Raw genomic sequence first — 144,179 nt, 5'->3', positions numbered from 1 at the left:
TCTTCCGCCTAATTTTTTTCTTGCGTAGTATTGATGTTTCAAAAGATGTCGCTTAGATATTTGGAATATGATATCGTAAAGTGTATGCGCTTTTAAAACTGACAACTGCGTAACCAAATACTTTGCGTTGTAAGAGTTATCTCCCCAAACACTGTTTTTCTTGTGGCCACTACTCCTTCGCAACCGTAAAAGATTACGACAAATTTATTTTACCAAATTGCTCGTTACATCTTCAGGATTAGGCAATTCATTTGAACCGAAGCCGTATAGAGATTCCATATATTTAGGTTTACCCGTAAAGTGATATTACTCTTTAACCAAACATATTAAAGACCTAGGGTCTTTTGATTTAAGATCCTTGGTTTGTGACCTTGAAATTCAGGTCAAGGTCATAGGTTAATAGGACGTTCTAGATTTTGACCTTTGCTTTAAATTGATATTAATACATCATAAAGCCATAGGAACTAACATTTTAAACTGATTTTTCATATTTCCATATCAAAATAGATCTTTACTAGTGGAAAGACCTTCAATTGTTCTCTGAACAATTGGTTTTTAATTATTATTATTTTTTTTTTTTTTTTTTTCTTCCGCCTAAATTTTTTTCTTGCGTAATATTGATGTTTCAAAAAATGTCGCTTAGAAATTTGGAATATGATGATGTATAGTTTATACGCTTTAAAATTTTACAACTGCGTAACAAAATACTTTACGTTGTAAGAGTTATCTCCCCAAACACTGTTTTTCTTGTGGCCACTACTCCTTCGTAACCGTAAAAAAGTACGACAAATTTATTTTACCAAATTGCTCGTTACTTCTTCAGGATTAGGATATTCATTTGGACCGAAGCCGTATAGAGATTCCATATGAGAGTTATTCCCCCTTTTGTATTTGAAATTTTGAAATGTATTTTAAACTGGAAAACCATAAGTGATAGGGACCAAGGGTCTTTTGATTTGAGATCCTTGGTCCAAAAAAATGAAATTTAGGTCAAGGTCAAAGGTCAAAGTCGTATTTTAGATTTTTATTTGTCTTTGATTTCCCTATAACTTTAGAATTGTTATAGATACAGAAAATTTAGATAGTGAAAAATGCTTGGTACTCCAAGGGGCAACTTTGTTACATTATGACTGTATTGATTTTACCATTGTGTAAGGGACATAATCCCCATTAATGGTTTATATAAAGCCATTTTTAGGCAAAACTTTTAACCAAATGTCCTTGACCCATAGGGTCTTTTGCAATGACATTGTGAAGCAATGATCTTGCCAAAGGTCACAATGTCAAAGGTCAAGGTCATGTACATATGTGATTTGGGGCACTACTTGAAGAGTTTTATGTGTTTGCCAACCAACCAACCAACCAACCAACCAACCAACCAATCAATCAATCAATCAATCAATCATGATCAATCAACCAATCATGATCATGATCAATCAACCAATAATGATCATGATCAATCAATCAATCATGTTTCCGTCTCATGTGTTTATTATAGGGTTCAAGATCTTCTTTGTTTCTTTTTCGCTGTTTCAATTGACCCTATCCAACGTGTTTAACTAACCAACCAACCAACCAACCAACTAATCAATCAATCAATCAATCAATCAATCAATCAATCAATCAATCAATCAATCAATCATGATCATGATCAAGCAATCATGTTTCATGAAAAATTGAAATTTAATATTGTTCTTGCGTCACTTCTGAAAAAAAAATCCACATGTACTCTGAAACCACGAGTACAATCGACCTCAAAATTTGCAGTCAGCAGGGCATACATGTACTAAAAGTTTATAAAAAAAACTTGATGCAGATATCTTTTAAAGCTTTTCCTAGAGAAAAGAAATGGCAATGCCATAAAAATCGCTTGCTAGGTCCGTAAATCTGAGTAAAAACCTACAATAAAATGTCAGCTCCGAGATTGAAATACTAATCTGAGTTACAAACAGGTGCTGAAAAATGTACAATATCAGAAATAATCAATAAATGTGTTTTAAAGTTACACCGGATCAATTAAATCCAAAACATGCACTGCCCGTGAACTGTCATCAAGATGTCAATTTCCTACAATGACAATAGAAATTACATTGTGTACATTCCATCTCTATACATGTTGTCTGTTCAACGTCCCGACCTAAAAAGAAATAAAAAGACTAAGTTTTCGTTATTATAAACCCGTGTCACGTGATGTCTCGTCAATCTGGCGCGCGCGCTGTACCTAAAATAAAATAAAAACTTTCCAAACTAAACATGAAACTTCTCCGGTAACACAATAATATAGACCCCATACCGAAACAAACAAACGAACAAACAAATGAACAAACCCCCCCCCCCCCATAAAATCAATTTCAAAGGGGGAAAGACCATGTACAATTGCTTTTTGAAAGCAATTGATTTATATTTATTATTATTTTTTTTTTTTTTTCTTCCGCCTAAATGTTTTCTTGCGTAGTATTGATGTTTCAAAAGATGTCGCTTAAATATTTGGAATATGTTGTCGTATAGTTTATACGCTTTAAAAATTTACAACGACATAACAAAATACTTTACGTTGTAAGAGTTATCTCCTCAAACACTGTTTTTCTTGTGGCCACTACTCCTTCGCAACCGTAAAAGATTACGACAAATTTATTTTACCAAATTGCTCGTTACATCTTCAGGATTAGGATATTCATTTGGACAGAAGCTTTCCAGAGACTCCATATGAGAGTTATTTCCCCTTATGTAAATGATATAAGTATTATGCATTTCTAACTGGTAAACCATAAGTGATAGAGACCTAGGGTCTTCAGATTTGAGGTCCTTGGTCCAAAAAAATGAAAATGAGGTCAAGGTCAAAGGTCAAGGTCATGTTCTAAATTTTGATTTTTGCTTATTTTCACTGATTTTCAAATACCATATGACATATCGACAAATAATTTTTCATACATTGTTAGTTGCGACATATCCTTACTTGTATATTTTGAGTGAAAGGGTGCGCAGACAATAAATGGGAGTTTTTGCCCATCTTATATTTAGGTTTACCCGTAAAGTGATATTACTCTTTAACCAAACATATTAAAGACCTAGGGTCTTTTGATTTAAGATCCTTGGTTTGTGACCTTGAAATTGAGGTCAAGGTCATAGGTTAATAGGACGTTCTAGATTTTGACCTTTGCTTTAAATTGATATTAATACATCATAAAGCCATAGGAACTAACATTTTAAACTGATTTTTCATATTTCAATATCAAAATAGATCTTTACTAGTGGAAAGACCTTCAATTGTTCTCTGAACAATTGGTTTTTAATTTTTTTTTTTTTTATTCTTCCGCCTAATTTTCTTCTTGCGTATTGTTGATGTTTCAAAAGATGTCGCTTAGATATTTGGAATATGATATCGTATAGTTTATACGCTTTAAAAATTTTCAACCGCGTAACAAAATACTTTACGTTGTAAGAGTTATCTCCCCAAACACTGTTTTTCTTGTGGCCACTACTCCTTCGCAACCGTAAAAGATTACGACAAATTTATTTTACCAAATTGCTCATTACATCTTCAAGATTAGGCAATTTATTTGGACCGAAGCTTTCCAGAGACTCCATATGAGAGTTATTTCCCCTTATGTAAATGATATAAGTATTATGCATTTCTAACTGGTAAACCATAAGTGATAGAGACCTAGAGTCTTCAGATTTGAGGTCCTTGGTCCAAAAAAATGAAAATGAGGTCAAGGTCAAAGGTCAAGGTCATGTTCTAAATTTTTATTTTTGCTTATTTTCACTGATTTTCAAATACCGTATGACATATCGACAAATAATTTTTCATAAATTGTTTGTTGCGACATGTCCTTACTTGTATATTTTGGGTGAAAGGGTGCGCAGACAATAAATGGGAGTTTTTGCCCATCTTATATTTAGATTTACCCGTAAAGTGATATTACTCTTTATCCAAACATATTAAAGACCTAGGGTCTTTTGATTTAAGATCCTTGGTTTGTGACCTTGAAATTGAGGTCAAGGTCATAGGTTAATAGGACGTTCTAGATTTTGACCTTTGCTTTAAATTGATATTAATACATCATAAAACCATAGGAACTAACATTTTAAACTGGTTTTTCATATTTCAATATCAAAATAGATCTTTACTAGTGGAAAGACCTTCAATTGTTCTCTGAACAATTGGTTTTTAATTATTATTATTATTTTTTTTTTTTTTTTTCTTCCGCCTAATTTTTTTACTTGCGTATTATTGATGTTTCAAAAGATGTCGCTTAGATATTTGGAATATGGTATCGTATAGTTTATACGCTTTAAAAATTTACAACTGCATAACAAAATACTTTACGTTATAAGAGTTATCTCCCCAAACACTGTTTTTCTTGTGGCCACTACTCCTTCGCAACCGTTAAAGATTACGACAAATTTATTTTACCAAATTGCTAGTTACATCTTCAGGATTAGGATATTCATTTGGACCGAAGCTTTATGGAGACTCCATATGAGAGTTATTCCCCCTTTTCCATTTAATTAAGTGATATGCATTTCTAAATGGTAAACCATAAGTGATAAAGACATAGGGTCTTTAGATTTGAGGTCCTTGGTCCAAAATAATAAAAATGAGGTCAAGGTCAAAGGTCAAGGTCATATTCTAAATTTAGATTTTGGCTAATTTTCATTTATTTTCAAATACCTTATGACATATCGACAAATAATTTTTCATAAATTGTTAGTTGGGACATGTCCTTACTTGTATATTTTGGTTGAAAGGGTGTGCAGACAATAAATGGGAGTTTTTGCCAATCTTACATTTAGAATTACGCGTAAAGTGATATTACTAATAAACCAAACATATTAAAGACCTAGGGTCTTTTGATTTAAGGTCCTTGGTTTGTGAACTTGAAATTGAGGTCAAGGTCATAGGTTAATATGACGTTCTAGATTTTGACCTTTGCTTTAAATTCATATAAATACATCATAAAGCCATAGGAACTAACATTTTAAACTGATTTTTCATATTTCAATATCAAAATAGATCTTTACTAGTGGAAAGACCTACAATTGTTCTCTGAACAATTGGTTTTTAATTATTTTTTTTTTTCTTCCGCCAAATTTTTTTCTTGCATAGTATGGTTGTTTCATAAGTTGTCGCTTAGATTTTTGGAAGATGATATCGCATAGTTTATACGCTTCAAAAACTGACAACCGCGTAACCAAATACTTTACGTTGTAAGAGTTGTCTCCCCAAACACTGTTTTTCTTGTGGCCACTACTCCTTCGCAACCATAAAACATTATGACAAATTTATTTTACCAAATTGCTCGTTACATCTTCAGGATTAGGTTGGCTATTTATACCGAAGCTATATGGAGACTCCATATGAGAGTTATTCCCCCTTATGTATTTGGTATAAGTGATTTGCATTTCTAACTGGTAAACCATAAGTGATAGAGGCCTAAGGTTTTCGGATTTGAGGTCCTTGGTCCAAAAAAATGAAAATAAGGTCAAGGTCAAAGGTCAAGGTCATATTTTAAATTTTGAATTTGGCTTATTTTCACTTATTTTCAATTACCGTATGACATATCGACAATTTTTCATAAATTGTTAGTTGCGACATGTCCTTACTTGTATATTTTGGTTGAAAGGGTGCGCATACAATAAATGGGAGTTTTTGTCCATCTTACATTTACAATTACGCTTAAAGTGGTATTACTCATTAATCAAACATATTAAAGGCCTAGGGTCTTTTGATTTAAGGTCTTTGGTTTGTGACCTTGAAATTGAGGTCAATGTCATAGGTTAATAGGACGTTCTATATTTTGACCTTTGCTTTAAATTTATATTAATACATCATAAAGCCATAGGAACTAACATTTTAAACTGATTTTTCATATTTCAATATCAAAATAGATCTTTACTAGTGGAAAGACCTTCAATTGTTCTCTGAACAATTGGTTTTTAATTATTAGGTCTTTCCACCTTTCCGTGGAAAGACCTATTGTATTTGTTCTGATTATTAGGTCTTTCCACCTTTCCGTGGAAAGACCTATTGTATTTGTTCTGATTATTATTTTTTTTTTTTTTCTTCCGCCTAATATTTTTTCTTGCGTAGTATTGATGTTTCAAAAGATGTCGCTTAGATATTTGGAATATGATGTCGTATAGTTTATACGCTTTAAAAATTTACAACTGCGTAACAAAATACTTTACGTTGTAAGAGTTATCTCCCCAAACACTGTTTTTCTTGTGGCCACTACTCCTTCGCAACCGTAAAAGATTACGACAAATTTATTTTACCAAATTGCTCGTTACTTCTTCAGGATTAGGATATTCATTTGGACTGAAGTTATCCGGAGACTCCATATGAGAGTTATTTCCCCTTATGCATTTGATATAATGATATGCGTTTCTAACTGGTAAACCATCAGTGATATAGGCCTAGGGTCTTTGGATATAAGTTCCTTGGTCAAAAAAAAGGAAAATAAGGTCAAGGTCAAAGGTCAAGGTCATATTCTAAATTTTGATTTTGGCTTATTTTCACTTGTTTTCAACAACCATGAAAGATATTGACAAATTATTTTTACTAAATTGTGAGTTGCGACATGTTGTAACTTATGAATTTTGGTTGGAAGGGTGTGTAAACAATAAATGAGAGTTTTCGCCCATCTTATATTTAAAATCATGCCTAAAGTGATATAACTCATTTACCATACATATTACAGACCTAGGGTCTTTTTATTTGAGGTTCTTGGTTGGTGACCTTGAAATTGAGGTCAAGGTCAAAGGTTAATAGGACGTTCTAGATTTTGACCTTTGCTTTAAATTCATATTTATACATTATAAAATCATAGGAACTGACATTTTAGATTGATTTTTAATATTTTGATAATAAAATAGATCTTTACTTGTGGAAAGACCTTCAATTGTTCTTTGAACAATTGGTTTTTAATTTTTTTTTTTTTTTTTTTTCTTCCGCCTAATTTTTTTTATTGCGTAGTATTGTTGTTTCATAAGATGTCGCTTAGATATTTAGAATATGATATCGTATAGTTTATACGCTTTAAAAATTTACTACGACGTAACAAAATACTTTACGTTGTAAGAGTTATCTCCCCAAACACTGTTTTTCTTGTGGCCACTACTCCTTTGCAACCGTTAAATATAACGACAAATTTATTTTACCAAATCGCTCGTAATATCTTAAGGATTAGGCAATTCATTTGGACCGAATCTTTCCAGAGACTCCATATGAGAGTTATTTCCCCTTATGCATATGATATAAGTGATTTGCATTTCTAACTTGTAAACCATAAGTGATAGAGACCTAAGGTCTTTTGATTTAAGGTCCTTGGTCCAAAAAAATGAAAATGAGGTCAAGGTCAAAGGTCAAGGTCATATTTTAAATTTTGATTTTGGCTTATTTTCACTTATTTTCATATACCGTATGACATTTCGACGAATAATTTTTCATAAATTGCTAGTTGCGACATGTCCTTACTTGTATATTTTGATTGAAAGGGTGCGCAGACAATAAATGGGAGTTTTTGCCCATCTTACATTTAGAATTACGCGTAAAGTGATATTACTCATTAACCAAACATATTAAAGACCTAGGGTCTTTTGATTTAAGGTCCTTGGTTTGTGACCTTGAAATTGAGGTCAAGGTCATAGGTTAATAGGACGTTCTAGATTTTGACCTTTGCTTTAAATTCATATTAATACATCACAAAGCCATAGGAACTAACATTTTAAACTAATTTTTCATATTTCAATATCAAAATAGATCTTTACTAGTGGAAAGACCTTCAATTGTTCTCTGAACAATTGGTTTTTAATTATTATTATTATTATTTTTTTATTTTTTTTTCTTCCGCCTAAATTTTTTTCTTGCGTAGTATTGATGTTTCAAAAGATGTCGCTTAGATATTTAGAATATGATGTTGTATAGTTTATACGCTTTAAAAATTTACAACTGCGTAACAAAATACTTTACGTTGTTAGAGTTATCTCCCCAAACACTGTTTTTCTTGTGGCCACTACTCCTTCGCAACCGTAAAAGATTACGACAAATTTATTTTACCAAATTGCTCGTTACATCTTAAGGATTAGGATATTCATTTGGACCGAAGCTTTACTGAGACTCCATATGAGAGTTATTCCCCTTTTTCATTTGAATTAAGTGATATGCATGTCTAACTGGTAAACCATAAGTGATAGAGACCAAGGGTCTTTAGATTTGAGGTCCTTAGTAAAAAAAATGAAAATTAGGTCAAGGTCAAAGGTCAAGGTCATATTCGAAATTTTGATTTTGGCTTATTTTCACTCATTTTCATTCATCTTATAAAATATTGACAAATTATTTTTACAAAATTGATAGTTGGGAAATGTAGTAACTTATAAATTTTGATTGAAAGGGTGCGTAGACAATAAATGGGAGTTTTCACACCTCTTATATTTAGAATTATGTGTAAAGTGATATTACTCATGAACAATACATATTAAGGAACTAGTGTCTTTTGATTTGAGATGTTTAGTCTATGACCTTGAAATTGAGGTCAAGGTCATAGGTTAATTGGACGTTCTAGATTTTGACCTTTGCTTTAAATTCATATTTATACATCATAAAGCTATAGGAACTGACATTTTCAACTGAATTTTATCATTTTCATGTCAAAATAGATCCTTATTGGTTGAAAGACCTTCAATTGTTCTCTGAACAATTGGTTTTTAATTATTTTTTTTTTTTTTTTCTTCCGCCTAATTCTTTTCTTGCGTAATATTGATGTTTCAAAAGATGTGGCTTAGATATTTGGAATATGATATCATATAGTTTATACGCTTTAAATACTGACAATGGCGTAACAAAATACTTAACGTTGTAAGAGTTATCTCCCCAAACACTGTTTTTCTTGTGGCCACTACTCCTTCGCAACCGTAAAAGATTACGACAAAATTATTTTACCAAATTGCTCCTTACATCTTCAGGATTAGGATTTTAATTTTGACCGAAGCTATCCAGAGACTCCATATGAGAGTTATTCCCCCTTATGTATTTGATATAGGTGATATGCGTTTCTAACTGGTAAACCATAAGTGATAGAGACCTAGGGTCTCTTGATTTGAGATCCTTAGTCCAAAAAAAATGAAAATAAGGTCAAGGTCAAAGGTCAAGGTCATATTCTAAAATTTTATTTTGGCTTATTTTCACTTATTTTCAAATACCGTATGACATATCGACAAATATGTTTTCCAAAATTGTTAGTTGCGACATGTCCTTACTTGTATATTTTGGTTGAAAGGGTGCGCATACAAGAAATGGGAGTTTTTGTCCATCTTACATTTAGAATTACGCGTACAGTGGTATTACTCATTAACCAAACAAATTAAAGACCTAGGGTCTTATGATTTAAGGTCCTTGGTTTGTGACCTTGAAATTGAGGTCAAGGTCATAGGTTAATATGACGTTTTAGATTTTGACCTTTGCTTTAAATTCATATAAATACATCATAAAGCCATAGGAACTAACATTTTAAACAGATTTTTCATATTTCAATATCAAAATAGATCTTTACTAGTGGAAAGACCTTCAATTGTTCTCTGAACAATTGGTTTTTAATTATTATTAGGTCTTTCCACCTTTCCGTGGAAAGACCTATTGAATTTGTTCTGATTATTATTAGGTCTTTCCACCTTTCCGTGGAAAGACCTATTGAATTTGTTCTGATAATTATTATTATTTTTTTTATTTTTTTTTTTCTTCCGCCTAATTTTTTTCCTTGCGTATTATTGATGTTTCAAAAGATGTCGCTCAGATATTTGGAATATGGTATCGTATAGTTTATACGCTTTAAAAATTTACAACTGTGTAACAAAATACTTTACGTTGTAAGAGTTATCTCCCCAAACACTGTTTTTCTTGTGGCCACTACTCCTTCGCAACCGTTAAAGATTACGACAAATTTATTTTACCAAATTGCTCGTTACATCTTCAGGATTAGGATATTCATTTGGACCGAAGCTTTACGGAGACTCCATATGAGAGTTATTCCCCCTTTTCCCTTAAATTAAGTGATATGCATTTCTAAATGGTAAACCATAAGTGATAAAGACATAGGGTCTTTAGATTTGAGGTCATTGGTCCAAAAAAATAAAAATGAGGTCAAGGTCAAAGGTCAAGGTCATATTCTAAATTTTTGATTTTGGCTTATTTTCATTTATTTTCAAATACCTTATGACACATCGACAAATAATTTTTCATAAATTGTTAGTTGCAACATGTCCTTACTTGTTTATTTTGGTTGAAAGGGTGCGCAGACAATAAATGGGAGTTTTTGTCCATCTTACATTAACAATTACGCGTAAAGTGGTATTACTCATTAACCAAACATATAAAAGACCTAGGCTGTTTTGATTTAAGGTCCTTGGTTTGTGGCCTTGAAATTGGGGTCAAGGGCATAGGTTAATATGACGTTCTAGATTTTGACCTTTGCTTTAAATTCATATAAATACATCATAAAGCCATAGGAACTAACATTTTAAACTGATTTTTCATGTTTCGATATCAAAATAGATCTTTACTAGTGGAAAGACCTACAATTGTTCTCTGAACAATTGGTTTTTAATTATTATTATTATTTTTTTTTTTTTTTTTTTTTTCTTCCGCCTAATTTTTTTTCTTGCGTAGTATTGTTGTTTAATAACTTGTCGCTTAGATGTTTGGAATATGATATCGTATAGTTTATACGTTTTAAAAATTTACAACCGCTTAACAAAATACTTTACGTTGTAAGAGTTATCTCCCCAAACACTGTTTTTCTTGTGGCCAATACTCCTTCACAACCGTAAAAGATTACGACAAATTTATTTTACCAAATTGCTCGTTACATCTTCAGGATTAGGATATTCATTTGGACCGAAGCTTTACGGAGACTCCATATGAGAGTTATACCCCCTTTTCCATTTAATTAAATGATATCCATTTCCAACTGGTAAACCATAAGTGATAGAGACCTAGGGTCTCTTGATTTGAGATCCTTGGTCCAAAAAAAAAAAAATAAGGTCAAGGTCAAAGGTCAAGGTCACATTCTAAATTTTTATTTTGGCTTATTTTTACTAGTTTTCAAAACCTTATAACATATCAACATCTTATTTTCACTAAATTGTTAGTTGCGACATGCCGTTCCTTATAAATTTTGATTAAAAGGGTGCGTAAACAATAAATAAGAGTTTTGGCCAATCTTATATTTAGAATTATGAGTAAAGTGATATAACTCCTTTTACCATACATAATAAAGACCTAGGGTCTTTTGATTTGAGATCCTTGGTTTATGACCTTTAAATTGAGGTCAAGGTCATAGGTAATTTGCACGTTCTAGATTTTTACCTTTGCTTTTAATTCATATTTATACATCATAAAGGCATAGGAAATAACATTTAATACTGATTTTTAATATTTTGATAACAAAATAGATATTGACTGGTGGAAAGACCTTCAATTGTTCTCTGAACAATTGGTTTTTAATTATTATTTTTCTTCTTCCGCCTAAATTTTTTTCTTGCGTAGTTTAGTTGTTTCAAAAGATGTCACTTAGATATTTGGAATATGATATCGTATAGTTTATACTGGTGGAAAGACCTTCAATTGTTCTCTGAACAATTGGTTTTTAATTATTTTTTTTGTTTTTTTTTTTCTTCCGCCTAATTTTTTTCCTTCGCTGTTTTTTTGTTTCGCAAGATGTCGCTTTGATATTTGGAATATGATATCGAACAGGTAATACGCTTTTGAAACCAACTCTGCTTAACTGAATACTTTCCCATATAAGAGTTATCTCCCCGAACACTGTTTTTCTTGTGGCCACTTCTCCTTCGCAACCGTAAAAGATTACGAAAAATTTATTTTACCAAATTGCTCGTTATATCCTCAGGATGTTCTGTTTCATTTTGACCGAAGCCATATAGAGATTCCATATGAGAGTTAGTTCCCCTTTTGTATTTGAAATTTTGAAAAGTATTTTAAACTGGAAAACCATAAGTGATAGAGACCTAGGGTCTTTTGATTTGAGATCCTTGGTCCAAAAAAATGAAAATTAGGTCAAGGTCAAAGGTCAAGGTCATATTCTAAATTTTGATTTTGGCTTATTTTCACTCATTTTCATTAACCTTATAAGATATCGACAAATTATTTTTACTAAATTGTTAGTTGCGACATGTCGTAACATAATAATTTTGGTTGAAAGGGTGCGTAGACAATAAATGGGAGTTTTAGCCCCTATCACATCTAAAATTATGCGAAAAGTGATATAACTTATTAACCATACATATTAGAGACCTAGGGTCTTTTGATTTGAGATCCTTGGTCCAAAAAAATGAAAATTAGGTCAAGGTCAAAGGTCAAGGTCATATTCTAAATTTTTGATTTTGACTTATTTTCACTAATTTTCATGATCATTAACCTTATAAGATATCAACAAATTATTTTTACTAAATTGTTAGTTGCGACATGTCGTTACTTAATAATTTTGGTTGAAAGGGTAGGTAGTCAATAAACAGGAGTTTTAGCCCCTATCTTATCTAAAATTATGCGTAAGGTGATATAACTTATTTACTATACATATTAGAGACCTAGGGTCTTTTGATTTGAGATCCTCAGTTTGTGACCTTGAAATTGAGGTCAAGGTCAGAGGTAAATTCGACGTTCTAGATTATGACCTTTGCTTAAAATTCATATCTATACATCATAAAGCCATAGGAACTGACATTTTAGACTGATTTTTAATATTTTAATATCAAAATAGATATTTACTGGTGGAAAGACCTTCAATTGTTCTCTGAACAATTGGTTTTTAATTATATTTATTTATGTTGGTCTAATTTGTGTTGTGTGACCTGATAGTTGTTTACAAAATAATCTTATAACTGTGCAGTTTAGAAATCACTAGTCTGGAACATTCACAAATACTGGTGGAATGATTAGAACTTTCCATTTGACTTACATAACGATTCCAGAATGATCCTAATAAAAATAATAAAAGATGTGTTACTGATTTAAACTTCTACATTTTTCCAGAAACTTCCGTTGTAGTTTACTAGGACATTCCTTTTTCACAGTGTTCTAGAAATTTCCGTGACAACTATATATATACAGACACTAAATTTAAACTTTAAGACTTAGACATCGATAGACATTAGTATTCACAGCATTTGGATTGACACTGTCATTCTTTCATTAAATGCACTTTTGTATGCCGATGATATTGTATTATTATCGGATAGCAAAGAGGGTTTGCAAAATTGTCTCAATACATTAAGTAATTATTGTTCTTCTTGGAAATTACAAGTCAATACAGAGAAATCAAAAGTAATGGTTTTTAATTCAAACGGAAAGTCTTTTCTAAACGAATTTTATTATAATGGCAAATCCTTAGAGACAGTTAGTACTTATTGTTACTTGGGTATTAATATTAGATATAATGGCAGTTTTAATGTCGCCATCACTTCGCTTATGGAAAAAGCTAGGAAAGCATATTTTAAAATAGAGAAAACAATAGGATTAGATAACCCTTGTAAACTTCTGGAAAAACTTTTTGATTCCTTAGTAGCCCCTATTCTCCTTTATTGTAGCGAAATCTGGGGGATTATTTCGACATTTTAAGACAGTGATGCCGATGAAAATTTGCATATATAATTTATTAAAGAAATCTTGGGAGTACACTGTAAGGCCTCGAATGATGCATGTCGTTCCGAACTTGCAAGACTACCATTGAAAAATATGATAATGTTATCTTGCATTAAATTCTGGGACCATTTAAGGGAGCTACCATTTGATTTTTATGGGGGGCTAGGATGAAATTTGAAAAAAATAGGCAGGACAGGAGTTTTAAGTAAAAAAAAAGGCAGGATGTGACACTTGTAAAAAAAAAAGGTCAGGACGACAATTCAGGTAAAAAAAAATGCAGGATAAACTAAATAAAAAAGGCAGGACCGATAAGAGTGAAAAATAAAAAGGCAGGACAGAGATTACAGCTAAAAAAAATGCAGGACAAAATTTTTCATCCTTCATCATTGTTTAAATGCTAGAAGTAATCTATTGTAATAGATTTTCATTATACCTCTAACAGGGGCGTAGCTAGGTATTCATTCAACTGTAGGCACAAATCGGCAAGGGGTCTGGAGGCCGCTCAAGGCCCCCATCAAGTCCAGGGCTCTGCCCTGGTAGGGGGTTCAGGGGGGGCGAAGCCCCCGACGGAAAACGGATTTCAGAGTTTTGGCTGCAAAATTTTATACACAAAATATTAAATTTTCTGGTTATTTAACCATGATAATTATAATATACATGATGAAAATTAAAGTTTGAGGAATTAAGAATAATTTACCATAGCATCTGAATGGTGAATTAAATAATTTAATACAATTGGGAAAAAAAATATTAAAAAAAATTATTTACAATATGTACTGCCCAGCATAGATCCGCGTATCCCTTTAATTAAGCAGTACAGTAGCGGATCCAGGGGGAACCCCCTTTTTTTTGGCCGATCAATGCATTTGAATAGGAGCATATAGTTGGAACCCCCCCCCCCCCCCCCGCCCCTTTTACTCTGTTGGGACCCCCCTTTTTAAAATGGCCTGATCCGCCACTGCAGTACACCCTGTTTGGTATTTTCAAATCTATATCGTTATAAACGATATATACTACGTTTAACTTAATTGATAGTACATATTGACGATCCTTCATTCAAAAGATAGGCACGTGCACGTAAACACTAGTGGTTGTACTTCATTTGCCACAGCGGCTTAACCCGGGTTAGCCCGGTCGACGCTTCCGGTATAGGCACAGTAGCTTCATTGGCTGTAAAATCAGCCGCCGGCGCAAATAGGCATACACCGCCCTCGCCGGTCTTCACTCACCGGCAAGCAATCAGCCGGTCATAAAAGTATGGCGGGAAACGCAATTTTAGATAAATTGTCGGAATTTGAAAGGTGAAGATTGATTTTTTTTCAAATCAGACTATATTTTATGATACTGCATTGGTCTACTATGGCGATAATAAATTGCGATACTATATTTTATTTTCAAATTTATAAAATTAACTCGGAGAAACGTTTTTATGATGAATAAGGCCTCAGAAAAAAAGATTGCATGTTAAAACTATATATTTATTGTTAACAGGTTCATTTTTTATATTCCCTAGCTTAGAAAAAAAAAAGTATAAATTTGAACTTCTGTCGCCATCTTTAAATCAGCCGGTTCCACTCGTTTTATTTTCAGCCATATTTAATCCGGTCACGTGATAGGGCGAACCGGGCATCGCCCGACCTAGAACAAATGAAAGCAGCCCCACCGACAAGCAATCAGCCGGTCATAAAAGTATGGCGGGAAGCGCAATTTTAGATAAATTGTCGGAATTTGAAAGATGCAGATTGATTTTTTTTTCTCAATCAGACTAGTATATATGATACTGCATTGGTCCACTATGACGATGATATTTGCCATGCTATAATATTTTATGTTCAAATTTATAAAATTATCTCGGAGAAACCTTTTTATGGTGAATAAGATCTCAGAAGAAAAGATTGCATTTTAAAAATATATATATTTATTGTTAAGGTAGTTCAGGGGTATAGAAAAAAAATGACAGAATTTTCTTATACTTTGTGAAATTTAACTTTGAAGTATTGTAAATGAAAAAATGCAAAAAAAAATTGGGGGTCACCGGCCATATAAGAGATATATTGACCTCTGAAAATGAGTGCAAATAGGCTAAATATAGGGAAAACAGACATAACATATCTTTGATTGAATTTTCAAAGCAAAATAAATGACAAAAGTTGCTCATTTTTTCATACTGTAAAGCTTGATGTCTCTATTTTATAAAATTGAAATAAAATTTGGGGGTCACCGGCCATCCAAGAGATTTTTTTACCTCTGAAAATGAGTGCAAATAAGCTAAATATAGGGAAAACAGACATAAAATATCTTTGATTGAATTTTCAGAGCAAAATAAATGACAGAAGTTGCTCATTATTTCATACTGTAAAGCTTGATGTCTTTATTTTATTAAATTGAAATAAAATTTGGGGGTCACCGGCCATCCAAGAGATTTTTTGACCTCTGAAAATGAGTGCAAATAGGCTAAATATAGGGAAAACAGACATAAAATATCTTTGATTGAATTTTCAGAGCAAAATAAATAACAGAAGTTGCTCATTATTTCATACTGTAAAGCTTGATGTCTTCATTTTATTAAATTGAAATAAAATTTGGGGGTCTCCGGCCATCCAAGAGATTTTTTGACCACTGAAAATGAGTGCAAATAGGCTAAATATAGGGAAAATAGACATAAAATATCTTTCATTGAATTTTCAGAGCAAAATAAATGACAGAAGTTGCTCATTATTTCATACTGTAAAGCTTGATGTCTTTATTTTATTAAATTGAAATAAAATGTGGGGGTCACCGGCCATCCAAGAGATTTTTTGACCTCTGAAAATGAGTGCAAATAGGCTAAATATAGGGAAAACAGACATAAAATATCTTTGATTGAATTTTCAGAGCAAAATAAATGACAGAAGTTGCTCATTATTTCATACTGTAAAGCTTGACGTCTTTATTTTATTGAATTGAAATAAAATTTGGGGGTCAACGGCCATCCAAGAGATTTTTTGACCTCTGAAAATGAGTGCAAATAGGCTAAATATAGGGAAAACAGACATAAAATATCTTTGATTGAATTTTCAGAGCAAAATAAATGACAGAAGTTGCTCATTATTTCATACTGTAAAGCTTGATGTCTTTATTTTATTAAATTGAAATAAAATTTGGGGGTCACCGGCCATCCAAGAGATTTTTTGACCTCTGAAAATGAGTGCAAATAGGCTAAATAGAGGGAAAACAGACATAAAATATCTTTGATTGAATTTTCAGAGCAAAATAAATGACAGAAGATGCTCATTATTTCATACTGTAAAGCTTCATGTCTTCATTTTATTAAATTGAAATAAAATTTGGGGGTCACAGGCCATCCAAGAGATTTTTTTACCTCTGAAAGTGAGTGCAAATAGGCTAAATATTGGGAAAACAGACATAAAATCTCTTTGATTGAATTTTCAGAGCAAAATAAATGACAGAACTTGCTCATTATTTCATACTGTAAAGCTTCATGTCTCTTGTTTATAAAATTAAAATAAAATTTGGGGGTCACAGGCCATCCAAGAGATTTTTTTACCCCTGAAAATGAGTGCAAATAGTCTAATTATAGGGAAAACAGGCAGAAAAACTCTTTGATCGAATTTTCACAGCAAATAAAATGACAAAAGTCATGTTATGCAAATTCAATACAATCATGACGAACATTTTTATACAACTGCAAAAAATTTTGCAGTCCTATATTCAGGTATCACGTCGTAGTCAGCATCGTCTGAAGACAGATGGTTTCCATATATAGTAATCACTTTAGTATTAGTCAATAGAAATCAATAAAATTTTAACAATGTTTATAACAACAAAAGGAAGCTCTGGATTTATTTTGTGGGTTATGGTCCCTCAGGTTTAGGAATTAGTGGCCCAAAGGGGCCCAAAACAAGCATTTATCTAGTGTCAGTACAAAAAGTTGTGTATAAGTATTTCAATTATTCTGAAATTGTACCATAAGTAGAAGGTTGGGATATATTTTGTGGGTTATGGGGCAAACAGTCTAGGAATAAAGGGCCAAAAAGGGTCCAAAAACAAGCATTTTTGTAGTTTCTAGACAATAAATTGGAGTTGTCCAGAATGGTTGTTGAATTACCTAAAACAGATGCTTTATGAAATCCTTGAAAATTGGAGTTATCTTTCTTTGTTCAGGAAAGTAGTTGAATCAGCTTAAATCAATGCTGTATATACAATATACAATGCAATATTCACTTTTCTACCAACAGATAAAGAAGGTTTGACTTGTATAAAGCTGCGCCCTGGGGAGCATCTGGTAATTATTGTGCTGAAACCATGATTGTGACAACATATGAAAAGTGTGAGCTGACAGTCTGCTAAGTTTTTAACCATAAGTCTCATTCTGACTTTCTATCTGACAGGTTTTTATGTGTCAATATTTGTGATTCAATATAAAAGGAAGATGTGGTATGATAATTGATTGTTAATGAGGCAACTCTCTGCAATAGACCAAATGACACAGAAGTTAACAGCTACAGGTCAAAAGCCGTTATCGCATAGTTAGCTGTAAAAAGTAAAATCACAAAAATACTGAACTTAGAGGTAAAACAATTCGGAAAGTCCATAATCACATGGCAAAATCAAATAACAAAACACATCAAAAACGAATGGACAAGAACTGTCATGTTCCTGACTTGGTACAGGCAAAAGACCCTTCAATGACTAATGAAAAACAATTCAAATGAGAAAACTGAAGGCATATTAATGTACAAAATGATGAAAAAAAAAAAAATATGTGACACAACAACAAAAAACAACATGTAGGAAGGCGTCCCAGAAAAAAAATAAAATGGCCTTGCCAGACGTCATAATTATTTGGACTATATAACAACCCATAAAAAAATCATGCATCTAAAACTATGCATGTTTTATGATCTTTTATATAATGAAGTTTGTCTTTTGATCGTATTATTTTTTGACATTGTATTGTCACTTTGATTTAAACTATAAATGAGTTTGACTATCCCTTTAATGTCTTTCTCCTTACCCTAACAATTTGACATCTTTGTACATAAATCACATTGAAGCATTGCTGATTTCAGCTGTTTGTGGTTTGCTTGTATGATGTGGATTGTGGAAGATCTTACAATTTTAAGAAGACATTATTTGTCTTAATGCTCATCTAGTGCAGTCAACTTGATACTTCTATTGTTGTTACTACCATCATGGGTCATAATACTTCTGCTGAAGGACAGGTCCAAAAAGGGGGGGGGGGGTAATCACAGGCCTGATAGCCTATTACTCTGTACTAATATAAAGATAAGGATATTTAATCTGTAAAATTGAAATTTGCTGTGTAAAGTTTTGAAATCATATCAAATAAATGAAAACATCTCACTCATTCAGAGATCTGATATTTATGTATATATTTGGCTATACTTTACATGTATATATTTGGCTATACTTTACATGTATACATGTCGTTTTGGTTTCATCACCTCTGCAATATCTTCAATCAATTATGGATTAATAAATATTTGGCTACCACCATCACTAAAAAAATCCTCTTAAATGGGCATCGAGTGGTGCAGCTAAGTTGGCATCATTGACGTTTTTAACTTTTATGAAGAATCAACACATTTTGTATACCAAAATTTTAATCCATCATTCTCATGTATACATATAAACATACTTAAACCCATTCATACATATCACAGTCAATTATTTACCTAAATTAGCACTCATCCTTTTATATTTCTTTACATAATAGACTACAAATGTTAGCCTTAACTTCTCATTTAAAGGCCTCTGAAAAACATTTCAATTCATTTCATAAACTTATACAATAAGAATAAATTGTAGGTATCGCAGCTGAAATGGTTTATTTTGAATAGGTATTTTCATCAAGGATATTTGAAACCTACAGTTTGTTGGATATGGTTTCAAATGAAAAATTTCTGAAGTTAAATTTTGGTAAATAAATCCAAAATTGTTACCAAAGGGAAGTAATTCAAAATTTTTGAGGTATGAAAAAAAAATATATATACTTTTCACAATCAAAAATTTGAATAATCAACAAAGGTTCAATCAATGTTTCACCAACTCTGCTGATATAGTTTTAATGTTTTTAAACATTTTATCACAGGAATTCAAGTCCTGATGTTAGTTTAAGTTATTTCCCATGATCCATACAATAATAAAAAAACCTCTTTGATTATCATATGAATTTTGGACCTGAGGTTACATTGACTTTCAGTATACATCTTAATGATTTATTTAATGTTAAATGAACTTTTTATGAATCATTTCGGGTATGCAGAAACTCAGTTTTAATGAGATCTTTTTGAGGTTTAACTGCTCCAAGTTTTCCTTTCTACACATAAAAATGTATCCTGAATTTAGAATAAATAGGAGAGAGCTTATTTCAAGAAAAGAGAAAAGGCAAATGGTTCTAGAAAAGATTTTTTAAAAAATCTGAACACCTTTATAAACTTGAAATAACAAGTAAAACTCACAAATATATGTTGCTTCTTAAAATAATGTGAAATATATAATCTTCAGAATTCACCTCGTCAAAATCTAAAGAACTATGGGTAATCTTATTGTTTGTACACCAAAACGAAAAAAACGTTATGTCATTGGTCCATTGTTTAGAACATTTTAAACCAATCACAACGTCTTGGTGTACGCTTTTGAAAATATTACCCAGAATGCATAAGTTTCTGAAACAGCGAATTCATTGACATTTAATTTTATCTCAAATTTAAAGATTAAAAAAATATATGGAGTTACATCTAAATTTACAAGCATTTCTGACTTGATCATAATCTCTGGTTCTGTCATGCAGCATATTTCTGATCATTTGGCAGTAACAAAATACAATATAATATTTAGGTCCTAATCATGATCTTGTAAAAATTGTTCTTCAGCTTCTTGTAATACTGACTCTGCATTTAATAATTTAACCTGAAAAAAAACAATAATATTTATATAACTCTATATGACAATGCTATTTAGATTGAATATATTTTTGAATATAGATTCTCTTATTGGTAGAGGTTTTGTTATAATCATTATTTTAAAGTGCCTCATTTTTTTTCATCTAATTAGAATCAAAGTAGTAGAGCTAAAGCCGATCAATGCATTTGAATGGGGACATATAGATGGAACCCCCCCCCCCCCCCTTTTTTGTCCTGGGTTGGAAACCCCCCTTTTTAAAATAGCTTGATCCGCCGCTGAATCTTGTAATATATTGTTTTGTTGTCATTTGATTTATTTACTGTATGTGCCTGTTCTAAGTCAGGAATCTGTAATTCAATGGTTGTTGTTGGTTGCTGCCCGTCATATTTATATTTCTTTTATTGTTTTAGTGTAAATTATGACGTTGGTTTTTTTCTTTGCAATTTATTGCTATATATATTACTACTTTGGGTTTTGCTCATTGTTGAAGGCTTTGTAATGACCTAATTTTTCACATCCTTGACATTGAGTTTCTGATGGATAGTTGTTTCATTGGCAATCATAAAACATCTCATATTTTTCATACCTTTGTATTAGTATTGATGGCAGTTTGTTTATTGTCTCTGTACCCATTATCTGCTACTTGTCTAGACTTTGACATTTTGAACATTGTTCAATCGGTGTTTTTAAGCTCTGGATTTCTGGATTGATCCATTTGGGATCCAGGAATTCTTTTTTTGAATTTCTGGATGTCAGTATTTTTAAATTTCTTTAAATTCAGCACCTTTTTGAGCCCAGGATTTCAGGAACAGGATTCCTCTAACCTACTCTAATCTACTCAACTAGAACTAGAACTAGAATTTATTATGATAAACACAACAATAATGAAAATACTCAAGAGTTTCTCAATTCCAATCTCTGGTTTTCCTTTCTTGTTTGTTCTATTTATGACAGTGCCAACCCCTAAAAGATCCCAAAAAGTATAAGGCCAAGGCTATTCAAAAATTTGTATAACTTACATCAGGTATCGGGTATTTAGTATGTATGGGGCCAAGGCTATTTAAAGAATTGTATAACTTACATCAGGTATAGGGTATTTAGTAGGTTCGGGTGCTCCTTCTCGGTCAAAATCTCTCATGTTGCCACACTTAGCAATATCATCTTTCCATACACCTTCATATACCTGTCCTTTTGTCAGGTAGAAAAATTTACCTGGACCATTCTTCTTATCATCTTTCCATGATCCTTCATAACGATTTTCATTTGCTAAAAAATATAGATTTCAAATATGTTTTAATGATTTATTTACAAGTAATAGGAATATATATAACAAACACATAATAGAAGATTTAAAGAAGAGGTTAAACTGACTTGTTGTAAACTGATTTAAAGTAAAAATTTCGATGTTTGAGCAAGAAATTGGGGAGAAGGTGTGTATAGGTGTGTTCAATATTACTTCCATGGTTGAATACACAGTTGAAATATCTTATATAAGGAGTGAGTACTTGTTGAAATCTATAAATGTGAAAAATGCAATACTTTTACAATAGAAAATAATCCTACCTCAAAACTCTAAAATTTGGAGCATACATGTATAAGATAAAGTACAACCATCAGCTTCAGAATTTTCATTTGTCGTACATGTACATCATGTTTTTACATATAAACATTAATGTGCAATGATCATTCATTAAATTTTTCAGAATTTTATTTTATTTTCCTTAGAAAATCAAAAAAGTGTTTGTACATAGGTTACAATTAGTGACTACATGTGGATTTATGTGGGAGGTAAGGCTAAAGAAAATAATATGTGTGTTTCCTATTACATCTTTGAAAAATACGGTAGGTAGGGATTGTCTTTTTATTTTACAAATTTTTATTACATTCAGTATATGGGAGAGAAATTCTTACTTTAACATTGCTTATTGAAAAATGAAAAAAATAAATAAAGTAGGCTATTTCTTATTTTAACCTTACAATATAGGGTAACTAAGGAAACACATATAGTTTTTTATTTGGCCTACACTGTAATATCCATCTGCATTAAAATGTCCATCTGTGATCTGCTATTTCAATAGTTACAAAGCAAAAGCAGATGTAAGAACTCTGGTGGAGAGTTGCCACCATTGGTGGTGGAGAGTTGCCACCATTGGCACCACATCTACAACATCTTCTTATATTTTTTTTTTACATGATATTAGAATTCAATATATATATATTATGGACTGAAAAGTGTCTGATGTCAAGATAACCTTAAAAATATGGAAAATGTGACCCAGTTGATGTCCCTGCTTGCATATAACGTTACAAAGGGGCATAACTCAAGGAAAGTAAAAGTGACACCACCAAAATCCAAACTTGATCTGTGTTTTGTTACAGCAATAAGCATTGTGAATAAGTTTTTTATATCAATTTTGGTTAAAAAGGCAAACTAAAGTTAGAGAACGGAAACCAATTTAGGGACATATATTCCTACAAGGGTAACACTTAATCCCCCTCCTCTGAGGCGGGACATAAAAAAAACTCACTTAATCTAACCATTCCTTGTCCATTTCTTTGATCATCAAACCATTCTCCTTCATAAATTGTTCCATCACTAAAGTACATGCGACCCCATCCACTTCTTTTATCAGCATACCATTCCCCTTCATAGTATTCATTGTCACCATAAAACTGTGTACCATAACCCTGAAAGTCAAATGATCATCACAGTTTTAATTCAGGGCTACAATTATTAAGGAGTATTGTTTATTTCTTTACTTTGAAAACAAGCATGAAAGAAATTGATTGGCAAAATTGAAAAATATGAAATGTAAACATTGTTTCAAGCATTCAAGTGTGGGATAAACATTTCTTGTACTCTTCAAAATTTAATGAATCTGCCGTATCAAAAAAAAGGTTGGTTCACAGGAGTGGCTGTGCAGGGGGGTGAGATGGCAAACAAATGCCCCCCTTTTCTCCCTCTATTGGAAATTAGGATAATGTTCATACATGTATGAAATAGTACTCCACATAATATATACTGGTTTTTTTCTGGAATTAAGACCTAAATAAAATAAACAGCTGCGCCATGAGCGCATGATACGCCCGACGTCTTATGTGGAAGTCTTATGCAATAATCATAAATAGTTTATGAGAAAGTTTTAAGCAATAACCATATATTGTTTTAGAGACACGGCGGGACATGTGAAACCCCCCACCCTGTTTTTTTTTACAAAAACTAAATATTACCAAAATAAAATTTTGAATCAAAACCAAAAAGTATACAGATCTTTAGATTAATATATCAAAGAAGTGTGTAAAGTTTTAAGCAATAATCATAACTTATTTTTGAGATACGGCGCGACATGTAAAAAATCCTCCCCTGTTTTACAAAATACTCAATAACTCAAAAATCAAATTTTGAATAATCACCAAAAAGTATACAGATCTTGAGATTAATAGAACAAAGAAGTGTGTAAAGTTTTAAGCAATAATCATAAATCGTTTTTGAGATACGGCACAACGTGTAAAAAAAAACCTCCCCCTTTTTTACAAAATACTAATAACTCAAAAATAAAATTTTTAATCATCACCAAAAAGTATACAGATATTGAGATTAATATAAAAAAGACATGTGTAAAGTTTTAAGCAATAATCATAAATAGTTTTTGAGATATGGCGCGACATGTAAAAAAAACCTCCCCCTTTTTTTACAAAATACTCAATAACTCAAAAATGAAATTTTGAATAATCACCAAAAAGTATACAGATATTGAGATTAATATAACTAAGAAGTGTTTAAAGTTTTAAGTCATAATCAAGAATCGTTTTTGAGATACAGTGCGACATGTGAAAAAAAACACACCCCTGTTTTAGTTATAAAGTGCCGTAACTCAAAAAGTTTAAATCTGATTTTCACCAAAAAGTATACAGATCATTTGACCATCATAAGAAACAACCATATTAAGTTTCATGAAATTTGGATAAGTCGTTCTCAAGTTACGGTGCGACATGTTTACGCCGGACAGACGGACAGACAGACGGACATTTGTATACCATAATACGTCCCGTCAAAATTTTGACGGGCGTATAAAAATACTAGATGTGCTCCAAACTTGTGCCACAAGTTTAAATTCTGTGTGGAGGATACTTTCGAATTCTATAGTATATATCTTGGGGAAATATTTTATATTTCCAGCATTCTCTTGTAAAAATGCGATATTTCTACATTTAAATTTGTGGCTCATACAGGATGTTCTTAGAAAATCAAATTCTTTAATATTTCTTTGCAAGAAATGGACATTGTTCATGTTTTTCTTATGTCTAGAGGAGATTTCCATGTTAAGTTGCAGCATGACTTTTATGTCAGAGAACTTTTTAGCTCAGATTTGTTTTAACAAAAAAATTTGTACTCAATATACATTTTGTATGTCTCTAGAAGAAATGAAGATGACCATTCACAAACCTTTAAAATTAATTATTTCTTTTTCAGTACATCAGTGTTTGTGAAAATTTGAAAGGCAATATTTCATATGCTAAAATGTCTTTTGTAAAATAGTATATGCATACATGTCTCATATCATTTTTCCATCCTCCCGAGTATTCTTTTCTATATCCATTATTAGGTTTAGGAACACTGTATGTACCAAATCCGTTCCTCTTTCCTTTCTTCCAATCACCATCGTAGATTGCACCGTTTTCTTTCCACTTGTATGTACCTTTACCTGTAAAATAAATAGAATTTTTAGATATTGATATCTAGAACAAGAATGTGTCCATAGTACATGATGCCCCACTTGCACTATCATTTTCTATGTTCAGAGAACTGTGAAATAGGGATAAAAACTATAATTTGGCATTAAAATCAGAAAGATCATAACATAGGGAACATGTGTACTAAGTTTCAGGTTGATTAGACTTCAACTTTATCAAAAACTACCTTGACTAAAAACTTTGACCTGAAGCGGGACAGACAGACGTATGAACAATCAAAGGGATGCACAGACTAGAAAACAGAATGCCCCTCTACTATTGTACATGTAGGTGGGCCATAAATATGTTGTCAAATAAACATTTCACTTCATTTTGGTTTGTTTGATATAGTTTATCAAATTACTCATTGAGTAAACTGCAATTGTTTATACTTGGTGACATCAGTATGATTGTATTAAAAGTTCAAGGTGATTACCATCCACTTATATCAGATGTTTTCTGTGTCACATATACTTACAGTATGAAGTAACTACATGTATACACATGTAGCAGACAGGAATTAGAGTCACTGACAACTTCTCCCTAAGATTTCTAGTGGCCGATCCAGAATTTTTCATAAGGGTATGCTCACTGGCAATTTTTACCGTTTATTTTACATAGACTAAAAAGAAGTTAAATGAATGCGTGGCTGTTCGCTGAAAATGTTGACTGTAGTGAAAGCGACTGTATTGTTTGGTATTATAATGGGAGAGTAAGAAGTAACTTAATTAATACTTGAGTAAATTTTATTTAGAGTCGGGCATGATATGTGCAATTCAACAAAGTAAACATTAGCTTATAGATGTTATTTAAATACATAAATTCGGTATATTCTATAACTAGCAATAGACCTGTGTAAATGAGGAATAAGCCTGTTATTGTTATCTTACCGTCTTTTTTATTGTCTAGCCATTCTCCAGTAAATTGATCACCATTCACAGAATAAACAGTGTGTCGGATGCCTTTCTTCTGTGCTAAATAATCCCACTCTTTCCATAAAGGTTCTTTCTCTTTTGGCTCCTTCAAATGTGGCATTCTACTGGCTTGGCTTGTGGGTTGTAGAATGTAAACAAATAATGTCACCTTTCCATGTGTTGACAAAATTAAATCATCGGGAGTTTACGCGTGTTGTCATGACATTGGCGGAAATGTCCAAGGGAAATTACTCCGAATCGCAGTTACTTCCCTTTTACCGCAAAATGTCAAACGTAGTTCAAAAGGAATAAATAAGTGGTCAAGCTGTTAAAAACACTGAATTATATATAAATGTTAGAAATACTAAAGTTATTATTTTTAATAAGGCTGGAAGAAAAAATCAGGCTGATTTCCTAATTCAGAATAACTTGATTGATTGTGTTTCACATTACACTATAGGTGTTCACTTTACTGCATCTGGAAGTGTTCATCTATCTAAGGGAGCTACCATTTGATTTTTATGGGGGGGGGGGGGGGGCTAGGATGAAAAATTTTGTCCTGCATTTTTTTTTTTAGCTGTAATCTCTGTCCTGTCTTTTTATTTTTCACTCTGTTCGGTCCTGCCTTTTTTTTTTAGTTTATCCTGACTTTTTTTACCTAAATTGTCGTCCTGACTTTTTTTTTTTGCAAGTGTCTCATCCTGCTTTTTTTTTTACTCAAAACTCCTGTCCTGCCTATTTTTTCAAATTTCATCCTAGCCCCCCTAGTTAATCAGTCTTGAAAACATTCATAATAATTTTCAGTGTGAGAAGCTTCATCTCAAGTTCTCAAAGTTTATACTGGGTTTACACATATGTCAAGCCGTTGTGAAATTTATTCCCTATTTATTAATATCAAAAAAATCATTTTTTAAATATTAATAAATCGATTTTTTAATTTTTAGTAATAAATGAATATTTAATATTATATTTTGCTGTATTATCAGACAGAACTGGGGTGTTTCCCCATACATTATGTTATTGTAAAGTCAATTGTTTATAAAATACTTGTATCAGTCTGAATTCAGCCAGCTGAAAGATACCGTTATCACTGCTTAAACAGCTGTGGGTAACTTAATTGGTATCAGTCTGAATTCAGCCAGCTGAAAGATACCGTTATCACTGCTTAAACAGCTGTGGGTAACTTAATTGGTATCAGTCTGAATTCAGCCAGCTGAAAGATACCGTTATCACTGCTTAAACAGCTGTGGGTAACTTAATTGGTATCAGTCTGAATTCAGCCAGCTGAAAGATACCGTTATCACTGCTTAAACAGCTGTGGGTAACTTAATTGGTATCAGTCTGAATTCAGCCAGCTGAAAGATACCGTTATCACTGCTTAAACAGCTGTGGGTAACTTAATTGGTATCAGTCTGAATTCAGCCAGCTGAAAGATACCGTTATCACTGCTTAAACAGCTGTGGGTAACTTAATTGGTATCAGTCTGAATTCAGCCAGCTGAAAGATACCGTTATCACTGCTTAAACAGCTGTGGGTAACTTAATTGGTATCAGTCTGAATTCAGCCAGCTGAAAGATACCGTTATCACTGCTTAAACAGCTGTGGGTAACTTAATTGGTATCAGTCTGAATTCAGCCAGCTGAAAGATACCGTTATCACTGCTTAAACAGCTGTGGGTAACTTAATTGGTATCAGTCTGAATTCAGCCAGCTGAAAGAAACCGTTATCACTGCTTAAACAGCTGTGGGTAACTTAATTGGGTAACTTAAAAAGCCCAAAGATGGAGCCGCCTTGCGTCGGTTAGATACTTCTCTTCTATAGAATAACAATACCATGAAAGCACCATGCAATTAGTAAACAAATGAATTTAAAAGTTGTATTAATCGTTTAGGGAAACCCCTAAACTGGACAGTTGATTAAATTCTACAAAGTAAACGATCACAGCACGATTTGAAAAAAACACTTAGGCTGTCCGTAACTTCAAAACAACTTGTCCGTAACTTTTTTCACCATACCGATAGAGATGTCCATAACTTTCAAAGAATGGACATACTTGGATGTAATGTTTAAACTTTTGATAGAGATTGCATCGAATAAATATTCACAAAACGAAGTAGATGTCTAGTATGATATAATTCATTGTATCGATGGAAGACAAAATTGGGAAAAATATGACAAAAATAACGATAAATTCGCAAAACTCGGGTCTCATTTTGTATAACGTCAGGGTACCCGAATCGCCTAGTTCGGAGGGTGGTTTCCGATCATTGCAGATAAACTGTTGAAACATCATTGTTCATTTTTATTTTTGAACAAGTAGACTACACAAGTATTTTTTACACATACATGTAGGGTGTATACACTTACTGATTTTCTGCCAGCAACGACAAGGGTAGCGTGAATCCGGGATTTTGGAGGGGAACCCAAATTGCCCAGGCAGTGGATAGACTATACGAGACCTCAGTGCTCAAACTTCTTTCCGTCTTTTTGAAAAAGCAAAAAAACTTTTCTCTCATCCCCACAAAAAAAATCCCATCAGTATTGACAGTAAAATAAAAGGGGGTGTCAATCTGGGCACACTGAGACGTTGTTGAGACGATTGCGACACGCTGCCCAAAATTTGCAGTAAATGGGAAAACTTGAAGAAAGGACAGTTTGTATAAATGAATAAACCTAGTTTTACAGCTAGCTGCATATTTCATTTGTATGCAAGTTGAATTAAATCTCATTAAACTGAATAAAACTAAAAGACACAATAGGTAAAAGTCAGTGACAATAAAAGGAATAGAGCAGTCAACATAGTGTAACAATTAGACACAGTATATAAAAATATAAATAACTACGTAAGACAACAGGGTAATTTAATAGTATAACAACCCTTGATAACATACACAGATAGAGAGAGAAAAAAAACATACTAGGAAACATATTTAAAAAAATCATAACACTATAACTTACTGGTGGGATGTATAAATATAAGCCGCGTCAAAGAGTGTTCATCAAAATACACATAAAAAAGAAACAGGTGAAAGTAAACCGCAAACAGATAATTAAACTCAAAATATTAAAGAGTATGAAAAAGCCTTGATCTGAAGCGAAAAACGTCGATAAGACACACATAAGTTAATAAAAGTTCAAACAATAACCAGGATCGAGTACCACAAACCCTAAAAAAAAACTTCCATTAATTGTGTAAGTATGATGCGTTAATAAAATCACATTTGGTGGTGAATGAGCAGTATAAACGACCGTGTAGGTTACAAATAAGGGGTTTTATGATGTAAATTGTCTTTTAATTGTTGAAATTATAAATGTTAAAATTTTGAATCAAAAGTTACCCCCATCTGCAAACAAAGTTACGGACGTCTGCTTAGTTTCGATCAAAAAGTTACGGACGTCTGCTTAGTTTCGATCAAAAAGTTACGGACGTCTGCTTAGTTTCGATCAAAAAGTTACGGACGTCTTATGGTTTTTATTAAAGTTGGCCTTGCACTTTAGTGAACTCTAAATTAATAAACTTATGCATGTTATGGTAATTGTTAGTGATTTCTTTATTCAAGAATCCTATAAATATTTACATTCTGCATGAAAAACGTTGCAAAAGGTAGATTTTGTATGCATTAAATATCAACGAGTTCAGAGTCCGCAATCTTAGGCTGTGGGTATTAAGTTACCACAGCCGTTTAAGCACAATGGTTATATATGCAGCCAAAAGCTTACAAAACTTCTTGTTTCTCATTTGTTACGAAATTGTTAGATTATTTTGATATAAAACAAGACGTAAAACATTATAAAAAATATAAATTTTTGAATATATCTCAGTAACAAATTAATTCACACTTAATATATTAACAATTGGTAAGTTAGCCAAACAATATAGCTCCTGATGGAAAATTGTTCACTGAATTATTTAAAATTAAAACACAATTGTAAATTACGTATATCTGTTCATAAGCTGCATATTGAATTTGGTCGTTCTTCTAATATTCCACGAAATGAAAGAATTTGCAAAAAATGCTCCTCTTGGCTGTGTTGAAGTTGAAATTAATTTTTTAACTTCATGTGAAAAATTTAAGTCGATCTGATAGAGATGATCTCTTTGACTTTGTTTGCCATAAAACTCAACTTTACTAAACAATCAGCAAACAAATATTTATTTATTAAGCTGTGAAGACAATCAGGTTCTTATTTTTTTCCCTATATACCTTAATATAACACGTTATATTAAGGTATATAGGGATTTTTTTCTGAGACAAGTGCCTGTGCAATATGAGTTAGATGTATTAATGACTCATATAAATACATTTTGGAATTAAACACACTTATTCTAAAACCAGTTGTTGGCATGACACGGCTTATGTTCTTCTAATATATTTCATGATGATATAATACTAAACCCCTAACAGGAGAGATTGTGCCCGAGTGTTGATATGATGAAGACATAATCTTTCAATCAGTCAAGGTCAGATGACACCCGCCAGTTGGATATGTACACCTTACAATCCTTCCATACACCAAATATACTAGACCTATTGCTTATAGTATCTGATATATGGACCTAACCACCAAAGCTAAACCTTGTTTACTGATTCATGAAATGAGGTCGAGGTCAAGTGGAAGCTGTCTGACGGGTATGAGGACCTTGCAAGGTACGCACATACCAAACATAGTTATCCTATTACTCACAATAAGAGAGAAATTAACATTACAAATATCTTCACTTTTTTTCAAGTAGTCGCCGAACCATGAAAATGAGGTCAAGGGCATTGTGACGGACGGAAACTTCGTAGCATGAGGCATCTTTATACAAAGTATGAAGCATCCAGGTCTTCCCCTTTCTAAAGTTTATTTAGCTTTTAAGAAGTAAGCTAACGCCGCCGCCGCCGCCGGATCACTATTCCTATGTAGAGCTTTTTGGGACATAACTAAACTAAACATTGAACCATGCAAATGAGATCAGGGTCAGATAAACCATGACAGACAGACATTTACAGCTTACGATTCTTCCATACAACAAATATATTTGACCTATATTTCTTATAGTTTAAGAAAAAAAGACCAAAACACAAAAACTTAACACTGAGCAATGCACCGTGAAAATGATGTCAAGGTCAATATGAGATGTCATACATAATACATGAAATATAATTCATATGCCCGCTCTGATCATGCAAAGTTGAACCAGAGACATGTATATATATCTCTGGTTGAACTTATACATGTAAATACATTTGATATTAACAAGTAGGTTATGAGACTTTGACGAATTGAATAGCTTTTCAAGAGGATGATGCACCTATTTGCATAATTGATCTCTGTATTATGGCTAATAAGCATTGTGTATAACTTGCATAACATTTGTTTGAGGCATCTTAAGTTAACAACAAAATTAAATATTTCCGTTCTCTATTTATACTGTATATCTTGCAAAATTATTTTCAATCATTTAGGGAGCTACCATTTGATTTTTAGGGGGGGGGGGGGGGGGCTAGGATGAATAATTTTGTCCTGCATTTTTTTTAGCTGTAATCTCTGTCCTGCCTTTTTTTTTAGTTATCCTGACTTTTTTTACCTAAATTGTCGTCCTGACTTTTTTTTTGTAAGTGTCTCATCCTGCCTTTTTTTTTTACTCAAAACTCCTGTCCTGCCTATTTTTTTCAAATTTCATCCTAGCCCCCCCCCCCCCCCCCCCCCCCCCATAAAAATCAAATGGTAGCTCCCCTACCTGTATAGATCTGTGTACATTATTCTATGTGGCGGCTGAAATTGTTTAACATTTAACACTTTATTTTATTGATTGTGTGAACAGGAACAGGGCCATGGAAATGAGATGTGCCGATGCTAATACAACTGCGTACCAAATATGATTGACCTACCAAAGTGCCACTTGTGGTTCACCATAAACTAGACCTAATCACAAATAAATACATTGTTGAGGCCGCCGTCGCCACAGACGCTGGAAACAGCATACTCTTCATAGGCAGATCCGGGGGGGATTGGTTGATTATATAGGAAATCACTGAAGCATGACTGGAGCCCCCCCCCCTTTTAGGAAAAGTTTTGGATCCGCCACTGCTCTTGCCTCTGTCAAGGCAAGACAAAAAATAAGCTTACTTGGTTGAAATATTTGTAACCTCTTTGCTCATTAAATAGATTTTTAAAAAAGAATGAATATAAGATATGCATGAGCATGATGGCCATGATAACAATGGATAAGGGAAGCTTCACAAATACAGCAATCCAACAACAAAGCTTACAAAAAAGAATATTTATATTATCTTTCTTCATTGAAACCCAAGAAACATATTTTCACAGAATAAAACACATTCACTTAATATAATACAGAGCATCCCTTTTCATCACCAACCATTTACATATGTACACATCTCATCATTTCTATATATACCACATCATTTTACTGAGTTTTAAATTCAAATATAGGAATTTAGAAAATAATTGTTCAGGGACTTTACAAAAACACTTGTATCTGTTTTTTTCAGCTAGTATTAAAGAGAGGCAATTGATTCCAAAAGGACATTTTGTATGTGGCTGTCCCAAGTCTGGAGCCCAAAATCAGTGGATGTCGTTTCTATCAGGATATCATTCTTATTTTTCAGTCATTGTTTTGTACTTCAATCAGGCTCTTAGTATTTTTTTTATTTTAATTGTTGTACATTTATCTTATTAGGACATTTTATAGCTGACTATGCGGTATGGTTTTTGCTCATTTGTTGAAGGGATACAGTGATCTATAGTTGTTAAGTTCTATGTTATTTGTCCTTGTTGAAGGGATACAGTCATCTATAGTTGTTAAGTTCTATGTCATTTGTCCTTGTTGAAGGGATACAGTGATCTTTAGTTGTTAAGTTCTATGTCATTTGTCCTTGTTGAAGGGATACAGTCATCAATAGTTGTTAAGTTCTATGTCATTTGTCCTTGTTGAAGGGGTACAGTGATCTATAGTTGTTAAGTTCTATGTCATTTGTCCTTGTTGAAGGGATACAGTCATCTATAGTTGTTAAGTTCTATGTTATTTGTCCTTGTTGAAGGGATACAGTCATCTATAGTTGTTAAGTTCTATGTCATTTGTCCTTGTTGAAGGGTTCAGTGATCTATAGTTGTTAAGTTCTATGTCATTTGTCCTTGTTGAAGGGGTACAGTGATCTATAGTTGTTAAGTTCTATGTCATTTGTCCTTGTTGAAGGGGTACAGTGATCTATAGTTGTTAAGTTCTATGTCATTTGTCCTTGTTGAAGGGGTACAGTGATCTATAGTTGTTAAGTTCTATGTTATTTGTCCTTGTTGAAGGGGTACAGTGATCTATAGTTGTTAAGTTCTATGTCATTTGTCCTTGTTAAAGGGATACAGTGATCTTTAGTTGTTAAGTTCTATGTAATTTGTCCTTGTTGAAGGGATACAGTCATCTATAGTTGTTAAGTTCTATGTCATTTGTCCTTGTTGAAGGGGTACAGTCATCTATAGTTGTTAAGTTCTATGTCATTTGTCCTTGTTGAAGAGGTACAGTGATCTATAGTTGTTAAGTTCTATGTCATTTGCTCCTTGTTGAAGGGATACAGTCATCTATAGTTGTTAAGTTCTATGTCATTTGTCCTTGTTGAAGGGTACAGTGATCTATAGTTGTTAAGTTCTATGTCATTTGTCCTTGTTGAAGGGGTACAGTGATATATAGTTGTTAAGTTCTATGTCATTTGTCCTTGTTGAAGGGGTACAGTGATCTATAGTTGTTAAGTTCTATGTCATTTGTCCTTGTTGAAGGGGTACAGTCATCTATAGTTGTTAAGTTCTATGTCATTTGTCCTTGTTGAAGGGATACAGTCATCTATAGTTGTTAAGTTCTATGTTATTTGTCCTTGTTGAAGGGATACAGTCATCTATAGTTGTAAAGTGATCTATGTCATTTGTCCTTGTTGAAGGGGTACAGTGATCTATAGTTGTTAAGTTCTATGTCATTGCTCCTTGTTGAAGGGATACAGTCATCTATAGTTGTTAAGTTCTATGTCATTTGTCCATGTTGAAGGGGTAGTCATCTATAGTTGTTAAGTTCTATGTCATTTGTCCTTGTTGAAGGGGTACATTCATCTATAGTTGTTAAGTTCTATGTCATTTGTCCTTGTTGAAGGGGTACAGTGATCTATAGTTGTTAAGTTCTATGTCATTTGTCCTTGTTGAAGGGGTACAGTGATCTATAGTTGTTAAGTTCTATGTCATTTGCTCCTTGTTGAAGGGTTCAGTGATCTATAGTTGTAAAGTTCTATGTCATTTGGTCCTTGTTGAAGGGTTCAGTGATCTATAGTTGTTAAGTTCTATGTCATTTGGTCCTTGTTGAAGGGGTACAGTGATCTATAGTTGTTAAGTTCTATGTCATTTGTCCTTGTTGAAGGGATACAGTGATCTATAGTTGTTAAGTTTTATGTCATTTGTCCTTGTTGAAGGGATACAGTGATCTATAGTTGTTAAGTTCTATGTCATTTGTCCTTGTTGAAGGGGTACAGTGATCTATAGTTGTTAAGTTCTATGTCATTTGTCCTTGTTGAAGGGATACAGTGATCTATAGTTGTTAAGTTCTATGTCATTTGTCCTTGTTGAAGGGATATAGTGATCTATAGTTGTTAAGTTCTATGTCATTTGTCCTTGTTGAAGGGGTACAGTCATCTATAGTTGTTAAGTGATCTATGTCATTTGTCCTTGTTGAAGGGGTACAGTCATCTATAGTTGTTAAGTTCTATGTTATTTGTCATTGTTGAAGGGATACAGTCATCTATAGTTGTTAAGTTCTATGTTATTTGTCCTTGTTGAAGGGATACAGTGATCTATAGTTGTTAAGTTCTATGTCATTTGTCCTTGTTGAAGGGGTACAGTGATCTATAGTTGTTAAGTGATCTATGTCATTTGTCCTTGTTGAAGGGGTACAGTGATCTATAGTTGTTAAGTTCTATGGCATTGCTCCTTGTTGAAGGGATACAGTCATCTATAGTTGTTAAGTTCTATGTCATTTGTCCTTGTTGAAGGGGTACAGTCATCTATAGTTGTTAAGTTCTATGTCATTTGTTCTTGTTGAAGGGATACAGTGATCTATAGTTGTTAAGTTCTATGTCATTTGTCCTTGTTGAAGGGATACAGTGATCTATAGTTGTTAAGTTCTATGTCATTTGTCCTTGTTGAAGGGGTACAGTGATTTATAGTTGTTAAGTTCTATGTCATTTGTCCTTGTTGAAGGGATACAGTGATCTATAGTTGGTAAGTTCTATGTCATTTGTCCTTGTTGAAGGGATACAGTGATCTATAGTTGTTAAGTTCTATGTCATTTGTCCTTGTTGAAGGGGTACAGTGATCTATAGTTGTTAAGTTCTATGTCATTTGTCCTTGTTGAATGGATACAGTGATCTATAGTTGTTAAGTTCTATGTCATTTGTCCTTGTTGAAGGGGTACAGTGATCTATAGTTGTTAAGTTCTATGTCATTTGTCCTTGTTGAAGGGGTACAGTGATCTATAGTTGTTGTTCTATGTCATTTGTCCTTGTTGAAGGGGTACAGTGATCTATAGTTGTTAAGTGATCTATGTCATTTGTCCTTGTTGAAGGGGTACAGTCATCTATAGTTGTTAAGTTCTATGTTATTTGTCCTTGTTGAAGGGATACAGTCATCTATAGTTGTTAAGTTCTATGTTATTTGTCCTTGTTGAAGGGATACAGTGATCTATAGTTGTTAAGTTCTATGTCATTTGTCCTTGTTGAAGGGGTACAGTGATCTATAGTTGTTAAGTTCTATGTCATTTGTCCTTGTTGAAGGGATACAGTGATCTATAGTTGTTAAGTTCTATGTCATTTGTCCTTGTTGAAGGGGTACAGTGATCTATAGTTGTTAAGTGATCTATGTCATTTGTCCTTGTTGAAGGGGTACAGTGATCTATAGTTGTTAAGTTCTATGTCATTGCTCCTTGTTGAAGGGGTACAGTGATCTATAGTTGTTAAGTTCTATGTCATTGCTCCTTGTTGAAGGGATACAGTCATCTATAGTTGTTAAGTTCTATGTCATTTGTCCTTGTTGAAGGGGTACAGTGATCTATAGTTGTTAAGTTCTATGTCATTGCTCCTTGTTGAAGGGATACAGTCATCTATAGTTGTTAAGTTCTATGTCATTTGTCCTTGTTGAAGGGGTACAGTCATCTATAGTTGTTAAGTTCTATGTCATTTGTCCTTGTTGAAGGGGTACAGTCATCTATAGTTGTTAAGTTCTATGTCATTTGCTCCTTGTTGAAGGGGTACAGTCATCTATAGTTGTTAAGTTCTATGTCATTTGCTCCTTGTTGAAGGGGTACAGTCATCTATAGTTGTTAAGTTCTATGTTATTTGTCCTTGTTGAAGGGGTACAGTCATCTATAGTTGTTAAGTTCTATGTCATTTGCTCCTTGTTGAAGGGGTACAGTCATCTATAGTTGTTAAGTTCTATGTCATTTGGTCCTTGTTGAAGGGGTACAGTCATCTATAGTTGTTAAGTTCTATGTCATTTGCTCCTTGTTGAAGGGGTACAGTGATCTATAGTTGTTAAGTTCTATGTCATTTGGTCCTTGTTGAAGGGTTCAGTGATCTATAGTTGTTAAGTTCTATGTCATTTGTCCTTGTTGAAGGGGTACAGTGATCTATAGTTGTTAAGTTCTATGTCATTTGTCCTTGTTGAAGGGGTACAGTGATCTATAGTTGTTAAGTGATCTATGTCATTTGTCCTTGTTGAAGGGGTACAGTCATCTATAGTTGTTAAGTTCTATGTTATTTGTCCTTGTTGAAGGGATACAGTCATCTATAGTTGTTAAGTTCTATGTTATTAATCCTTGTTGAAGGGATACAGTGATCTATAGTTGTTAAGTTCTATGTCATTTGTCCTTGTTGAAGGGATACAGTGATCTCTAGTTGTTAAGTTCTATGTCATTTGTCCTTGTTGAAGGGATACAGTGATCTATAGTTGTTAAGTTCTATGTCATTTGTCCTTGTTGAAGGGGTACAGTGATCTATAGTTGTTAAGTGATCTATGTCATTTGTCCTTGTTGAAGAGGTACAGTGATCTATAGTTGTTAAGTTCTATGTCATTGCTCCTTGTTGAAGGGGTACAGTGATCTATAGTTGTTAAGTTCTATGTCATTGCTCCTTGTTGAAGGGATACAGTCATCTATAGTTGTTAAGTTCTATGTCATTTGTCCTTGTTGAAGGGGTACAGTGATCTATAGTTGGTAAGTTCTATGTCATTGCTCCTTGTTGAAGGGATACAGTCATCTATAGTTGTTAAGTTCTATGTCATTTGTCCTTGTTGAAGGGGTACAGTCATCTATAGTTGTTAAGTTCTATGTCATTTGTCCTTGTTGAAGGGGTACAGTCATCTATGGTTGTTAAGTTCTATGTCATTTGCTCCTTGTTGAAGGGGTACAGTCATCTATAGTTGTTAAGTTCTATGTCATTTGCTCCTTGTTGAAGGGGTACAGTCATCTATAGTTGTTAAGTTCTATGTTATTTGTCCTTGTTGAAGGGGTACAGTCATCTATAGTTGTTAAGTTCTATGTCATTTGCTCCTTGTTGAAGGGGTACAGTCATCTATAGTTGTTAAGTTCTATGTCATTTGGTCCTTGTTGAAGGGGTACAGTCATCTATAGTTGTTAAGTTCTGTCATTTGCTCCTTGTTGAAGGGGTACAGTGATCTATAGTTGTTAAGTTCTATGTCATTTGGTCCTTGTTGAAGGGTTCAGTGATCTATAGTTGTTAAGTTCTATGTCATTTGCTCCTTGTTGAAGGGTTCAGTGATCTATAGTTGTAAAGTTCTATGTCATTTGGTCCTTGTTGAAGGGTTCAGTGATCTATAGTTGTTAAGTTCTATGTCATTTGGTCCTTGTTGAAGGGTTCAGTGATCTATAGGTGTTAAGTTCTATGTCATTTGGTCCTTGTTGAAGGGTTCAGTGATCTATAGTTGTTAAGTTCTATGTCATTTGTCATTGTTGAAGGGGTACAGTGATCTATAGTTGTTAAGTTCTATGTCATTTGTCCTTGTTGAAGGGGTACAGTGATCTATAGTTGTTAAGTTCTATGTCATTTGTCCTTGTTGAAGGGGTACAGTGATCTATAGTTGTTAAGTTCTATGTCATTTGTCCTTGTTGAAGGGGTACAGTGATCTATAGTTGTTAAGTTTTATGTCATTTGGTCCTTGTTGAAGGGTTCAGTGATCTATAGTTGTTAAGTTCTATGTCATTTGTCCTTGTTGAAGGGGTACAGTGATCTATAGTTGTTAAGTTCTGTTATTTGGTTTCAGGTGGAAAGTTGTTTTATTGGAAATTTAACCAAATCTATGTTTATAGTCTTGTATTATTTTTAATTTTAGTTTCTTGTGTACAATTTGGAAATTAGTATGGCGTTCATTATCACTGAACTAGTATATATTTGTTTAGGGGCCAGCTGAAGGACGCCTCTGGCTGCGGGAATTTCTCGCTACATTGAAGACCTGTTGGTGACCTTCTGCTGTTGTTTTTTTCTATGGTCGGGTTGTTGTCTCTTTGGCACATTCCCCATTTCCATTCTCAATTTTACTTCTTACCAGTATTTTTATATTCAAACTGATAAGTTGAAAATAAACTGATATAGAGAACGTAATAAACTTACTGTCATGAAAATCTTTTCTGTATCTATAAATATATATATGAGTCTGAAAGATTGTGTAACAATACCGATGAATAGATGGAAAACAAAACACTAAAAAGTGTTGAATATCATTGCACAAAGATGGAAAAACTGAACAGATGATATAAATTATACAATAATTGCAAATATTTCGGCTCAACAAATGGCCTTCTTCGGTGACAAAAGTTTTAACAATAATGAGATATAATGTATAAGGTGTAAACATAGATCACTAATAATACAGGTAAGTTTTGGTCGATTGATTTTAATCCAAAATCCTGAATATAATAATATAAACACTAGACTGTAAATTTAATTATTTCTTTCTATTGATTCCATCTGGATGGAGGACACCCAGTGTTTTTATCCAAAACCTCTCCCGATTTTCTCTTTGCCTATGTTGCCATGTACAATCCTGTTCGATCACAAGGATCTTCATGTGATCAAAATCTTTCAGATTGTGATCTGGTAACCTGAAATGTTGGCTGACAGGAATATACGGTTTTTTTGTGAGGTCACTCCTGTGGCCATTGAGGCGTTTGTGAAATGGCTGCATAGATTCACCAACATATTGGAGACCACATCTAGGACACTCAAGAACGTAAATCACGTTTGAGCTTTTGCAGTTGACATTGCAGAAGATCTTGTATGTCTTTTCTGTGGTCTTACTGTGAAATGTTGATGAATGCTGCAATTGGTTGCAACATTTGCAGCGCTTATCCCCACAAGGCTGACAATTACCTACAGTATGGTTAGGTTTGGAAAGGTCAGCACGGACAAGTATATTTCTCAGGCTGTTAGGTTGTTTGAAGGCAATCATGGGAGGCTCAGGAAAGATTTTGGATAACTTCGAATGTTTCTCGATTGCTGTCCAATGATTACGAATGGTCTTGAAACTATTTCTCAGGCATGGATGGTAGGTTAGCACACATGGGATTCTTTTACTTTTCTGTTTATCTTTGTAAGTTAGCAGACTGCTTCTGGGGATGGATTCCGCTTTTCGAAAACTATTTTTGATGTTTTTGTGTTTATATCCCCTTCTTTTCAAATGTCCTTTAAGCTGCCCCAGACGTTGTTTTGCAGTGTCTTCAGAGGAGCAGATTCGCCTTATTCTTAGAGCTTGGCTGTATGGAATGCTCTTCGTGCAGTGTGGGGGATGGCAACTTTCAGGCGACAAGTATTGATGAGTATCTGTAGGTTTAGAGTATATATCTGTGTTTATTATACCTACAGAGAGGGTGCTAGATGTATCAAGGAAGTTTATGGTGGAATTAGATGTTTCATGGGTGAATTTGATGGTAGGGTGTTGATTGTTAGCATTTGTTATAAAAGTTTGTAATTTTTGGTCTCCCTTGTCCCATTTCATGTCAACGTCATCAATAAATCGATACCAGGAAAGCGGTTTTTCGATGGAGCACTCCAGCAGTTGCTTTTCAAATTTACCCATGAATATATTGGCATAAGATGGAGCCATTTTTGTACCCATAGCAGTGCCATTTGTCTGTAAATAGTGTTCTCCGTGGAATGTGAAGTTGTTCTTTTTCAAGACCATAGTAAGCATTTCAACTAAGCAATCAGTAGGTGGAATTTTAAGAGATCGAGAGTCCCAAACTTCTCTACATGCTTCAATACCATCCGCATGGGGAATATTCGTATAGAGAGAGGTGACATCCATAGTGACAAGAGTAGTATTGGCAGGTAGAGGGTTTAAATCCTGCATCTTTAGTAAGTAATCTGTAGAATCTTTAATAAAAGATGGCAAGTTTTCTACATGAGGTCGAAGATAGTAATCAACGAATTCGGATATTTTTTCTGTGGGATGACCATTAGCTGAGACGATTGGTCTACCTGGGTTACCAGGTTTATGAATTTTAGGGAGCAGGTAGAATCGCCCAGGTTTTGAATTTTCAGGTTTTAAATATTTGAAAGTATCTATATCAATGATGTTATTGTCACACATTTCCTTTAAACATTCTGTTATTTCCTCGCTGAATTGGAGGGTGGGGTCCGAATTAAGTTTTCTGTAAAACCGGTCATCATCTAATTGGCGAATGGCCTCTTGGACATAGTTAGATTTGTCCATGACGACAACTGCACTCCCTTTGTCTGCAGGTTTAACAACAATGTCGTCATTATCTCTCAAATTTGTCAAAGCCACACGTTCATCAGGTGTTAAATTATCATAGGTCTGATTGTTTATTTTTACATTTGTAAGTATATCCGTTTTAACATTGTCTATAAATGATTCTAAGGTGGTGTTTTTGCTTGGTTTAGGGACCCAGTTGCTTTTCTTTCTAAATCTATATTCGTTGGAGTCATCAGAGTCACTATCTGAGGTGGTGCTATCGTCCTCTTTCGATGCAAAATGTTCCTTGATGCGGAGGCTCCTGGCAAAATAATCCAGTTCCTCAGACAATTTAGTATCATTCACTGGACCTGGGACTGGACAAAAGTTTAGGCCTCTGGATAGTAATGACGTTTCGTCCTCAGTAAGTTGTTTGCTGGAAAGATTAACAACGGTATTGATCTTGTTGCTAAGGACTTGAGGTCTACGTCTAAAATGTCTGTTTTTGGTTTTATTATTCTTTTTTTCTTTTGTACTAACGGATGGGAAAGAAGTACCATCCCGTTGAAATTTGCATCTTTGTCTGGAGCGGAGAGTGGCGGTCTTAGTGTTGGTTATATCTCTCAGGCGCTCTTGGATGTTCTCGAATTCACTTGCTGTTAGATCTGTTTTGCAAGCCTGAGACAAGGAGTCAAATTGAAGTGTTAGGTTTTTAAGATGTTCAATACAGTGTTCTCTAAGAAGTATGAGTAGACGGAGGGAACAGTGAAATAGGGTTTGATCCCACCCTTCTGCAATGTCAACTGCAAAAGCTCAAACGTGATTTACGTTCTTGAGTGTCCTAGATGTGGTCTCCAATATGTTGGTGAATCTATGCAGCCATTTCACAAACGCCTCAATGGCCACAGGAGTGACCTCACAAAAAAACCGTATATTCCTGTCAGCCAACATTTCAGGTTACCAGATCACAATCTGAAAGATTTTGATCACATGAAGATCCTTGTGATCGAACAGGATTGTACATGGCAACATAGGCAAAGAGAAAATCGGGAGAGGTTTTGGATAAAAACACTGGGTGTCCTCCATCCAGATGGAATCAATAGAAAGAAATAATTAAATTTACAGTCTAGTGTTTATATTATTATATTCAGGATTTTGGATTAAAATCAATCGACCAAAACTTACCTGTATTATTAGTGATCTATGTTTACACCTTATACATTATATCTCATTATTGTTAAAACTTTTGTCACCGAAGAAGGCCATTTGTTGAGCCGAAATATTTGCAATTATTGTATAATTTATATCATCTGTTCAGTTTTTCCATCTTTGTGCAATGATATTCAACACTTTTTAGTGTTTTGTTTTCCATCTATTCATCGGTATTGTTACACAATCTTTCAGACTCATATAATTTTTCCTGTTTGTGTAGTATTGTCAATTTTGATGATCCAATACCTATTAAGTTTACTGGTTGGTAGATTCGTATAGACTCTATAAATATATATATATATATATATATATATATATATATACAACTCGTCTAAACATCAACCCAACAATGTTAGATCTGTAAATATATAATCCTTTCTAATGAATCATGTGCAAAATCATTTACTTATCTAAATCTAAATTTAGCAGAAGATGAAAGTTTGACCTACTCTTAATATTAGTATTCCTGTTATTTTCCTACTCATTTTAAAGTCATGTAAATAAATATATAAACGCTTTGCTAAATTAGTCCGTTTTAATAGGAGATACTACATGTATGTAGATGTGCATATCAACAGGAAATTATTGTTCTGCAATTTTTTTCTAGGAGTTACGCCTCTTTGAACTTACTCCCCTCAATATACTACTGCCACAGTTTTTCATCAAAACTCCTCTGAAACCTGACAACAGAATTTCATGAAACTTTGTAAATAAAAAGAACATACTATGTAGATGTGCATATGGACAGGAAATTATGATTCAATTTTTTACTTGAAGAATGGCAAAATGCGAGATTATTTATTGTAATTCCATGAAAATCTGCAGTCAGATATTTGTATTAGATATCAGAATGGAAGTTCTTATTATTGTGATCAACCCAATGCATTCTTTCCATTGATATATAACTTGCAATAATTTCTGAACTAACAGTAAAATTTTAATGCATTATATAAAACTTATAATTACATTTATACCACTGTCCCAGCTGGTAAGGGTGAGGGTTGTGTCCTGCTAACATGTTTAACCCTGCCACATTATGTATGCATGTGTCTGTCCCAAGTCAAGAGCCTGTAATTCAGTGGTTGTAGTTTGTTTATGTGTGACATATTTGTTTTTCGTTCTTTTTTGTACATATTCATAAATAAGGCCGTTTGTTTTCTCGTTTGATTCGTTTTTCGTTCATTTTTTGTACATAAATAAGGCCGTTAGTTTTCTTGTATAAATTGTTTTACATTGTCATTTCGGGGCCTTTTATAGCGGACTATGTGGTATGGGCTTTGCTCATTGTTGAAGGCAGTACGGTGACCTGTAGTTGTTAATTGCTGCGTCACTTTGGTCTCTTGTGGATAGTTGTCTCATTGGCAATCATACCACATCTACTTTTTTTTTTATATAGTGTGTAAAATGAAAAATTAGTTTTCCAGTTTATTTTTAGTTGCATTTGTCTTGACAAAGTGACAATCTGTTTTTATTATCTGACATATCTTTAGTTAGATCTAATAAACATTAAGTACTTATAAATCTTAATGAAAATGTCCTCTTATCATGGACATGTACATCAATTGACCACTTGAAATATTAACTTTCCCAAACAAATTCTTGATAGAGATTAACTTCAATGATGTTGTCTATAAATTCTTCATTGGGTAAAACTGTGTTAACCTGATGTTCAGTAGTTGTCATTCGTTGATGTGGTTTATAAGACTTTCTCATTTCTTGTTTTTTTTGTATATAGATTAGATCTACTGTTAGCTCCTTTTTGAATTGTTTTACACTAGTCATTTTGGGCCCTACAAAGCTTGCTGTTTGATGTGCACCAAGGCACCATGTTGAAGACTGTACTTTGACTTTCGGTTTACATTTACAAATTGTGACATGGATGGAGTGTTTCTCATTTGCACTCATACTACATCTTCTTACATCTATTAAGATACCAAATAGATACATACTTTACTTTTGAAATCCAAATCATTTTTTTTTATTTTTTTTTATTGTAAAAAGGAGACGTTTTTAAATAAATAGATGTGACATGAGAGCATGATACAACCTTCCCTTTTTCAAAGAATAATATTTTATAACTTCTCAGTCATATCAGAAGTTTATATAAATAAAACTTCTCAAATGAAATTTTTTTTCCTACATTTTTTTTTATCGTAAACAGGAGAAAATTGGAAAAAAAATCATTGTTCAATTGGAAACATTTTAGACAAAAGTAAGATGAATATGATAAAACGAGAATTTTAATGAAGTAGCTTAAATCACAGATCTGTCAGAGTTTGCCACGTCCATGACATCTAATGTTAAATATTAGATAAAAGAAAGAAATATGTGAACAAGAATATGCCACCTAATAGGTACAATCTGTCACAGTCAGGATGCTTGTCTTACAGAAAATGTATTAAGACTTACAAATAAATAATATTTACAACATTTAATCAAATAAATTACAGTTGATGCTATACATACACAAATAATTGTAGAAAAATATTATTTTAACAGAGAATGACATTGAAAACTAACACCAGTTGTCTCCCATTTGAAGACAGCAAATGATCAATTTCTGGAATGCTTTTTCCTATTAAGGACATTGCACATTGCTATGCTATTTATTTACTGGTGGTAATCCTTCAAAGAGATGCGGATTCAGGGGAGCAGGAGGCACGGGCCGTCTCCCTTTTGTTGATTATATATGAATCACTGTAGCATGACCAATAAAAAGTGTTTCTACTGGTCCTTAAGTCAGGTAAAAATGAATATATTTTACTATTTACAGATATGAAATTATAAAAAAAGTTCTTCCCACTTGTCATAAACATTTTGTAGTCTGAAAAAATCTTCAACTCTTAAAAATCAGTGTAATTTGAGTTAGTGCTTTAAAAATGTGTTGGATGTTATAATCAAAGAAAAACACATATACAAACTTAGTGGAAAGTTTGGCAAGCAAAAGGCATTGTCATAATGTTTGAATAAAGATATTAACTTGTTTGCTATAGTAAAAAAAATATTTAAAATTTAATCTTCATACTTGAACTATATTTTAACAAAAATGTATATGAGAATAAAATATTTAAAAGGTAAAGAAAAATGCCTCAACTGACTCAACATCTAACTCCTTCATATAATTGATTAGTATATCACATCCTATTTCGTTGTCTCAAATAATTGAGTAAACAGATCATTATCCTTAATATCAATATCTCAATTTGTATTAAATCTCTTTTACAGTTGAAATTTTTAAAAGTTCAAAGACATCATAATAAATTACAAAAACATTTATACATTATCAGTAAAAAAGTATTAAAAATGTCTTCTACATTACCGAGGGGGAGGACAGGGGGGTACCCTTCTCCCTTCTCCCACCCCTCTTCTCCTTTCTCCTACTCCCGTTCTCCTTTCTCCCATTAGAATAAAACATCTCCTTTTGAGATAAATTAAAAAAAATTCTCCTTTCTCCAACTTTTTCTCCTTTCTCCCAGCCTTCCTCTCCTTTCTCCTACCCCCTTTCTCCCTGTCTCCCTTACCCCTGTCCTCCCCCTCATTACCAGGACATTAACATGAAGAATATAGCAAAATGTGAAAATATTTCATGTACAAAATATAACATATTTTTTTACAGAAACTTGAGAAAATAAAATGCACAAAAGACCTGACATTATATATGTTAGCCATTTCATGTTAATTTTTAAAAGACATTTTCTAATTTGAGCATATCCAGTATTGAAATACTTGAGATAAATATAATGCAACATTTTTACAAGGTGCTTTTAAATCTGATGGGGAAATTAAGAGCAAAAAAACTTACTGGACATGATTAAAAATTCGAACAAAAAATTCCCTAAAACTTTGAGGATTCTAAGAAAGATTCCATCGGAAAAAACACAAACACAAAAACAAATTATTTTTGCACACTGAACTTTTGAAATCTTTTTCCTACCAAAAGAACGATTCAGACCTGTTACAATGGGGAAAAAAGTTATGTAAATGAATAATGCAAAGTACATGTAGTACTATCATACTACACAAATGTAACCATAGCTACAAGGTACCGAACATCTACAAATAAGGGGAGATAATCATACAATATTAAACTATGCCTTCTTAAATAAATTTTGCATGAACGAATAACAAGAACAAAATTGATGTATAATAACAAAATAGATTTAGACAATTTGTATGCCACCACTGTTATGGTTGTTCATATCTATATCATTTGCTAGTCTCGCTAACTCTTCTATGTCTTTAGCTTTCTGTTCAACTTTATGTGAAATTAATTGTCGATAAAAATGGAATGAAAATATTATGAAAATAACTCCCACAGGAATGACAACAGCAGTCGACGCCCATGCTGCTCCTTTATTGTTACCGATTTTCTTCACGTCAAACTTGACCCAGCATATTAGCACTATTTCCGTCAAAAACAATAATATTCCAAGTCCCGTTGAAAATGCCCACGCCATTTGAATTAAAATATTCATTTTTTCATGCGGAGATTCGTTGACAGCATTGACATTATGTACATTGCTGACGGCCTCAATGTTTGGTAAGATACATGTACTAATCATCAAGGCCAGGAGATGTACAGAAACAAGTAACGTGGTACACACACTAAACACTATCAGAAGAGCTGGTGATACATCTTCTTCAATCTGTATTTCTACCAAAGCAACCTGAAAATAGAAAAATGCATTTATAAACAAATTGATAAAACTTTATGATGTGATGCTACAATAAATTGTCTGTGAAATAATATGAAATTACTGTGTCTAAAGTAAAAAATGTACTAATATTAAACCTCTTAATTGTGCAGTTTTTTTTTTAGCAGGTACATGTAGGTTTGGAGAACAGGGACAGATCCAACTATTTAAAAAAAGGGTCCCAACCCAGGATAAAAGGGGGTGAGAGATGGATGGGGGGCAACCATATAATATCCCCATTCAAATGCATTGATCGTCCCAAAAAAGGGGAATTTCCAACCCCCTGACCCCCAATCCCCCTTTTCTGAATCCACCGCTGGGGGATGTGTGATTTCGGAAGGGTTTAAAGGATAAATTGTGAATCATTAAAACAGTCTCAATACTTAGTATACTTATTTCCCATTAGCATTTGATTATATTGATTTGTGTACCAAATAATGCATATACTTTTTTGCTTGTCTTGTTTGTTCCCCCCTTCCTTTCCCACCTTTCAAAATCTTGGTACCCTCATTTTCATATTTCAAATGCATGTATTACACTGTTTTATCAGTACTCTTTATAAACCCTATTTAAAAAAAATACAAAATCTATATACATATAGTTCATATGATACTAATTTAAACTTGGTATAAACAGTAGACATTTTGTAATACCCACTGCTACAATTAATGCTCAATTGTTAAAATTTTTAATCTTTTTTAATCTTTTATGAACTCATAATATACATTTAGAAGGCTTCCTCAAATATTCAAAAGAAAAGTACAGTTATTATATAAAAGTTCTCTAAGATAAATTAGATAATTGTAATTGAGCTGTGCATTTACGTGAGTTCTCCATGTGCAATTTTTGTGCACCATACAATTTTCAAACTTTTTTTTCTTCTAATGAATGAACAACTAAAGCATTCATACCAACTACAAATGGATTTAAAAACACCAGGTACTTTTGACAAAACAGTATTATTTTGGGTGACCTATTCTACACAACATTGAGACCTTTTACAAACAAAATTATTCCTAATTCATTATTATTTTTAATTTAATGCCAATAATTATTTTTCATTAATTACTTTGTATATGTGAAGAGGTGATAGTACAATGTACATAATAATGAAATACAATGCATAAACAACTGGTATGAATGAACTGAGGTACCATATATATATTCTGGATGGAAATAGAAATGGAAATGTGCCAATACTAATATAGCATGAACTGCATACTAAATATCATTGAAATACTACAAGCTGTTCCTGCTCAGAGTGAATTAAATGCATGGACAATAGAAATGTTGTCCCACACAAAATTTTCCTATAGTCATTTCATATAAAATTAACACTTTTTTCTTCACACAAATATTTTGAAAGCATTTTTTAGAATCTTAAAAACCAGTTAATGAAGGCAGAATTGTCTGTTTATTTAAATATTATGGGTTTTTTGTCAGTTGTTTTCCTGAAACACTGGCAAATTATCTCCCTTATTTCATGCAAAAGTATATATATCTTAGGATTCAATATGATTGCCAATGAGTCAACAAGCCACCAAAGTTCAAATATAGTGGATGTAAACAATTGTAGGCACTCTGCACAAAATCAATTATCATCAGCCCAGAACAAAATTCTAACTTGATCTGTAACTTTTCATGATAAAACAATAAAGCATGAAGAAAGAAAAAAATCGTGGAAAACTGATTTGCCGTACTTAAGGATGCATGGACAGACAGACAGACAGCAAACCTAAAGTCACCTTCAACTTCGTCAGTAGAGGACCAAATATACATTGTATGTGATAACAATTATATGTTAACATTTTATTCTAGTTGGTTTAAGTGAATGTGAAGATTTTGAAACTTTTATAAGATTATTTTGATTTGGCCGTATTGTCTATTCACTCAGTGAAAAACGAAATTGATGTATTTATATGGACAAAGTAATATGTTACTGTAAAAATGTCCAGAGAGGTGACAGTCTGAGTACATTTTCAGGTTCAGGTTGACATTTCCTGTCATTATTTTATCAGACTGTCACATGTTTATATTCACATAGAATTAAAAATATTTTAAACTAAACAAATATCAGTGGTACAATTAGTTTGATCAAATTCATCATGGAAAGTCAACATTTTATCTGAATAAGTAACTGTCAATTCAGAAATTTTTGCAAGATTTTCATAAATGTGAATTAAATTGTTACTTTGTGATTTTAGCAATAATAAGAATTTGCATTCTGATGCCTCATGTATATTTCATTTCGGGTTTTCCTGAAATCGAAATAATTAATCTAGCATTTTTGTCCACTCTTTAAAAATTGCACACAATTATTTCTGAAATTACAGTACTGTACCAGGGGCGGATCCAGCCATTTTAAAAAGGGGGGTTCCAACCACATGTCCCCATTCAAAAGCATTGATCATCCAAAAAAAGGGGGTTCCAATCCCCGGAACCCCCCCCCCCCTGGATCTGCCACTGTGTACTGACAGTACTTTGTAGTCAGTTAAATAAAAATGGATCATCATGGAGGGTCTATGTTCAGATTGTCAACAAATAATGTATCTCACAATGATCCCATGTATCAAATATAGTTACAGTATACTATATGTAACATTGAGAATGAAAATGGGGAATGTGTCAAAGAGACAACAACCCAACCAAAGACCGAAAAACAGCTGATGGCCACCTGGATAGCTAGTACACAAGTAAATAAGAGAAGAATTCATGAAATTCAGTATTTTAAGGTAAAAAAAACAACAACAATGAGCAATGAAAATGAGGTCAATGATAATGGAAAAATATTATTCAGAAACTTCATAACATAAGGCATCTGTATTAACCAAGTATAAAGAATCAAGGTATTTAACCCTCTAATATATATATAGCTTAAAACAAATAGTTTAAATGCTTTCAGTGTTATAAGCATCTCTATGTCTCCCATTTTGAGTCAAAAAGACAAAATTGAGATGTTGAGAAAATGTCAATCCAATGACAGAATGTAAAAATAAACATCTATAAGACAAATCTTCAAGTTAGCTTACAGTCTTAACTCTTAGCCACAGGTCTAGCAGCCTGTGGTTGTAAAATTGCTTTAGGGCTTTTTAAAATATCATCTCTACAGCCAGTATAGGCCAACAGAATCTAACCAAATACCTAAACAATTTTGTAAAACTGGTATATTTTGGGGCCAAAAATGGGTCTTACTGGACCTAATCCTTTGAAAGTTCAATATCTGATCATAAAGACTGAGATAACTTTGGAAGGAAAACACAAACTTATGAGCTAGGCAGTGCAAGTTAAATTTGAATAAGCAGTGGGACTGTATTTCTCACAAATTAAGTGTCAGATCCCTGCTGAAAAAATAGTAGAAAACTTATTAAAAACTTACCAAAGCAAATCCTGCCAAGAGTGAGGATGTATGACTAGAAGCTTTTAGTCTAGCTTTACTATGATGCAAATATAACCAATTTCTTCCTTCTTTAGTTATTCCCATTTTGGCCATTTTATAAAAATCAATTCACAGTTTAAACATTTAATTAAATGTTTTCAATCACAAGACATGAATGAATCCAATCAAAGAGGGTTGTATGACCTCTTTAGTCCAATCAAGTCAAAGTTCAATCTCCTGAGAAATGATTCTTCATTATAATTCCTATTCAAAGTCATAAATGGTAAATTCTAAACCATCTGTCTCGGAATCAATAAGATAAGTTTTTCTTTTGCATGTATTTATCTATTGATATTAGTACATGTACTATGTATGCAAATACATGCTCCAGTAATATTTTATCTACATGACATACATACATATATTTCAACCACTTTCAATATCCGTTTACACTACCAAAACTGTGAATGTTCCATTTATCATGTATATCTATTAAGTAGTTCCTTCCCAAAAAACTGTACAATATTTTTCTGACCAGAGTTTAATTTCCTCAACCAGTTTTTGAGGTACATGTACTGTATTATGCCTTTTAATACAGATGATATGAAATTGGTGCACTGCATATGCATAAAGTTATATTATTAAATATATATTCGTTATAATATTTGATTTTGATGAATAACCTTGTCATTTGCATACAAAATATCCTAATATTTATGATGCACTGTATGCTTTAAGTTATAACATCCGTTTAATATTTGATATTGTTAAATAAACTTCTCATTTGCATAAAAAAATCTTTTTATTTATAATGTTTACTGCATACAGATATCATATTTACATATGAATAATTATCCATTGAGAACTAGTGAGAAACTAGCACACATACAAGTTCAACACAGAATACTCCAACATTTTCTTCCATTTAGTACTTGTCAATTTTAGATAAATTGAGCAGACATATTATTTATTTCTTGTTGACATTATATTTGAATTTCCACAAGGCTCTCACAAATTGTTTATAATTTGCACTTGTCAATTAACAGTTAATTAATCACTATACACAATGACAATTTCACTAATTAAAGGTAGGTATAACAGACCCTTGGACAGGTAAATAACACACCTGCAAACACCTGTTCAATGGTCACTTATAACATCAATCCATTCTGTCCTATGTCAATGGTCACTTATAACATCAATCTACTTTGTCCGCCATGCCCTCTGGACATTATGCACAAATCTTTACTTTAATTATAAACATTTTATCTATGACAATATCACTGTCTATAGATGTAGGACAGATTTATTTATCTTTCTGCATATAAATTACCTTTAATATTACCCTACTTTATAATATCAAGTGAATACATTTAAATTTAGAGATTAAGTCCTGCGACTCTACGAATGGTCAAAATTGTATCCCAAACTTAAGTTTATTGTTACGAGATTAGCCGAATTCAATAAAAAATCTACATTTTTTGTACAAGTTGAATATCTTCAGGTTTAAAGATCTGACATTCCCAAAGTAAATATGTTTCATAGTTTACCATGTAACATGAGTTGTAACATAATATACATGTATATATCAGTTAATTTGGATAAATAAATTAAAAGTTTCTGTCTGTAAAGACATGCTTTTATGAAGGTATGAATGTTTACAATAGGCCTACAGCAGCAAATGAAATCTTGAACGGTATCCAAATATATTGTACGTACATGTATATAAATATGTCATTGAATCTTTTATCAACAGAAGGACATTAACTTTAAAATACTTTTTCTCCCCATGGCAGAAATTATCTTCAAATAAGAAGAGAATAATTGATTGGTCTATACCAGAGTTAGTCATGGACTTGAATTATAGTTTCGTGACATAAATGTATGAACTGATGAGTTTGATGAAGTCAAAAACATCTCAAGGTCTATAATGCCAGGGGGAAAAGAATTGAAAGACTTAGTACCAAGATATTCAAAATCTCTCTAAACTTGAATGAAATATATAGTTCAGCATCTGCAAGGTTGGGTGTTTCTCAATAATTAATTTTGAACGGAAGTCTCGGTCCAAAGACTAGTCATTTTTCGCCATAGTGAGTCCATTTCAGTCCCCATGACAAAATGGAACAAGGAAATTACATCAAGTTTGTTTATTTTCATACTTTTTTCATTAAAAATGACAACTTTTGTGCTCACTCAGTTGATATAACATTATATTATCTTTCAAAATGATAGTCTAGGCAAATTTTGAACTTGCCTTAGTGACAACCCTGAAGGTTTCACATATTAACTTCACAATGTGAAAGGCTGAAAGCTGGTTTTTTATGGCCTCTAGGAAAATCAGTTGTATAGCTAACCATGTAAGTCTATTTAAATGAAGTATTGTCATTCTTATCTTATTATTATTGTTACAACATTGAGGACACATTTCACATTGATTATGACTGTCCTGACAGCTTTTTCATGAGCTAAGGAAATATAATGATGTCCTCAGTATAGAAACATTCATATTGTCTCTAGGGGGCCGCAGTGATATTGTTGGCTTTTTTCAAAACTACCTCTAACATTTTTTATTGGGAAAATATGCGTCATTTTTATCAAATTGGGAAATTTATAATAAACCATGAATTTGCAGACCCCCATTCAAGAGTGACGGTGACAAACCCTGCTTTGAAATAAGACCCCTTTTTGTCTCAGTGATGATACATAAATAGACCATCAAAGCTGCACATATAGTTATTGTAGGCATGACAAATGTATAAATGAGTGTTTTTCAGTTTGTATTCATGCACAATTACTACTGAGACTGCACTGTTTGTGAAAAAAGTTGTCTTTTGGGAAAATTTAAAGCCATTTTTTTCAAATTTGGATTTTTCTCCAGGGGAAAAAGCATTTATTCTCTTTTAATTTAAGGCAAACAAACTAGGGGGAAATACAGATATAGTCTGTTAAAAGAGTTCCAACGACAAGAGACAATGGCTAATGACCAAGGGGTCTGGGCCAATTAATTTCCATGACATTAAGATCGAACAATGCTTATCAATAATCATTGACTTACCCTATTTTTTCAACTTCAATTGAAAAATAAAAATGACCAGATTTCCATATGACACTCATCCTTTGATCAGAGCAATAAAAGAAAACTCTCAAAATTTACATCAAACAAGGACACATTGGGAACAAGAGATAAGTTTAACTAGAGGCTCTCAAGAGCCTGTGTCGCTCACCTTGGTCTATGTGCATATTAACAATGGAAACATAAATTCATGACAAAATGGTGTTTTGGTGATGATAATGTGTTTGTAGATCTTTCTTTACTGAACATTCTTGTTGCTACAATTGTCTCCATCTATAATGAACTTGGCCCAGTAGTTACAGTGGAAAATATTTCCTAAAAATTTACATATAAAGGGCAATAACTCCTTAAGGGGTCAATTGACAATTTTGGTCATGTTGACTTATTTGCAGATCTTATTTTGCTCAACATTATTGCTGTTTATAGTTAATCTCTATCTATAATAATATTCAAGATAATAACCAAAATCTGCCAAATTTCCTTAAAATTACTAATTTGGGGGCAGCAACCCAACAACAGGTTGTCCGATTTGTCTGAAAATTTCAGGGCAGATAGATCTTGACTTGATAAACAATTTAACCCCATGTCAGATTTGCTCTAAATGCTTTGGTTTCAGATATATAAGCCAAAATCTACATTTCACCCCCTATGTTCTATTTTTAGCCATGGCGGCCATCTTGGTAGGTTGGCCGGGTCACGCCACACATTTTTTTAACTAGATACCCCAATGATGATTGTGGCCAAGTTTGGTTTAATTTGGCCCAGTAGTTTCAGAGGAGAAGATTTTTGTAAAAGCTAACAACAACAGACGACGACAATGTATGACGCCGGACGCCAGACGCAAAGTGATGAGAAAAGCTCACTTGGCCCTTTTGGACAGGTGAGCTAAAAATTAACAAATCTTGAAGTCGTTTACTTGCTCAATTTTGTCATGATGACTAAAATATAAATGATATAGAAACATAATTTCCTCATCTGACTGTTCGGACTCCCCATCAGGCATGGTCAAAAATAAGAAAATTCTCAAAAAAACATCTACAAAGACACATTGTTATAAAAAAATTCATGGGAATACCAGTTTCTTTCATCCAATAAAACATGTGTCACTTAACTTGCAAATTTCTTGAGTTCTGATTTTTCCTCTCACAAATTTTAAATTTCTAACATTATGAGAACTTCAACAGAAACTAAATATTCTAATTTTTAGACTGTTGGAAGACATTAAGTCTCTCATAGATTTGGACAAAGGTGAAACTACCAAACGTGGTGCACCTGTTTAATTATGTCAAGAACTAGTAACTCTGTACCAGCATTTATGTATTTAAATAAGGCTTGCATTGATGTTTACCGTTTTGTGAAAGAATTCACATTTTCCATGTTTTTTTAATATATATTATATACATGTATCGTGTGGTCTAGCGGGATGGCTACAGTGCAGGCGATTTGGTGTCACGATATCTCAGTAGCATGGGTTGGAATCCCGATAAGCATGGTAAGGGAAGAACAAAAAATTTGCGAAAGCAAATTTACAGATCTAACATTGTTGGGTTGATGTTTAGACGAGTTGTACATATATAATAAATATATATATATAATATATTTCAACATCTCTAATAAACAATTGATAGAAATGTAATCAACTCTATTGAATTAAAATAATAAAGTTAAAACTCAAAGAGACAACAACCCGACCATAGAGAAGACAACAACAGAAGGTCACCAACAGGTCTTCAATGCAGCCAGAAATTCCCGCACCCGGAGGCATTCTTCAGTTGGCTCCTAAACAAATATATATGTATGCACCGGTAAATTCCTTTGTTATCAGAAGAAACCACCATTTAACCCTCTAGATCTGTGAGGGTACAGTTGAATCTGTGTACACTCCCTTTTGTGTTGATGGAGATGTGTCACTAACATATATATACAACATTTTTTTACTAGGACAATCCCCACCCCAACACAAAGGGAACTTGCTAGGACACCAGGTGTTCTGTTATTTAGGTGGAGGAAGCCGATATACTAGGAGAGAACCACAGGGACAATTGGTGGAACCAGACAAACCGAAAAAATATCAGAAGATTGATCTAAATGTCAAAGGAGGGAACAACTTTGACCAACTGAGGCTCAAATTACCCAGGTCCCTAGTCCAAATAATTATGACGTCTGGCAAGGCTATTTTATTGTTTTTTTGGGACGCCTTCGTAGAGGCTATTTTTTTTTCTGGGACGCCTTCGTAGCCTTGCCAGACTTCATAATTAATGGACTAAAAGTACCCATACAAGTTTAAACTTTGGGAAGCAGTGAAGTGTATAGGAGGGTAAAAATCAGCCCTGTGTCTGATGTACTGAGATTTCGAGCACCCAACTTCGGGCCAAGGCAGAAACGACACCCTGGACCTTCAGCTCTGTAGCCATCAGTATTAACCACTACACCAGGAACCCACACTAACTGTACTAGAATAGACTATATCTGTACAAGTGCAAGCTTATTCACATAACAGATCATAACACATATTATCGTTGATAAATAATTTTTTAAGTCACGTCAGATCAAAATGCAGTTGTAACATTTGCCATACGGTAAAGAATCGATTTTCTCATTGAGGTAAAAAAAATAATCCGTAAAAGCTACAAACATATATTTTAGTTCCATTCTTACCATTGCGAATCCTGACAGTAATGCTGACGTAGAACTTGATGCTTTGAGCTTGGCCCTGCTGAGGTAGAGTTTCCTCCACGTCGCGGCCTGTCTATTGTGCTGATTTCCACTCATTTGTTTCACATAACTTTTGGCCAACCAGTCTTCATAAGATGTCTTGTTGTAATTAACTTGCATATGGCTGGAGATTTAAATGACATTAGATTTTAATCAGCAATCAAAAATATCGAGTGACAGATCAGAAAACAACGGGAAACAGTTTATTTGGTGCGGTCAATATAAATTACGGATTTTCATAATTTAGTGACGATTTCGAATTCAGTAAAGATTATTATGTCTTAATCATAAATTTCAATATACTATATCAAGAATATAACTTAATATAAATGAATCCAGTGTGACTTGATCTAGGAAATATTTTAGACATATCTGATATTGACAAGCTTTTCTTTAGTTTCGGTTTGACATAAATATTTGGTAATTTCGAATATCGAACTTGCTAAAAATACATCATCCCAAACAGCTCCGTGCGCGATAAATTAATTTTTTTGTTATATGAAAAACCCTTAATGACTTGGATTGTAACTTTCTTTCTTTTCTTTTTGATGGCAAAGGATTAAGTTCACAATGGTTTAAATTTGGCCCTAAGAGTTTGATAGTTTTTTTTGTAATCAGGACAACTTGCAACATAATGACAAATTTCACATTGAAAAAGTTGTGGAATATTAAACTATTATTACAAAATATCTTCCTTTTCGCACATCACATAAAAAATAACGACGAAATTACCTTTCAAGTATGCAATATTTGTGTTCAGTGGTTTTGGACACATTTCAGACCGGGATAATTTTTTACCGTTTTTTACACAATTTACTTTGGCCAAAAGGTGTTTGTGGTTAGGGATTCGATATCATCATTGGAAACATTTGGCTACAGAACATTTTGGATCCTAGGTTGCGGCCAAGGATTTCCTTAGATTGTTGGTTAGAAAAATGTGCGAAATCCTTTTTTTTTTTTTACAATATATATCCAAAATTTACATGTTGGAATCTAAGGAAAAAAGTAAAATCACAAAAATACTGAACTCCGAGGTGAATTTAAATTAAAAAAGGAAAGTCCCAATGGAAAAATCAAAAACTCAAACACATCAAACGAATGGATAACAACGGGAACTGTCATATTCCGGACTTGTTACAGTGTTTTCTTATGTAGAAACTTGGCCGATGATGGTGGATTAAACCCAAAAATGTGTTTTAATTAATGAAAAAAAAAAATGTTTAAAATATTTGTCACAAGGCTTTTGAAATACAAGCAGATCCATTACAAATAAAATTATGTTCATTTTGAAGTTTTAGGATGTAGTTGAAATTCATGGCCATGTTTGGTCTAAAGGGAATTTTAACCTTGTCCTTTCTATCAAATAACACTATTTTTTTGTAGAGACGCACACATCGTATATAGCCAAAAAAAGTTGTGAACATGCACAGCCTTAGATTCTTCAAAAGAGTAGTGGCACCCGAAATACCGCAGAAATAAACCATCAGATATATGCATGACTTCTTGCAACCAATTAAACTATTCAAAGATAAAACATTGGACTTACGGAGCAAACCTTTTTTTCACAGTTATTTCTGCTTTCAATTCGATCTTGCACTTTTAAAATATTTCTAAAAGTATTACTTAATTGCCTCAATGGACTTGAGAAATCAGAGACATTTGTGAGGCCCTTCGTGGGGGTGTCAACGTAATCACACAATCACAAATGTTTGCCAATATAATCACATAATCATTAATATTTTTTTCAAACAAAATAATCAGATAATCACAAAACACAGTTCTTGATTATCAAATAATCATGAAATATTTCGTCTGGTAATCAACTGATCACTATATATAAAAACGGTCAAGTAATCAAATAATCAAAAATCCCATGAGGAGGCCTCATATGTCTCCGGAGAAATAGAGTAACGAAAAACTTTTTTTACTCTGCCACGGCTCGATGATGTGATTGTAGAACTGGAGAGTGGTTGTCTGTAGTTTTATCTTGACACTGTCGTCAAGTTTGTTAAATCAGCCTCGGAAATTTGGTGTCAGCTGGGATCGACATAATATAGTTCATATTGTGGAACAGATTTTTGGTTGTAGTTATCAACTCACAACGTCCGTATGTTGACGTTTTCCTATAAAAAAAATTACAAGAAAACAGAAAAAAGGTCCCATTTTTTATTACATATTCCGATGTAACTCGATTCAAAGTACAAGTGTGCAATCGGAAGATATGCCATTCGATATCGTGTAACCTAACTGACAACGAAGCCCTGTGTTTTACTGAATCATAAGTGGGAAACACAGGATTCCGTCTGCGAATTTCATTATTGATAAGATATCAAGTTCTATTTCAACAGACAATATCTAGCCACGTCGTCAGTGAATTGACAAGTCTAAAAAGCAAATTAAATGAAATTTACACTTTAAAATCACATATTGTTGTATTAAATTAATTGGGGCCATAGTCTTAGTATTCAGTTACAAACAATGTATAGTTTTAACACTAATTAAATGTACAATATATTGTAATTACCCGTAAAAATAGTGCATTTCTGTATAGTATTCCTGTCCAATTATTGAGACAATGAGTGGATAAACTTTCGGCCAGTAATTGCAAACATGTGGTTATAATCCCGTTACAGCTATAGGTCACTGGAATAGGTCATAAAGCACATAACATGTACGTAATCCTCTTATAATTAACCAACCTGCTGCTACGATGTACGTGCTTTGATATTTCATTAATTCGATATGATCAGGATAATGATAATCATGTTTTAGGGTCTGGTAGTTTATAGGAGGGGTCCTTCTTAAAAAAAAATCGATTATTTATAGTTTTTGCTCATTATTAACTTTTTTAATACTTTTAGCACTCAATTACTCTCTATTTTTTTTAACCTAGTTTGTCTTTCCTTTATTTTTTTTTTATTTTTTTTATAGTACTAGCTAGTATAACCCCGGGCCATTAATTATTCTCTATTAAGACCCCATCTAGACCCTCGTGTGCCTTTTCCACAATTTTAAGATTGGATTATGAGGATGACGAGCAAGAGTCACTTTCTTTTTGTACGAATGTTTGCTATCTGCAATGTATTTATATCTACTAATTCATGTTTGTATCGCTTATATAATCATCTGCAGTCTTCGGAGGTTACCTCGATAGTTAATTAGATGAGGTCTAGACTAAAATACACACGAAATCATGATCCATATCAATCCCATGCCATTTATATTGTTTATTTTAGACTTTTCAATATTTGGATATAAGTTTTAGCATGTTATAAATCAAATATAAGAATTCGAACCATATCGGTGACCATGCATCCGACAGCCAATGCCCTTTAAACATAACCAAATGACTGCCGTATTAAGAAAAAAAGTTAGAAAAAAGATTGGAAACACAACTGTAAAGTGGGGGCTTTTGAATCAGACTGGTTTTTGTTTATATTTGCTTCCATTTTTTTTGCTATATTATACACGAGGAGAAGGCATAACAGACATATCAACTTGGCGGACATTTTTCTTTTGATAGGCCCCTTTATGCCATGAAGATCTAAACGAGTCGACCATCGGTTGTTTATACATCCCTACCTTTACAAATATAAAACGTTCCTGATGAAAACAAAACAAGAAAAGCGCTTTGGAGTGTTATATTATTTTCCATATTCTTTATTTACTATATTCTCAATTCTTCCTATCTAAGCCCCTCCTTATTCTCGATTCTTTCTATTTCATCACCTCGTTATTCTCAATTATTTCTATTTTATCACCTCGTTATTTTCAATTCTTTCTATTTCAGCACCTCGTTATTCTCAATTTTTCCTATCTAATATAAGCACATCGTTATTCTCAATTCTTCCAATTTAAGCACCTTGTTATTCTCATTTCTTTCTATTTAAGCCTCTCGTTATTCTCAATTCTTTCTATCTAAACACCTCGTTATTCTCAATTCTGTCTATTTAAGCTCCTCGGTTTTCTCAATTCTTCCTACCTAGGCACCTCGTTATTTCCATTTCTTTCTATTTAAGCCCCTCGTTATTCTCAATTCTTTCTATCTAAGTACCTCGTTATTCATAGTTCTTTCTACCTAAGCACCTCGTTATTCTCATTTCGTTCTATTAACGCCTCTCGTTATTTTCAATTCTTTCTATCTAAGCACCTCCTTATTCTCAATTTTTTCTATTTATGCACCTCGTTATTCTCAAATCTTCCAAACTAAGCACCTCGTATTCTCAGTTCTTCCAAACTGAGCACCTCGTGTTCTTCATTCTTGTTATACATTTAAGCACATCATTATTCTCATTTCTTTCTATCTAAGCCCCTCGTTATTCTCAATTCTTTCTATCAAAGCACCTCGTTATTCTCATTTTTTTCTATCTAAGCACCTCGTTATTCTCATTTCGTTTTATTTAAGCCTCTCGTTATTCTCAATTCTTCCTATCTAAGCACCTCCTTATTCTCAATTCTTTCTATTTAAGCACCTCGTTATTATCAATTCTTTCAAACTAAGTACCTCGTCTTCTCAATTCTTCCAAACTAAGCACCTCGTATTTTCAATTCTTGTTATACATCTAAGCTACAATAACACATGGTACGTAATGCTCAAGCTTTCTGTATTTTTTCTCCAACAAACACCTTTATTATTTTATATATATAAATTCATTATATTAAAAAAAAATAGATCTTTTTTTCAATAATTAAGCAAAGTAGATTCAAATATTTTGGTATGCAAATAAACTCATCATCAAAGTATTCTGGTTTTCAACGAGACTCAATCTAATAAATTTCTGCTCTAAAAATATTTTTAAAAATCCACACAAGTATAGCTTCTATGTTTTATGCTTCAGTGTTTACATCGTTAATCTCATCCAACAGAATTTTGGACAATCCCGAAAGGATCGCCGTTGCAGCTGCTGCATGCTAAAAGAGTCAGACCGTAGCGTTTGGACATACATAGGGAAAACAAACTTGCTATGGCTTTTTCATTTGATATATCTTAATTCCCCTTTTAATGGAAGGGCGCCTGCTCAATCACTTAATTTCAATCTAAATTGTTGTTTTGTAGTATTTTGTTAATCACAGAATCTTTCATCGTTTCCCGTCAATTGTCGGCCGTCCAGTCGTCAACAAGCATGCGCATCCTTTGTATATAGTCATGCACGCAACAATGCAGTCGACGTCAGCGTGCAGCAACAGCGAGCATTTCGGGATCGCGCAAAGCTTCATTACACTGAGATTAACGACGAACACACTGAAGAATAAAAAATGGGAGCTACTTGTGGGAAAAAAAGAAATTCAGACAGAAACCAACAAGGAAAAGAGTTTGCTTTGGCAAGGTTTGTTCTGAGACTGAGATATATATTTAATAAGAACAGAGTTGTACCCTTCAATGAACCAGGATCACGTTCTGTGTCAAGCGTTATAAGCAACACGGCAATTATTCCAAGAAATAATAAGAATAAGAGCAGACATCTCTCCGCGGAAGAAAGAAATTGCCAAACGGAACTTAACACGCCCTGTGTAGATCAGAGTTCAACACCACTTCTCGATATTGTTGAATTCAACGACGAGGACTTACCTTCCGCAAGAGATAAATCGAATCGTAAACACTACATTCAGAGAACAGGAGAAGAAACAAAAGTCGGCAAAGAAAACCAGCCCATCATAGGTATACAGACATGTGTTTCTAAATTTGAAAAAGACGCTGATAAACTGTTGTCCGGTAACAGAAAACGGAGACACAACAAAGCATCGAAGGGTGTGAGAACAAATATGTCTATAATGTTTGCAGCCACCTCAAACATGGATGTTAGTTTACCGGGTGAAGTAATTCCATCTGCAGGCGCATCAAATGTTACAAGACCACAGTGGACAGTCCCTGAGATACATACTAAAGAAAAAAAATATTTGGACAGTTGGATGGTACGCCAAATCAAGAAAGATAATTTGAAAAAATAAAATGTATGCTCTTTTTCCTTGTTTCAATAAAAAAAAATATGAAATAACAAAATATGTTATTCTGCCATATTTGACATTAAATTAGAATCCTCTCTGTTTGATGTTTTTATCACCCCCAATTTTTGGTGGGGTTCGTGTGGCTTAGTCTTAAGTTTTCTATGTTGTGTCTTATGTACTATTATATTTGTCTCTTTGTCTTTTTCTTTTTTAGCCACATGTGGCGTTGTATGTTAGTTTATTATCGATCTATGAGTTTGAATGTCCATCTGGTAACTTTCGCCCCTCTTTTAACTGATACGTGTCCGTCCTCAGCTGATTCAACCTTATAACTCGTTTTAGTTAGGAGCAGAGAATACCCACACGAAGGTGACGTATAGACCGACACATTTCTACTGTATTTCGATCCGTGTACTTGGTGAGAGTTTTAATGGTCAAGAGGCCCACAATGGTCGGTTTGCTGCTTTGTCGTTTGTATGTTTTTTTATCAATAAAATTGAGAATGGAAATTGGGAATGTGTCAAAGAGACAACAACCCGACCATAGAGCAGACGACAGCAGAAGGTCACCAACAGGTCTTCAATGCAGCGAGAAATTCTCGTACCCGGAGTCGTCCTTCAGCTGGCCCCTAAACAAATATATATACTAGTTCAGTGATAATGAACGCCATTATAAACTCCAAATTGTACACAAGTAACTAAATTTAAAAATTACAAGACACTAACAAAGGCCAGAGGCTCCTTACTTGGGACAGGCGCAAAAATGCGGCGTTGTTAAACATGTTTATGAGATCTCACCCCCCCTAAATACCTCTAGTCAATGCAGAAAAGTAAGCGCATAACAATAACAATTGCTATCAACAAATGCATGCGATAACCTACTCGGCGATCCAGTACTGTTCGTGTGCTTGTATTATTTATTGACGGGTCTTTTGGCTGACAAGCGTTGATTTATGTATACCCGTGTATAGCGGGTCCGTTATTGAACTAAAGTGTATAGCTAAATGTCAAATTAGCATGATTATTATCTTGCGTAGTCGACTTGATAATGAAAATATCATGATGAATTAACTTGCTATCTTGTTAAGTCGATGTCACTTACATGCCACCATAGAATTATCAATATGATCAAGAGAAAAAGTTTACAAGACAAAAAATTTGAAACACAAGTGCATGATGGGGGCTGGTTTTAATCAGACTGGTTTTTGTCTTTATTTGTTCATAATGACATTAGAAGTATGTTTCGTTATAATATGTTATTATGATTGGCTAACTACACATCACGTGTTATTCCTTACACAATTGCATTACACAATAAAACTTATCAATCATGATAACACGAGGTTCCACAATAAAGTGCATAGGTTGTTTAAAAAAAAAATTATAAATGATAAAATTCGTGTTTTCATGATCCTAGTAGCTAACAAATGTAATAACAAGTATTGAATGCTTCTTTTTGTAACTTCATAGGGTTGCAAAAGCGTTGACCGTGCGCACATTATTAGAATGAAGCGCTTCCGCGCTTCATACAAAATGTACTTCGGTCAACGCTTTTACATCACAAAAAAGTTACAAAAAGAAGCATTCATTTCTTAACAATTTTAATACTTTTTTGCTATATACATTTATGATCTATGAGACGGCAAACGATTCGCAAACAAGCCGAACCAACAAATATGAAGAACACCTTTTTATATAGGCCCCTTTATGTCATAAAGCTCTAATAATCTTAAAATCCTGGTACCTTTGATAACTATCTATAAGAGTTTGTCACCGGCTATTTAAACATCCATTGATTTACAAACATATTTTGGTTTAAACCTTCAAGAAAAAGCTTTATAATTATATAAATTATGCCATATATTCTCAATTCTTCCTATGAAAACACCCCGTTATTCTCAATTCTTCTTATCTAAGCACCTAGTTTTTCTCAATTCTTCCTATCTAAGCACCTCGTTATTCTCCATCCTTCCTATCTAAGCATCTCGTTATTCTCAATTCTTTCTATCTAAGCACCTCGTTATTCTCTATTTTTCCTATCTAAGCACCTAGTTTTTCTCAATTCTTCCTATCTAAGCACCTCGTTATTCTCAATCCTTCCTATCTAAGCATCTCGTTACTCTCAATTCTTCCTATCTCAGCACCTCTTCCTATCTAAGCACTTCGTTATTCTCAATTCTTCCTATCTAAGCACCTAGTTTTGTCTAAATTCTTCTTATCTAAGCACCTCATTATTCTGAATCCTTACTGTCTAAGCACCTCGTTTTTCACAAAACTTTCTATCAAAGCACTTCGTTATTCTCTAATCTTTCTGTATATATATTTGAGCACCTCTTTAATCTCAATTCTTTCTATTTGGGGACCTCGTTATTTTCTATTCTTCATATTTAAGCACCTCGTTTTTCTCAAAACTTTCTATCTAAGCACTTCGTTATTCTCTATTCTTCCTATATATATATTTGGGCACCTCGTTAATCTCAATTCCTTCTATTTGGGGACCTCGTTATTCTCTATTCTTCTTATTTGAGAACCTCGTTATTTTCTATTCTTCCTATTTAAGCACCTCGTTATTCTTTATACTTCATATTTAAGCACCTCTTATTCTCAAAATTTCAAATCTAAGTACCTCGTTATTCTTAATTCTTCCTTTTTAAGCACTTAGTTTTTCTCAATTCTTCCTATCTAAGCACCTCGTTATTCTCAATTTTTCCAATATAAGAGAACATCGTTATTCTCAATTATTTCTATCTAAGCACTTCGTTATTCTCAAGTCTTTCTATCTAAGCCCCTTGTTTTTTTTCTAAATTTTTCTGATCTCAGCACTTCATTATTCTGCATTCTTTCTATTCAAGCACCTCGTTAATCTCAATTCCTTCTATTTGAGTACCTCGTTATTCTCTATTCTTTCTATTTAAGCACCTCGTTATTATCAATTTTTCCTATCTAAGCACCTCGTTATTCTCAATTCTTTCTGTTTATAAACATCTCCTTTTTCTCAATTCTTTCTAATAAAGAACATCGTTATAATGTATTTTCAATTCAATTCTTTCTATCTAGGCACCTCGTTATTCTCAATTCTTCCTATACATCTAAGCACATGATTATTCTCAATTCTTAATATATATCTAAGCATATCATTATTCCCAATTCTTTTTATTTTAAAATCACCTCGTTATTCTCAATTCTACCTATTTAAGAACATCTATATTCTCAATTCTTCCTACCTAAGCACCTCGTTATTCTCAATTCTTCCTATCTAATCACCACTTTTTTCTCAACTTTTCCTATTTCAGCACCTCTTCCTAACTTAGCACCTCGTTATTCTCAATTCTTCACAATTAAGCACATTGATTTTCTCAATTCTTCCTATTTAAGCACATCGTTATTCTCAATTCTTCAAATCTAAGAGAACATCGTTATATTCAATTATTTCTATCTAAGCACTTTGTTATTCTCAATTATTTCTCTCTAAGCACCTAGTTTTTTTCTTAATTCTTATCTAAGCACCTCGTTTTTTCTCAATTCTTCCTATTTCAGCACCTCTTCCTTTCTAAGCACCTCGTTTTCCTCAATTCTTCCTATTTTAGCACCTCCTTCTATCTAACCACCTCGTTTTTATCAATTCTGATAATTTCCTCTATTTGTAGTATTGACCAATTTTTCTCTCTTCTTTTAGTTCAAACCCCATCCAGACCCTCCCACTATATACTTCAATGTACATCATTTATCTTATAACTGCACTAGTTTCTCTATAACAGGATACACAAATATATAAAAAGCAAATTAAGAATAGACTAATTAATATGGAATAAATTAAAAAAGTAAAGAAATGAATACTAGTACACACTTCCTCTGTTTGGGTTAGTCCCTCATAAATGTAAGCTACAACAACACATGGTACGTTATGCCGAAGTTTTCTGTATTTTTTTCCATCAAACATCTTTATTAATTTTTATTTATTATATTAAAAAAAAGAAAAGATTTTTTTTTCAATCATTAAGCAAAGTTGACTCAAATATTTTTGTATGCAAATAAACTCATCATTAATCAGTCTGGTATCTAACGAGACTCAATCTCATTAATTTCTGCTTTAAAAATTAAAAAAACAAATCCACACAAGTATAGCTCCTATGTTTTATGCTTCAGTGTTTACATCGTTAATCTCATACAGCAGAATTTTGGACAATCCAGAAATGATCGCCGTTGCAGCTACGGGGAGCCGAATGGGGCTCTTGTGGTTTTGTACAAAATTCAATCCTGTCATTACAAAATCGTTTTTGTCTTACAAAACTATGTGATACATGTACCGACTTGTTTTATGAGAACTTCTATTTTGTGATGACAAAATTCATTTATGACAAAATTCCAAAATTCATTTTTGTCATGACAAAGTCAATTTTGTCAAAAGGTATGCAAATATAAACTTATTTGCATACAAAATTGACTTTTGTTACCTGATATGGAAATTAAAACACAAAGGTCAATTGTGTGAGACAAGATTCGAGACAAAATTGACAAAATTGAATTTTGTCTCACAAAAGTCAATTTTGTGTAACAAAAGTCGATTTTGTATGCAAATTAGTCCACAGAATCCAAACTAAACTAATTGCATACAAAATTTACTTTTGTCGCGCAATTTTTAAATTAGGTAACAAAAGTCAAGTCTGTGTAACAAAAATGAATTTGTCATGACAAAAGTGACTTTTGTCCACTGAAAGATAATTTTGTATGACAAAATTTTAAATTTGTTATATGCTACAAATTTTGTTAAACTGAACTCATTTTTGTTGAACAAAAGTCACTTTTTCCGTACAAAATTAAATATCGAGTACAAAACCACAAGAGTCCCATTCGGCGCCACGTAGCATGGTAGCAGCTGCTGAGTACTAAAAGAGTCAGACCGTAGCGTTTGGACATACATAGGGAAAACAAACTTGATATGGCTTTTTAATATGATGTATCTTTTGATGGACCGGCGCCTGCTCAATCCTTTAATGGACCGGCGCCTGCTCAATCCTTTAATGGACCGGCGCCTGCTCAATCCTTTAATGGACCGGCGCCTGCTCAATCCTTTAATGGACCGGCGCCTGCTCAATCACTTAATGGACCGGCGCCTGCTCAATCTTTTAATGGACCGGCGCCTGCTCAATCCTTTAATGGACCGGCGCCTGCTCAATCCTTTAATGGACCGGCGCCTGCTCAATCTTTTAATGGACCGGCGCCTGCTCAATCTTTTAATGGACCGGCGCCTGCTCAATCTTTTAATGGACCGGCGCCTGCTCAATCCTTTAATGGACCGGCGCCTGCTCAATCTTTTAATGGACCGGCGCCTGCTCAATCTTTTAATGGACCGGCGCCTGCTCAATCCTTTAATGGACCGGCGCCTGCTCAATCCTTTAATTTCAATCTAATGTTTGATTTGTAGTATTTGGTTAATTAAAGAATCTTTCATCGTTTCTCGTCAGTCGTCGTTCGTCCAGTCTTCAACAAGCATGCGCATCCTCTATAGCCATGCACGCAACAATGCGGTCGACGTCAGCGTGCAGCAACAGCGAGCATTTCGGGATCGCGCAAAGCTTCATTATACTGAGATTAACGACGAACACACTGAAGAATAAAAAATGGGAGCTAATTGTGGCAAAAAAAGAAATTCAGACAGAAACCAACAAGGAAAAGAGTTTGCTTTGGCAAGGTTTGTTCTGAGACTGAGATATATATTTAATAAGAACAGAGTTGTACCCTTCAATGAACCAGGATCACGTTCTGTGTCAAGCGTTATAAGCAACACGGCAATTATTCCAAGAAATAATAAGAATAAGAGCAGACATCTCTCCGCGGAAGAAAGAAATTGCCAAACGGAACTTAACACGCCCTGTGTAGATCAAAGTTCAACACCACTTCTCGATATTGTTGAATTCAACGACGAGGACTTACCTTCCGCAAGAGATAAATCGAATCGTAAACACTACATTCAGAGAACAGGAGAAGAAACAAAAGTCGCCAAAGAAAACCAGCCCATCATAGGTATACAGACATGTGTTTCTAAATTTGAAAAAGACGCTGATAAACTGTTGTCCGGTAACAGAAAACGGAGACACAACAAAGCATCGAAGGGTGTGAGAACAAATATGTCTATAATGTTTGCAGCCACCTCAAACATGGATGTTAGTTTACCGGGTGAAGTAATCCCATCCGCAGGCGCATCAAATGTTACAAGACCACAGTTGACAGTCCCTGAGATACATACTCAAGAAAAAAAATATTTGGACAGTTGGATGGTTCGCCAAATCAAGAAAGATAATTTGAAAAAATAAAATGTATGCTCTTTTTCCTTGTTTCAATAAAAAAAAATGAAATAACAAAATATATTATTCTGCCATATTTGACATTAAATTAGAATCCTCTCTGTTTGATGTGTTGATCACCCCTAATTTTTGGTGGGGTTCGTGTTGCTTAGTCTTAAGTTTTCTATGTTGTGTCTTGTGTACTATTATATTTGTCTCTTTGTCTTTTTCTTTTTTAGCCATGGCGTTGTACATGTCTGTCAGTTTATTATCGATCTATGAGTTTGAATGTCCCTCTGGTATCTTTCGCCCCTCTTTTAACTGATACGTGTCCGTCCTCAGCCGAATCAACCTTATAATTTGTTATTGGTGGGAGTAAAGAGAATACCCATATGATGGTGAAGTATAGGCCGACACATTTCTGCTATATTTCCATCCGTGTACTTGGTGAGAGATTAAGTGATCAAGAGGCCCACGATGATCGGTTTGCTGTTTTATCATTGGCAATAAACAAATGCAGGCAATTAGCTACTCGGTGATCCATTACTGTTCATTTGATTGTCGTAAATAAATAAGCTTTATTTAGAGTCGGCATGGTATATAAAACATAGACAAACATAAGTCGTCGCTGGGCTTCTTAAGGTGGTACCTATAAACACTTTCACTAAAATTAATTTTGCTCGTTTAATTTTATTTAAATTTTGACAAAGTATTTACTTTGACCCTTTAACAAAAATATAAAAATTTCAAAAATTTTGAACCAACCGTTTCGTCAGAAAAAAATACACTGGTTATATAGCAGTTTGACAAACACCAATTTTGATCATTAAGAAGCTTAATATTCCCTATACAACACAACGTAATTAAAACGTTGAGCTGACTTTACAGAGTTATCTCCCTGTAGTGTTAGGTACCACCTTAAACGTTGTAAATTACAAATTTTTTAAGAATAAAAATTCTTACAAACAGGCTTTGAAAATTTTGGCAAAATGCATGCTTCCAAAATGTCGTATGTGAACTTGAACATTTTGTAAATAGCAGTAAAATAAAAACTTTGACATTTCTGGATTATCCAAGAACTTAAATTATTTTCACAGAAATAAAAAAATGTACAATTATTTTCTCCCAAAGCCATTCTACAACGATTTTCAAGTTTTCATACAACATTTTGGAAGCAAACTTTACAAACAACTGACATTGGCAATTTTGAAATATGTCTTTTTTCACACATTTTCAGTGGTCTAACTTTATGCTGTTTTGTAAGATATCCTCCCGCCCAGACCATTGGTTTGAAAAAGTTTTTTTAGCCAAAAAAGTCATATACGACATTTTAGAAGCCCAGCGACGTTGTGTTATTTATTGGCGGATCTTTTGTGAATCCATGCAGAGGCTGACAAGCGTTGGTTTATATATATATGTGTGTCATTCGTGTCGAATATTAGTCATTTAGTGGTAACGTTGCAATATCGGAAATCGGTACTATTCTGTGTTCAACTATATATAAAGGATTCCTTTCTTCCTTTAGTCTACATAAGACGAGTTAATTCTGAGGTTGACAAAGAATGACTCGTTTTTACGATTGCATTCTTAGTTGTTATGGACAGTAACTGCAGAAATTCTGATGCTAGGTTAAATTCTTTCGTCTTTCTCACTTATTTTCTTTCAGTTTTTTTCGATAAGTTGACAGTTTATTTTAAGCGATATCCTATATTATTTTTGTTATTCTTAGTAATTTTGTATCCCTCTCTCTTTTACTAAGCGATTCACTACATTTGTACCATCACCGTTTCGACATTTAAAAGAAAGTATATTTCTCCTCCCCCAGGCCTACCCTTTGTAAACAGACCAGGAAGGCATGGATGGTTTTTTTTTAACTGGATGTCATAGTCACATGAATGGTTTGACTTGTCCAGTGGAGGCCACTTATCAGTTGATTGTGCTCAAATTGAGTGTATTTATTTTAACTATCAATCCTTTTGCTTTCAAGCACTTTTAAAAATGGAAATGAAATATTTTTTGGGAAAAAAATAATTTCAATTTTTTTGTGGAAAATATTTTTTTTGCCCCGGGGATTATTTTTTACCCTGGTGGGGGAGAGGAAACACACATACTTTTAATTTTGGTCGCGGCCTTGTTATAGCCGAGTATACGTACTGTATTGGAATTTGCATTGTTTACGGCGTTTAATATGGTAGTCTACTTCATTTGAACTTTGATGGATAGTTAGAGTTGTCTCATTGGCAACCATACCACATCTCTTTGTCATTAGATTACCTCTATGAATTGGAATACTTTTCCCGACAATTCACGCAAAAACTATATATTTGGTCCTCAATGCTCTTCAACTTCCTCCTTTATTTGGTCTTTTTCAAACTTTTTGGATTCGAAAGTCAATGATGAGTCTTTTGTAGACTAGCGTAAATACAACATTTTATCCTGGTATCTATGATGAGTTTATTTACAACCACTGTGTGGAGTTTTAATTCCCCGAGGGTATCCAATAGTCAGCAGCTTCTGTGCTGACATAAATGATCATTGATATGGTCAAAATAAATTAATTGAAATACTTAGGCGTTTCTACCTCAGGAATAGATAACCTTAGCTGTATTTTCCAAAACTTTTAGGAATTTAGGTCCTCAATGCTCTTCAACTTCTTATTTAATTTGGCCTTTTTAACTTTTTTGGATTCGAGCGTCACTGATGAGTCTTTTTTTCAAAGTTTTGTTGACGAAACGCGCGTCTGGCATAAATACAAAAATTAATCCTGGTATTGGTGTTGCTTAGGGTTGAACATACAATGATGTTAAATTGGTAATGTCTTAGGGTTAGATAAGATATGTTAAAATGGCGATCTTTTGTGGTAATATTCTTTACAAAGCACAAAAATGTCAGTTTTCACCTCAGAAGCTGACAAAACCTTTAAACAGACTTATTAAGAAGGGATATAGTTACGATACTGTTTTCATGTCATTAAAGATTGCATATTTTGGCTTTAAAATTGATTCACTTATAGGGTCTTTGTATCGGAATTAAACACATTTATTTAAAAACCAGTTGTTCGCATGACACGGATTCTTCTCATATATTTCATGATGGTATAATACTAAACCCCTAACGGGAGGAATTGTGCCTGATATTCATACGATGGAGAAATAATCTTTCAATCAGTTCAATTCAGGTCTGAGGCTGGCATGTCAGTAATTGCTAGTAGTTTGTTGTTATTTATGTATTATTGTCATTTTGTTTATTTTCTTTTGACATCGGACTCGGACTTCTCTTGAACTGAATGTTACTGTGCGTATTGTTATGCGTTTACTTTCTACATTAGCTAGAGGTATAGGGAGAGGGTTGAGATTTCATAAAACATGTTTAACCCCGCCGCATTTTTGCGCCTGTCCCAAGTCAGGAGCATATGGCCTTTGTTCGTCTTGCATGATTTTTAATTTTAGTTTCTTGTGTATAATTTGGAGCTTAATATGAAGTCCATTATCACTGAACTAGTATAGAAATTTTAGTTAGGGGCCATGAAGGACGCCTCCGGGTGCGGGAGTTTATCGCTGCATTGAAGACCTATTGGTGACCTTCTGCTGTTGTCTGTTTTATGGTCGGGTTGTTGTCTCTTTGACATATTGCCCATTTCCATTCTCAATTTTATGTTTTAGGGTTAGATGAGAGGATTTAATTTTTTTTTATATCTTTGGGTAAGACCAGAGATGTTAAATTGGTGGTGACTCAGAGAAAGACCAGATGGTTTCAAATTGATGATGACACTGTTGTTCGTCTTTTCCTCGTTTTTTTTTCTTTTTCTATTATAAGAAAGTTGGACTAAATACATCCGATTTGCAATTATTCAAATAATGAGCAAAACTGTAATTAAATGAAAGTCAAATGTTATGAACCATGTCACCCCAAATGAAAAAATAGACGTTGCATTGTTCTCGTTTTATTCTTGGTAAAAGTTGAAAGAGGCATCTTATTGAAATTACGTCACGTCCTGAACATATATGAAATATTTGCCACTGGACGCTAAGCAACCAACAATCCAACCATTTATCAATACTACGCCATTGGAGACGGGCATACGATATAACTGCTCCCATTCAATCCTGCATGCAACTGCATGTTATTAAAATTGATACAGTTATTTCATCAGACCTGTTCTATCTAAATACTCTAAAAGTTATCAAAATTATCTCCCCTTGACCACTGATTCTTTCCTCATGCATTTGAATTAGTATTTGATGTTTCTTTAATCACTCTGTAATGTTTATGTCATGTTGTTATTAATGTTATGCTCTTAATGGGCCCTTTAATTTGGAAAATAAAAATATTGTATTGTATTGTATTGTAAAGAGGGATAACTCTAATATTTCTTGAATTTTACAATGAAAAAATATAATAATCAAATTTACATAAATTACTAATAGCCAGATTTAACTTTTGTCATACTGAGTATATATTTACCCGTTATCCGTGTCGTTTGAACATATAAGGTTTCTTTATCGTGTAGGCAGTGAATATGTGTCTTTATTGAGTGAGGGGGTATTTAAAATTATTATTTTTATTGAATTCTACATTTCTAAATAAGACAAAAATTGTGATAAATTATTTGAAAACCACGCATATAAAAAGATTATTAATGTCTCTTGAAGTTTAATTTGAAACAGAACGCACACAATAATTAGTCGGTAGTATTGGCGGACATCTGGGGCACTATCATGATATAAAGGTTTTATATGTATTTTATCAGAGATAAGTGACTTTGGATATAAATCCCTTAAAAGAAACCACTTGTAGTAAAAAGATGACAAAATTAAAAGTCCGAGATAATGATTGTAACAAAGTAATACCTGTCTCAAGTCTAATTTAACTTCAAACCTTACTGTTGCCCACCTCTCGGGGTGCCTAAACTGGGTACTATGTGTGCCTCTTTCAGTTGATATATAAAGACAAATTTTAATGATTCATTGATAAAAAAAAATACCAGCTGGTTTGGAAAGGTTGAAAGAATGACTCATGATATCTTCAGCAGAAGACCTGTTTAAATTAATATTGTTTATTTGACAGTTTTCTACACTGTCCTGTTGTCAACGTATATATGCTCCGCCTAACAGAAGTTCCAAAGGAAACTTTGTTATAAAATTGTCATAATATCTTTTCCTGTTGGAACAAATATTCTATATTATTTATTCCGTTAGTAACATATACTGTAATGTTTATTCCTGTAATAAAATTATTCCAGAGTATTTTTTTCCTTTTGGAACTTATATTATGAAGGAACTTCTATTCCGTGACACTGTGTCGTTAGAGTTTAAAATTGTACTTCCTTGTATATCATTTTTTCTTTCTATCGTATTCTTTTATTTTTTTTTGACAAAACCCACCTCATTACACTACGAAATCAAGGGTTTAAAATTCACCAGTTTATTTATAAAAGGGAGCGGATACGGAACGTAGTACATCTTTTATAACATAAACAAACTGACAAAGTCGATCAATAATTGGATGACCTCAAGGGCATCTGTCACGTGATAAATGTTTTTATTTTTAATTCGCCGTGACGTCACTACTTTGTCTCCGGCAATATCGCTTAGTGTAAGGAATCCCCCATTTCTCTGTATCTGGATATACTTCCCTAAAAAACTAAATGTGCAATTTGCAAGATGAATGACCAAAGTGACGAATGCCGTATTTTGGTAGGTTGGAAGTTTTATTCATGAATTTAGGACTTATTGCAATGTGACTACGAGCAGCCATTTTGAGCTCTTTACTGCAGAGCGGGTGAAAACTTGACATAAGAACAAAAGAATAAAATGTTCAAAGACGTCCTATTTTCATTATATTTTACTCTTAAAAGTTCTATGAATAAATTGTCTTACTTTCTATATACTTTTTACGAAATTTTATTCGCATGAAAAGGTAAAAAATCAACTTTTTCCTGCGATACCCACGTGGAAATATTGACCATAAGGAAAAATTCACGATTTCAATCCGAAAAACTATGAATAAATCAGTTTTTCTAAGCAACTTCGTATTTTTATCTTTTCGGTTACTTACAACAGTATATTTTCAAAGTTTTCAACCAGTTTTTACTGAGAATTTAATACAAATATCAGTTATTAAGTTATTTTTTATACAGTCGCCAAGACAAAGGATTTAGAGTGATTTCAACTCAAGTGATGAAAAAAACTAGATATTTGAGGATTATCTTTCGCGTATTTCGGTTTTGTAAAAACCATTTGAACTAATAATCTGTTAGAAAAGTTTTACAATTTCAAATACAGGCACCTGATAGTAAACGAAAATGATTTTGAAGCAATTTCTGAAGAGCTGTCTTATAGTTTGACTGCCTACGTGCAATTTTTCAGTCATTGATGGCGAAAAAACGGTAGATTTTTAGAGGGAGGGTTTACAAAAAATGTACCAAATTTCCCTAGAATAATCATTATATTGAAGTAAGATTCGTTTGGGAATAGAAACAATACTTAGAGAGTTTATGTCACGATTTTCCCAGTGTATTTTATTAGTTATATGTATATAATCTGTTTGTTTGGTCATGTAGTGAAGATGTGTATGTATTTTTTGTATTTTATTTGAGTAAAAAACTCAATTTGTTGGGAAAGTAGCTGGTAAGTATAAATAATGATGAATTAGTGAGTAAATCTCAGCAGTCATGGTAAAAGGTCTTTCGATATAAGTAAACACGGTTGCAGGAAATAAATTTACAATGTTTGCCTAATGTGCAGTTTACAGTAGAAATTGTTTGAAACAGAGAACAGGTCGTATTTGTTTGGATTAAAAAATATTTACAAATTTTGTATGATGGGGTAGGTATTCTTGTACAGTTTAAGTGCAAGTAATTGTTCATGGATTGATAAATGTGTTATTGTATTCGTTCACAATGTTAACCATTTGTCGGACCAAAACATTTTTTTTTTTAATATTTTGAAAAGTAAAGGGGTGGTATCGGTTAACTGTTTCCATTATATGTGTATAAGCTTGTATTGTTGATGAGCAGGAACATATTGTACAAAGCAAAATAACCTAAAAAAAAAAGTTGAACAAAATTTTGCGACAGGATGTTTTATGCTTATCGTCGTAGGCCTTACAGCAACCTGGAATTGTCATCATCTTTGGTCGTTGGTTCTGAATGGATATATTTGTCTCATCGGAAATCATCATTAATTTATCATGTGTTGGTTGATATCTCTTGTACTTGAGCATAGTAAAAACTTTCCGATTAGGATGCATCATTTTGTACTGACCAAAATGAAAAATTATGTATTTATTTTTTCTCAGAAACTCGAATTTTGAGTGTTGCTTACTTTTTAACTAAAACATGTAAAACTAGTTTGATTATTACGAAAATAAACGATTCTTTCAGATAATCCAGATTTCATAAGTTTTTTTTCCCAACTCACCTGGAGTTTAATTTTCTATACTGATTACTTTTTGACCTCCGAAAGTCGTTTATCGAATTAATTTTTATATGGGGAAACACGTACATGCCCCAGTCCATAATTTTTCCTGATTTCGAAGATGGATGGCCTTTATGCCCCTACCTACAGGCGCTAATTGGTTCTTATCTTTACAATCTTGCAATAACCGGTTTATACACATGTGTTGCAAGAACACACAAAATAAGAAAAAATAAGTTAAAATATTAAAGTGAAATTAGTAAAAATCTGTATACAATAAATTTATGAGGCGTCCATGCCCATGTCAAAAACTGCTTGTAATTATAAGATTATTGTGCATGCTTCGTCTCAGACTTATTCAGCATAGATGTTGTTCCAATGTTGATTGAAATTGACCGACTTTGACGGACTGCGTACTCTGAGTATAACAATGCAGTATATCAATATTATTACATTTTCCTGGTAGCTTAACCTTTGTATGATGTACAAACGGAAATATCTTACGCCTCGTTGCCTTTTATAAAATCGTTTTATTTATTTATAATATTAAGCAATGGTTAAGACCATTTCCTTTTTTTGTGGGGCTATGGTTAGTGATTGACCGAACTGTTCACTTGCTATGACTTTGGGAGAATTTTTAGTCCGACACGTCAATGCAGTGTATCCCAAACTATGTCTTACCGACAAAATGTTAGACAAAAATCTATCGGTCAGACGGAAAAAAATAATATTTTTTAGTTGATAATATAGTATAAAAAGTCAAATTTCTTCTTCGGTCATACAAACCCGTAAAAAACAGTTTTGGGCAGACTGCAGTGCATATATTTTTGATGAATGTATAATAATTTGATAACAGACCAGTAAATCCGAGTAGAATGAAAGAAACTCCATGGATTTGTACCCCTTAATTCTTTTTACAATATGACTGATGAAATATTTAATCACTTGCTTCCATTATGTTTCCAGTCCGATGTGTATAGGTGTAACATGTTACAATTATTTACTGCAAGTATATGTCAATTTTGAAATTTTAATTGAATTCACGGGTATTTTTACTCATTTTCATGAAAAATAAGATTAACTGAAAAACTAGAATAACGTCGTGGAGGTCCTATAAGTACTACGTGTATGGTATTTCGTTGTCCTCTACTCCTACAATGAATATACAGATTTATTGTTAGATTGAAGGGGGTCTAATGATGGGGGAGGGGGGGGGGGGAGTTCTGATCCCGGATCCCGCTTAATGTTTTTTTTCTTCAGATTCCCGTATCCCACTTGCACTATGTACGTAAGTAGTTCTCAATTTTTCGTAATTTCCCGGGTCCCGCTAGACTTCATTTCCCGTTTGCACGGCACAATAAGTTGACTTTCATTTGTCGCGCTTACAAAAAATCGTCAATTCCGTGTCACGCTTAGACCCATTGAATAAGGTGGGGATACAGAAAGCATGAAATAACGGAAATAAGCTGAAATGTGAAAGACAAATTTTACAAAATTCTAAACAATCTAAAAGCAAAAAAAATAGGGGGAGGGGATTTTTATACCCCTGGCGCATGTAGATAAGGGAGCAACCATTTAACTTCAAATAGAGGGTAATGATTTATGAGTCAAAACATTATTATTTAGTTTTTCAACGTTATCAATCAATCTTTTTTTTTCGTTATCAATAAAAAAAAATTTAATTTAACACTAAATTAATATATTAAAGGTATGCGGACAATCTGGATTCAGAATTTTTTTTTTGTCATTTGCTTGACTAGATTTTTTTTTATCAAATTACGGATCAGAATATATTCTTTTGAAAAATATCATAACCCCCTTGAAGTTAAATTGTCGTTCCCTCAGAACAAAAATAGCTCGGACTATGACGGACAATATACTTTGAGTAACAAATGCATGCATGCAAGTGCCGATGCCAATGTTTTTCAATCTTATTACATTTTCATAATTTTACTCCTCGAGGCTCGTCGCCTGTCATAAAGACATGCATGAATGGGTGCGGGGAGACATTCACTTAACAATACGATATTGTAAAAAGAAATTAAAATATATCATATATTATAAAAGTATAAAAGTTACTGAAAAATAAGACGAAACCATGACATTCGTACTATTTTACTCCACAAAAAGTCCTGTAAAAGTAAAAGCATGTTGGTGTGCTGCCTATACAATATAACAGGGGACAGCACGTATAAACTTCATTACTCAGATTGCAAGAATTATATATATAGAACAAGAACACATTTTGCATCTTAAAATAGGTTGAAATTTTTGAAGAAAATGAAAAAAAAATCGTTAATAATTTATTTTTTTCAAATATGGAGAGGAAGGGGGGCATGTTTCCTAAACTGCTTCTAATTTATTTATTTAATGTCCTGGTACCGGCTTTCAGTCGGACTATTTAAGCATAGTGAATGCATTTGTACCATGGGACTATTTAAGCATAGCGAATGCATTTGTACCATGTAGATTAAACAATAGCTTGAACTATGCCCGACTACACGCTTGGGGTAACAATGCATAACCATTGTATGTTTGTCAATATTATCGGATGTGCATGGTCATGGTTAAGGCCAGCGTTAACATTAGCTACTTGCACATCTTCACCATTTCGTTTTATTTGTTTATGATATTAAAACTACTTCCTATTTTTGACCTGAGGATTGACTTGGAAATAGCAATATGGTCATCCTTTGGTCATCTTCCGTTCCTCTAATTCTTACTGAAGTGGGGCGTCCGTTTAGCTGTGCGGGATGTTTAAATACACAAATCACGTACAGCGTTAACCTTTTGCATCATGATTAGCTACTTGCTCATCTTCACCATTTCGTTTTATTTGTTTATGATATTAAAACTACTTCCTATTTCGAACCAAAGGTCGACTGCATGGGGTATAGCAATATATGGTCATGCTTTGCCCTTTGGTCATCTCCCGTTCCTCTAATTCTTACTGAAGTGGGGCGTCCGTTTAGCTGTGCGGGATGTTTAAATACACAATCACGTACAGTTTGAATGTGGACGTTCATCTGATGATTCGTGTAGTAATATTAAGCGGGCCACTCTTAACATGCTGCCTGTTGCAAGAAAATCGTTCAATATCGCCTTCCAACATGCCTGCGTTTTCAAGCGGCTGACCCAATGTCCCGCCCTAAATCCCTGCGTTCTATAGAGGCTGACCAAATGTCCCGCCCTACCTACCAACCTTGCAGATCAATCTTCTGTAAATTCAGAAATTATTGCGAGGTTTTTATTATTGGGAAAAATGCGACAGAGTTGTAAACGCAATATTTAAAACTCGCATTTTGAAATATTTTATATGAATTAACAGAATTTATTAAATCGTAAAAATTAAATTCGCATTTAAGTCTTAAATGAAAAAATCGCAATAATAAATGCACGCAATAATTTCTGAATTTACAGTATTGTGTTCTGAAAATGCATTTTTTTGGGTGCGGGAATGGATTGACGGAAATGTTACGACTCTACATCTTTTATTGATGCCAAAGACTCGTGATAGTTTGCTAAATGCAATCATTTGAAAGTCCGGGCAGATCCAGCCATTTAAAAAAGGGGGGAGGAGGGTTCCCAACCCAGTACAAAGGAGGGGTTCCAACCACATGTCCCAATTCAAATCCATTGGTCGTCCAAAAAAGGGGGGTCCAACCCCCGGACACCCCCTGGATCCGGGCAGAATGAAAGGGAATCAAGGGCTGCTATGTCCCTTAATTTAATAAAATGATTCAACCACTTTATCATTTACTTTCCCCCCATTTTTCTTAGGCTATTTCGTAGAACAAAAAAAAAATATAGAATTTAAAGTTCATGATCAAATCACCTGTAAAAATAATAAAAAAATAAACGATTTTTATCGTACATGTAGGTTCATGGATCGTGAAAAGGATAGATTTTGACCGTATGATGACTAATGTGAAATGAAGACGAACTCAAATTTAAGAAATCGACTTATCGTTAATAGGCTCTAAAAGATGAATATGATAGAACACGAATCGTAAGGACCTTGACATATTAACTGTATGAACATCTGACTTGACTATTAACACATACTGTTTTAAAGTGTTTTACACTTCAGTTTTCTTCTTCCTCTCATACCTTCTGTGAGATATCTTTCTTATCTCTTGACAGTTTTATTTATGTTTGGGATGGTCATTATAGAATTGTCAATACCGTCATTATACCTTGACTTTTGACCGCACGGTCAATTATATTTTGTGGGGGTGGGGGTTGGCCATTAAGTAAAGCCCTCGTCTACACTTCCGTCCGTACGTCCGGATATTGGGTTCCATTCTGTTATGAATCTTATACACAGTGCTTATTACCACCAAACACGAATCAAGATTGAATTTGGTGGCGTTACTTTTATCTTTCTAGAGTAATGCCCCTTTACAAAACGAAAAATTGCTGATTTTTAGTTTACTATCGTTTCGTTCGTTTGCCTTAGGTAGTAATACACAGTTAGGAAAAAAACTTAAAATTGACACTCATAATTTTTAAACACCCTCTTTTCCTTCCTTTCAAACAAGTAAGGCTAAATATTTGTGTTATGCATGTGTATATTTATAGAAAGAGAATCTTCCATAGATTTGATTTCCAATAGTGTTAATGGTAAAATATAATCTCTTTTTGGTGTAACCATGGCAACAATCTGCATTTATTTGATACAAAATATTGCACAAAAAAGGGGGGGGTGAACATGTCACAAAAGTCTCCAAAATTTGGTCCAATGGAAAATTTCAATCAATTAAAGTGATATCTTTCCTGAAGCTATAGACATTCATCTATTAACGGGTAAAAAAAATCATATTCATTTTAGGTTGTTTTCCCATAGAATTGAATTGAAAAGATCGAACGTCAAATCTTGCTTGAAAAACATTACAATAATTTCTGATCCTATGGGCGGTACGGATAGGAAAATACGGACTGTCAAATGGAAAAATGGCCTATAAAACATGCTAGAAATAATCTAAATGTATATAAACCCACTCAGAAGGCTATATATATAATTCTTCAACTATCTAAAAATCTATTTTATTGTACAAAAACTTTCATATTTAAAAAATTCACCATGGCCATAATGCGAAACTAAACTTCTAACTGTGTATTGCTACCTTAACCAAATGTTATGAATTTCAACCTTCTCCTCAATTCTTATTACCACAAACACATCAAGTTTCAATTTTGGTAGTGTCACTTTAACCGTTCTAGAGTGACGCTTTACAAATGGTAAATTGCTGAATTTTTCGTTTCATCTCGAACTAAGTTCGCCTCAACCTAATGTAGTGAATCTTATACACAATGCTTATTACCACAAATCAATATCTATTAATTTACAAATTTTTGGTAGTGCAGCACTGCTATTATTACCTTTCTTAAGTTATGTCCCGTTATAACTTCATTCGTAAACAGGGACATCAGCTGTGTCCCATGGACACATTCCCCTTGTTATTTAGATACACTGCGATCAGACCAGAATGTTTTTTAACATAGATTTGATATTTCGAATTGACTGTACCACCACAGGCAAGGCGATGTCTCAAAATTATCACGACCAAAATTTGATGTCATTTTCAAATTATAATCTCACTGACTAAATCGATTGATGAACTTTTTGGGGTCAATTTCATTTGACCTGTCAGCTATGTTAAAAGTGTATTCTATACCTACACGAAGAAAATTGGCATTTGACAGACCTGTGACTGTACTAACATATATAAGACTTATATCGCAGACATTGACCTTGCATGACCTCGAGGTCAAAATAATGAATTGAATGATCTGTGGGTTTGAATTCAAAGAATCCGAAATTTTAAAAAATACTTTAAACCATATGATATCAATGAAGAGTTAAATGACATATTGTTACATCAAGAGTTCAATACGATCTTCAACAATATAGACCCATGCTTATATACTTTTGTAATTTCCTCAAGTTGCTCCTTATCTTTAAGAAAAGTTTGAAAAAAATCAACATAGATTACCAAAGATCGGCTATCACAATCAAATGTTTTAAAAGTACAAAAACACCTAATTCTATCACAACCCAAAAAACTATATTCACTGTATACATGTTCAAGAATACTCGAAATTACTCGAAAAGCAAGCTCAAAGTATACGTAACCTATTAGATAATTGGTGTAAAAATTACTAAATTGAATTACAATTTCAATACTAATGTAAAGATGATTAAACCTCACTGGACTCGACTTAGTGTGCTGGTCCATTTTCTACATTTTCACAGCAGAGTATAAGAAATCGGTTTCGATATGATTTCTTGACATCCTCAACAAATTTGAAGAAAAATATTGTCATTGTCTGTTTTATTTTTGTCGAGCCTTCGACTTTAGTTGAAAAAGCGAGACTAAGCGATCCTACATTCCGTCGTCGTCGGCGTCGTCGTCGTCGGCGGCGTCCACAAATATTCACTCTGTGGTTAAAGTTTTTGAAATTTTAATAACTTTCTTAAACTATACTGAATTTCTACCAAACTTTGACAGAAGCTTGTTTATGATCATAAGAAGGTATCCAGAAGTAAATTTTGTAAAAATAAAATTCCATTTTTTCCGTATTTTACTAATAAATGGACTTAGTTTTTCTGCGAGGAAACATTACATTCACTTTGTGGTTAAAGTTTTTAAAATTTTAATAACTTTCATAAACTATCCTTGATTTGTACCAAACTTGGACAGAAGCTTGTTTATGATCATAAGATAGTATCAAGAAGAAAATTTTGTAAAAATAAATTTCCACTTTTCCGTATTTTACTTATAAATGGACTTAGTTTTTCTGCGAGGAAACATTACATTCACTCTGTGGTTAAAGTTTTTAAAATTTTAATAACTTTCATAAACTATCCTTGATTTGTACCAAACTTGGACAGAAACTTGTTTATGATCATAAGATAGTATCAAGAAGAAAATTTTGTAAAAATAAATTTCCACTTTTCCGTATTTTACTTATAAATGGACTTAGTTTTTTTGCCAGAAACAAAACATTCACTCTGTGGTTTAAGTTTTTAAAATTTTTATAATGTTCTTAAACTATCCTGGATTTCTACCAAACTTAGACAAAAGCTAATTGTTTCTGATCATAAGATATTATTCAGAAGTAAATTTTGTAAAAAAAAAAAAATCACTTTTTCCGTATTTTACTTATAAATGGACTTAGTTTTTCTTCCAGTTAACATTACATACAGTCTGCAGTTAAAGTTTATAAAACATTTATTAGATTCATAAACTATCCTGGATTTTTTACCAAACTTGGAAGCTTCTTTCAATCAAAAGACAATATCGAGAGGGAAATTTTTATTGATGTTTTTCCTCATTTTTGTTGAGTCTGCGATTAACAGCAAAAGTAGGCGAGACACTGGGTTCCGTGGAACCCTTACGAATTTTTCTCATACTCGTCGTCGGTCAGTGAACTTACCCAGGAAAATTTAAGTTAGAAGCTCGATTTGGATTGATCGTTATTCCATCCATTCATCCGCCAGTCTGTCCATCCGTCCAATGATCGAATGTGTTTCGACGCAGCTTTCTCAGGAACAACATAACAAGGATTTCTGAAATTTGGTTTCAGTTTTTATATGAATCAGATAAGAATGTACAACTTTCTTTTGCTCAAGAGTTTCTTCTCAATGGTTTAATAATTATAATTCTCTGTACATATGGAACCAAGCTGTATGTGCACATTATCAGTAGAGCGAAACTGTATGTGCAAATTCTCTGTAGAGCAAAGCTCTATGCGCACATTCTCAGTAGAGCGAATCTGTATGTGCAAATTCTCTGTATAGAACAAAACTTGATGTGCCTGATTTTTCGAAAAACAGTTTTCCCCGCCTGCAAACCCTTTAAAATTGTTCTGTGTATAGGGGAAACCAACATTCAATCTAGTTTTCATGGCATTATAAAAACTGTTTTTATGCCCCACCTACGATAGAATTATGTAATTTGGTATGTGTATCCATTCGTTCGTTCGTCCGTCCGTTCGTCAGTCTGTCTTGCTGCAGGTTACAGTTTTTATTGAAGGTTGTTTCGGATGAATTTGATTTCTAATCAATTGAAACTTAGTACAAATTTTCCTTATGATATGCTCTTTCAAATTTTAATGGCAAATTAGAGTTTTGACCCCCAATTCCGCCGTCCACTTAACCTAGAAAATGATAGTGCGAGTGGGGCATCTATATGTACTATTGACAAATTCTTGTTGAAACATATAGTTCTGTGTATATGGCTCATCATTAGAAAATGATTTACCCACGGGGTCAGGTGAGATACAGATTTGATGGAACCTTTGTCAGCCATAGAAATAAATGTCGCTCAAAGTGAGACAAAACTTTCATCACCGAACAAACGTATATATATATATATATAAAGTTCGCACAGAGATGTCTTTCTCCTTAGAAATCAGGATGTGACTATATGAAAATAAAGGTAAGTAACGTTGTCTATGAAAGAGAAACCATTTTATTAAAACTGCCATTCGATTCCATCAGTTAGGTTATTCAGAAGTGGGACAACAGCTAGAGTATCCAATGAACCGATAGTAAGCTTGAACTAACAAAAATATCACGGCGAAATATTCGAATGTATTTGGATTGATCCTAAAGTATGCGTGGTTTACTCATGTTTCTTTGCAACAGTACGACACGTAGTAAGTCTGTTCTAAAAAATTGAATTTATAAAGAATATTTCATTTTTAAATCCGATGTATGCATGGCATTTATGTGCATCCACACTCAGTATGAATTGATGTTATCGTCCAGTTGGTTTTGGGAAGAGCAGTCAGTGGCGGATACAGAACTTTTCATAAAGGGGGCGCCCGCTCCAGTCATGCTTCAGTGATTCCCTATATAATCAACCAATTTTTTTTCAACGAAAAGGGGGGGGGGCGGGGGCTGGGCCCCCCTCCTTGGATCCGCCTATGGCAGTCTTGAAAGCATCTTCATATCGGACAATCCATATTGATTACTCTAAAAAAAAATCATATCAATTGTGTTTCAATCTAGAATTCCTTGATCAAGATATGTTTTCCTATCAAAACTATAAATGATTAAAGGTATATAGCTCCAAACATATATTTATTATACATATTATAATCTTGAAAGATTCGGGCAAATTTTTATCGTTTATCAATATGCAAAACGGAATAAGGAAACTATTTTCACCAACCATTCTGTCCGAAGTAAGGATAAATGCAGGGCAGATCTAGCCATTTTTAAAAGGGGTTCCCAACCCAGGAGAAAGGGAGGGGGTTTCCAACCACATGTCCCCATTCAAATGCATTGATTTTCAAGAAAGAAGTGTTTCCAACAACCAGACCCCTCCCCCTTTTTTTCCTATGGATCTACCACTGATTTGTGTTCCAGATGCAAAATAATCGTTTATGAATGTTCTTAAATAGCATGTAAATTGTCGTATCAAAATTGTCTTCAATCGGAATCTTTATCATAAAGACCATAACAATTTTTTGGAATCTGGGACCACAGGCGCTTGGGTATATATGATATATGATTTCAACGACTCAGAGAAAATTCCAAATTTTACTTTCTCAGTATGGATAGTAAAATTTGGTATTTTCTATGAGTCGTTGAAATCACTCGAAACTAGGCGAGACATGCACAGAAGAGATAGATATATGTATTATAAATATAGAAAATTAAATATTTTAATCAACAACAAAAAATTAAAAAAAAATATATATCTGTATCACATACTGCCTCTGTCTAGGACCCGTCAATATGTATGTTCCTGGGGGTATATATAAATATAAGAAAAAAATTGAGACATATTTTTTTAGTATATTGCATGCACTTAATCATTTAAACTCAAATAATCAGCTTTCTAATTTTAATCCCGACCCGTGAATAAACCGAATTAAGGAGACTTTGTTTAGTTAAATTAAGAAATCTCTAAATTGTAAAAAAACGATTACCAGGCATACACATGCATAGGTTACAAGAGGGAACTTTTTCGTAATGCAGCTTCCATTTTACAGGGTACAATACATTTTATGGCTCGTACGTGCACAAATTGAATATATTCTCTGCACTAGATTTAAAAAAAAATAAACCGATAAGCTTTCGATCTGAATATAATTACAACCCCGTATCATACAATATAAAGATGTAAAAGATTTTATACTGAACACCATGACCGCATAAATATTTGTATACGGGTAAAACCTTTTGCCGAAGGTCGGCCAAGCAGTTCACTGAATGTAGTCCAATGTGGTATTAATGAATATATATATTTTATTTTAATGAAAATCGAATGTATCACGGCATTATATGTGATTTTCTGACGTACAATATGAATTTTTGAAATTTGATTGAATTGTAAATGCTTATATAAAATGGTACATATATACGCCATTTGATAGATATATATAAATGTCGACATCATGCGCATCACATTATAGAAATAATTAGGAACTAAATTCTATCAAAAATAAGAATAAAAATGTCTTTCAGACAAAAAACAATTCATGATTTGGGATCTGGTAAACCCTCTTTACGATTTTTAAAAAGTATTCATTAAAATTGCGTTCAGTTTTTCTTTGACCATTACTTTTGATTGCCACTTCAGTTTTTTCTCGTCTTTTTAGAAATACAGGGCTGAATATTTTGGATTGAGTTTTTGTTTTAAATAAAAACAAGTAGGTCTCGGAGCTTTTTGCTTTAATTTGGTGTGCTATCGAAGAAATTCTTCTATACAGTTTCCCTTGTTTATGCATTCTTTTAGTGAATTTCAAAATTGAATATTTACATTATATATAGCCAAGTAAAAAAAAAACACCCTTTAACTGTTTCTCGTTTTTTGCATAGATTAGACCGTTCGTTTCCACGTTTGAATGTCTTTACACTAGTAATTTTTTGGGGCCCTTTATTGCTTGCTGTTCGGTGTGAGTCAAGGCTCCGTGTTGGAGGCCGTACCTTGACCTATAATGGTTTACTTTTTATAAATTGTTACTTGGATGGAGAGTTATCTCATTGGCACTCATACCACATCTTCCTATATATATTTAAAGCATCTTGATCACTTAACATCGATTAAAACTAAAGTCAAGCTAAGACTTTCTCCCGACACCGTATGCTGGGATTCTGGCCCAACCTCATCGCGTCATTCAGCCATGATCCCAGGCTGATGACTTCGCACCAGTTGAACATCACTCCGGTATCCCTCTTTAAATCAAAATGATGAACAGAACCAAGGGCGAACCCAAGTTCATTGCTACAAAAATATATGTCTCGTGTATCTACTTTTGGGAATCGATTTATAGATACTTCTTGAATATACGAGTTTCTAGTAGGATACCATCAGTTTTTAAAAACGATATTCAGATATTACATTTTTCTGTGTTGTTGCTCTCGCTGAAAAGTTGTCAGATCCTATTGAAAATTGAATGTTAAACTGTCTATATCATAGTTGGAATACTTTTTCACAATTTTGCATATCTTTTATATATTTATAAAATCAATAATTTATTCAGCGGTATGCATAAATTGCTATTTATAATTTGTAGGCGTTGCAAACGTCATATTTTTTTGTCAAATTTGCATCGGCGGACATCTCCACCAAGAATGAATAAATTGGAATCCGGAAGACTATCTATAGCTTTTCCTCAAACATGTCCAATATAATTTTAGTTTTGTTACACATCTTGGGGGAAAATATATATATTATTCAACACAAATTTTGCCAAAATATCTTATAATATAATCTTTGGCATGTTTCATACGTTTAAAATTTGCAGGCGCTAATGCAGCCATTTTAATTGAAAAGTCGGAACGCTATGAAACGTTCACCTAAAAAAAAATCGGAAAACCCGCGGACTGGAATCGCCAATGATATAATAACCTGTTCAGGAAAATTTTAACCCGATATACTCTTATAGAACATTAAAGTACACTTTGGTCTTTCAATGAAGATTTTTTAAATTTCAGACAGAACATTTATATAAACAGCACACGTGTACGCGAATCTTTGATACTTTATTTTTTTATTGCAAAATTACACCCATAAGGGTCAAGCAATACCATCAAACAATTTTATACAATTCAATGCAATAAACTGAAAGATAGACCCATAGGCAATGGTCCGAGTATGAAAAATGTATCAAGGAAATCGGTTTTCAACTTGTAAGAATCCATAAAATCCTCTAGCAATAGCAAGACTGTTTGTTGGTGTTTGTTACTGTTCTTTGGAAATTGATATCGTTACATTAAAAAGAACATATTGATGTTCACCAATTTCAGCTGTGTAGAGAAAATATATAATATTCAAAGGCACAATTGCATACATTTACCAATTATCGTTTTCTAAGTGATTTTTTAACAATTCGATACATGTTTTTAAGCAATGTCCACGATGATATTTTGGTATTGAAGGAACACACGGAAAACATTAAATTTCTGTATTGTTGATATAAGGCAAATAATACTGTCTAAAAAACTACACAGAAAATAAAATAAAAATACACAACTGCATAAACATAGTTTTACGTTATACACAGCAGGAATATCTAAATAATAATTATTTATTGTCATCTAAAATAATTTTTCAGGTTTGTTTATTTTTTTAAACCATTTCGGTTTATGATCGCATGAACACATTTTGTTGCTAAACATACATTTTGTTTGGGGCTTCTGTTTACATATTTGTCGAATTACATTGATTGAACATTTACCATAATTATATTTTACATTTCTCAACTGCTTGAACAATGTAGATTTTTTTTTTGGCGCTCGAAATGTGTAAACCGTTCTACATTGTTACTGTTATTTTGAATTATTTGTATAATAAAAAATGATATATGTTTGAATATGAGTGTTGTCAACTTAAAAGTCTTTTAACTTGCTTACCCTATAATGCAATTTTCTTTGTTGAAGGCCGTACGATTAATTTCTGTGTCATGTTGGTCTCATTGGCAATCACACCACATCTTCTTTTTTATATATAAAATGTTTACTTACATTTAAATCGTTTTCATTTTAAAACAATGCCTTTTTTTCTAAATCTATGAAAGCCTTCTCTCTCCAAACACATGCCCAAGATGGAGGGAATAAAACTTTTCTTTTCTGCTCTCATTTATTGTGAATATATTTGGTAAATATTTATTTACAAATATAATATATCTGCTCTATTTTAAGGCATATTTTTAAATAGATAAATGGTATATTTTTAATTTAGATATTTTTGTGATTAGATTTAACCTGCTGTCGAATTAGGGAATCTACTTAATAACAAACTATTGGATTTCTATACTTTATATATAGGTGATTTGTGAAATTAATGTGTAGTTTCGAATACACAAACTGAAAGAGTATGCTTGAATACACATAACGTATTGATTTATTGTGTATTACCTGTGTACATTAAATTAGGTCACCATTTAATACACATCAGACGTAAACAAATTGCACAGTGCATGCTGAATGTGCATTGCTGCACATGGTGTGCGCATACAGTACAAATACATGCAAACTATCTACCGAAATCTGGTGTATAAATCATATATCGTACATATTTCAGTCGTATAATTATGGCACAAAGACTAAATATTGAATAAGCGATATTGGAATTTTTGAGGGTGTAAAAGATGTTTAATGAAACTACAGTTACAGAGGGCTCAAAGGTTTGATTTTAAAATCATATTGTTGTTGATTTGAATATTGACCCTTTTATGGATCGTGATTTTGACTCCGAGTATTTGACCTACATTTTAAAGATAAATATGTATGTAATATAAACATTTAAATTTGATCAAAACATGTTTTCAAATATAATTATAAATAGATAATTTACATAACTGAGCTTTCTTCGAGAAATTGCAACGTATATGTACGATCAAGGATTTGTAACTATGTACAAATCCTTGGTACAATGTCACATAATCTCTAAATTTTACGTTATTAACATAAATTGTGAACAAAACGTGTTACCATGTTTTATACAGCCTCAGGAATATGACTGATATGAAATAATCAATTATGAAATGACAAGATAATTTTTTATAACCATAACAAGTAGCTGGTGATGGAGCTCAGTAAAATTTGATACAAAGATGATTTTCTTTGACACTCTCAAAGCATTAAAATGTACAATTCTAGAAATGCTAAAATATTGAGTACTAAATAAGTTTGTGGTACATGTACCGACTCCTCATATATGTACAATGTTTATAAATGTGATCAGATATATATGTTTGTATGTTTGTGTATAACCAACGTGTATCAGGCGTTTTGTCTTGGTATCAATCCTGTAATTTTGGATTTTAGACCAATAAAATATCTTATCTTATTTTATCAAAGCACACTGCCACTTGTTCATGTTGTTTTATTTCTTGATTTTTTAGTCAAAACCCAATATTAAGGATCATATACATATGTAGGTGACCTCGTATATAACCAGAAATATATAATACAAATATATATATATAATTTAAGGTAGATAAGAAAGGAAAAGGAATGATTATCTTAGTGTTTACCAAGTCATCATAAATTATACTGTACTTTACTTATCTTACCTTGTTTTTGTTTTTTTAAAAGTTAAATTGTGCATTTCTTAATTTAACTCAAATATTTTTTTTCAAGAGATCTTCTTTTATTCCTACCTCCATGACTCTTTGTCTCATGCACATTCACCCTAAAGATATTGTAATTGGAAATAATAGCTGAGCAAAGTAAACAGACATTTACTTCTTTAAAATAATGCAATGCTGTATACATTAATGACAGAGAAATTTTGATGCTGTGGGAAAGTTTCAGTTAAAAAAATCTGATTAATTGTTGGATTTTTGGTTGCTTAATGTTCAGTGGCAAACATTTCATTCATGTTCTGGACAAAAAAAAATGTGTCATGGGTGATACAAGTAAGTCACTGATAATGTTTTGTAAACCATCATGAAACCAAAAGAAAAAGAAAAAAAGCTTTAGTTTTACAGAGAGTTGAAGGAAGTTGTTCAGAATTATCTTTTTAGTATTATGTATTTATCTCCCTTTGACAGAGATATTTATCTCCCTTTGACAAAGATGAAAACTAGAATTCTGAAGATCTGGGAGATTTTCCACAGTAATCTTTAATAATATTTTTCTCTTTTTCCAGAGAGTGAAAGAAAAGAAGATTTATTCAGAGGAAGGTATTGACGATGATGAAATTGAAGGGAAAAGAACATACAGTGTGGAGGAAAAACTTAAATCCACAAAATACAACAAAGAATTTGTCAAAATATTGAAAGGGGAAGGTTAGTATACTGTATGTAGAACAAAGTGTGTACAAGGGGAGGTAACTCTCATTGCAATCAAGTGTTCATGTCTTGTTCTTGAGTTGTATCTCCTTGTTTCATTCTTGTTGGGTTTCATTCTAGATGTGGTTGGTGCAGGAGATGCTATAGATACAAGACGATATGGTATGAGTGCCAATGAGACAATTCTCCATCCAAGTCACAATTAATAAAAGTAATTCATTATAGGTCAAAGTACGGTTCCAGCACAACAAAAAGAGCAAGCTAATAATTAAAAATTACTAGTGTAAAACCATTCAAATGTGAAAAACAATGGTTTAATCTATGTAAAAAACGAGAAACAATAAACACTTACGAACCACATTTACAACTACAGCAATTGAACATCAGATTCCTGACTAAGGGCAGGTGCAAACAATTGCAATTGGGTTTAATGTTTTAATGGTACCAAACACTCACCCTTATCTGAAATAATAGACTAAGTGTAGCATTACAACATAGAAAGACACATTATGAAATATCAATTGAAATGGCTTAACTCAATCAAAAGACATATTAAGGAGATGCTATGTTTGAGCTTGATAACAATAAATTATTACACTGACAACAAAGCACCTTTTGCCAAAATTTGTTTGTTGTCAATAAAATCTACAAAGTACAAAAATGTGTTATAGTTCAGAAAGGTGTTTGTAAGTGGTGAGAATTAGAAATTAAATCCACAATATGAAACAAAAATTATGTAAAAATTCCAACAATAGAAGTTTAGTTTTCAGTGTGGTTAACAAACTTAATTCACATCCTTGCACATACATTAACAAGTCCAACAAATGATATTTCCAGTCTGGTTGTGGCGAGCCCTAAAGGGATATGTAACCTAGGTTTGCCATGACACAATTAAGTAACTGAGGATATCAAATTAAATCCACTAAAAAAACAATAATCAAATTGTGTAATGAGGAACTAGGTAAGTAAATGAAAAAAAAATATTAATAAAAATAAAAGCAAGTCTTGTTGTTTTGAAAAGCAGAAGGTTGGAACTTATGTAGATACTTTGAACAGATAAGTATAAACTTGGTGGATAGTGGATGCAATCTATCTTTTATTTTTCAGATTTTACTGTAAAGTATCTACAAGAACATGGGTTAGAGACACCAATTGTTTTCCATGAAAAGAGTGGTCTAGGTTTACGGTGGGTATAAATACACACATATATATATATGCAAATTGGGCAACTATCCATCAAATTTATGCTAGATCACAGGACAAAGATAAAAATTACAGGTCACTTTACGACCTTCAACAATTAGCAAAACCCATACTGTATCATATGTTATAAGGTATAAAAAGAAATGGTATGAAAAAGTGTGAAATAATTCAGAAGAGAAAACCAAGGTCTTATTGTTAATGTATATTGACTTGTAAAAGAGTTAGTTGGCCACCCAACAACACAACTTGACCAATATAAGGCATTAACATATACAACTTTCTTTTAATCTGACATTAAAATTTGACAGTTGATAATATAAATACATTTGTCATTGTATATTTTGTATTTTCAGGGTACCAAGTGAGAACTTTAAAGTCAGTGATGTCAAGCAGTGTGTGGGTATGTACTCTATTCCTTTATTCCTTCATGAAAAAAAAAATATGAATTTTTTGCCTGTGCAAAATCCTTAAAATACTGTAATATTTCTCGATGTTGAATAAAAGGTCATGTAGTCTTTAAAACTATCTTTTCCTTGTTTAAGCTGAAAATTTATCAGTTATCTACCTTATGACAAACAAAATATTTGGACCTTAAGTTGACAATATTACTGACCAGCTAAACATTTATTTTCATGTAAAACTAATATTTTGTGTAAAATAAAGAAAAAAAATCAAATTTATATACTGCTGATGGAGAAAACTGTCCTTTTACACTGGTTTCAGAGTCTTCCTTTGAAAAAGTAAAAAAAACACTGAGATATGTTTGACCTGTATAATTTATAGTCAAAGCAATTGTCGAAGCGGCCGATTCAATGCACATTTATCATGTTTACAGATAGCCTTTAAGATTAACTTAAAAAAAAGATAATTTACGAGAAAGATTGAGCCATTGCATTAAAACAGGAGTAGGGATAAAGAATTTTAATATTGTCTTTCATCAGTCAGAGATTTTACACAATATCTTTGTACAGGTAATCAATGTTAGACCATAAAAATGAACAGGTATTTCTAAATTCACACATTTTGAAATCTACTGATTATTATATATTTGCAGGGAGTCGGAGGATGCTTGATGTTATGGATGTTAATACTCAGAAAGGGATTGAGATGTCCATGAGAGACTGGGTCCAGTATTATGAGAATACAGAAAGGTCAAGGTTACTGAATGTCATCAGTTTAGAATTTAGTCACACCAAGTTAGAGAATTATGTGGAATCACCAGCTCTGGTAAGTTAAAAGTCTGTTACATTAAAGTCTATATATATAACAGCTACTAAGTCATGTGAGTTAGTAACCGTTTTTATCTCACCTGCGACTGCAAGACATAGGGATAATAATCCTGTAGTGGATGTGACGGCTTGAATTTTTGTCAAGCCAACTTTTGTTGCAGAAAGCTCGACATAGTGATAGTGATCCGGCAGTGGCGGTGTTAGCTTACTTCTTAAAAGCTATATATTTAAGAAGGTGGAAGACCTGGATGCTTCATACTTTGTATATAGATGCCTCATGTTACGAAGTTTCCGTCAGTCACATGTCCAATGTCCTTGACCTCATTTTCATGGTTCAGTGACTACTTGAAAAAAAGTTAGGATTTATTGTAATGTTAAATTCTCTCTTATTATAAGTGATAGGATAGTTATATTTGGTATGTGCGTACCTTGTCAGGTCCTCATGCCCGACAGTTTTCACTTGACCTCGACCTCATTTCATGGATCAGTGAAAAAGGTTAAGTTTTGGTGGTCAAGTCCATATCTTAGATACTATAAGCAATAGGACTAGTATATTCTGTGTATGGAAGTACTATAAGGTGTACATGTCCAACTGGCAGGTGTCATCTGACCTTGACCTCATTTTCATGGTTCAGTGGTTATAGTTAAGATTTTGTGTTTTGGTCTGTTTTTCTTATACTTTATGTAATAGGTCTACTATATTTGGTGTATGGAATGATTGTAAGGTGTACATGTCTAGCTGGCAGTGGTCATCTGACCGACCCTGACCTCATTTTCATGGTTCAGTGGTCAAAATTAAGTTTTTGAGTTTTGGTCTGTTTTTCTTATACTTTATGCAAAAGGTCAACTATATTTGGTGTATGGAAATATTTTATGATCTATATGTCAGTCGCACAGGTTTTAATTGACCTTGACCTTAATTGCATGCTTCATTGCTCAGTGTTAACTTTTGTGTTTAGGTCTGGGTTTTTTTAAACTATAAGCAATAGGGCAACTATATCTGTTGTATGGAAGAATTGTTACCTGTGCATGTCTGCCTGGCATGGTTCATCTGACCTTGACCTCATTTTCATGGTTTATTGGTCAGTGCTTAGTTTTCTTGGTTAATGTTAAGTTTTTGTGACACTTGTAATAAGGCTTTATATTTAGGACTATCAACATTGTATCAATGATTAGTAAAGAAGAGAGACATATCAGCGTGTGCACTCTTGTTAGTATAAAGCTTAAATATTTCAGATGGTAAAAGACATTGATGCTTAATAACTTGTATGCAGATACCTTATTTTACGAAGTTCCTCAGTCATTTGTTCATTGACATCTTTTTCAGGGTTCAGTAATGGCTTGGAATTTGGGGATGTGAATTTCTCACTTGTTATGAGTAATATACTCTATACGTCTATACATCTATCAGACATGGTTCACCTGACCTTATCTTCATTTCATAGATGAGTGATGAAGGTTAAAGTTTGGTGGTCAAGTCTGTATCCCAGATACTGTAGTATAGGCAATAGGTCATATATATCTGGCGTAAAGAAGGATTTAATGTGTAAAATGTTTCATCTGATCTTTACCATTATTTTATGGTTCATTCGACAATGTTTAGTTTTGTGGTTTAGTCTTTTTCTGGTGTACCATAAGCAATGGAATTATTGTAAGGTGTACATGTCTGTCTGTCTGTTTGTCTGGCAGGTTTCATATGACCTTGACCTCATTTTTATGGTTCAGTGGTCAATGTTACTTTTTTCATGTAAAATTGTTTATCAGGTCAAAATCTATCTGCCCTGAAACTTTCAGATGAATCGGACAACCCGTTGTTGGGTTGCTGCCCCTAAAATGGCAATTTTAAGGAAATTTTATTGTTTTTGGTTATTATCTTGAATATTATTATAGATAGAGATAAACTGTAAACAGCAATAATGTTCAGCAAAGTAAGATTTACAAATAAGTCAAATGACCGAAATGGTCAATTGACCCCTATAGGAGTTATTGCCCTTTATAATCAATAAATACCATTTTTCGTAAATCTTAGTTATCTTTTACAAAAATCTTCTCTGAAACTACTGGGCCAAATTAATCCAAACTTGGCCACAATCATCTTTTGGGTATCTAGTTAAAAAAATGTGTCCGGTGACCCGGCCAACCAACCAAGATGGCCGCCATGGCTAAAAATAGAATATAGGGGTAAAATGCAGTTTTTGGCTTATAACTCAAAAACCAAAGCATTTAGAGCAAATCTGACAGAGTAAAATTGTTTATCAGGTGAAGATCTATATGCCCTGAAATTTTCAGATGAATCGAACAACCCGTTGTTGGGTTGCTGCCCTAGGCCTGAATCTGTAATTTTAAGGAAATTTTGCTGTTTATAACCGGATTTTTGTGACAAAAATGTCGGTTATTGATTTGGGGATGTACGGCGGGCGGGTGGGTGGGCAGGCGGGCGGCAATCAAATGTTGTCCGTGCATTAACTCATGAACTGTTCAACCAAAGCTTTTAAAATTTTAATATGTTGTTACTGATGACAAAATGGAGGTCAAGTTAAATAATGACTATTTTGACTTTTAACGTTCAGGAGTTTGGTTCTTGAAAGATTGAAAAATGGTGTTTCCAGTTATGTCCGTGCATTTTCTCATAAACCATTCAACCAAAGCTTTTGAAATTTTTATTTGTTGTTACTGATGACAAAATAGAGGTCAAGTTCAATAATGACGATTTTGACTTTTACCATTCAGGAGTTATGGTTCTTGAAAGATCGTAAAATGGCGTTTCCATTCACGTTGTTGCATTTACTAATGAACCCTTCAATCTAAGCTTTTCAAATTTTAATATGTTGATACTGACTACAAAATGGAGGTCAAATTTGATATTGACGATTTTCACTTTCAGCATTCATCAGTTATGGTTCTTGTGATATTGCCAGGACACAAATAAATGTTAATAAATCCGGTTTGCTGTCGTTGTGACAGCCTCTTGTTAACAATTTTCATAAAATTTGTAAATTTTTATTAACATTTTCCACTGAAACTACTGGGCCAAGTTCATTATAGATAGAGATAATTGTAAGCAGCAAGACTATTTAGTAAAGTAAGAGTAAAGTAAGATGTACAAACACATCACCATCACCAAAACACAATTTTGTCATGAATCCATCTGCTTCCTTTGTTAATATTCACATAGACCAAGGTGAGCAACACAGGCTCTTTAGAGCCTCTAGTTTTCATTTTCAGTTAATCAGGTAGTTTAAGAAATTTGTCAACTATATTTGGTGTATAGAATTATTAAATCTTCATGTCTGTCTAGCAGAGTGCTTATGACCTTGACCTCCTTTTCAATTCTCAATGATTTTGTCATGGTTTTGTTATTTTTTCAGGTACATTAAGCAATAGGTCAACTACATTTGTTGAATGGAATGTTTGTACGGTATGTCTGTATGGCAGGGTTCACTTGACCTTCACCCCCTCATTATTACTTGATTTTGAGAAAAAGCAGGCAACTTTGATTGATAATTGTCTCATTATATCATACCACATCTCCTTAATTTATAAGACATTTCAGGGTGGCCAAACTTGTTTAAACCTAAAGGACAAGAAGTACTAGGATGTTTTAGCCTACATTTTATGTATTTGTTTTATCATCTGATTCAGTCATGAATGCAATTATAAGGTGCACAGTTTTCTATGCTTTCGAACTACTGTTTGAATCCATCCTGGTTTTCTTACTACAACTGAAAACTTCATGTGACATAAACGATGTGAACTATTGGTGACATATAGAAAATTGACCTCCCTAAAATTTGAAGCTGGGTCAATTTTCCAACTAGGGGTAAAATGTGGAAAATAATAAAAAAATAATGTGGACGGGAGTGGTGTTATTTTTAATCAACGCCATTGTCCTACATTATTCATATTTAACATTGAATCCTTTGATTCTCTGTTTAAACATCATACTAGCTATCAATTGTACCTCAATATTTTAGAATTATAGATGTTTGAAATTATGAACATGATTGAGTGATCTAACACAGGATATGTTCCAAAATAACTGATACCAGACTCAAATTGTATAAAAAATTAGATGATTGCCAAGGAGACAACTCTCCACAAGAGATCAAAATAACACAGAAATCTACAACTATAGGTCACCGTACGGCCTTTAACAATGAGAAAAGCCCATACCGCATAGTCAGCTATAAAAGGCCCCGAAATAACAATTTAAAACAATTCAAACGAGAAAACTAGGGCCTAATTTATGTAAAAATTGAACAAAAAAAAAATAAGTTTACTGATTCTGTATAATACTAAATAAATAGACATAGCAAGTTGTTATTTGTAGTACATGTATTAAAGTCAGGTAAAATAATTTGACTGCTTAGTGTATATTTTATCCAGAAGATAAATTGAATTTTGTCAACTCTTTGCCACTGTAATCACATATAAAACCTGAAGACTCATTTTGTTTCAAACAAATACATCTAGGATTCTCCAGTCCATCACTAAGTAGTACTTTACTCTCCTTTCCATCTTTTGATATAACTATTATCAGTCAGGGGACTTACTTAAATAAGTGATTTTCTAAATCACTGATTTAAGTAACATTATTTCCATAAAGGTTGGAAGTTAGAGTTGTCTTTCTTTAATAATCACCTATTTAAGTAGTACAAATTAATCACTAGAAGAAGTGATTTGATTTTACTGTAGCTTTAAATATAGAATACTAATGATCCAGGGACTAATTATGTTTCTAAACTTATCAGAACCAACATCTGTTGTCTAGGATGACCAGGTCATTTCAGGTGATGACCTTGTACTGAATCTAGGATAATGACATAAAAATCACTTGTTTAAGTATCAGACCTCAATTTCCTTCCCAAAAATCACTTCTTTAAGTATCATTCTTTTAATAATCCCTACTAATTTCAACACCCCCAAACAGTGAGATTTTTATCGCGAACAGTAGAATTTTATTACATAATCTGAAAGATGAAACCTTGAACTTCACAGGAAAAATACTCCCACTGCTAAGAAAAATCTTTGAAGAAAGTATCAGTTCATTATGTAAAGCCATTATTATAGCATTTTTTCAAATAAAATAGAATTTTCAGCTAAATGATAGCATCAAAGGCAGAAACCTTTCTACTTAAAAGAAGCAAAAAGTTTATTTTTTTTAAATTTTAATAATTAAAAGATATTATTTAAACCTATGTGTTTAAAATTTGGAAAAAAATACAAAATTCCAATTTGTGACAAAACCACGATTTTGCTACTCAAATAAGTGATTTAAAAATCACCTATTTCAGTAAGTCCCCTGACTGATTATTCTTTGAGACTCCTGGTCTGCTACAAAAATGTTACCATAAGTATCTGTACAAAGTCCATATGGTCCTGATAAATCCTGTTTATATTGCCAGATCTGTTTACCTGATTGATCAACACAGTATACTGCTTTACCACCATAGTCACTATAGATTACTCTGTCATTACAGTGAACAAGGTTCCACAGTGGTGATTCACTCTTAACTTGTATTGACTTCAGTTTATTTCCTTCTAAGTCTATAATACGGATTTCATCATCAATCAAACCTACAACAAGAGAATCATCTGATGATGATAATCCCCAGCAAACTTTGTCTAATGTGATAATTCTGGTTACTGTTTCATTCTCCATATTGAAAATCTTAATGGCTTTCTCATAAGGATAAGTTACGGCAATAGTATCCTGATTGATTTGTGTAACATTGAAGGCTTCACCACGTATAGGTAACTGTTTCAGTAGTTTGCCATCAGGAGTAAGTAGGTTAACGTTGTCAACCCATTCGACTATTATAAGTCTTCCATCCATCAGACAAATCATATCACTTATCTCCCGAATGTTGATCTGTATCTTATTCTCAATGTTAATGGTCATGTTGTTTATGTTTGATTGTTCTTGTGATTCTACTTGTGCTTCCCTTCTCACACTTGTTTCTGTATTCAAATCCATATCTGTTTTAACAACGGTTAATTCTCCTAAGGATCCTAACTTTTTTATTATCTTTTCTACTTCATTATTTTCCTTCATTTTGATGGTAAATTCTTTTGCCCTGTCGTCTTTGTCCAGATCATCTATGTATCGTTGACATTGATGTACTTGTTGTTCAATCTGATGTATGCCTAGAAATGATTGGAGTTTGGAGGCATGTGGTATGACTGTATGTAGTTGGTCTTGCATTTTCTTTAAGTTTTTCTGTTTTCCTTCAATTTCAGCTATTAAATCTGTTGCCTTTGATTTTTCTTCATTCAGGATGGTATCTGCCTCATTGCATATCTTCTTCTCTAGGTGGATTAAATGTTTATCTATTTCATTGCGTATTTTCACAATGAATTCTTTAATGCTTTCATATTCTTGTTTTCCTCTTTTAATGTTTCGTGATTTGTTATTTACAATTTTACCTAGGAGTTGTAAGACGGAGTTGATATCTTTCTCTACAGATTCTTTAGATTTTTCAATCTTGGTTTTCTCCACAACGCTAGCTAAACTTTTTATTTCCATACACTTTGAATGACTATTGATTATACATTCATCACAGCAAGGCATTAAATGTCTCGGGCAATACCAGTTAAGCTGTCGACCATGTTTGTCACATTCTGTTTTGATAGTTCGGACAGATGGGTTATAACTTTTAATATCAATGGTTTTATGATCACGTGACAATTTATATCTTAAGTGATGACCAGAACATGATGAACACAATCCTTCATCACAAATGTAACACCAGATGACAGCTTTAGTGTTTACATTTCCTTCTATACAAGGTCCACATGGAATAGGTTTACTGGATGCCATGACCTGGAAATGTCCAAGATAAAAGTTATATCACTTTATTGTCAAGGTCCAAATAGTTAATGGTGAATGGATGGTGAGTTTTGGCAAAATGACAAATGTAAAAAAAATTCAAAGGAGAAAACTAACACACTGATTTATGGACATAACAATGAACCAAAGCAAATATAATGTACAACAAACTCCAGTCACTTAATTACAGGCTCCTGACTAGGGACAGGGACTTGTTGAATGATTCAATGTTTGTCGTTTGTTGCTGTATATTTTATTTGTTTATCTTGCATTGATTCACTCTGTTGTATTGGCCACTAGCTGTGCTTCTTGTTGATTACATAAAACAAAATTGATTTGAATATTAAATAATAATTCTCAATCACACAGGTAAAAATGATGGATGACATTGTTGATTATAAAAGAGTTAGTTCGGTAAAGGCCATATTTGGCCCTGATTATAAGGTTCAATGTTACAAGACAAAAAATGTTTTAACTCATTCGCCCCCAAGACATTTTTGGAAAATCAGGCATTTTCGAAAATTTGCAAACATATGCAAATTATATGCAAATGAGCAAACTCCTGATGCTGTAACTGATGCTCATCTATTAAACCACTTATTGGGATTTGGGGGCGGATGGCATGGGTCGGGGGTGGGGTGGGAGGTGGAATATTTTCTCGTGGGTTTGAACCCACCCCCAGTGAAAAATGGTAATTTTCCGTCTATTTTCCGATTTCAAAACGACCTTGAGAGGTGAACACTGACACGACTGTGTTTTTTTGTCATTCAAGTATTTAACCCTATAGTTACAGTAGTCCATTCATGCTAGCTGGGAGTATATTGGACTTCAGTGTCTTACTTGGGAATTATTATTGTCAAGTCAGGTCTGCCTAAATGTCCGTTTTTATGGATTTTTGACAAAACGGTGACCTAGATTTTACAGACTAGATTCCTATTGGCCATATTATACCTCGTTGTGTTCCTATACCACCTATGCATGCATATATGATAATAGTTTTTACCAACAGTCACTTCCAGTTACGTAGTGGCCATCAAAAGATGCCCACCCCCACCTGATTTTGGCAACTTTTCATGTTTTTCCGATTTTGAACTCTTAAACGGCTTTCAAAGTGCCATATTTTCATGAACAGACATCTGAGAAGAGTTGATGGACCATGAACTGCTTGGTTGAAGTCCCTGCTATCATGACAGTTCAGCTGGGGCAATTTCAAAAAAAGTATGGAGGGTCATACGGGCCATCAAAGAATGGTTGTCGCCATCACGCCTACAGGCGGGATTGGGGGTTAAAGGGTTAAGTTGACTTAGAGACATGTGAGAAATTTAAATAGAACTATTTTTGTCAAAGTTTAATTCTAACACGTTGATTTTTACATTCCAAAAGGTTAAGATAAGAGATTTTGGTGAAAATCTGCTGGATTTTAACCAAATTAAGGACCAGGAAACATAGAGCGCAGGCGTCGACAAAATAAATATTCAAATAAGACATGAAATGCCTTACACACATTATTTTAAAAGATCTTTGTTGTCGATGTATGCGCTCTATGTTTCCTGTCCAATAATCTATGGAAATTTGCCTATTTCCATTGATTTTTTCGTCGAAATATAATATGAGTACAACTTGTGACATCATAATAAATTGCAGGAACGTAAATTTTCAACAAAATGACTTATTTCCTATCTAATCACTGTATTAGCTATAACTTCTTGTGATATTGCTCAATAAAACCTAACTTGAAATTTACGCTAAAAAAGGGGGCCATGTTAGGACCTTACCGAACTCACTCCTTTGAACAATAAGCCATATTTTTTACAATGTATGGACATGGTTACATACACATTACTCTGCATTTTATACCTAGTCATAAAATAAAATAACTAATAATTTAACCAAATACCTGTTGCTGTTGTTATGACAAAAGTTTAGTTCTCTTTCAACATTTCTTCAATGTCAACCAACCAGGAAGGTATTTAGGACATGTCTATACCTGATTCAGCTAATTATTAAATATTTAAATGACATAGAAAATAACTGACCCAAATTATAAAAGTTCAAAATAATTTTTTGTCATAAAGACATTTACAGGATTTAAATTTTCTAATAAAGAAAAATGGTGTATGTTAACTGGGACTATTATACAAACAGATGTTAATAATGTTTTTAAATAGTATTTAATACAGAAATATTCTTTTTGAAGAATCTTGATATATTTTGTTTCTCATCTTGTCTGTAGGATGACAAAATATTTGCTATTTGTATTATACCGGCCCCTAGCCAAGAATTTCCAAGGGGGGGGGGGGGGGGGGGGGGGGGGGGGGGTATTTGGACTCACAAACTCGACTTTAACAGTCACAATTCGAACAAAGCGTTGACTTTAACAGTGCTTATTTGTTTTTAAGGGGGGGGGTTCGTCCCAAACACCCGAACCCCCCTGGCTACGGGTATGTTATAGTGTAATTTTGCTATAATTATAACCTTGTCAATATGTAGAAACAATGTTTTCTATACAATAACAATTGTTTCAGTTTAGGAATCATCCTGACAATACATATCTCAATGAGCCTCACTATAATAAAACTAAATAATTTTTTGTTAAGGTGGTACCTAACACTACAGGGAGATAACTCTGTAATATCAGCTAAACGTTTTAATTACGTTGCCTTGTGAAGGCAATATAAAGCTTCACAATGATCAAAATTAGTGTTTGTCAAACTTACAGCTATATAACCAGTGTAATTTTTCTGATAAAACGCTTGGTTCAATTTTTTTGATTTTTTTTATATTTTTGTAAAAGGGTCAAAGTAAATAATTTGTCGAAATTTTATGAAAATTAAATTAGCCAAATTAATTTTAGTGAAAGTGTTGGGTACCACCTTAAATGACTATATTTGGCTTCAACTCAAAGTCTAATGTCTAATATAATGTCTTTACTAATCTATAAACAAAACACACCAGTAACATGTACCTGAAAATAATAGAAACAAAATAATAGAAAACACAATAGTTAACATTGTTGCGCTGCCTGCCACAAAAGTCATTGTATGCGAAACAAAAGGATTAATATCTGGAGTCAGCATAAACTATTAGTAAATTGTATATAGCTAAATATTTCAAAATGTAGAAGACCTAGATTCTTCATACCTTGTATGCCTATTCCGTATTTTACAAAGATTCTGTCTTTCATTTGTCCATTGTCATTGCCTCATTTTCAAGATTCAGTGACTGCTTAAGGTTAAAGTTACATGACTATATAATTAAAAGGTAAACTATATGTGGTGTATGGATTGATTTTATATGAAAAACATGTGTAATAATCCATGGTCATTGTAAAGGGTCTAGCTCCTTCAGGGGCACATCCAGCCATTTAAAAAAAGGGAGGGTGTTCCAACTATATGCCCCCATTCAAATGCAGTGATCGTCCAAAAAAAGGGGGGGGGGGTTGCAACCCAAGGAAACAACCCCACTGTACTGGTTAGATGATACGATACTGCTTGATGAAAGGGTCAACTAAAGTTATTTATTATTTCTTTGTAGGTCAGACAAGTGGATTGGGTGGACACAGTATGGCCAAGACACTACAAAGATTGTCAGACAGAATCCACTAACATAATTGACAAGATGAAATACCCAAAAGTTCAAAAGTAGGTTTAAATCTGAGGCAACTTTTCTACCATCAAGATTTTAGTATATGACATTACTTCCACAGGCGCTCATCTCAGAAAAATAGTTTCGGTATATAGGGAAATAAAATTCTAAGACAAGTGGCTGTGGTTAATTCATCTAGTGTTCTGGTCAATGGCTAGACTAGCTGCTCTGTTAGAATGCATAACAATGATGTTTAGCTACAAAAAGAGAAGTGGAATTTCTAGCATTAAAAAAAATAATTTAAGTTTTCTATTTCTAAAAAAATGAGCATGTGGACCAACATTTGTTTCTTTTGATACCTACTATGTATGACTTATGAAAGTTACAATTGTTTTTGTCGAGTCTGTGATTTTTGTCACAGAAAGCTCGACATAGGGTTAGTGATCTGGCAGCAGCTTCATATTTTAGAAGGTGGAAGACCTGGATGCTTCATACTTTGTATATGGATGCCTCATGTTATGAAGTTTCTGTCAGTCACATGTCCAATGTCCAATGTCCTTAACCTCATATTCATGGTTCAGTGACTACTTGGAAAAAAAGTTAAGATTTTTATTTGTAATGTTAAATTCTCTCTTATTATAAGTAATAGGACAACTATATTTGGTATGTGCGTACCTTGCATAGTTCTTATCCCGTCAGACAGTTTACACTTGACCTCGACCTCATTTTATGGATCAGTGAACAAGGTTAAGTTTTGGTGGTCATGTCCATATCTCAGATACTATAAGCAATAGGTCTAGTATATTCAGTGTATTGAAGGACTGTAAGGTGAACATGTTCAACTGACAGGTGTCATCTGACCTTGACCTCATTTTCATGGTTCAGTAGTTATAGTTAAGTTTTTGTGTTTTAGTCTTTTTTTTCTTAAACTTTTAAGCAATTGGTCAACTATATTTGTTGTAAGGAAGAATTGTTAGCTGTACATGCCTGCCTGGCATGGTTCATCTGACCTTGACCTCATTTTCATGGTTCATTGGTCAATGTTAAGTTTTCTTTGTTAATGTTAAGTTTATGTGACAGTTGTCATAAAGCTTTATATTGAGGACTATCAGAATAATATCAATGATTAGTAAATGGCGAGACATTTCAGTGTGTGCACTCTTATTGTCAAGAGCTTTTGATTTTGCCATTTGATTATCATTAGGGACATTATGTTTTGAATTTTCCTAAGAGTTTAGTATATTTTATCATAGATATAAGAAGATGTGGAATGAGTGCCAATGAGACACCTCTCCAATGACTGAGTCTCCATCCAAGTCACAATTTATAAAAGTAAACCATTATAGGTCAAAGTACATGTATAAGTTTGTGATTAGGTCATTTCAATGGGAACCATTAGTGGTAGGCCAATGTTGATTAGTATACAGTTGCATAAGCATTAACACATCTTAGTTCCATGGCTAATATTTGGCCCTGCCCTCTAAGTCATGGTCTATTGACTTTGAAACTTTTGCTTAGTTTTTTCATGTATTAGTTTTTGATTAGATTAGTTTAAAATGAAATGCTAATGTTAAGTGAATGATATTTGGTATGCAAATTTTTTTGGCATTTGCAAGTATCATTTCCATGGGGCCACAATCAAAAATATTTTGGTTTGCCCAAACCCTACTCAAGGTTGAGACAGTGGGTAGGTAGGTAGGCATTTTTTTTTTTTTTTTTTAAAGAAATTGAAGTATCGGATGTTTATTAGTCTTCATGCCTATCTGATTAAAAAAAAAAACTTCTTTAAATCAGGACAATAAAAGAATTTGAGTAGGCAGCTCTTTTATGGGTAGGTAGGGTTTGGGCAAACAAACCTATTCTTTTTTATGGCCTGGGGATCATATAGCCCCAACCCTCATCATTGTTAATTGACTGAAACTTTTACATAGTATACAAGTTTGTGTTTAGGGTTGGTTAAATGAAACAGCTTACGATAAGTCAATGGTTTTTGGTATGCAGTTGTATTGGCATTGGCACATCTCATTTCAATGGAGATTGTGTTGCCATGTACCTTCAGTCATGGTTCATCGACTTTGAATATTTGCAAAACTTACATGTTAGAGTATTGCTATTATAATTTCAACATTTTCAATATTAAAATAACAAGGTGGGACATACGTCTGTGACAACATTTTATATTATATATATTAATATTTTTTAGGTATTGTTTAATGAGTGTGAAGGGATGTTATACAGATTTCCATGTAGATTTTGGTGGTACATCTGTATGGTATCATATACTACACGGGGAAAAAAGTAAGTGCTAGATATATAAATCTAAGAAGATGTGGTATGAGTGCCAATGAGACAACTCTCAATCCGAGTCACAATTTGTAAAAGTAAATCAATATAGGTCAATGTACGGTCTTCAACATGGAACCTTGGTTCACACTAAACAGCAAGTTATAAAGGGCCCCAAAATGATGTGTAAAACCATTCAAACAGGAAAACCAACGGTCTAATCTACACAAAAAATGAGAAACACTTATGAACCACATTAACACACAACAACTACTGAACACCAGATTACTGACTTGGGACCGATGCAAACAAATGCAGTGGGTTTAAACGTTTAATAGGTACCAATGTTATGCTTTATCTAAATACCATTATATTCATAATATTGTGAATTAAAAAAGTCTATTTTCACTTGAAAGCCTATGATCAGGGTTATAAAAAGAATTACTAATCCAAGAAATCGAATATAAAAAAAAAATGTTCTATGTGAGACTGAACAATACTAATAATTAACTCATGTGCTGCACACATAAATGAATTAATGTGCTGTTTGATCACCAGTTGAATATTTATGTTTAGTTGAACTCTTTGATTTGTTTTTCTAAATTTATTTTGAATCAAGTATGCACTATTGCACTTAAAACCCTATTGACACAGCTATATTAACCCTATTGACACAGCTATATTAACCCTATTGACACAGCTATATTAACCTATACTCTATACCTTATCTTTACCCTATTGACACAGCTATATTAACCTATATTACAGACCTTATCTTTACCCTATTGACACAGCTATATTAACCTATATTCTATACCTTATCTTTTCCCTATTGACACAGCTATATTAACCTATACTCTATACCTTATCTTTACCCTAATTACTAACAGAGTTGCAGTGAAGTAAAGATATGAAATGATGTAATTTTTTTTAAAATAACCATATTAAACAAAAAAATCTATTTCTTGTATTAAAGATTTCATATCAAAGTTGCAATGATGAATCTAACTGTTATTGACAAAGAGGAATAACTCTAGTTAAAAAAATTTGTTTAAATTTGTTCCATTGCTTAGTTTAATATAAAATATAATGTAGTTCAAAATGTCAAATGATAGCAATCAAAGGCACTTTGATTTTTATGTGAAGATTTTCATCACAATTTTGAACTTTTGATATGCAACACACATGTACAGAAATGAAATAAAAGAAATAAAATGCAGTTATATCCACATTAAAAAGAAATAAACAGCACATGTACATACAAAGTGGATTTAAATTGTTTCTGTTTTCAGGTATTTTGGTTAATTCCACCAACACCAAAAAACATGGAAATCTACTTAACCTGGGTGTTGTCAGGGAAACAAGGTGACATTTTCTTGGCAGACAAGGTTGAGGGATGTGAAAGAATTACATTGCATGCTGGGTACACTTTCATCATACCATCAGGTAAGTAGTTACCACGGAAACTGAAACTATATGTGTATTTCAGTTAATGGTTTAAGTGGTACACAATTTATTGAAGTAACACAATAGAGCTTTAGAAAAAGAATATAGATTTTGTAAAAGAAAGAAAGAGTTTGATAATCATTTGTTTCAAGATATTTCACAATGGATTTCTGTTTTGAATAAAAACAGCTGAAAAGAGTTCAGTTTATGTTGATTGAAAAAGACGGCCCGTTATCAAAGAAAGGCATGTACTTGGGCAAGGATTGATTGATTGTTTGCTTAATATTAAATACTGACAATCATAGAAAAGTCTGATTGGTGTCTGTCTTTTGATGACAAACCACTGTGCCATGAGATGCACTACCTAGACCATTTAGATGTTGGGGCCCTTCAAGATGTTGGAACCTTAGTGAATATTAAAAACTTGAGACACATGCTTCATCTTGTATTTTTTAAAGATTGAAACATACATTAATGTTTCCTCCCTCATTTGTCAAAAATTCATATTTATAGAAATAAAGATATTTTACTGACGTATTGATAATGGTATGAATGAAATAAATATAAAACTTGAGATCAATATAACCTATAATACTTATTATGTGTTTTTAGGTTGGATTCATGGAGTTTATACACCTGAAGACTCTCTAGTGTTTGGAGGTAATTTTCTTCACAATTACAACATGGAGACCCAGTTAACTGTGTCTGATATTGAGGACAGAACACATGTAAGTAATTTCTAGTGAATTTTGTTGGTATAAGTGAATCACGAAATTAAATTTTCATCGAATGACACATTCCCTATAGGCGTGTATGCAAACTTGTGCAAAACCACTTAATTAAATATCCACCATCTTGCAAGTTTTCCACGAAATTGGTCGCACGAAAATAACTGAATCCACAGTTTCACATGTTTAATGAAATTGATATCAAAAGTTTGAATCGGCAAGATTTTTTATGAGTTCAATAGTCAGCATTGATCAACTATTGTACGTGATCTTATGTTTGATATATATATATACTTTTAATTAGCATAACAGTAAACATTTCAGATTATCCTGCAACAATTGCTTAAAAGTTAACTCCCTTTTTAATTCCTTATTACTTTATCTGAAATTACAAATGGCCACCATACCTGCAAACTTTTCAAAATGCCCATGGGGGTTTTGCCTGCAAGATGGCTCTCATAGTCATACTTTTTGAAGTCTATAGCCATTGTAAAATTAATTGTTTTGTTTAAATTGTGGACACAATTGCTCTTTTAAAATTTCTATTTTGGAGCCTCCACGGGGGGAAATCCTCCCACCAATAGTGACAGTTGGCAGGTATGCACCATCTGAGGTCACATTTGACATTTAAACTCTCTAGGAAATGGCAGGTTTTTTTTCAATAGTAGATAAAGTAAATTGAAAACAAATCGTTTCCTCGAAGGTACTTACCAAATGTTGTTACTTTGACTTTAGCATCATTTCTAGAATCACTAAACAAAGTGAAACCAAACTTATTTTCAAAGATCTTTTCTAGAATCACTAAACAAAGTGAAACCAAACTTATTTTCAAAGATCTTTTCTAGAATCACTAAACAAAGTGAAACCAAACTTATTTTCAAAGATCTTTTCTAGAATCACTAAACAAAGTGAAACCAAACTTATTTTCAAAGATCTTTTCTAGAATCACTAAACAAAGTAAAACCAAAGTTATTTTCAAAGATCTTTTCTAGAATCACTGAATAAAGTGAAACCAAACTTATTTTCAAAGATCTATTCTAGAATCACTGAACAAAGTGAAACCAAACTTATTTTCAAAGATCTTTTCTAGAATCACTAAACAAAGTGAAACCAAACTTATTTTCAAAGATCTTTTCTAGAATCACTAAACAAAGTGAAACCAAACTTATTTTCAAAGATCTTTTCTAGAATCACTAAACAAAGTGAAACCAAACTTGCTACATATGTTTTATGTTTTGATTCATGTACTGATAAAAAGCTTATTTTAAGGCTATTTTGGCAAAATAAATAAAAGTGATCAATTCAGGCACCTTGCATCCTCTGATTTTGTCATGTTCAGGTCAGGATGATAGATGAAAACAATTATTGTGAATAATGGTTACATACTAAATGGGGGTCTCATTGGGGAGTTCCTATCCCGGATCCCGCTCACTGTTTTGTCAGATTCCCGTATCCCGCTCACTGTTTTGTCAGATTCCCGTATCCCGCTCACTGTTTTGTCAGATTCCCGTATCCCGCTTACACTATGTACGTAAGCAATTCTCATATTTTTGTCATTTCCCGGGTCCCACTAGACCTCATTTCCCGTTTTCACTACACAATAATTTGACTTTCACGAGTCACGCTTACAAAAAATCGGCAATCCTGTGACCCACCTAAATGTGTGGATTGATTTCTTATTATTTAAATATAAGGAAAATAATACCTTCATCATTTTAAATCGCAGTCATTTGTATATCCTGACATGATTCAAACGCCAAAAATAAGAACACCTGAATTTGTTGTAACAAATCAAATTGATACTTTTGTACCATGTACTTAAACAAGTTTGGCAACCATACCTGTGATTCTGATTATGACAGATTTATTTCTATTTACAGGTGCCTCATAAATTTCGATATCCATTTTATGCCGAAATAGCATGGTATGTTTTGGCTCAATACTTGTGCTGTCTGACAGGGAAGCAGTGCATTGAACTTCCATCTGAGAATCAGGAGGATGAGAAACCAGATTGTCAAGACGATTCAAGACCCTCGTCAAGATGTTCACAAGAAAATGGACAAATGGAATCAAAAAATTCACCTGAAATTGGAACTTCAAATATTTCAAAAAGTATCAAAATAGAACTCACTAGAATAGACCACCAAAGTGTGAAAAAATCTCCTTCCGCTGATGATGAAAAATCGGCAATAAAGTTGAAACAATCACCTCGGAAATCTACATCTGATAGTTGTAGTTCTGCAGACACTGAAATATACGAGAGACCAGATGATATTGCTGGTCACCATGGTGATATTGATTTTTCAAATGTATCAAAAGAAATAACTTCCAAAGCAAGCAAATTGAAAATGAATGAGGATTCAAATAGTTCATCAGGATCAATCGAAATCAGACGAACGAAAAGAGAACGTAAGAATGTTCATTTAACGAAGTGGGAGATAAAAGGATTGAAAAAAATGATTGAATGGTTGGAAGACTTACCTCCATCTAAGAAAGGTATCCCTAAAGACCTGATTGATCCTGAGGGTGTACTCAGAGAGGCAAAAGTGAGTTACTAAGAAAACAGAATATCAAGATACAGTGAAACCTACTATAAAGGGGGTCTCATTGTGGGGTTTTGATCCAGGATCCCGCTTACTGTTTTGTCAGATTACCGTATCCCACTTACACTATGTACATTTGTACGTAAGCAATTCTCAATTTTTTGTTATTTCCTGTGTCCCTATAGACTCCATTTTCCGTTTTCATGGCACAATAGTTTGACTTTCACATGTCACACTTACAAAAAATCAGCAATTCTGCGTCACACTTAGACCTCAATGAGACCCACTATAAAAGTCACTTCTTTTGCATACAGTCAAACCTGCAATAAAGGTATTTTCTATAACATGTAGCCCTATTTTGTCATGTCAATTTCTTCTTTTCCCACTGTAGAAAAATGTTTGAATTACAAACCTCAATTCAAAGTTTACATTTGATAATGTCAGTTTTCTCTGTGTCTGAAGATTTGTCTTTTTATGCAGGTTTACTGAAGTAACATCAATTCCAGAAAATCCATTACCCTGATATTGTAATGGCTAGTTAAAAACTTGACCAAAAGACGACTGATTTGTTTTGTGTTTATTTCAATAAGACCAATATATGATTTAAACAATATTGAATTAAATATAAATAAAATTAAATTAAGTATAACATATAAATTTTCTTTACAAGTGACTTTTTAAGTTATCAGGTTGCTGTTTCATTATTTATTGTTAAACCTTCATTATAAAATTTTAATGCATTAAATTAACTGTTGTTCTTTTGATAAAGATTATATTTTCAAAAAGGGAGATAATTTTGCAGGTTTTTTGGAAAAGAAATTGTATTTTTTTCTAATAAAGGTAGTTAATGAAAGCTTGTCATCTTGATTATTTTTGACAAAGAGGAGAACAAATTTTAAACATTTTCTTGTTAAACTTAAAAGTTTTTGAAGCTTTTAAACTATCCAAGTTAATTAGTAATGTGTGTTGTTCCAGCAATTGGTAATAGACCATCTTCAGGACAATGCACAGCTTGCAATCACAGGAGAGGCAATTACTTATTGGCCACCATCAAAAAAGGTGAGGGTATATATGATGGAAATTACATAAGATCTTAAGTGGTTAATTAAAAATTCTACTTGAACATTTTTATGCCCCCGCCGTAGCCCTTGTCCGTCTGTATGTCCGTCCATACTTGCGTCCCAAAATTGGTTTCTGATTTCTAACTTGAGTATGCCTCAACCAAATGTTTTGAAACTTATACACAATGCTTATTACCACAATATACAGATACATTTTGATTTTTTGTGGTGTCACTTTTAATGTTCTTGAGTTGTACCTCTTTACACATGTTACAAATGAAAAATTGCTTGATTTTTCATTAAGGTTCTCTTACTAAAGTTTACCTCAACTAAATGTTTGAAACGTATACACAATGCTCATTTCAACAAAACTCAAATCAAGAACAAATTTGAATAGCGTCACTTTTACAGTTCTTGAGTTATATTCCTTTAACATTATATGCCAAAAAGGGGGGGAATCATCTGTCCCATGTATATTCCTCATTTATTTGGCATCAGACAATCATATAGGAATATGGATTTTAAAGAAATGTGAAATTTTATAAAATCTTACTTAAATGATTTATATAAAAACCCTGAAAATTTCATGGAAGTTTTACTTCTGATGTTTTTATTAAACTTATTGGTAGATAAATTTACACTGTAATGTTAAATAAATAGTTGCAGGGTTCTTGGTCATAAAACTGTACACTGCAATATTGTATAAGTGATCATTTTGACTATTTATGAAATATTTGCCACTGCACTTTAAGCTAACAACAAGAAATCAGTTATCTGAGTGCTTCTAGTCCTTGGTGGTCCTGACTATAACATTTATAATAACAAAATCGTGCATTTTAGTCAAAAATGACAAAATCTCAACAATAATTGCATACAATAATTTCTAAATTTACCGTAGTTAGTTATTTCTTAATGAAATATCATTACATTTCTTATCAATTTTCCAGAATTCAAAACTATGCCCATGTGACTATTCCAGGTTCAAAATATTCCTTACTTGATTTGAAAATAGAGATCCGATGACAGTTCACCAATGAAATCAATCAAAACCACCCCTGACAGGAAAAAAAAACATTTATTTTATATCAACAATACTCAAAACTACAGTTTAATTTGCAATACCAAACCCCATGAAAAAGGGGGTCCTTAAAATGGTAAGGGTTTCTAACTTTATATGCAACAATTAATATATTATAATGATGTTTAATTAAAACAAAAAATAAGATTACAGTATTAATTTATCTGTATTTTCTGCTACAGGTTATCAAACCAAAAAAGCAGTATACCTCCACTGGACAGAAAGCACCCAAGGCTGCAAAGGGAAAATTACAAAAGTCGGAGGTTGTGCGTCGTCGGAGAACAAGATGTAAGAAATGTGAACCATGCACACGGTCAGATTGTGGGGAATGTAATTTCTGTAAAGATATGAAGAAGTTTGGTGGATCAGGCAGAATGAAGCAATGTTGTAAAAGCAAGCAGTGTCTTTCTGTAAGTATAGCGAAAGATGAGCAAATGTATTTAAGTTTAGTGGAAAACAGTTTAAACGAAACTATAAACATTTTTAACCGGATTTTTGTGACAAAAATGTCGGTTATTGATTTGGGGATGTACGGGCAGTCGGGTGGTCGGGCGACCGGGCGGTCGGCAATCAAATGTTGTCCGTACATTAACTCATGAACCGTTCAACCAAAGCTTTTAAAATTTTAATATGTTGTTACTGACAACTAAATGAAAGTCAAGTTCAATAATGGCGATTTTGACTTTTACCGTTCAGGAGTTATGGTTCTTGAAAGATTGAAAAATGGAGTTTCCAGTTGTGTCCGTGCATTTACGCATGAACTGTTCTACCAAAGCTTCCCAAATTTTAATATGTTGTTACTGATGACAAAATGGAGGTCAAGTTAAATAATGACGATTTTGACTTTTACCGTTCAGGAGTTATGGTTCTTGAAAGATTGAAAAATGGTGTTTCTAGTCGTGTCCGTGCATTTTCTAATGAATCATTCAACCAAAGCTTTTGAAATTTTTATGTTGTTACTGATGACAAAATAGAGGTCAAGTTCAATAATGACGATTTTGACCTTTACTGTCAGGCGTTATGGTTCTTGAAAGATTGTAAAATGGCGTTTCCATTCACGTTGTTGCATTTACTCATGAACCATTCAAATTTTAATATGTTGATACTGATGACAAAATGGAGGTCAAATTTGATATTAACGATTTTCACTTTCACCATTCATCAGTAATGGTTCTTGTGATATTGCCAGGACACAAATAAATATTAATAAATCCGGTTTGCTGTCGTTGTGACAGCCTCTTGTTACATTTTCTTTTAGATAGACAGCAATTTATGCTTTTTAAAGTGCTATAACACTTTGATTAAATTGTAAACTGGAAACAATAAATGACAGCAGTGATTCATCCAATCAAGTTAAAATGGCCTAAATTGTATGTAGTTCAAAGGACAAGCATTTATGGCACAAAATGGCCTTAAATATCAACTTTATCATAAAACACCATAAAGGTCCCAATTTGGTTCTTAAATGGGTCTATTTCAAAAGTCTTAATGCTAAATACATCAGTTCTTCTCATTAAAGTACATAATATTCTCCAAAGTAAGCCCATTTTGGACAGTTTGTCAAAATATGAAGATTTTGTGCAATTTTCAGACCTAAAAGCTTAAGAAACACATTGGCCGCCACCTATGATCCAGAATGTGTTGGTACCAAAAGATTCCATTTTTTATATAGAATTCATCAATATAAAAACTTTTCGGATCGTGGATGGAGGCCATGGTTAACTATGCCAAAATCAATTAAAATTATGGGGAAAAAGTACCAAAATTGACCTTAAAATACAAATAATGTTTTTTTAAGGGGTCATAGCTTCATAAATTGTAAAGGAAGGTGCCAGAAAAATATGTTTTTGTCTTAATAGTATTATTACAAGTACTTCTTTGTGAAATTTGTAATTTTTTGGCCCGTTTTAAAAAACATTAAAAATTTAGGGCCAATTTTAACCCTTCGTGAACCTTCTTCTTTTATGATTTCAAGGACCAAATCTGACTGATATTTCATTTTTTAGCATTCTTATTTCGTGGTTCCTTTCATTCACAAAATTAGGAAAAAGTAAAGTCATTACCCAAATTTCCCGCTATATATTTATTTCTCTATTTGCTTTGGTCCTGCTAAAAAAAGGCCTCTTCAGCTATTATTTTTACATGTTACAGCCTGTATTACCACACAATGCCACCTGTTTGATTTGTAATAGCTATTATTTTTACATGTTACAGCCTGTACTACCACACAATGCCACCTGTTTGATTTGTAATAGCTATTATTATACGACCGCAAAATTTGAAAAAATTTTCGTCGTATATTGCTATCACGTTGGCGTTGTCTGCGTCGTCGTCGTCGTCGTCGTCGTCGTCGTCCGAATACTTTTAGTTTTCGCACTCTAACTTTAGTAAAAGAGAATAGAAATCTATGAAATTTTAACACAAGGTTTATGACCACAAATGGAAGGTTGGGATTGATTTTGGGAGTTTTTGTCCCAACATTTTAGGAATTAGGGGCCAAAAAGGGCCCAAATAAGCATTTTCTTGGTTTTCGCACTATAACTTTAGTTTAAGTAAATAGAAATCTATGAAATTTTGACATAAGGTTTATGACCACAAAAGAAAGGTTGGGATTGATTTTGGGAGTTTTGGTTCCAACAGTTTAGGAATTAGGGGCCAAAAAAGGGCCCAAATAAGCATTATTCTTGGTTTTCGCACAATAACTTTAGTTTAAGTAAATAGAAATCAATGAAATTTAAACACAATGTTTATGACCACAAAAGGAAGGTTGGTATTGATTTTGGGAGTTAAGGTCCCAACAGTTTAGGAATTAGGGGCCAAAAAGGGACCCAAATAAGCATTTTTTTTGGTTTTCGCACCATAACGTTAGTATAAGTAAATAGAAATCTATGAAATTTAAACACAAGGTTTATGACCATAAAAGGAAGGTTGGTATTGATTTTGGGAGTTTTGGTCCCAACAGTTTAGGAATAAAGGGCCCAAAGGGTCCAGATTTTAACTTTGTTTGATTTTATCAACAATTGAATAATTGGGGTTCTTTGATATGCCGAATCTAACTGTGTATGTAGATTCTTAATTTTTGGTCCCGTTTTCAAATTGGTCTACATTAAGGTCCAAAGGGTCCAAAATTAAACTTAGTTTGATTTTAAAAAAAATTGAATCCTTGGGGTTCTTTGATATGCTGAATCTTAAAATGTACTTAGATTTTTTATTATTGGCCCAGTTTTCAAGTTGGTCCAAATCGGGGTCCAAAATTAAACTTTGTTTGATTTCATCAAAAATTGAATAATTGGGGTTCTTTGATATGCCAAATCTAACTGTGTATGTGGATTCTTTTTGGTCCCGTTTTCAAATTGGTTTACATTTACGTCCAAAGGGTCCAAAATTAAACTAAGTTTGATTTTAACAAAAATTATATTCTTGGGCTTATTTGATATGCTTTATCTAAATATGTACTTTGATTTTTGATTATGGGCCCAGTTTTCAAGTTGGTCCAAATCAGGATTCCATATCAAGTATTGTGCAATAGAAAGAAATTTTCAATTGCACAGTATTGCACAATAGCAAGAAATATCTAATTGCACAATATTGTGCAATAGCAATTAATTTTCAATTGGAGTTATCTTTCTTTGTATAGAATAGTAGTTGATAATATATGTTGGAAATTTGCCAGACATGACTATGATGTCATTTTCTATTTTTATTTGCCAATAACTTTATGTAAATAACTTCATTGGAAATTTGCCAATATAAAATGTTGCTGATGAAGCTATTTTTCCTTATCTTATCTAAAATGTTTTTAGATAATGTATGTTGGACATTTGCCAGACATGACTATGATGTCATTTTCTATTTTTATTTGCCAATAACTTTATGTAAATAACTTCATTGGAAATTTGCCAATATAAAATGTTGCTGATGAAGTTTTTTTTTATTGTTTTATACAATAAACAATGTATATTCACTTTTACTACCAACCAATCTTTACCATTCAGTGATAACAAGCACTTTATTTTACATTTTAATATCTTATGATGTATTTAAAAGAGTAGTTATTGTTGCAAACTCCATTAGAAATTTGAATTGATATCAGTTTTGGAAAAAGGGAAACGGGGATGTGAAAAAAAGGGGGGGGTTTAAATTTTTCTCATTTCAGATTTCATAAATAAAAAGAAAATTTCTTCAAACATTTTTTTGAGAGGATTAATATTCAACAGCATAGTGAATTGCTCAAAGGCAAAAAAAAAACTTTTAAGTTCATTAGACCACATTCATTCTGTGTCAGAAACCTATGCTGTGTCAACTATTCAATTTTAGATTTAAAAAGTTTGAAGAAGACTTTAATTGATTTGTAAAATCTTGACATTTGTTTTGTGTAAAAAAAAAACATATAATGTCAAAAATTTGATCACAATCCAAATTCAGAGCTGTATCACGCTTGAATGTTTTGTCCATACTTGCCCCAACTGTTCAGGGTTCGACCTCTGCGGTTGTATAAAGCTGCGCCCTGCGGAGCACCTGGTTTTTACATGTTGCAGCCTGTACTACCACACAATGCCACCTGTTTGATTTGTAATAGCTATTATTTTTACATGTTACAGCCTGTATTACCACACAATGCCACCTGTTTGATTTGTAATAGCTATTATCTTTTCATGTTACAGCCTGTACTACCACACAATGTCACCTGTTTGATTTGTAATAGCTATTATTTTTACATGTTACAGCCTGTACTACCACACAATGCCACCTGTTTGATTTGTAATAGCTATTATTTTTACATGTTGCAGCCTGTACTACCACACAATGCCACCTGTTTGATTTGTAATAGCTATTATTTTTACATGTTACAGCCTGTACTACCACACAATGCCACCTGTTTGATTTGTAATAGCTATTATTTTTATACGACCGCAAAAATTTTAATTTTTTGGTCGTATATTGCTATCACATTGGCGTCGTTTTCTGCGTCGTTGTCGTCCGAATACTTTTAGTTTTCGCACTCTAACTTTAGTAAAAGTGAATAGAAATCAATGAAATTTTAACACAAGGTTTATGACCACAAAAGGAAGGTTGGGATTGATTTTGGGAGTTTTGGTCCCAACATTTTAGGAATTAGGGGCCAAAAAGGGCCCAAATAAGCATTTTCTTGGTTTTTCGCACTATAATTTTTGTTTAAGTGAATAGATATCTATGAAATTTTGACACAAGGTTTATGACCACAAAAGGAAGGTTGGGATTGATTTTGGGAGTTTTTGTTCCAACAGTTTAGGAATTAATGGCCAAAAAAGGGCCCAAATAAGCATTATTCTTGGTTTTCGCACAATAACTTTAGTATAAGTAAATAGAAATCAATGAAATTTTAACACAAGGTTTATGATTACAAAAGGAAGGTTTGGGATTGATTTTAGGAGTTGAGGTAACAACAGTTTATGAATTAGGGGCCAAAAAGGGGCCCAAATAAGCATTATTTTGGGTTTTTGCACCATAACTTTAGTATAAGTAGATAGAAATCAATGAAATTTAAACACAAGGTTTATGACCATAAAAGGAAGGTTGGGTTTGATTTTGGGAGTTTTGGTCCTAACAGTTTAGGAGTAAGGGGCCCAAAGGGTCTAAAATTGAACTTTGTGTGATTTCATCAAAAATTGAATAATTGGGGTTCTTTGATATGCCGAATCTAACTATGTATGTAGATACTTAATTTTTGGTCCCGTTTTCAAATTGGTCTACATTAAGGTCCAAAGGGTCCAAAATTAAACTTAGTTTGATTTTAACAAAAATTGAATCCTTGGTGTTCTTTGATATGCTGAATTTAAAAATGAACTTAGATTTTTAATTATTGGCCTAGTATTCAAGTTGGTCCAAATGGGGGTCCAAAATTAAACTTTGTTTGATTTCATCAAAAATTGAATAAATGGGTTCTTTGATATGCCAAATCTAACTGTGTATGTAGATTTTTAATTTTTGTCCAGTTTTCAAATTGGTCTACATTAAGGTCCAAAGGGTCCAAAATTAAATTAAGTTTGATTTTAACAAAAATTAAATTCTTGGGCTTATTTGATATGCTTTATCTAAATATGTACTTTGATTTTTGATTATTGGCCCAGTTTTCAAGTTGGTCCAAATCAGGATTCCATATCAAGTATTGTGCAATAGCAAGAAATTTTCAATTGCACAGTATTGCACAATAGCAAGAAATATCTAATTGCACAATATTGTGCAATAGCAATTAATTTTCAATTGGAGTTATCTTTCTTTGTATAGAATAGTAGTTGATAATATATGTTGGAAATTTGCCAGACATGACTATGATGTCATTTTCTATTTTTATTTGCCAATAACTTTATGTAAATAACTTCATTGGAAATTTGCCAATATAAAATGTTGCTGAAGAAGCTTTTTTTCCTTATCTTATCTAAAATGTTTTAAGATAATGTATGTTGGACATTTGCCAGACATGACTATGATGTCATTTTCTATTTTTATTTGCCAATAACTTTATGTGAATAACTTCATTGGAAATTTCCCAATATAAAATGTTGCTGATGAAGTTTTTTTTTATTGTTTTATACAATAAACAATGTGTATTCACTTTTACTACCAACCAATCTTTACCATTCAGTGATAACAAGCACTTTATTTTACATTTTAATATTTTATGATGTATTTAAAAGAGTAGTTATTGTTGCAAACTCCATTAGAAATTTGAATTGATATCAGTTTTGGAAAAAGGGAAACGGGGATGTGAAAAAAAAGGGGGGGGGGTTAAATTTTTCTCATTTCAGATTTCATAAATAAAAAGAAAATTTCTTCAAACATTTTTTTGAGAGGATTAATATTCAACAGCAAAGTGAATTGCTCAAGGCAAAAAAAACCTTTTAAGTTCATTAGACCACATTCATTCTGTGTCAGAAACCTATGCTGTGTCAACTATTTAATTGTAGATTTAAAAAGTTTGAAGAAGAAATCTTTAATTGATTTGTAAAATCTTGACAATTTTTTTGTGTAAAAAAAAACCATGTAATGTCAAAAATTTTATCACAATCCAAATTCAGAGCTGTATAACGCTTGAATGTTTTGTCCATACTTGCCCCAACTGTTCAGGGTTCGACCTCTGCGTTCGTATAAAGTTGCGCCCTGCAGAGCACCTGGTTTTATTTCATGTTACAGCCTGTACTACCACACAATGCCACCTGTTTGATTTGTAATAGCTATTATTTTTACATGTTACAGCCTGTACTACCACACAATGCCACCTGTTTGATTTGTAATAGCTATTATTTTTACATGTTACAGCCTGTACTACCACACAATGCCACCTGTTTGATTTGTAATAGCTATTATTTTTTCATGTTACAGCCTGTATTACCACACAATGCCACCTGTTTGATTTGTAATAACTATTATTTTTACATGTTACAGCCTGTATTACCACACAATGCCACCTGTTTGATTTGTAATAGCTATTATTTTTTCATGTTACAGCCTGTACTACCACACAATGCCACCTGTTTGATTTGTAATAGCTATTATTTTTACATGTTACAGCCTGTATTACCACACTATGCCACCTGTTTGATTTGTAATAGCTATTATTTTTACATGTTACAGCCTGTATTACCACACAATGCCACCTGTTTGATTTGTAATAGTTATTATTTTTACATGTTACAGCCTGTACTACCACACAATGCCACCTATTTGATTTGTAATAGCTATTATTTTTTCATGTTACAGCCTGTATTACCACACAATGCCACCTGTTTGATTTGTAATAAAGCCGACCAACCAGAACCAAACCAGTTAATGGAGTGCAGTTTGTGTTGGGAGATTATCCACGTTCCTTGTTTACATCAGAAGTACGAGAACTTAAACAGTGAGGGTGTTATTAACGAAGATATCCGACAACAATGGGAATGTCCCAAGTGTTTACATGACACAACAAAGGGACCACTACAGGTAGAGATTTGTGTACTTTTAATGTGTAACCACACAAATATGTACTTGCACACATACATTCTACCACAATAGAATTGTTTGAATATGTTTACAGGATTCTTAAAGGGATTATTAAATGAAATCATGTACAAAAAAATCAGTGTTAGATTCTAAGGGAAATGTGTACAACAATATCAATTGTAATGTCATAAATAGTTGTCGCAGTTAGAAATGGTCACTCTTGTATATGAAATGGCTTTAAAACTTCTATAATACTAGTGATAGGTGAACAGAATTTTATTACTGATATTGTATAGTAAGCTATCAAAGACCATGAAATGACATTTGTTACACAATTCAAACAAGAAAATTAACAGTCTATGTACAAAACAAGAAACGAAAAACACTGAATTAGAGGCTCCTGACTTGGGACAGGCACATACATAATGTTGCGAGGTTAAACATGTTTGCTGGGACAAAACCCTCCTGCTAACCTCGGACAGTTGTGTAACAGTACAATATCAGAACAAACATAACAAGAGCTGTCAAAATGACAGTAAACCGGATTCTTTAACATTTATTTGTGTTCTGGCATTTATCAATATTACAAGGACCAAAACTCCTAATATGTAAAATTTATGATTATCAATATCAAACTTGACTTCATGAGCAAATGCACGGACACGACATTTTTTAAACTTTCAAGAACCGTAACTCCTGAACGGTAAAAATCAAAATCGTCATTATTGAACTTGACCTCCATTTTGTTGTCAGTAACAACATATTAAAATTTTAAAAGGTTTGGTTGAACGCTTCATGAGTAAATGCACGGACAACATTTGGTTGCCGCCCGCCCACCCGCCGTTCATCCTTAAATCAATAACCGACATTTTTGACACAAAAATCTGGTTAAAAATCACTTGAAAAGGGCCAAACTCATCAGATCAATACAAATCACACAAAAATAAAACACCCAAGTAAAACAAAAAAGGACATTAAGGACAGATCTGAGAGTATTTGAATTTGTTGTAGAAATTTGTTAACTTGAGTAATATAAGAGGAAAATACTCTTGTTGACTTTCTACAAAATAAAATACAATGTAATTATTTAAAGCTGTAATGAAATAAAACTGTACTATAAAAGTACTTTACAGAATCACTGAAAAGATACTTTGAAGTTTACAACCTCAACCCTGATGGATCAACTGAAACTTTTTCATCACACTTTTCTCAGAAAGATGTCATATTTGGTCATCAGCTCAAAAGTCATGTGTGTGAACTTTTGTCCGACATCTATTTGTCTGACACTTTGAATTACAAGTAGGGATATGCAACACATGCAATATTGTTCACCGGTAAAATTTTATCAACCAATTTTAAAAATTTCAATAGAATACCTTATTTAAATTATGTAATGTCTGTTGCAGCTTAGGGTTAAAACTGAAGTAAAAAATGAGGATCCAATAGCAGTACCAGCAGTATCGATGCCTGATGTCAAAAATATACCAAAGGAAACTGAAGGAAAACGGGTTACAGTCAAAGAACAGATGGTAAAATAGGACTTAAAATCATATTGATTATTCCGGTTCAATTATTTTGAATCAATGGTGCTGATAGAATGACGATCAGTGTACAATTCTTCTTCGAACTGTCTTATGTGTATCTAAGGGAATTGTCATTTTAAATTCCTAAATTTTGACATGTAATTTCTCCAAGATAAGCAAAAATTACATTTTGTAGCTAGAAATCAACTTGCTTGTAAATTTTATTACATTTTGAGGTGTGCGTGAAGCTATGAAATGTCCAGTGTTTACCTATCATATGCCCAACATACTTATGACATCAACTAGCTGTGCTGTCAAAGAAAACATTTCTCCGAAATATCCGTTTACCTGTTACCCCTACAGGTCACCAGGTAAACTTAATTTTTGACAGTAAAACTACAGATGAGTCTGCAATTCTTCAGGGCTCTCCTTTTCTGGGGAAAATTTGGTTTATTATAAATGGAATCACTGAAGCATGACCAGAGCTGGTCCCCTCTTTGGCAGTCAGTAGGTCCCCCACTCATAAAAATTTCTGGATCTGCCACTGGTATGTATTTTTAATTGATTTTAAATTTGTTTCCAGCACTCTCCAATATCCTATGCCAGTGAAACAGATTTAGACGAAGTGGCTTTAGAAATGGAATGTTATGATGATGCAGCTGTATCACCGCAAAAAGTAACAACAGACAACCAGGAACCAATCAAAGGGAAGAAAGATGGTCTGAAAAAGAAGTTGACAGCAAAAAGGAAAATAACTGATGGAATCAAAGAGAAAAAGTCATCACCGGCAATGTCTAAACAGAGATCTCCTCTTAAAATGGTAAATAATTGTTGAATATTATTTAATTTGTTTTAACAATGGATTAGAATGAAGCAAAATAATTGAAAAATTTAAGGCCAGCTGAAGGACGCTTCCGGGTGCGAGAATTTCTCGTTGCATTGAAGACCTGTTGGTGACCTTCTGCTGTTGTCTGCTCTATGGTCGGGTTGTTGTCTCTTTGGCACATTCCCCATTTCCATTCTCAATTTTACTACAATCCTATAAGACTTTAACTCCACTTTCATGATGTTGTGACAAAATTAGTCTATCAGTTTGTATAGGTATATTATAGTCATTTCCATGCTGAAGGTAGATATAGGAAGATGTGGTGTGAGTGCCAATGAGACAACTCTCCACACAAATAACAATTTAAAAAGTAAACCATTATAGAAACTGTTATTATTTTGAATTGCTATAAAAATGTCAATACTAAGCTTTCATATAGTTTTTCTTTCTAAAAGTATTCTATATTCATAAGAATTTGCTCTTTATAGTCAATTTTTGACAATTTTCACCATAAAGTTTTGTAAATTTTTTACAAAGTATTTTCCACTGTAATTACTGGGCCAAGTTCATTATAGATAAAGATAAAGTTCAGTAAAGTAAGATCTACAAACAAATCACCATCAACAAAGCACAATTTTGTCTTGAATTTATCTGTGTCCATTGTTTAATATGCACATAGACCAAGGTGAGCGACACAGGCTCTTGAGAGCCTCTAGTTACAACTTTCTCCAATATAAATCATCTTGAAAATTTAAAGCTACATCAAATAAATATGAAAATAGCAAAATTAAGTCGCCACGTATTGGGAAACAAAAGGCTAAATGCAAAATGAAGCAAAATAAGTTGGTTTACAGAAGCTGGAATTGAGCATGCATTCTAACTGTATATTTAATCTATTGTAGAAGAAGTCTATAACAAATGTCAAAGCTTCTCCGTTAAAGAAAACCATCAAACCTGACGACCATGGTGATGTTATTGATGACCCTCTACCAACATCAGTGGAAGTACAAGGGACACCCAAGGGAGATAACCCAAAAACCAATGGAGTTGCAAAAACACCAGAGTCTGTCAAAACAAGATCGGGACGAACCATAAAAAGGTCACCGACTCTGAGCGATGAAAACATGACGTCAGATCACATGGCTAAGCGACCGAGACGTGAGGTAGTTACACCTCGTAGATTTTTGGACTACTGTTGATATTCGTTATTCATGTTCCTAGTTTCTTTCAGGGGATATTCAAAACTTGCCGTGTATCATTGCTCAAATCTGTTGTACTTTTCTTTTTTTTTCTCGGTGTATATAATTTTATAAAGGCCAGTATGGGTAAAAGAGAAAGACGGTTTAATCTTTGGTACATCTAAGATGTTGAAAAATAAAAGTTGGGAACCAAAAAGTATATTTAACTTCCTTTATAATTTAAACAAGATAAAAATAAGGCATGGATTTCATTTTTGTTCTAAATTGCTAATGTTTGTATTAGATATAGGGCAATATACTAAAAAGATTTGTGGCGGTTGAAATAATTTCTGTTCATGTCATCATTATTACTTTTTTGTAATCAGCTGATTTTTATCTTATTTTTTTTTATTTTGATACTGATATAGAGTATTAATTGTTTGTTTTAAAAGTATAATGAATTAATCCAATGATCTCAATTCCATATATGTTTAATTTATTTTCTATATGTTTTGTTTTGTTCCACGATTTCATTTTAATTAAAAAGGGAGGGTATTTTTCATAGGAAAGAAGGAAAGGTTTTGCAGTGACAAGTTTTATTGAATAAATAAATGACAAAATAAAAAGACAAAATTCATGAAATTTATAAAATTATCAGATAACTAGTTATACCTGTTCAGTAAAGTAAGCTTTTTTTTTAAATTTTTCCTCGAAAAAAGTGGATATTGGACAAATTATGAGCATAATATACATAACATAAAATTATATGACCATTCATACATTCTATAATATCATGATACTGTAATATAGATATCAAAATTTCTTTAACTTAAAAATGCACCTACTGAGACGAGAGTAAATAATTATAATAAAAAAAGGATAATAAATTGTACTAAAACTAAAAGAATAATAAAGTTTGAGTTCTAAAGTAGATTAGTATGAAAATTATCCCAATTTATGATCTTGCGATCCAATATTCCAAATTGACATTACTAGGGTTGTATACAAATCCTTATGTATATATATATATATCGAAGAACATTTTGTTAATGAATATCTGAATGTGCCAATTTTGTTAATACATATCGAAAAAAAGAAAGAGAAATTGTGATTATTATTAATATAATGTAATTAGATAATTTTTAAAGGTAAGTTTATTTTTAATTTCATCATTTTGAAAGGAAGTATGAATGTTTGATCAAACATAACATTTTTCATTAGTTGCATAATTGAATATTGTAGAAGTTGGCAAATTTTTATAAATTGACTGATTTTGTTGTCCAGTAAAATTTTTCATGTTTTTTTTTTTCAATAATTAATTTAAGAACAATAAGTCTTATCCCCAATAATGAATACTATCAATACTCAACTAATTAATATTTAAATCTAAAAAAAAATTTTTATTTTAACACCTAGTGATACTTTATTTTTGCCAAAAAACTAAATTTTAAATTTCTTGAAAAAAATCCTCATATTTTCAACAAACAACCTATACTGTCAGATTCTTCATATATTTCTGTATGTTGAATATTTTATGACTGAATTAGATAGCAGACAAAGAGTGTTCCGTTCTTTATCATTGCATTATCTAGAGAAGGTGAATCATTCCTATTTTAATGGGCTTTTGGGGCAATGAAAGGTATTAGAAAATGGCTTTTTTTATTAGGTATGCTGTTTTTATGTTTATATAAATAAATAATATGTTTGTTTTAATGGACTGTGGCTTCATTATTGTTCGTGGGATACCAACCTTCATGAATTAGCCTAAAGCAGGAATTCAGATATTGGACAAAGTACAAATTTCTGGTGCCAAATTTCTATAGGTCTCATTTCAGACTTTGGAAAAGCCTTGAAATTAAATATCCAATAAATGATTTTTTCTCAAACCATGACTATTGGTACCCACGGAAAACAAATGAATCAACTGTATTCATCTTTAATTGACACAATGCTACCTCTTCATTTAGTATGATTGTTTATGTAATATTATTGAGGGAAATATATGAGGGACAGTTTACATAAATCACATAACATATTACTTCATTGGTAATTTTGTAGTATAATGCCATACTATCAGGTTTAAGTTATGTATATAAGTTATTAAAAAAATTTATTCATTTTTTTGTATATTAAATAATATTGGAAGTAAATCAACTCATTTTGAAATACTGTAAATTCAGAAATTGCTGTGTACATTTTTTATTAAGACTGTTGAAGAATTGATAAAAATGTGAGATTATATGTAATTATTTCAGGAATGGCTCCATACAAATAATTCTGTCAGATTTTTTAAAATGCAAGTTTTTAAATTTTCATGATATCTTTAACTTCCTATCCTTAGTTTCAGGATAATAGAAACATCACAAAATTTCTGAATTTACAGTATTCAATTATTAAATTAATTTGATTTCTTTGAATCGCAAAAAAAAAGAAGAAACAAACAAATTTGTTTTTAAATTGTTACATCATCAAAATGAAAAAAGTTCTCTGAAATTTGTTTTTCTTATAATGTATAGGAAGTACTGGATAAAAAAGACAAAGCTATTCTTTTGTACCTTTTTGGTATTCAATCACAGCAAAATTTATGGAACAATCACAAATTTCATTTTTGTGAGTCAAAAAAATCGAAATTTAATAGAATTTTCCTTTGCACTATACTTTTAAGATCATTAATCAGAAGATCAAGATTTCATTTTAATGTTTCTTTTAATTGATTGTTTGATATGTTTTTGAATGAAATAAATTTTATATAGTTCAAACTGAATTTGTGTTGTTCTTCCTCCCAACCTTTGACCTTGAGAACTGAAAATGGTGTAAAAAAAGCCAAAAAAAAGTTGATAAATAAAAAATCTTGAATTAACATTTTCCTTCTAGCTGTTTCTTGAACAGAGAAGATCCAACACAAATTCAGACCAGGAACTAGTTTGTGAACTTTGAACTTGGAACATCAGTGTCCTTAACTCCACATCTTTGTACTTATAGGCACTTACATCACCAAGGGGAAGACGTCTTTATGGATTCAAAAAGTTCAGGAGGTCTGCTGGGTCAAAGGTCAGAAAGAAATTGTCAACAGAGGCATTAGATTTAGTTGAAAATGTTATGGACAGTGATGTTCCGTCTACTTCATACGTCGAACATGGAGCCAATCACACACCTTCAAAGTCAGGTTTCAGAGGTCAAGGTCAAGGCAAGAAGAGAAAAAAAATGATTGAGAGTGCTCCAAATAATACTAATGATTTGCAGAAACCAAATAAACTGTTTGCACCTGGAAGAGGGGACATAACTCCAGAAATAATTGCACCATTAAAAATAGAACCTCCGAAAGATATAAAGCGATATGTGATACGTCCCCCACCCCCACCTCCACCAGCAGACTATTTTGTAATGAACAATGGTAAAAATCATCCACTCTGTAGAGAAATATGGATGAAAATATTTGCTCATCTAAATCCAACATCCTTGGTTAAAAGTTTGGGATGCTGTAAGACTTGGAATCGATGGTGCATGCATCATACATTATGGAAAACTATAAATCTCAGTGGAAAATACATTTATCAAGTTCATTTGATTGGTATTGTGAAACGACAGCCGTCGACATTAATTCTTAAATCATCAAAACTTACACACAAACAATTAGCTTGGTTGTTAGCTAGAATTCCTCAGCTGAAAACTCTTTCTTTGTCGTCATGTTCATGGGCCGTTGTTAGTGCATTAGGATTTGCTGTTTGTCCTCTTTTGTATTCTCTTGACATCAGCTGGATTACAATGTCCGACGAACAGTTTCGGGACATAATTCGTCCCCCAGCAGACAGACACCCAGGGATGGTAGATATAAGTCGTCTGCATAAATTAAAACATCTTTCGGTAGCAGGGACAGAAATTTCCAATACATCACTATCAGAAATTCCCAACCATTTAATATCACTAGAAAAATTAGACATCAGCTACTGCCCAAGGATGACTGACGATGGTATCCGACAGTTACTGTTGCCAGGCAACTCTGTAACTCAGTCTTTGATTGCTTTGGATATAAGTGGATGCACAAAGATCACGGATCGTGCAGGAGATTCATTCCAACATTGTACACAATTACAAACAGTTAAGATGGCTTCCTCTCCGCATATCTCTGCTAAGATACGGAAGAAATGTCCTGTGGTCTCGTTTATTACACAATCCTCATTCCAGATCACATGACTTGTCACATGATATGAGTTGCCTCAGGTAAAAATTGACCTTATGCAAGTCCTCCTGTACGTGTACATGTATAAGATGTTGACTGAGTTTCGAACATAAAGTAAAAATTTAACTTTGGTCTGTGTTGTAGGGTTTTTATGTCACTAAATTTGTTAACAGTTACAAAATTGGAATACTAGTGAGAATTTTTTTCAACCCGAAAAAAATGTTAAAAAAATATGTATTGATATTCAATTGATAATCATTTGCATACATTTGATTGCTATCTGACACAGGTCATACATTTGATTTTGATAGTGCTTAGCAAAATAGGATAGATTAGTACTTAGGTATTGTTGTTATGCCCCACCTACGATAGAAGAGGGGCATTATGTTTTCTGGTCTGGGTGTCCGTTCGTTCATTCGTCTGTCCAGTTTCAGGTTAAAATTTTGGTCGAGGTAGTTTTTGATGAAGTTGAAGTCCAATCAACCTGAAACTTAGTATATATGTTCCTTATGATATGATCTTTCTAATTTTAATGTTACATTAGAGTTCTGACCCCAATTTTACGGTCCACTGAACATAGAAAATTATAGTGGGGCATCCGTGTACTAGGGACACATTCTTGTTTTGCAAATTACTTTCAGAAGTAATTGGAGTCGTTAAAGCATTTACATGCATACTACTATACATACACACATATATATACAAGAATATCAGCAGAATGTTATCCTTTTATTTTAATTGACTACAACTGTTTAGCAAAGAGAGTTGAAGTTTATCAAACAAAGTTTAGGGGATGTGACCTTTTGAAATAGAAGGTTAAGTTACTTATATCAGTTAGCCATTACCGGTACCCATATTGGCGTTGCCATGAACAATAAGTACAAAGGTTAAAATTAAAGTGGCATCAGAAAAATGAGTAAATCTAAACTAAATGTTATCACCTTAAACAAAGTGTTTAATGCCCATTAGAAGTGTTGCTTTTTTCTGACCATATTGCCTGTTTCCTTTGACTTGACAGCATAATTTACCATATTTAGGTTCCAGCATAAAACCGTGTGTAAGATTTATAAAGGGTAACATTTACCTTATGTATGTAAGTTATCATGCGACAATTTTGTATACTTTTGAAATCATGTTATATATTTTTATGATTACTTTTTGTTGTCTTTTCCAATTGTTAAGTGTTTCTGTCCACAATTGTGTGCATAGTTTTCTATCTTGACCCAAAGAGGTTATTTAAATACGCAAGTTAAATTAAGCTAATGTAACCTATATTTCATTTCAATATTCATACCTATGGTTATGCAATCAGTTCATCTTTATGAATAGATTGGTTTCGATTGATATACTCTGAGTTTCATGTTTAAGTTGTTTCCCTTGGTCGCCATTTTAGACAGATTGATGGTTTAATTTCTTGTTTGACTAACCAAAATGCAACATGCTATACATCGATTGATTGATTGGCGTTTAAAGCCACTTTCAACACTATTGTGCTATTTCATGGCAGTCACATGGAGTTTTTATAGGTTGAGGAAGCTGGAGAGAACCAGCTACATGCTATACAACCAAGTCTAATAAGAGATCCTTCTTATGGGATAGGGATGAGTTAAAAGCAAGCAAGGCTATACAAAATTTAAATTGTTCAGAAATTTATTTTTTACTCAAGTCTAGCGGTCTGTATAACAGTTGAATTTGACTAATTTATGCAAGATTCTTTAAAAGAGTTTGTGCACTTAAACCTCCAAAATGGTATTATAAGGGAAGTAACTTTTGCTGAATTTGTATCAATTGAAAGGTATACATACAGTATGAAATATAAGTCAACAGGACATGTTTTGGGTTTACAATCTTTAATATCAAATTATTTATAGTCATTTCATTTTGATGGAGGCAGGTCTTCCTTATTTTTCATTCCAGTGTAATAGGACATGTTATGTTTTGATATTCTTGAATATTTTTATAGACATCAAAAATCAAAGGTATAAGTTGTTACTGTATACCGGTAGTTGATGATGATGATTTAGCTTTTATGGTTTTTTGTTGTACAAATGTATTTTGTAAACATACTTTTTCTACCTCCTTTTTTCAATTCATTGCCACAGGTATCAAAAGTCTTATGTCTTGCATGCAAAATCTCCGTGCTATTATGCAAACTGATAAAAATCAGGACTTTTTTTAAGCATTGCTGGTCCTGAAATGGCTATAGTTTCAAGAATGCAATGTCAGGATCCTGGAAAAAGTCTATAATATCTAATGTTTACAAGAATGGTTCTTGTACATTGTTTTATGTTAATTGTATGAAGTTTTTTGAAAGTTTATTTGTAGCTTGTTTACTTAGAATTTAGCTTGTTTTTATGCCCCACCGACGATAGTAGAGGGGCATTATGTTTTCTGGTCTGTGCGTCCGTTCGTCCGTCCGTCTGTCTGTCTGTCTGTCTGTTCGTTCGTTCGTCCGTCTGTCCCGCTTCAGGTTAAAGTTTTTGGTCAAGGTAGTTTTTGATGAAGTTGAAGTCCAATCAACTTGAAACTTAGTATACATGTGCCCTATGATATAATCTTTCTAATTTAAATGCCAAATTATAGTTTTGACCCCAATTTTACGGTTCACTGAACATAGAAAATGATAGTGCAAATTTCAGGTTAAAGTTTTTGGTCAAGGTAGTTTTTGATGAAGTTGAAGTCCAATCAACTTGAAACTTAGTATACATGTGCCCTATGATATGATCTTTCTAATTTAAATGCCAAATTATAGTTTTGACCCCAATTTTATGGTTCACTGAACATAGAAAATGATAGTGCAAATTTCAGGTTAAAGTTTTTGGTCAAGGTAGTTTTTGATAAAGTAGAAGTCCAATCAACTTGAAACTTAGTATACATGTTCCCTTTGATTAGATCATTCTAATTTTAATGCCAAATTAGAGAATTTATTCCAATTTCACGGTCCACTAAACATAGAAAATGATAGTGCGAGTGGGGCATCCGTGTACTGTGGACACATTCTTGTTTTTTTATATATGAAGTACAAGTTCCTTCAGTTCCAAAAGCTTTTTTTTTAATAAGACATTGCCTGGTAGACCATATTTAGAGTTTAAACCAAAGTCATTCAGCTGAAATGAGAGTAAATGATAGTTTCTTCCTGCCATATCTAATTCAATACAATCCTTGAAAATAGGTCTTGAAGAAATCTTAGAAAAATCCTTGGAATTTTTGTAAAAAATTCTGTAATGTGAAAAACCAGATGTGAAAATGTCTTTGAAGTTGAGGACGAATCTGTGACAATTGTCAGATAAAATTTTGTACTGTAAGTTATATGGTTCGCTACTGACCCCCAACCGATCCATAGAGAGTGAGGATGGAGGCTGAATCCCCTTTTGATTTTATTCACCCTCTATGGTCAGTAGGGGGTCATTAATTTACTGTATAACAAATTTATGGCACGCTGTAATTTTTCTGCTGTTTATTTGAAAAATAAACAATGAAACACAACAACATTAACAGATGACGTCATCATTAACAGTAGAAATGATGACAAGAACCCCCTATGAAATTTACTAACCCCCTATATAACTCACAAACCGAATGTATTTGCAGGAGTCATATTAAAAAGTTCATCATTTTGTTTACATTGTAGAATTTTGCTGTTTTGTAACTTTAAATATAGAAGTAGAGATCTTGATATGTATATGTTTACTGGTAGTATTTATAGTTTATTTGTTATTATTGGTCTGTGATAATAAGACGCCTCAATTCACATAAAATAAAACATATAACACAACATTTCATGTTTGATATTACTCAAAGTAAGTTATAGTTAGTTAAACAGGACTATGGGCTTTGTTTGCTCATTGTTGAAGGCTGCACAGTGACTAATAGTTGTTAATTTAATTATTTAAGTGTCATTTGGTCTCTTGTAAAGAAATGTCTCATAAGCAATCACACCACATCTTGTTTTTTAAGCCCCACCTACGATAGTAGAGGGGCTTATGTTTTCTTGTCTGTATGTCTGTTCGTCCATCTGTTTGTGTATTCTTCTGTTCATCCATCTGTCCTGCTTCAGGTTAAAGTATTTGGTCAAGGTAGGTTTGATGAAGTTGAAGTCCAATCAACTTGAAACTTAGAACACATGTTCCCTATGATATGATCTTTCTAATTTAATTGCCAGATTAGAGTTTTTATCCTAATTTCATGGTCCACTTAACATAGAAAATGATAGTGCGAGTAAGGCACCCGTGTACTATGGACACATTCATGTTATACCTCTAGATAGAGTGGGTAAAAACTGGCATACTCCGTTTGAGCTAGGAATGTTGCACCAATGCAAGCCTCCAAGGACATATCATTCTATTTGTCTTTTTCCTAAATGTCAGATGCTTTGTTGAAGAAGCAACAAATACCATTTTTAAACGTGTTTGGCTTGACCCAAAAAGGGATGAAACTTAACGACTACTATACACTACAACATTGAAACCTGAGGCAATTCCTATTAATTTAAAATACTGTAAATTCAGAAATTATTGCATGCATTTATTATTGCGATTTTGTCATTTTAGACTTAAATGCAATTTTGAGAAAAATCCTGTTTTACAGTTTATTTTATATAAAATATCTCAAAATGAGTGTTTAAATTATTGCGTTTACAACTCGGTCGCATTTTTAGCAATAGTTTCTGAATTTACAGAAATGACAGAGGAAGAAATATAAAGAATCCAATAAATTAAAGCTATTTTTCTAAGATCTTTTAATGCTTGCAGTTTAAAAGTTTGGCTTGCTTGCTTGCTTTGTTTGTATAAAATTGAGAATGGAAATTGGGATTGTTAGAAAGAGACAACAACCAGACCATAGATCAGACAATAGTGAAGGCCACCATTGGGTGTATATAAAAATGTATACATGCTTGTTCAAGCACTGTAATTAAGATGGACATCTGAAAGTGAAAGATAGCCAGGGCTTCAGTTTGTATACATTATATTCTGCATTATATTTAGCATCCTACAACATTCAAGTACACAAACTGAAGCCCTGTCTATCTATTGATTGGATATATGCTCTTAATTACAATGATAAAAGCAAACATTTATAAATTTATAGAAACTAAGCAACCAAACAAACCAAACCTAGAAATAAATTACATTAGGAAAATTACATATTGATGCCTTTTGACGCCTGTGTAGTGCCTCAGTTGAAACGTCTTAGGGTACCTAAGACAAATCTGAATCAGACTTGGTATAATTTGTATCTAATATAAAAAGGATATACATGAGAATCTCTGACTGGAATTTCATTGATAAAATATTTGTTTTACCAATGCAAATTAACACTTTAAACATGATGAATTTTTTTTATTGAAAAAATCCTATGCCAATCAAGTGTGTTAAAAATAATTTTCATGGAGGAAAGGGTTAATTAATGAGAACAAAGATTTTAGCAAACAGGGAAAGTATGAGAAATGAATTTTTGATAATATGGTGACCAGTACACCACAAGGCCTCTCTTCTGCTCTCTACTGCAAGTTCTATAATTTTCAAGTCTTTCCATGGAAACACAACAACAAGGAAAACTAAGGCAATTCCTAAACAGGCACAAGTGCCATGCATGATTTACGCATGAAGGCCATTACATGCGTATATCATGCGTAAATCATGCGAAATATGAAGTATGCGTAAATCGCATGATCTTTATGTGCGGTTTTGCATGTTTCAAACATGCATGTATCGCATAATTTCTTAAACGCATGATTTACGCATCAAGGCTATTACATTCGTAAATCATGTGTGAATCGTTCGAAAATCATGCGGTATCTGAAGGATGCGTTAAACGCATGATCTTCACATGCGGTTTTCGCACGTAATAAATACATGCGTGTATCACATATATTGTAAATGCATGATTTACACATGAAAGCTAAGTACATGAGAAAGTCATTTGTGTATCATGCTCAACTCATCCGATTTATGTAATAGTTGTAAATCTCATGTGTTGTATATAAATCATTATAAATACTGCACATATAAAGTCAATTCTTTACTTGCTTTTAGCATTCTGAATGCCGGAGCATGCCAGATGTACATGCATATTGTAAATCTCTGCTTAAAGCTTTGAACTTAAAATATTGGCATATGAGTACAAATGGAGTGATTTCTTTCCAGCAAAGACCACATGATTAATCTAATTTAATTAAAAATATGAAATATAAAAATAATTTAATATAGCAATTTAATGAAAAGGGTATGGTAATATACAAACTAAAATGGGCAGCCTCTCTTGACAACAGTTTCACATTCTTTTATATGATGAAAAGACAGTGAGTTTCTTAACGCTGATTTTTTTTAAAAATTTCTTCATTTCCAATGAATTTATTTAATTTAAAATATGGTTGTACCATCAACATGATCAACCATAAACATCTCTTCAGAAAGAAATCCAGAAAAGGGGTCAACACGGTCAAATTATATTGCATTAAAACAATGTTGATTTAAAGAATAGGTTTTTCCTGTACATTGTATGTAATTGAAAAAAATCTTTCTTTTAAATTTGAAGTTTATGTGTGTCCCTGAGTAACAAAAAGTGCCTAGTGTCTTCCCAAAAAACAACTAAAGTAATGGTGGATGGCATATCAGTTAATTTTTGTCGAGCCTGCAACTTTTGTTGCAGAAAGCTCGACATAGGGATAGTGATCCGGCGGCGGCGGCGGCGGCGGCGGCGGTGTTAGCTAACTTCTTAAAATGTTGAATTCTCTCTTATTATAAGTAATAGGATAACTATATTTGATATGTGCGTACCTTGAAAGGTCCTCATGTCTGTCAGACATTTTTACTTGACCTCGACCTCATTTCATGGATCAGTGAACAAGGTTAAGTTTTGGTGGTCAAGTCCATATCTCAGATACTACAAGCAATAGGGCTAGTATATTCGGTGTATGGAAGGACTGTAAGGTGTACATGTCCAACTGGCAGGTGTCATCTGACCTTGACCTCATTTTCATGGTTCAGTGGTTATAGTTAAATTTTTGTGTTTTGGTCTGTTTTTCTCATACTATATGCAATAGGTCTACTATATTTGTTGCATGGAATGATTGTAAGGTGTACCTATCTAGCGGGCAGATGTCATGTGACCTTGACCTCATTTTCATGGTTCAGTGGTCAAAGTTAAGTTTTTGAGTTTTGGTCTTTTTATCTAATACTATATGCCATAGGCCATCTATATTTGGTGTATGGAAATATTTTATGATCTTTATGTCAGTCGCGCAGGTTTTATTTGACCGTAACCTGATTTTCACGGTTCATTGCACAGTGTTAAGTTTTTGTGTTTTGGTCTATTTTTCTTAAACTATAAGTAATAGGTCAACTATATATGTTGTATAGAAGCATTGTTAGCTGTACATGTCTGCCTGGCATGGTTCATCTGACCTTGACCTCATTTTCAAGGTTCATTGGTCTTTGTTTAGTTATCTTGGTTAATGTTAAGTTTATGTGACAGTTGTATTAAAGCTTAGCTTTATATACTTAGGACTATCAACATAATATCAATGATTAGTATCTATATATATAGAAGGACTATCAACATAATATCAATGATTAGTATCTATATATATAGAAGGCGAGACATTTCAGCGTGTGCACTCTTGTTTTCTTTATTTGAAGAATTTGGTGTTAACATGGTTAATGACAGATCTTTTGTTCTTGAAGTTCACCACTTTGGAAAAAAAAGTTTAAACTAATGATATAGAACTTGGAATATCTAAATGTGTTGTGTTGTGTTAATATTGTTATCGAGTATATATATAACTTTCTCAAAAGTTTAGTACAATACCTTACATCTCTTTTTTAGCTCACCTGGCCCGAAGGGCCAAGTGAGCTTTTCTCACCACTTGGCGTCCGTCGTCCGTCGTCGTCCGTCGTCCGTCGTCGTCCGTCGTCGTCCGTCGTCGTCGTCGTTAACAATTTACATTTTGAACTTCTTCTAGAGAACCACTGAATGGAATGGAACCAAACATGGCATGAATGTTCCTTATGAGGTGCTGACCAAGTGTTGTTACTTTGTAGCCGATCCATCATCCAAGATGGCCGCCAGCGGGGGACTTAGTTTAACATAGGACGCTATGGGAAATGCATACAAATGACTTCTTTTAGAGAACCACTGAATGGAATGAAACCAAACATGGCATGAATGTTCCTTATGAGGTGCTGACCAAGTGTTGTTACTTTGTTGCCGATCCATCATCCAAGATGGCCGCCTGCCGGGGACTTAGTTTAACATAGGACCCTATGGGAAATGCATACAAATGACTTCTTTTAGAGAACCACTGAATGGAATAAAACCAAACATAGCATGAATTATCCTTATGGGGTGCTGACCAAGTGTTGTTACTTTGTAGCCGATCCATCATCCAAGATGGCCGCCAGCGGGGGACTTAGTTTAACATAGGACCTTATGGGAAATGCATACAAATGACTTCTTCTAGAGAACCACTAAATGGAATGAAACCAAACATAGCATGAATGTTCCTTATGGAGTGCTGACCAATTGTTGTTACTTTGTAGCCGATCCATTATCCAAGATGGCCGCCAGCAGGGACTTAGTTTAACATAGGACCCTATTGGAAATGCATACAAATGACTTCTTCTAGTGAACCACTGAATGGAATGAAACCAAACATGGCATGAATGTTCCTTATGTGGTGCTGACCAAGTGTTGTTACTTTGTAGCCGATCCATCATCAAAAATGGCCCCCAGCAGGGGACTTAGTTTAACATAGGACCCTATGGGAAATGCATACAAATGACTTCTTTTAGAGAACCACTGAATGAAATAAAACCAAACATAGCATGAATGTTCCTTATGGGGTGTTGACGAAGTGTTGTTACTTTGTAGCCGATCCATCATCCAAGATGGCCGTCAGCGGGGGACTTAGTTTAACATAGGACCCTATGGGAAATGCATACAAATGACTTCTTTTAGAGAACCACTGAATGGAATGAAACCAAACATGGCATGAATGTTCCTTATGAGGTGCTGACCAAGTGTTGTTACTTTGTTGCTGATCCATCATCCAAGATGGCCACCAGCCGGGGACTTAGTTTAACATAGGACCCTATGGGAAATGCATACAAATGACTTCTTCTAAAGAACCACTGAATGGAATTAAACCAAACATAGCATGAATGTTCCTTATGGAGTGCTGACCAAGTGTTGTTACTTTGTAGCTGATCCATTATCCAAGATGGCCGCCAGCGGGGGACTTAGTTTAACATAGGACCCTATGGGAAATGCATACAAATGACTTCTTTTAGAGAACCACTGAATGGAATGAAACCAAACATGGCATGAATGTTCCTTATGAGGTGCTGACCAAGTGTTGTTACTTTGTTGCTGATCCATCATCCAAGATGGCCACCAGCCGGGGACTTAGTTTAACATAGAACCCTATGGGAAATGCATACAAATGACTTCTTCTAAAGAACCACTGAATGGAATTAAACCAAACATAGCATGAATGTTCCTTATGGAGTGCTGACCAAGTGTTGTTACTTTGTAGCTGATCCATTATCCAAGATGGCCGCCAGCGGGGGACTTAGTTTAACATAGGACCCTATTGGAAATGCATACAAATGACTTCTTCTAGTGAACCACTGAATGGAATGAAACCAAACATGGCATGAATGTTCCTTATGTGGTGCTGACCAAGTGTTGTTACTTTGTAGCCGATCCATCATCCAAGATGGCCGCCAGCGTGGGACTTAGTTTAACATAGGACCCTATGGGAAATGCATACAAATGACTTCTTTTAGAGAACCACTGAATGGAATAAAACCAAACATTGCATGAATGTTCCTTATGAGGTGCTGAACAAGTGTAGTTACTTTGTAGCCGATCCATTATCCAAGATGGCCGCCAGCAGGGGACTTAGTTTAACATAGGACCCTATGGGAAATGCATACAAATGACTTCTTTTAGAGAACCACTGAATGGAATAAAACCAAACATGGCATGAATGTTCCTTATGAGGTGCTGACCAAGTGTTGTTACTTTGTAGCCGATCCGTCATCCAAGATGGCCGCCAGTGGGGGACTTTTGAATGAAATTAAACATGTTCCTTTCCTTATAAATGAGGTTGTGTTGTCACTTTTAGCCAAATTTTATATTTTTTTATATGATTTCAAAAACCCAAGTAGAATCAGGTGAGCGATACAGGCTCTTGAGAGCCTCTAGTTTTATATGTACATGAGGGGGCAAGGGGTTTAGCTGTTATGCTGTTATGAAGCATTTTAATTCTTTGTTATCTGTTATTCTGAAAATATATTTGCTGTTAGCTGTTATTGTCTTATTCTTTGTTAGCTGTTATTGGGCTTTTAGTTTTTTTGTTATCTGTTTTTGTGATAATGTATTTGCTGTCAACTGTTATCGAAAATTGGAATGTTAGAATTTTTTTGACAGCCACGAACGAACATATAAAATTAGAACAATTCTTAATATGACAAAAAGGAAAACATATGGCCAGGAATATCTGACAAGGATCCCAATTAAGGACTAGGTCCTTGCAACCAGTTAACCTTTTATATTATATGGTACATAGACTCAGCTCTTTTCATAGCAGAACCAAATACATTGTACAATGAAAGTTCCCACCATGTACTGGGTCCAAGGCCGAAGCTGCACATAACTCATTATAAACAAAGATTTATTTCGTCTTTAAGCCATCGTTCCACTACTAAAGTATGTATTCTACTTATTAGTAGACTTGGTACAATCAAAAACCTGATAACAAATTGTTTAAATAAGGCCTACGAAAATAGTTGAATAAGTTACTTTTGAAGTGTCAAAATTGGTTCGAGGTACTTGATAAATTGCATGCTTATAAATGGGGCTTTTGATTTTTCTACCCTATATACAACATACAACTTTGCCTTATTCAGAAAAAATCACACACCTCATTAAATGGGCATTTAAAAAAGTCAGAATGCGAATATATATATTAAAACTCTTTTAGGTCATTTTTTAGTTGCAACAAACATAAGAACTATGTCAATTGGACCTACTTTGATACCATAACTGCCCTTGAATTTTTATTAGATATCTTTTTTGTCTCTTTGACATATTCCTCATTTTCATTCTCAATTTTATTACTCACTATTTAAATTACAAGCATGTGTGAGTTTCTATAATTGTACAAAAAAAAATGCTGAAAAAAGTATACTATAACAAATAAATAGCTACGCCATGAGCGCATGATACGCCCGTCACCTTTTTGAAATATTCAATAACAAGTTCTCAATGTCTTATCAGATATTTATAAAAATCAGTCAATATATATCATGTATATAAACAATACACCAAAGTTTCATGAGAACTGCTGAAAACATTTTTGAATTATTGTCCGAAAACTGGAAAATACCATCTGTTTTAACGAATCAACCCCTTAACTGAATAACATAAAATTGAAAAAAAAATTTAAAAAATCGAAAGGTTGCTTACAACAATAGATATAAACAATTCAGAAAAGTTTTTAATGAGAACTGCTGAAAACGTTTTTGTGTTAATGTCTGAAAACTAGAAAATCCCCCCTTTTTAATTAATAAAACCCCTAAACTCGGAAACGTAAATTCTAAAATTTATAGAAATTGAAAGGGAGCTCATGTCAATAGATATAAACAATTTACCAAAATTCCTTGCAATTTTGTGAAAGGATTTTTGAGATATTATCAGAAAACTGAAAAAAAAACACAATTTTTATTGAATAAAACCCCTTTACTCAGAAACTTGAAATCTAAAATTTATATAAAAAAAACCCGATAGGGAGCTCACGTCAATAGATATAAACAATTTTTCAAAGTTTTATGTAAATTCTTTAAAGAGTGTTTGAGTTAATGTCCGACATGTTGACGACAGACGGACAAGAGTATACCAAATACATATCTAGATACATAATTCTAAAAACCATGTTCATAGAAAATGGAATTCATTACAAAGGATTATACCCGTAATAAGAAATACTGGATTTGTCAAGGACTCGACTTATTTTAATATTTCATTTACTATTATCTGTTTTTGTCCATTTCAATTCCTTGTTATCTGTTATGAGCCAAATAAATTTGCTGTTTTGCTGTTATTGGGACCCTCCTTGCCCTCCCCTCGTACATGTGTCGTACATGTGTCGTACATATCCGGCTCCCCCCCCCCCCAATCTTTGACCAAAAGGCAGTTACATGTACATGTAGATGTATTTTAGTCTTTAAAAGGTGCTTCATACAGTTATGACTATAATCAAATTAAAGTAGCCATTTACTTCGTCCCTAAATATACAATGACAGAATAATGTACTATTATAAATTTATCATACATTTCTTCTTCTTTGGAGAGGAATATAAAAATCAAAAGACATAACTACCTGCTTCTATTCTATTTGTGTTTTAAGCAAGCATTTGGGAGAGGTTTACTGTTACATCAGAGACATATAATGTATTGACCACCTCCTGTATGTCCTGCGGGTGGTTTCAAAAGTTACCCGTGCTTGTGGTTTAAATTTTCAAAGTTCATAACTGGTAAACTCCTCAATTCTCTATTCTATACATATATAAAGGAAAAAAAAGTGTCAATTTTCGAGGCATTTATAAATACCAGTGTGCAGGAAAACATTCACGGAACGGATTTTGATTAAAGTACTGAAAAGAAGTCGTTAGTTAAGATCAAACTGTGAACACATTTTAAAATTGCGATGTATACCAAAACAGACTTGGTAAGAAATTTTGACAGATTAGAAAGATGAAAGATAAGATAAAAAATAACAATACATGGTCTTTAGCTGTGTGTCTGCTGTTAACCGTGAAATCAAAGGAGGATACAAATTAATCTGGTAATTTATTACCATAAATCCAATAAAACGAGAAAGCCTTAAATATAAAATGTTCATGCAGTAAAACACCAATAACTTTACATTACCATTACAAAGAAACTAATGATTGTGCCAGGGACGGATCCAGAAATTTTGATAATTTTAAAAGAGGGAGGGCACTGACTGCTACTTGAAAGATTTTCCGCTCTATAGTCATGCTTCAGTGGTTCCCTATATATAATCCATTGCCTTCTTTGGGGAAAACGAACCTCCAAAATACATGAGTGAACTTAGGTACTATAAATGGTAAACAGTTCGGAACTTTCTGCTGTCAACATGTGGCAACCTAGCTTCAGCAGGTTTTAGTAAAATTACAAAATGAAATGAAGCTGGGACTATTATACTAACATAGTGAACATAAGGTTTGGCGAGCTTTTCGTGGAATATTAGAGATAGTGTTAAAAGTATGTACATAGTTAATAAATCCATGAGTTGATTATTATAAAAGAAAAACATATTGTTTAACCTTGGACCAAACTTAAAGTATATTTCCTAATGATATAATACGTCTAAAGTTAAATTCAGATTAGTAAAATGTATAATTCACTTATTAAATGAATATATCTGCATCCAAAACTTATTGATTGATCATTTTTGCGCCACTGTCAACAGTATTGACTATTTCTCGAAGGTTATTTCGTGGTGGTAAGTTTTTATTAATGGAGGAAGCTAGAGAGATCTTCGACAGGAACACTTAAAAACCAAGAGTATTCCTGACCTATGTGTTGTATTTGATTTATTTACACTATAAGATTTCTAAATTCTCTGATTTGATTAATTCTCGTTTGTCAACTTTCCCAAACTCCATCTCCCCTCCTCCACAAACACACTACATCCCACATCACAAAAGGGCCGGGCACAGCCTGAAGAATGTCAACCCCTCAGCAGAGTAACTTGATTCTGAATCATGGAAAAAATGTAAACTTGAATAAGTTAATCATGTTAATGACTTAAACCGTAAATAAATAATAATCAGTCTATATGATATTATATAATTATTGCTTATTTAACATACCCGTAGCCAGGGGGTCGGACGAACCCCCCTTGAATAAACACTGTAAAAGGCAACGTTATGTTCAAATTGTGACATTTTCTTTCAATTGTCTTGTGTAACAACAAATAGTTACATATATACACAACGGGTACAAGCCGATCCCCAAGCTGATACATACAAACTTAAAATTAATATATTGACTATATTCGATATTACAAAAAAAAAGTGTTATATAGAAACCTCTGATGTTACCTGAAACAAAAATACAATTATTAGTAATTATTATTATATACACCAAACAAAAGATCGAATTATAAAGACCTTGTTGATTACGTAACTTTAATTAATCAGGATATTTGATTGAATTAAGTGATTACGAGTGGCATTACCTTAGTTCGCAATCATCAGACAGTTGTTGAATAAAGTAAGTAAGTAAGTAAGTAAGTAAGTAAATTTTATTTAGAGTCGGCATATATATACATTATAACAGAGAAAACATGAGCTCTGGTGAGCTCTTTAACCGACTATCACAATAAAAATCATGCAGCATCATGCAAATACTACCAAATAAAACATGCAATATAATAAAGCAAACTTCTATTTGATTTGTGAGCCTCCAGAGTCAAAGCTCATGCGGCAAGCGCCTCTATGTGCATTGAAGCGGGGGAATCAACAAATCACTTGACGATCATAAAATATAACAAACTAAAAGCATACAAACAATAAATAAATAAAAATAAGCACTAGCATTTAATGGCAGATATATATTTAAAAAATGCATAAAAAGCAGAGCAAAAGGCCATTATAAAAAGAAAGAAATTTCAGCTTTGAGACAGCACTGGATGGAAACGACATGAACTGCAGAAGCATTTTTGACCCCCACACCAGGAATTTATGTAATTCCTAAACTGGTCAAAAGAAGTCATGAGTCTAGCCTCATTAGGAAGTGAGTTCCATACTTGTGCTGCCTCAAATCTAAAAGATCTTTTACCATAACTGGAGGTTCTAGGTCTAGGTACCTCCGCAGTGTTTACATACCTGAAATTATATGAATTGTTTTTTATTACAACTAAATCTTGAATAAATAAAGGACATTTTTTATTAATTATTTTAAAGGTCTCCAAGGCAATTGAGCGCATTCTACGAGTTTTTAATGATGGAAGGTTCGAAATCTGTAGGAGTGTTTCGTATGAGCTCAGATGGTCTTCATAAATAAATCGAAGCGCTCGTTCTTGTATTTTTTCTATTTTTCTGGTATTTTGTTCCCCACAGAAATGCCAAGTCAAAGGGCAGTAACTGAAATTAGACATAATAAAAGAGTAGTAAATTGTAAGCTTACTCAGTTTGTTTAGATGTTTCCCAATTCTTTTCAAAACATTTAATTGCCTTGCAGCCTTTTTACAAATATTTGAAATGTGTAAATTAAAGTTTAATTTAAAATCAATTGTAACTCCAAGAAGTTTCACCTCATCCTCACATGATATAGAAATACCATTCAAGTCAAACACAATCTTTTTATCATGTGTTTTTTTGCCAAGAGAGATAGCTTGAAATTTCTCTGGGTTGGCCTGCATTTTATTGGAAGAAAACCACTGTATTAAATGATTGCTGTCTTCCTCAAGAGCAGAACTTACATCTTGTAAGGAATTTCCAGACTTTGACAAAGTATTGTCATCAGCATAGTTATATA

At 33.1% G+C, this 144,179-nt stretch overlaps 5 protein-coding genes across 8 annotated transcripts; 1 reads left to right on the top strand and 4 right to left on the bottom strand.

The window, feature by feature from the left end:
- Nucleotides 1-19,507: 19,507 nt before the first annotated feature.
- Nucleotides 19,508-26,474, bottom strand: LOC139527265 (MORN repeat-containing protein 3-like). The gene is made up of 5 exons (XM_071322608.1): nt 26,212-26,474; nt 25,139-25,293; nt 23,116-23,275; nt 21,669-21,853; nt 19,508-20,593 (listed from the first exon to the last, which is right to left on the bottom strand). The coding sequence occupies exons 1-5, from the start codon at nt 26,354-26,356 to the stop codon at nt 20,525-20,527; spliced, it is 714 nt and encodes a 237-aa protein (XP_071178709.1). The 5' UTR covers nt 26,357-26,474; the 3' UTR covers nt 19,508-20,524.
- Nucleotides 26,475-38,896: 12,422 nt separating this feature from the next.
- On the bottom strand, nt 38,897-42,674 carry LOC139526237 (uncharacterized). Its single transcript, XM_071321366.1, has 3 exons — nt 42,639-42,674; nt 40,144-41,655; nt 38,897-38,917 (listed from the first exon to the last, which is right to left on the bottom strand). The coding sequence occupies exons 1-3, from the start codon at nt 42,672-42,674 to the stop codon at nt 38,897-38,899; spliced, it is 1,569 nt and encodes a 522-aa protein (XP_071177467.1).
- A 1,737-nt stretch (nt 42,675-44,411) lies between these two features.
- On the bottom strand, nt 44,412-56,275 carry LOC139527264 (calcium release-activated calcium channel protein 1-like). 2 transcript variants are annotated; one of them, XM_071322605.1, is made up of 3 exons: nt 55,991-56,275; nt 45,732-46,856; nt 44,412-45,499 (listed from the first exon to the last, which is right to left on the bottom strand). In XM_071322605.1, the coding sequence occupies exons 1-2, from the start codon at nt 56,165-56,167 to the stop codon at nt 46,350-46,352; spliced, it is 684 nt and encodes a 227-aa protein (XP_071178706.1). In that variant the 5' UTR covers nt 56,168-56,275; the 3' UTR covers nt 44,412-45,499; nt 45,732-46,349. The 2 variants fall into 2 exon arrangements, with proteins under 2 accessions (XP_071178706.1, XP_071178708.1); XM_071322607.1 differs by lacking the exon at nt 55,991-56,275 and adding an exon at nt 50,260-50,722.
- Nucleotides 56,276-73,802: 17,527 nt separating this feature from the next.
- On the top strand, nt 73,803-132,381 carry LOC139527261 (lysine-specific demethylase 2B-like). Of its 3 annotated transcripts, none has more exons than XM_071322600.1 (17): nt 73,803-73,972; nt 90,811-90,949; nt 92,060-92,138; nt 92,509-92,555; nt 93,210-93,382; nt 103,748-103,854; nt 106,002-106,096; nt 107,374-107,527; nt 108,140-108,255; nt 110,136-110,801; nt 111,774-111,857; nt 113,120-113,347; nt 120,678-120,899; nt 122,306-122,428; nt 123,006-123,242; nt 124,151-124,411; nt 127,409-132,381. In XM_071322600.1, the coding sequence occupies exons 8-17, from the start codon at nt 107,407-107,409 to the stop codon at nt 128,618-128,620; spliced, it is 3,270 nt and encodes a 1,089-aa protein (XP_071178701.1). In that variant the 5' UTR covers nt 73,803-73,972; nt 90,811-90,949; nt 92,060-92,138; nt 92,509-92,555; nt 93,210-93,382; nt 103,748-103,854; nt 106,002-106,096; nt 107,374-107,406; the 3' UTR covers nt 128,621-132,381. The 3 variants fall into 3 exon arrangements, with proteins under 3 accessions (XP_071178701.1, XP_071178703.1, XP_071178702.1); XM_071322602.1 differs by lacking the exon at nt 73,803-73,972 and adding an exon at nt 89,111-89,341 and having other exon boundaries at nt 107,348-107,527; XM_071322601.1 differs by lacking the exon at nt 73,803-73,972 and adding an exon at nt 89,114-89,341.
- Nucleotides 97,645-102,215, bottom strand: LOC139527262 (repetitive organellar protein-like). The gene is made up of 3 exons (XM_071322603.1): nt 102,111-102,215; nt 98,692-100,207; nt 97,645-97,914 (listed from the first exon to the last, which is right to left on the bottom strand). Exons 2-3 carry the CDS (start codon nt 100,202-100,204, stop codon nt 97,763-97,765), a joined length of 1,665 nt encoding a protein of 554 aa, XP_071178704.1. The 5' UTR covers nt 100,205-100,207; nt 102,111-102,215; the 3' UTR covers nt 97,645-97,762.
- Nucleotides 132,382-144,179: the final 11,798 nt, after the last annotated feature.

The sequence above is a fragment of the Mytilus edulis genome, chromosome 6, assembly GCF_963676685.1.
Source record: "Mytilus edulis chromosome 6, xbMytEdul2.2, whole genome shotgun sequence".
Classification (NCBI taxonomy): domain Eukaryota; kingdom Metazoa; phylum Mollusca; class Bivalvia; order Mytilida; family Mytilidae; genus Mytilus; species Mytilus edulis.
Note: the sequence above shows the minus strand (reverse complement) of the source record. Positions and strands in the feature narration are given on the sequence as shown.

Excerpts from the sequence above, each read along its gene's own strand:
- LOC139527265 (XM_071322608.1), bottom strand. The coding sequence starts at position 26,356 with ATGCCACATTTGAAGGAGCCAAAAGAGAAAGAACCTTTATGGAAAGAG. Across the intron at positions 25,294-26,211 it reads GCTAGACAATAAAAAAGACG|GTAAAGGTACATACAAGTGG; the intron begins GTAAGATAACAA and ends TTTATTTTACAG. Across the intron at positions 23,276-25,138 it reads GGAAAAATGATATGAGACAT|GGTTATGGTACACAGTTTTA; the intron begins GTATGCATATAC and ends TTTGACTTTCAG.
- LOC139526237 (XM_071321366.1), bottom strand. The coding sequence starts at position 42,674 with ATGAGTAGGAAAATAACAGGAATACTAATATTAAGA. Across the intron at positions 41,656-42,638 it reads CAGGAATACTAATATTAAGA|GCTTGCAAAACAGATCTAAC; the intron begins GTAGGTCAAACT and ends TCCTTGTCTCAG. Across the intron at positions 38,918-40,143 it reads ATACATCTAGCACCCTCTCT|ATACAGAAAAGATTTTCATG; the intron begins GTAGGTATAATA and ends ATATATTTATAG.
- LOC139527264 (XM_071322605.1), bottom strand. The coding sequence starts at position 56,167 with ATGCAAGTTAATTACAACAAGACATCTTATGAAGACTGGTTGGCCAAA. Across the intron at positions 46,857-55,990 it reads TACTGTCAGGATTCGCAATG|GTTGCTTTGGTAGAAATACA; the intron begins GTAAGAATGGAA and ends TTCTATTTTCAG.
- LOC139527261 (XM_071322602.1), top strand. The coding sequence starts at position 89,306 with ATGTTTAATGAAACTACAGTTACAGAGGGCTCAAAG. Across the intron at positions 89,342-90,810 it reads CAGTTACAGAGGGCTCAAAG|AGAGTGAAAGAAAAGAAGAT; the intron begins GTTTGATTTTAA and ends CTCTTTTTCCAG. Across the intron at positions 122,429-123,005 it reads TTACAGTCAAAGAACAGATG|CACTCTCCAATATCCTATGC; the intron begins GTAAAATAGGAC and ends ATTTGTTTCCAG.
- LOC139527262 (XM_071322603.1), bottom strand. The coding sequence starts at position 100,204 with ATGGCATCCAGTAAACCTATTCCATGTGGACCTTGTATAGAAGGAAAT. Across the intron at positions 97,915-98,691 it reads GGAGTCTCAAAGAATAATCA|TTATATCAAAAGATGGAAAG; the intron begins GTCAGGGGACTT and ends GACTGATAATAG.